General features: G+C 43.7%; 2 protein-coding genes across 2 annotated transcripts; both read right to left on the bottom strand.

Moving 5' to 3' along the window:
• Window positions 1-58,657: 58,657 nt before the first annotated feature.
• On the bottom strand, window positions 58,658-95,229 carry PDGFRA (platelet derived growth factor receptor alpha). The gene is made up of 23 exons (XM_061370397.1): window positions 95,101-95,229; window positions 86,701-86,761; window positions 85,019-85,333; window positions 81,682-81,945; window positions 80,643-80,773; window positions 79,062-79,233; window positions 78,770-78,959; window positions 78,151-78,266; window positions 77,549-77,675; window positions 76,299-76,492; window positions 75,751-75,845; window positions 75,508-75,640; window positions 71,279-71,383; window positions 70,450-70,560; window positions 70,025-70,178; window positions 68,779-68,945; window positions 67,522-67,637; window positions 66,819-66,941; window positions 66,101-66,212; window positions 64,191-64,290; window positions 63,968-64,073; window positions 63,043-63,278; window positions 58,658-62,020 (listed from the first exon to the last, which is right to left on the bottom strand). The coding sequence occupies exons 2-23, from the start codon at window positions 86,747-86,749 to the stop codon at window positions 61,873-61,875; spliced, it is 3,264 nt and encodes a 1,087-aa protein (XP_061226381.1). The 5' UTR covers window positions 86,750-86,761; window positions 95,101-95,229; the 3' UTR covers window positions 58,658-61,872.
• Window positions 95,230-128,438: 33,209 nt separating this feature from the next.
• GSX2 (GS homeobox 2) lies at window positions 128,439-129,978 on the bottom strand. Its single transcript, XM_061369998.1, has 2 exons — window positions 129,246-129,978; window positions 128,439-129,081 (listed from the first exon to the last, which is right to left on the bottom strand). Exons 1-2 carry the CDS (start codon window positions 129,703-129,705, stop codon window positions 128,741-128,743), a joined length of 801 nt encoding a protein of 266 aa, XP_061225982.1. The 5' UTR covers window positions 129,706-129,978; the 3' UTR covers window positions 128,439-128,740.
• Between the last annotated feature and the right edge of the window lie 14,201 nt (window positions 129,979-144,179).

Raw genomic sequence — 144,179 nt, 5'->3', positions numbered from 1 at the left:
TTTATTAGAACCCCTATTTGAAGTTTGTTCATCAATGAGATCCCATGTGGAAAAGTGCCAACAGTGAGGAAAATTGCCAATATGTTTTTATCCCCATTTTCATGGAGTCTGAGCCCTGTTCAAATCAAGATCCCACAAACGTGCAGCCTTTGATGCCTCCTATTCCAATTACCTTAGATACAAGGCTTGGAGGAAAGCTCTGAAGATGGATTTTTCCGTGGCTCTAGAATTTATCAGAATGTACTGATTACACAGATGCCCTTTGATGAAAATCTGTGGGCTTGCATTAGCTGTGTCTGCACCCAGAGCTGTCAGGACAGAACCAAGCTGAGCTACAGAGGTCATTCAGCCATCTGCTAGACTCTCAAATGGACTAATTTCTCTGGTGCAGTCCTGTCTATGCCTCTGGGGCTCGGCTACCTCTATGGCTACAGGTGAGCAGCTCATGGGCTGCATAAGCGACAGGAGCCTTGCTAGAGAAGCTTGCTTCAGTGGGACATGGCAAGGGAAAGCTATAAGATGCTTCTTCCCACATCATCTTTGGTGGTGCTCATTTTTAGGTCTCTCTGTGAACGCTTTCAGTCACCCTCCACTGATTCCAGCTGATAGTCTTCAGTTCCGTAATATACAGCTTCTCTGATACAATGTGTAGTTGAATGACTTGCAAAAGTGGACAAGGAATGCATTGCTGTTTTGTTGCAGGTGGCAAATATTACTTGACGTGGGAAGTTTCCATAGCCAGCATTGGGCAAAGAACTTATTCACAGGAAACGCTCAATAATAGTCCCTCTCACCAGAATTCAGTTCTCAGGTCCACAAATTTACACACTGCTGATCAGCAACACTTAAAGCTGAAAAACTTTCCATCCAACACTTTAACTGCCACTTTCAAACACTGAATGAGCGCTTGGCTGTGCTGGCTCTGCCTGAATGTATCTCACTACCTAAGACATGCTTGAGGAAACTACCTGAAAGACATTCACTCCTCCTATCCCAGCCAACACTACAACCGTTGTGGCCATCTACCTCTAACCCAGAATTTCTACCCTGTCCCTGAATAATCTTCTTGCCCCACGTGTTTCCATGAAAAATTTCCATGTTTATGAACCCACATTTCTCATGAGAAACTGTTTCATCAAAACATTCCCTGTCAGCTGCAGTTTTGTTTCACTTCAAAGACAAAAGCTCTAGCAAGACCTGCATGATGGGAAATTTTTAAGTCACATGTCTTGCCTCAGACGTTAAAAGGAGCCATTCTGGGGGGTTTTGTACATAACACATAATGCCCAGCATTAAGTATTTGAGGTAAACCGCATTAAACCAAAAGAGCATCTATGGTATGTAACATTTAGTGCTGCCTGAACTGTGACCCAGAACTGTCATACTTTTTCTCATCCTAAACTGTTGTGTCACTAGTGTTGAATGTTTAGAGTATATGGCTTAAACCTGTATACTTGCTAAACTCCCCATATTCGCTTGCAAATAAAACTGTGTGTGTGTTGGGAATAGGGGGTGTTAGCTGTTGCCATGCTAGACTTTATGTGTGTTTGTCTGAGCAGGGACAGTACAAAAGACGTTTAGCTGTTTAGAAATCTGGATATGGCTATTATTCTGGACACATGCTGACTCCCACACCATGTGGGACAGGGACCTGGCCACTCTGACTGGAGAGGCAAAGACAGCTATGTGCCAGGTTACTCATGTCCTCACCATGTCTTGGAGGAAAATACACCTGCCTAGGCAAGTGGAAGCATACCACTGTCAAAAAGGGTATATGACAGTGAGGTACCCCCTTCATATCAATACATTTGAAATTGTTCAGCTATGTCTGCTCAAAGTCACAGTTTTGCTGGTAAGTGGCTGGAGACTGTGACAGGGGAGACACACCTTTGTGTTGGGTACACTGGGGACATAGCTTTTAAGGGCTCATCCTCATGGAAAGTACTACCAGGATGGTTATATTAACACTCTAACAGAAGTCAAGTGGACTCTTTTCTTCAAGGGCAAGTTTATTATCCATGCTGAGATAAGAATTAGTGTACCTCACCATCTTTCTTACTCACAGTTACATCACAGTTCACATCTTACTGAGACGGACCAAGCTACCTCTGGCATATCCAAGCAGCTGTCCAAAGCTCCCTTCAGCTTCAGGCACACATCTATTTTGTGTTCAGAGGATTTTCTTTCAGCTCTCACAGAAAAAAAGGATTATTTATTTACAAAAGTGAAAAACAAGCTAGATTTTGAGATGTGTACATATATGCTGTAGATCAGTGTACCAGCCCAGTCTAAGCTCTCAGAAATAGTGCTAATCCTTTTATCTCTAAACCAGGCTACCTCTGATAAAACCTTTTGGTCCAGTGTGTGTGCAATTTGTGCTACTTTAAATGTGATGATATCACAGCTCCCTCTGTGGACTGTCATTCCAAGCATGGAGCTAGAAGGTGTTAAACAGCAGCTACAAAGATTAAGCATTTAAAATCAACAGGTCTAGATAACCCGCACCTGTTTTAAGGCAGCCAAGTGAAGTGAACTGAGGAGCAGAAATGGTGATATTCAGCACACTGAAAAACTTCTAGCAGATCCCAGAACACTAGAAGGAAGTCAATGGCATGTCAGTATTTTAAAAACCCGTGGCAGGAAGCTTGGATATTACATGCGTATCAGAACTATTTGGAAGCAAAACAAAATGTTCAATTGTGAGTGTAGGACTTGATTTTAAGGATAGAAACAAAAATGTTCCAAATCAAAATTGGTCTGTGGAAAACAAATCTAAAATACTAAAATAGTACGATTTTGTAACGAGACTAACCATTGCTGGAGACAAATTATTAAAGGGAGAAGATATTAAAGTAAAGGGAGAAGATGTGGTACTATTATTTTTGCAGAAACTGTTAAGCATCAGAAAATTCATGTTTAGACTCTGACGGAGAAAGATAGAGAAATATTTAAGTTGCTATAACTCTTGGGTTCCAAAACAACTACATGCTTCTGACAAAAGCTTCTCTCCATTGCTATCAATTTTGAAACACAGGAAAAGGCAAGACCCATATTGCTCACCCATGTAAATGTTTTTTTTGCATAAATGAGGCAAAAACTAATGATAGCAGGATAGTGATGGCTTTGATTGCTGCTGAGCAGCTTAGTTATGCAAACATACAAATACTGTTTCAACAAATGAGTAAAGGGCAGTGTCAGGTAAGTTCACCAATAAGCCTTTGTTTGGGATGTTCTTTCACATATTCTCTCTTAAATAGTGAGACTGTGGCATTATGCTCTAAAATAAATACATGTTAGTCATCTGCTGCACATCAGCAGTATGCACCAGATGTTTGAAAGATGTGAATACATTTAAAATGCCATTTTCCAGTGTCTCATTATTAAATAGGATGAAAATTTGGAGCTCCATGCAGGAAGCTGCAATGACTGTCTTATCTATGTAGGATTCATTTAATTTGTGGCAGAATGGCTGCATTTCCCCACTGCCAGAGTAAGTGAAGGCAATTAGTATGGTCACATTCTTACTGAAGAGGATGGGAACAAGCCTGTGTGCATACATTTGTAGACATGTTTGGTTTACATTGACCTGAACTCACCGGACCTGTAAACTGGGAAAAGTGAATGTATCCTTGCTAAAATCCTATGTAGACATTGCCATGTGGAATGAAATTTGTCTTATTGCATTATTCACTAGTGGGTGAAACAATCGCCCTTCAGTCTCAGCTGAGAGTTTTCACCAGCTGATACCTGTGTTTCCCTTTGTGGGTAATCCCATGAAATACAGTCGAAGTCCAATGAACACAAAGGATCAAGTAATCACAATGTAAAATGTTGCTGCTCCTTGGTTGAGAGTTGTCACCATGAAGGTGGGAGATGTGGAGTTTATTTTGCTTTTCACAGGTCTGGAAAGCCCAGATTTACAGCTATCACATCTCCAGTTGTCTGTCCACTGTATGCCACCACCTAAAACCAGCCATAGGGTGCATGTCTGAGATCTGCAAAGGTACTTGGGCACCCAGCTGATACCAGCTTCCCATGGGTGTTGCTGGAGATGTAACCAAGCATTGTTCACTGAGGAATGCTCCTTCCCTGCATAAGAAAGGGGTCACTAACATAGCTATACAACCAGGACAGTAAGAAAGTTACAGCTTATTTTGGAAGAAAGAGAACTTTTTCCACAATAGCTTAAATTAATAAAATGGCCTATATTTGCCACCAGATTCTACTGGTGGTTCCATTACTCCTGTGTTGCAAAATACCCCAAGAAAGCTCAGGGTGTAGCTGTGCTTGTGTTCTCATGCAAATCAGGAGAGTGCTATTGAACTGTAGGTCCCAGTTTAGCATGGTTTGTGAAGCAGCACTGGAAAGCACAAGCTGGGTTCTTCTGGGATCAAGCTAAATCAGATGGTGTAGATCAGGAGAACATCCAGGGGTTCCACCCACAAGAGGGGGAATGGACCAGACTAGAGGTAGTCAAGTAAAACCCGCATACACTTGTATATTGGGAACATCGGATCCTCTGCACCAGAATTTGTTTGCTCTGCAGTTCGCTGTTAGTATGCTGTGCTGCTGCTGAAGATACTGTCCAGGGCCTGGTGTGCTCATCGTGTCTAAACATCTCTCTGTAAAACAAAATGGCATTTTCTGTCTTCTAGCGGTAACTGAAAGTCCTGCATACACACATGAGCTAGTCTTCTGTTGGGGAAAAAACCCCACAAAACCCCTTCAAATATATCTTGTTATAAAATGAGGGTGATCTACAGGTACAAAAGAAAGCAACAGCACACTGCAAAGCATTTCTCCGAGAGAAGTCTTGAGTCCCAGTCCATGGAGCATTTTCTGCAATGTGCTTGCTTATTCTTCTCCAAACCCCTCAGTCTCTCTGATTAAATACTGTAATTTTCTAATGTGCCTGAGGTACTGGGTAAGCAGGTGACAAGCATAACATCCAGATCTATTCCATCAGGAAAACGGCATTTTGCATAGACATTTTTTACAAAAGTGGCTGGCTTCCAACGTTTTTGGAATGCTGTAAGTTGGATAAAACTCATGAGATTTTCATTTTCCAGAAGTTTTCAGGCTATGAGCAGTTTAGTGCTTAAAATCTAGGTGAAATTTTAACAAAAAAACCTAGCGTGATTTTCAGTTTTGCTTATGCATGAATCTTTCTGGGAACAGGATCCATGTTAAAAGAAAACACAGAAGGTCTTCTCTAAAGTGCTACAGTTTACTACAACTGCCACAAAGTAAATTTATGGAGATTTTTTAAGAGCAAAAGAGAAATGTGTGAACTTAGATCCAGAGGTGAAACAGAAATGGAGGAGGATGCTGGCAATTTTTATTCCTCTTGGTAAAGTATTAAAAGGGGTGATTTTTAATTCACATTTTTAACACATCTAGCTTTTAAAAAACATATCCATTGAAAATGTGAGACAAAATATTATGTGCTTCCAGTGTGACAGAGGTAACTAAAACCTAGATGCATAAAGGCAGAATCAGATGTAGAAATACCGTACGATTTAGAAAAAAATAATGAGTAGAAATCTATGAAGATAACCAAGTGATGTTTGCATTCACCTACATGTTATCAGTTAATAGATAAGTAATGAAAATTCAGATAAGAAGACAGCAATAAAAATCCACAGCTGTCATTTCTGACACTGCTGTCTACCTTTTTAGCAGCCAGGATTTTGCACATGGACTGTTCCCTTGGCAGACAGAGAAATCCTTTTTGTTATATTTTCTGTCTCGCCTTCTTGCTGCTTCCTGTCTGCATGTGATGACGAGATGTCATTTCAGCACACGGTGTTGAGACGTCTGACAACAGCCACTACACCATCCCATCCTGAGCTACTTTCAGTGCCAGAACCTGGACACCTTTAATATGGAAACATCCAAACCATGGTTTAATACAGAAAAATATTAGTGCACTGCTGCAGGTGTGGGAAAGCACTGCATTCCGTCAGGAGAGAAGCAGGCACCTGGCTACTGGCTGATGTTGTCCACAAAGCTGGACTGATGCCATCAAACATGTAGGAGCTGAGGTCTCCCCAGCTGTGGAAAACCACCTGAGAGGTCATTTACACCACCCCACTGTCCTACATCACTTTTAGCTTTCTCTAAACAATTTGTTGGAGAAGTTTATCCAGGCACATTTCTAGGGATCCCTTGTGTCCTTTAGCAGTGTCTTCCAACATTTTGTCACTGAGAACACTTTGCTATTAACTAACGTAAATCACTCGCTGCTGTTTAAGCCCCTAAACCTCTTGACCTGTCCACTGAAGATGAGAGGAAGAGTTTGCTCTGTCCTCCTTCCAGCTACTTCTTGCATATCTGAAGACTGTTCATATATCTCCTTTCCATCTTCCCTTATTGAGGCAACCATGACAATAGCAATGTTCTTTAAGGTTTGCAATCAATAGACACAGAAAGAAAAATCAATCAGATTGACTTCTTGAGGGAAGCAAATTCTTTGGCCTACTTTGTAGCAATGAGATTTCCTAACTGGCCAGAGTACTGCTCTGTGTGCAGGGAACAGGGAAGTGGGAATGGCTCTGGGCTGCGCAGATTGGGAGGGCAAGTGAACACTGGTGTGAAAATATCTATTTACCTGGAAGAGATTTTTTATGGTACTTTTCTATGGCAACTGAAGAAACAATTTTCAGAGATCCTTAGCCATGAAGCCTAAAAAGAAAGACAAACCCAACCTCAGAAAGGACTTAAAAGTGCTCCCCCATATTCAGAAGTCTCTCCCCACATGCTTTTATCAGGTACTCTAGCCTGGAGCCAGGAGTCCTTCTCATGCAAGACAATGTGTGAAGCAAAGATATGGCAATGGCCTGTTTTGAAATATCAAATTCCCCTGAATGAAGCCAGCAAAGCAGACTCAGTGTCACCCAGGCCAAGCTACTGGTGGAGTGGAGGACCTCTGCATTTCATACAATGCATCCTGCCAGCACAGGCTCTGACACAGAGACTCTCAGAGGCAATTTTCAACATGACCAAAGGAAACAAGCATTAAGCAATTATTATGTAGTTTTAGTTCACATTCATGATCCGATTCTTAAAATAAAAGCTTAAATGGAAGAGGGTCAGACTGAATCAAAAGCCAGAGTGGTAAGTGCCATGAAGGGCTTCAGTAAAATTAGTGGTAGGTTGTACTTGATTCAATAGTTTTATTGTAAGATCATTGATCAATAAAATGTTCAGACATTTTAGATTAATTAAAGCTTCAAAGTCTCTCTTCAGTACTGGTTTTATTTTTTAAGTCAACCTTTGATAAAATGGCATATGCTGACATATTAATCAATTTATTATTCCATGCAAATATCAGCAAAAAAATAAATATGATTGAATTATGTTAAACTAACACAGATACATGCACTTCCATTAACTTGAAACATGATATAATCAAGTAATTAAAAACAGCCTCTGGATATTGGGAGATTTTTAACGAACACAAAGACAGTAAAATTCTGGGGACTAGGTGATGACTGTGCAAGCTCACAAGTACAACAGATCCATTATCAAAACAACCAGCTTTTCAACTTACTGTTGGCTACAGCCAGTGTATTTCTCAGCTGTAATGCAAGATAAGAACAGGACAGTTATTAATTTCAATGACTCATTAAATAATAGAGACCAAGTACATATAGCTTTATCTCATCTCTATAACCATCATAATCAATGTTCCAACAACTTGAAGGAACACTCTGTTGTCATCGACTGTCAAAATAAGCTACAGCTGACAACTGGCTAGGTTTAATCTGAGAAACTGAAGCAAATTAACTCCATAGTGAAAATGATGCAGTCACTTCAATGGGTAAAAGTGGCTTATTATGTCCAGTTCTCTGGCCAGTGCTTAGTTAATATTCTGCAGAACAATGAAAGGAGAAGGAAGGGTCGCAGCCTGTCACCTTCCTGATGCTTTAAGGAATTGCAGGGCATGTGGTTTTGTTTGCTTTTGCACACATACACACACTCACACAAATAAGTTTGAAATAATCTATTTTAAAATTAATTTTACTGGGTGCTATAATATTGTTTTCATTGGTTTCACTGAAAAATACAAATATGTCATAACACAACAAATTCTATTTGTGCAGCTTATGGCCTGCTGAAGCACTGTGTTAGTGTGATTTATCACAACAATAGCCTAATTTGCCTGGTTTAGGAAGGAAAATATAATCCTCTGGCAACATGCAAAATATTTTATTTCCACTATGACATTAAGGCTGTATAATGAAGAAGAAAAGTATCCCTATAACTAGGGCTCTAAACAGCCACAGCAGATTTGTGCTGTTTCACCTTTGACAAGTTTTTTCTTAATCTTGCTGTATCTGTAAAACTGTCTCGTGTTTGGACTGTAGCTCTTCAAGGCAAGAGCTGTCTCTTTTTATGTGCAGTACTGCCAGCGTAAGATGTTTTCACATGTCTCATGATATTTCATGTTTCCCCCAGCTCTTGTCATTATGTGAGAATCTCAGCATTCATTTAAAAAAAAAAAAAGTTCCAGTCCTAATAGCTGTAGATAAAAGCTCAGATATGAGCCATGCATATACTGTGAGCCTCAAAGAGCAGAAAAAAAGAGGATAACAAATAACAGGGACACTGTGATTTTACAGCTATGGGTAGATCAGTGTTTGGTTTTCCTTTTTTAGCTAATTATTTGCGAACCCTCAATTTTGGGGTTGCTTCCTCAGTACCTATATCACAGAAAACATGACCATTCTCACCTTCTGGGGCTGATGGAGCAGATGGAGAAAACCACATGGTGAGACTTCAACCCTGCCTTTGGACATGTGAGTATGGGGGCTTAGGCTGCTGGAGTCAGTTTGGTTCCTCATGTCTCCACAGCACTTGTGAAAAGGCAACGTTTGTTCTGTATAACCTAGAGCACCGTTAGCAAAAAACAAATGTCACTGCTTTGCTGGTGCAGGGAACTCAGAGATAACATCCTCTCAACACCTCTTCTTTATCCTTTTAGTAATTATTTTTCTCTCTTTGTATGGACACTGGTTTTGTGGTAAGATTTGGCACCATACAAACTGTCTGTAAGCACTTACTTCTGCTGCTGCTGCAGCCCTGACAACTAGGTTGTGTTCAGCTGATAGGAGAGCTGTTTGTTCACCGCTTCTCCTCTGAAGCAAAGCTGTTACGTCAAGATTCCCAGTTTTGCTCTTGCCCAGCATCTCTGTGCTAAGGTGACTTTGCTTTCAGGTGGTGCCATCCTAGAAAAAAAAACCAACCCACTTCCCTTTCTACACTCTGCGATTCAAGAGACAGCTCTCCAGTAGCACTGTGTTTTGAAGAAAAATACCCTGAAACGTGGTGGAAATCCAGGGGGAAAGGGAAACAAGGGAGGAAGGAAAGGAAACAACATTCTTGCTCAAAGACAAATATTTTTCATTACCTGCAGCATCTGTAAGAAATGAAAGAGAGGAAAAAATGCCATTTAGTTTTCTCTTAAGCTTTGCTTTATTCACACTAGTAGCCTTCCTTTCCCTGTGACAAAAGCATGTATGTGTATGTAGCATTTGGACCCTTATTCAGCTACAGATATACTTTTCAGTATGGAATTCTCTTGTGATGAATTACCTTTCCCATTATGCCTCAGTAGTGGTGTTTCTTGACAGGAGATGGATATTTTTTTCCCTTTGCTACATTCTGTACTGAAGGGTACTGCAAATCCCAAGCAGTTGCAATACCTGTGATACCTGCATTTTTGGACTGCAGTAAAACAGTTGACTGTTAGACTGTTCAGGTCTGCTGAAGAACATCACTATTTCTCTGATTTCTGCTGCAGAAAAGTAATTTGGTCTTTTGCTGCAAGTCTTCCGGTATATTTGCACTGCCACCACAACTGAGGAATATACTTCTGTGTCTGCAGTGCAACAGTTCTCCACACAGTACTCAATCTGACATACTACAGAAACCAATTCCATTTCCCTATCTGGAATTACACTTAATTTGCTGGTTTAAAAAAGCATGAGATCCTTTGAAAGAATGCACATGACGTCTTAAAAGCAAAATCTGTTGGTGTGGTTTTATTCTCAGCATAAACACCTTTTTGATTTTCCCATGTTGTCTGTTTCTTTGCTCCAATGTAAATTTACATCACTACCTGGATGAAGGATAGGAAAGTTTGTTGGGTACAATGTACTAATAAATTAGGCCATGATACCTAATGACTTGGAGCACATCCGTCCCTTTGCAGCAGCAGCAGAAACAAAGAAAAAATCCCACAAAAGTCCTACAGTCTTATTGTTCATAAGGTAGACAGTGCAGGATATGATCTATTGAACAGCAATAACTCCTCTAGGTTTCCTGAACTGTCAATGAGCTGCAGGCACCAGGGTAAGCTCATCTCATGTATCTTTATAACAGCAATACAGATGTGTTCCTCCTGGCTACTACTTTAGAAATCCCTAAGAGTCAGTGGGGAAAACCAGGCATTTTTAGGGTATAGCTAATGAGAAGAATTGTATACATCTGCTTGAGCATTAAATGAATCATATCAAAAAACCCCAGGTGCTTCTTTGCTTCCAATGAATATGCTTAACAACCAGCTCAGATGCAGATGTCTTCACTGTAGCCATTTACAACTGATTACACAAAGTTCACACCAGTGGACTATTTCTGATCTGGAAAATCAGATCTTTAGTCCCTACAGATAGGCCTTTCCACCCATAAGCTCCTTTCAAAATAGGTATTATATTAAACTCATTGTCTTCCCTAAAACTCATGCTTGGTGTTGCTTCAGTGGAAGGCATTATCATTTCCATTTTATAATTACTGTCTTTATAATGGCTGGCAAATAAGATATTATAAAAACCAGAAGCAGCTATTCCTTTGAAATTTGCACTTTTGGCTGCAGCCATGACCTGCAAAGGTTATCATTTACTGTGATTTATGATGAAGAAACTGAAGCTTATCTTCTTCATCGATATTTTGCAACCTTCACCAGGTTTGCTGTTAACAAGCTACCGAGTGGTGCAATCAGCTAGATCTGACTTCCCCTTGACTTTCACTAGGATTGCACTAGACTCCTGAAGCTCACTCTAAATAACATTCCTACAAGTATTGATGGACATTGTCCAAAGGGTAGTAACGGTTTCCTTATTTTTTAAGATCCCAAACCTCTGGTGTTTTAAGAACATGGTAGCAAAACAGCAGGAGCAAGGAAGGATGATAACAGAAAATCTTCTCAAACATATTTGCACTCCCAAGTATCTGTCACTTGCAGTTCCAGGGAAACTGCCTTGGGATTTTAACAGAAATAGCAGCCTCTGCATGTACAGGGTTTTTAAACAATGTGAACACTGTCAAAGTAAATGAGGCCAATGTTTGTGAGCATAATATCAGGCAGCAGGATTTAGAGATAGCTGTACAAGCAACCTCCTTATTGCTAGGGTCTTACAGTCAAGAACCTCCTCCTATTTCTGAGTTTAGTGGCAGCTTCAGCCCTGAAGTCCCAGACTTCCACAATGGCAGATGAAGTGCCAGTACAACTTCTAAAATGATCAGTAGATCATTGCTAACACAATGTATTATGTTCTTCATGGTTTTACGTTGGTTCCTGTTTCAGGTACATGTGGCTTGGTAGCAGCATTTTTAATAAAGGGACTGTGTCTCTTTCTCCATGTTTGCAGTTCTGCTCTTGTCAGAGTTAAGTGATGCCTGGCTGATGTTTATGGTTTTCCATAACAGAACTTTTTCAGTCTTAATAACACATCTCCTCTTTAAGTTTCATTAAGACTCAAATCCACAAGCACAGGACAAGAGTACTCAGAGGTAGATGGACAGGGGGTTTTAACTGGGGGAGGATTCACACAAATGCAGGAAGTGGATGTTATTCTGGTGGATCATGTCTAGCATACCAGGAGCAAAAATAATCAAAGAAGACTTGCAAAGAAGCTCCATGGATAGCACCTGCTGTGCAGCTCCAGGAGAAGAATTGTGAGAGACCTCTGCGCTGGCTGTAAGGAGAAACTTTCTTCTGGTGCATGGTTCTTCAATGTGCAGCTCCAGGAAATGGTAACTGTATGTGATCTTCATGAGAGGTACAGCCACAACAAGGAAATGACGTATTCCATGGTGATCTTCTCCTTAGGCTGGATTCACCTCTAAAGACTCAGGTTACTGACAGGTGACATGTATGAAAGAAACTAACTCAGGCATTGCACACTGTATGCTTACACCTCATGTCATCCCTGGTGAAATGGCTGGGCACAGAAAAACAAAAACTTTCAGGGTAAAGAGGCCAAGGAAATTAAAGTCCTGGATATTTAGGAGATCAATAGGTGTGATACAGCCAATATTTCTTGTAGTTGGTGCTTATGCTGTTGTACAAATGACTGTTAGGATCTGATCTACACCACTCTGTACAAGCCCATATCGAAAAAAGTAAATTCCAGGGGGGGAAAGGGCAAAGAAGGGTAATTAAAAGGAAGAGAGAGGTGTATCCACAAGAATACAATAAAAGAGTGTGGGTGGCTTAGATTATAATATGGAGTTATGATTGCTCTGTATATATCTGTTGAATGGCTAATCGCAATGTAGTCATTAAAGAATTATTTAAGTAAGATGGTGACACTGGCACAGGCATAAGTGAGAGGAAAGTGGCAATAAATAATTTGGAATGGGAATTAAAAATCAAGTTCTCATCCTCAGATGCCCTAGAACAAACTTCCATTTGCGGTAAGGAAGCAGGATGTGTAAGGTTTTTAAGAGGGGAGTGTTGTGACTGACAGTAGACAGCTTCCCCATGTACCCTGCATTTGCCTTTTAAAAGTATACAGGCAAAAAGGAAAGCTCATCATTTTGCAAACAAGGTCTTTGTCAGTGATGGAAAAGCTAACCCAAAAGAACAGCCAGATATATTTAGGACCTCAAGACAGGGACACCCTTCTTCGTGTAGACCCCAAATGCTTTATTTTTTTCTCTCAAAGACCACTGAAGAACAGTTTGAAGCCAACAGCTCCTTTCTAGCTTCTCATAAATCCTCTTTGCCATTTCTAAAATTTGCAGGAAACAATCTAAAGCATAGTTGAGGGCAGGAACACCCAGAGTGCATGAAGGGTTGTGCTGTGTTCAGTAATCTTACTGTCTGGATAAAATCCTGGCTTCAGTAAAGTCAAGGTGAGTACTGTCCTTGAATTCAGGCTTTTTTTTCAGTGTTCTGACACTCAAGCATTCAGGCTTGCTGTTAGTCACCATGTCTCAGAGAAAGGAGAACCTTTTAGGATGGTCGAGGGATATTTATACCCTAAGAACCATAAAACATGCCAGAACAAAAATGATAATATTAGAATGGACCTCAAGGATTCTTTTTTTTTTTGCCTTAAAAACTCATTGTCTATCTATCCATGACACTGTAAATGCAATTTCTGTGTGTCATACTAAAACGTTCAGTGAGCAATGCTTGTTCTCAGATGTGATATTTTTTACTTTGTAGTTCTTCAATCTTCATTTATGCCAAATATTCTGCTTGTGTTTTATTTATGGCTCTTTTTTACCTTCCTCCCCTCATCAGAAAGATGCCCCTGGACAGCTGAAATGTAAAGAAAATCACCTGGCAGTTCAGATGAGTTTGAATAGTTTAGTGTCCCTTCTAGTTTTAAATTCTTCAGTGTTTAGCCTCCTTCTTCAAAGACATTTCTGATTCACTTACCTGAGATTATGCAAATCGCTGCTGAACTCAAAGAAGCAAGAGTTATTTCCCTGAATAAAATTAGCAAACACTTAATAATAAGACACATTTACATTTGTACAGCACATTTTATCTCACTGGATCCCAAAGCACTGCTGAAATATAGTAGGATGTTGAAACTGGAAAGCATTCTTGAGGCGTTAATTCTTCTCCATTTCTTAGTAATTTAGGCCACTGACATGTGTGCAGTTATTCCTTCCTACCTCATACTCATGAAAATTAGAGGCAAACCAACCTTTAACTTTTTCCAGTCATTCACCAGAATTAATTAATTCATCTTGGACCAAATATTACCTGATCATGAAAGCTTTTGCATGTTTTCTCCAGTTGTCTTCTTCCATATATTTACAAAACGTATCCAAAATGGGCTTTTCTCAAAGCCATGGTCATTTTGCCTAGAGCTGGCAGGACATAACTGCCTATCCTGGACATCATTTGCAGCCCTCCTAAAATGAGTCCTTCAACAGTCTATTTTTCCTACTGTCTCTTAAGATTTTGAATGTGTCTGCCTATATGTGCATTCCTACAAAATAGTTTTTATTTATGCTTTAACAATAGCTGGGACCCTTATAATCTCACCTCTGGTGGATAGGCTTTTAGTGGTCTTTGTGTGTTTAAAATCATTAATGAGAACTACTTTTCTGCTCTTTGGGCTCATCCTGTTTTGACTCTCTCCATTTATTCACCACTTGCATGAGCCCAGGTTTATCTGAACCTGTCCTCATCCTATTCTGACAGCTGACATTCCGGGGTTTTTTTTCACACTTCAAATTGAACTATAGAGAGGCTTATGACAAACACACACGTGTGTATCTACTAGTTATATATTTAATCCCATCTTACATGTATTTTATGTACGTGACTATGATACAGTGAACTTAGAATTCAAAACCATACTGAAAAAAAGACAACAGAAATGTCAGAAGCTGTTGGGCACTTCCCAGTGGAGATGAATACTTCCAACAGACTGAGAAGAAAACGCTGCATCTTGAGTAAGTATCACCATTTCTTGGTAAGATTCTTGCTTTTGTTTTCTAGCACCTCATTTCAGACCAAGTGGCAACACAGAAATTTTTCAAGTATTTGCCTTTTCTTAAATGCAACATTACCCCATAGCCTGGAAATAAATAATAACACTATCATAATGTCTAGAAAATTAACCTGGTTTTCAGAGATTTCAGGGGAAAGGTTAAAATCTGTTGTGTCAAATATTCAGGTAAAAAGATGGATTATGGATATACCTCCCTGGTTTCATTAGCATGCTTCTCATGGTTGTCCCTGCATTTGCCTGAATCTGTGCATTAGGCTCAAAAAGCTGTCAGGCAACAAAGCTTTCTGATAAAGATGTAGGTCTTGAGCCCCAGCCAGATGTCAGAGGGGTCCTTTTTATGGACTCCAGTAAGAACTGGATCGTGCCTTACTGGCATGAAAACCTAATGTATTACCCAGCAAATGTGGAGCTTGACCATTACAAGCCCTGAACGGAAAGGCTTTGTTCTGTGAATAGAATAATAATAATCTGGATGTGTGGCCTTTGTTGTTAGTATGTTCATGAGAGACAACTAATTAGATTAGGAAGGCTTTAAATAAGGCAGTGGTTATCGTTGGGGAGAGCCCTGTGCAGACTGGCTGGCGGTGAGGAAAGGCAACATCCCTTACAGTTACCAAGACTACAAGGAGCTTTAGCTGGAATGGCTGGAACAGAAGAAGCGAAAAACAAAGTGCAGAGTTTAGTACCAAGGTTGCAGTTGGTGCCTTGAAGTAATCGACTTGGGTCAAGAAGTCTGTGTTCCTGCATTTGGGGATGCTCTCCTTCTGTACACGCAGTGAGGCTGTCCTGGTGGCACTAGGGATATGTGGGACAGATGGTGGGCATGGAGCAGAAGAAGCCCGCAACACTGGTGCCACTGGACAGGGAGGAAGAAGAGAGGAGAGCATGTCAGAGTCATTTAAAGCACTATTTGTCATAAACACCCTTCATATTCAGTCATTAAATGAGGCAACAGATATGAGACAAGGAAGTAGAAATGCTAATGCCATTTGTAAAGCATACGAAAAACAAATATGCTGCTATTTGACTGCAGCTAAACATCAGCTCACACACGTCTAATTCATTAACATGGCAGTTAATTAACAGGACAGTTTTGATCTGCCGTAGCAAAGCTTTGAAATACAGTGGCTCACTAAGTCATTTATTTCAGTCAAAAATAAAAGCAAGTATGTTCTTACTGGCCCAATTGCAGAGCTCCGTATTACCCTAATGGCATCAGCGAGGCACCCAAGTCGTTTGAATGTAGTCAAAATTAATCTGAGATTACAAAAGGTAAATAAAGGTTGTCAAGGTCAGGGAGCACGAAAGCGGTGATGAGACATCCCCAATAAGCTGGGTCCCTGGTAAAGTGCAGCTGGCCTCTCACAGCCTCTCGATTGATGGGTTTGGTTATTTCCCTCTCAAATCAGAGCAAAACCAAACAAATAAACAATGCCAAGAAGACCTTCAATTAGCTTTTGTTTTTCTCCCTCTGCAATGCATCGTCTAACTTGGGATACTGCATTTTAAAGAAAACTCCACTAGTGTAACTGAAATCCTTTGTTAGCCCAAGTTCCCAAGATCCTGCATAATAATGCTGGGGTGGCTAGGAAGGTATGGGAAGGACTTTGCTGACTGCAGCCCCAGGACAAATCTACAGCAGCCATTAAAATCTCCTTTCAGCAGTGAAGCTGTCTTCCTTTCTAGGCGTGGTCTTCTACAGACCTGGGGACTGGCACCCGAAGGAGAGGAGGAGATGCATGTCACCGTGAGATCTGCAAGTGCAGGTCACAAAAAAAGTGGTTTAAAAATACCTCTGCCCTTTCCAGGGTTTTGTGCTGCACCCGCCAGAAGCAAAGAACGGAAGCTCACCTTACATGTTAATCAGCCTTTCCCTCACCTAATTTTAATCTGACCCTGAGTAATGCCCCCTAAGAAGATTCATTTAGAAGCAGATTACAGCATCTAATTTGCTAATGATGAGACATCATCCTCAGAATCACAATCTTCAGGACTTAGTAGATGCATCAGGAAATAAGATAAAAATGTCCTGCCCCCATCAGCATTGTCTTACAGCTGGAGTGCTCATCCTGGTGCTCCAGCCGTACCTCAGGTGGGAAGGTCCATGCCTTGCCATACTGGACTGCAGGAAATAAGCAGGAAAAGCCTGGATAAGGGTATATTTGGGTCAGAGACCTGTGGGGAGCAGCAGGGTGGCGCTTGTAGCACAGTGATCCAAGACCAGTGGATTCAGGTCAGCATCCAAGTATGGGTTGCAGCTGACCTGTGCAAGTGGAAAATATGTTACAGAGAGACACGATCTCCTATGTACAGATGAGGGATGAAGTGCTCCCAGTTTACAGCCAGAGGGAGGGACAGCAGGTTTTTCATCAGGTTTCATGGTTAGGTGTATTTGCAGGATTTTCTGGGAAAAGCAAAGAGGAATCACAGGACACCCCTGAAACATGGGGAAGCTTGGACCACTCACAGCAGGGCAAGGAGGGAAGGCTCCAGGGAGATCCTCATGTTTTGCTCATGAAATATGCGTAGATAATAGAGGTATCAGCAAATGCAGAGTATCCTCTATATTCTGTGGTTACAAAATGGTTTGTGATTACAACTTGATTCAGCTTAAATTCAGTGAAAGACTCAAAAGTTTTTCCATTTCTAAAGGGTACTTTTGTGTAATGAAATTAATTCTAACAGCTGAAGAAACAGAATATATGAATAGAAAGAAATGCATTAAAGCTAAAAGCGACACAATATCTTCAACTTTTATCCCAAGCAAAAGGAAATCTTTCAAGAAGGGCTCCAGAATAAGCAAACTGAGTCAGCATCTCAGAAGTCACATTAACAGTAGCAGAGAGCTCAGAAGTATTGCAAAAGCGTTTGATCAGCAAAGAAATCTCTGTTCAATAAAAAGATTATTGCCAAAAGTCAAGCTGAGTCAGACCCGCAAAGGGTATTGAAAGGCACAGAAGAGGCTCTCCAGCTGCAGGAGAGGAGGTGGAACAGGTAAGGAAAAGAACTCTAACTGTAAACAAGGATCAAGAACTAGCTTCCCAAAACTGTGTGGATCACACCCTGCATGCCCATCCCACATGCAGACCGAAGATGGTCAGGGAGTGAGAGTGACTTTCCCACCTCATGATGGCTCCAGCCCATGGGCCCCATCAGCTGCTCAGGCTACCAGCCAGCCCCCAGCCATGACACGAGCAAGAAGAGCACATAGCTTTAAGCAAAGGCTGAAAATCTGAATTGGGGAACTTCTACAGACAAATATAAATGCTCAAACAGAAAAACTCCATTTTCTGGCTACTACTGTAGTCCATAGCTCCTAAAGTCACTGAAGGGATTTGAAAGGGCAATGTAGGCTATAAATGGAGAAACAGGAGAAGAACTTCCCCTTGCACCTCCTTTCCAAGCCTTTGCTGGTCAGTCACCAAGCAGCAGGAGCTGCTGCCAGCTCTGCAGAGCAAGCTTCTGCAGCCTCTCTCCTCCCTCTTTCTCTGAAACACCTCCCACTCCAGCAGTGCTCCCTCCAGCATTTGCTCATACCTGCCTCATGCCTGCTCCAGTGTGGGGACTGGACACAGAAGGGTAGAAGGGTTTTTGCAGCCTCCTCTTCATTGTAGAGACACAAACCCATCAGTCCTGCAAGCAGCCCCTGGCAGCAGCTGACCCCATTGCAGCCCCAGGTGGTCAAGGACAGAGTTTTCTGTGGGATTACTGGGATAAACCCATTTCTTATAAGGAGTGGAGGAAAACCCAACTCTGAAGAGGGCAGTGCTCCAGGAACTAACTGTTATGTTCCTGCTATGCCATGAGTGACAAAACTGTCTTCTGCAATCTCTTGCATGGCAGGGAAGAGTGGGATGTGGAGAGAAGGGATGTTCAGAGGTGTCCAGGAAAGGAGGGGAAGTTGAGGTCTGGATCTACACAGGGAGGCCAGAAAGATGCCTCCATGGCAACACTGATCCCTTTCTTTTGGAGCTTGCATTGATGAAGAAATCAAAACTCTGTTGTTTCCAGTGCTGCAAGGTGGTGGATGGAGCCTCTGAGCACAGCAGGGGCATATTACTAGTGCTTGCTGTGCGTCTCATACATATGTTGCATCCATCTAGCCTGAAGGCTGGGAATTACAATACACAAACACCTCACTGTACACAACAGGTTGCCTCTCCAGCACACCCTATTACTGGGCAACCAATGGGAATTTGTTCGTTTAAAATGTGCCTATGTGCCATTTTACCCCGCATAGCAATATGGCATGATGAAGACTAAGTATTCTCTTAAGTGCAATGTCTAGCTGGCAAATGTGATAGAGAGCCCTATTGCAATAAAGAGTTGGTGTCTGGCAGTCAGCAGCAAGTAAAATGTGTGTGGCTCTTGGTCCTTCTGCTGTAGCACATGCTATCAGCTGTCACAGGAACTCTCAAGGACTTGCCTCCTAGAGGAACTCATTCTGCTGTAGTTCATACGTGTACCTTCGATCAACGATGCATAAGTCTTAGAATACATTAAGTTCGCCCTCATGCATCATTACGTTCTCATGCTTTTGGTTTCCTTTAGTGCATGTGTGGGAATGGTAGGGGAGATGGGGAAGAGGGGAAGATACAAGGATCATATTGCCTGAACATGGAATTGAATGTTTCCTGCCTTAGAGGTGTGCAGATGGCAGATCCTTCACCTTCATGTAAAAACAAAAAATGGATAGAGGGTTTGCTATGGATATAAAAAGGTCCCAACCTCACTGGTATGAGTCATGACTGAATCACATCATAGAATTAAATTTTTTTTTCTCTGTGGTTTATCTGGATGCTTTTGAGCAAAAACGGGAAATGGACTTTTTCTTTCAAATACCACTTTACAAAAAACTTCAGTGAAAAAATTAGGAAATGGGAAAATTAAGAGTTCCTGTACAGCCTTCATTTGACTCCCTTTACACACATGCTTTCTACCTTGATCCCTACAACACTTCCTTCTCACCCCAGAGGACTAGTTTAATTAATTGAAGGTACTGGAAAGACATACTGTGAAGGACACAGTGGCTTACAGACAAAAAGGACACATTTACAGTTGAGGCAGTTGAATGCTGCCCTAGAGGACTGGGGACTGAGTCCACAGAAGATTTAAGCTTTGTTTTTCCCTCCACATTCCTCCTGAACCTGATGTTTCTGGCATCTTGGGGTTCACCCAGGGCCTTGCAGAACATCTCAGTGCCCCATGCCAGGGCACTGGGGCAACACAGAGGCATCCATCCCAGGCATAATCTCCTGTTTGCCAGGAGCAGGCACTTCAGCTACCTCTTCTCTGCTGATTCATTGCTGCTGCTGAGACACTGCACCCCACCATCTCCAGTTTCCCTAAGGCTCACCCAGCCTTTTAAGTATAAGACACACTTTGGACCTAAGGCTAGGCTTTTAGGACTAATCATTTTAATATTAGAAACAGAGACTCCAGTATCAAATCACAGCTAAATCACAGTACTGTTCTGCACTTAAAAACATTCTCTGTACCATTTCAGTGAGTGTCACTACAAAGTCCTCCAACGTGTCCAGGCTGCAGAGATGGGAAATGGGTCTTCCCATAGCCATCCATCTCCTGTCCTTCCCTCTCCCTGCCCACCTCCTCTAGCCTGAAACATTTATCTCCATCCTAGCTCTTATACTGCACAATTTTGTCTTCCAGCTCCTAATTTGCTTACAGTGCAAATGTAAACTTAATGACTTTAACGTTATCATCCCCTTTTATTAGTACCCCTCTCTAAGATAAGGTGACATAACACACCTTTTGGAACCTTTATTGAGTTGCGACAGCATATAGCATGCAACTGTGAAGCATATTAAATGGACAAACCTTCTGTTAGTCCATGAACTCCACGGTGCTCTCAGCAAGATCTATATGGACACAACACAGGCGTAGCACAGGGGTATTTTAGCCGCATTATCTGTCCTGTTTTCACTTTAAAGCTTTTGACATCACAGCTACCAGAGTGAACTGGGAACTGAGGTAATTTTTTTAGGGAGAGGCACTGTAAATTTGTATTAATTAGTATTCATTATTAATTTTCCATGAGGAAATTAATAATTTCAAATTTGCTGTGGAGTCTGAAAGGTACACAGTAATTGAAAGATGGAAAGGTTTGCATAAGTACCTACCTTTCTAAGACTGAATGCAGTGTGGGTTTTGTAGGAAGGCAAGGACTGTGTCAATACACATACTTGCAAGAAGACACGTTTAAGACTGCCTGAGGTGCCTTCTTTCAGTAATTTTCTGTTCTGTATTTGATCACACAACGGTACCGTTCCTGTAACTTAGAAGTAGGATTGAATGGATTCTGAAACACTTATTTCCAATAAGGGAGCATTTAGAGAGATTCAGGTGCCTAAATATAGGAAGAGCTCTCTAATGTCATTTTAGATGCTCTGAGAAGCCCGTCTGGCTTGCAGCTGCTGCTCCAGCAGGGCACAAATCCTGCCATAAATCCTGTGTCAAAGCTGCCAACACATTTAGATGACTCCAGCAACTGCCATCATCTCCAAAGGCATTATGTTTAGGTACCTATATTTCCCCATTTAAGTTACATTTGAACATTGAAAACAGAGAGTCATCAGATAAACTCAGATATAACTTCAGCCAGGATTTCCTAGCCACAGTGCACGGTTACTCTTATTTCTGTGTTTCAGTCATTCCTTCTTAGTTTTGAGTTTATTGCCTTTCGGGTTCTCCAGTCAATTTTGCTGAAATGGCTGACAAATCAGAAGCATTTGCAGGAGCATAGTCCAAAGAAATGCTTGTCTGCATCAGAAACTGGCAGACGTGGCATTTCCACTCACCCCACTAGTCCTCAAGTAGCTGGGGTTAAAGCATGCAGGTGTTGACTTTTCTCACCTTGTTTGCTGGTTTATGCTGGTTTGGGAACTGTATTCTGCCAGAAACTCATTCCTGAAGGAAGCATGACTTGCAGTGACAGAGAAGGGAAAATGCTTCTGCGGCCTTAGAGCAGGAATGGGAACAGGCAGAAGAGATGACAGGACTATGATGAGGTTGACACTGGTACCCATGACATTGTTCCCATCAGGCAAATCCAATCTGTGATGCTATCTTTAACAGGATGCAAGAAACCTGGGTGGGTACTGCAACAATATTGCACACTCAAAAAACATACGTTTTCAGAAGATGTAAGGTCTAATGAATTTGATTAAGTTTTACATGTTCTGCATACTCTAACTGTTTTCTGGTTAGAGAAATAACCTTTGGCGATCCTTCTTTAGCTTCATTGCAGATATAAACTATGCTAAACAATTTTTCCACCTAATTTCAGCTTAAGTACCTAGCCATCTCGCATATGGCCTCCAAACTCTGTTTAGATTAGAAAATGTTTAATATTGTTTCATAAAAGCAGTATATTTTCCTTGCTGTGGGTCAGCTTATGTTCAGAAAAGAGGTTTTGTGTCAGTCTAGGTTGTATTATTTTACCAGTCAGAATAAACTGTACTAGCAAAAGGATTGTTTTAATGTGGGTTAATACCTGCAGTGGGGTTTTCAGCACTGGTCATAATTTAGGATGCAAGATTTTTTTTCACATTACTGACATCCACACAGGCAACAGCTTGTAAGTGCAGCTTAGACCAAACAAGGTGAACTTTGCTCAGTTTACTTAAAGCATTAATACCATCAGTAGCAACAGGCATGAGAGAAATATATTCATTGCTGGTAGACATCAGAAAGATAGTGAGACAGGAACATCTGCTCCAGGTACTTACCTGGAGGTACATTCAAGCTACTCTGACCACTGCTACGTGTGAAAATCAGTTTTACTTAAGGTGTCTCTGTGTGGATACTCCAATGGAAAGACACCCCACATGTCCAACCACTTTGTGAAATATGGGTCAAATGTATCTTAGAGCAAGAAATACCATGAAGTGACATTTCATTGATTTTTAAAAAGTTTTCTTTATAAATACCCACATATGCTCTGAGTGACAATGATGCTTCTTCCTTGTATGTCCTGGTTGGCTTGTACATTTAGGCCATGAGATTATTGCGGTAGGGTTGATATTCTTTGTTATATTTCTTTGAGCGGAGTGACCTTTAAGTTTAGCTGTTGCTATTACACCCCAACGTAAAGCAAACTGCAGACAAGAATGTCTGTGTAAACATGACACACAATCCTGTGTAAGACCTGTGATCTTCCCTTCACAGTCTCAAAAGCACAACTCATACCCAAGTTCATGTAGGCACCAAAAAGGAAAAAGGAAAAAAAAAACCCACTCAGTTCCAAACTAGTTCTATTAAGAATTTTTATTTGTGGTTGCTGTGGTAAAGATACAATTAACAAGGTAAGCTATAGTCTGAAAAGTTACCCTGTGGATGAGAAAAGCAGCACCCCAGGGTCATACAATATGGTGCCCAAAATGATGGGTGTAAAGATTAAATTCCTTTTCATTCCTTTGTTCTGTGGTATGTTCTGAAATTAGCTGTATACACTCTCCATGAAGAATAACAAACAATGTTATGCCTCTTTCCTTTGTCTGTCGTTATTAGGGGAAGGGCTGTGAAGCCCCACCAGCCTCGTTCCTACTTCCAGATGACAAGAGGACAGCAGAAGTAGCTCTGCTCCTCTTGCCCTCACAGGACCTCCTGTGACTTCTAAGAAACCTTGCTTTGCTTCATGAAGCTTAAGTTATTCTGAGAAATGATATAAAAGATAGCTTTTATATCTGCATATCAGAAAGTGTTATTTGTATATCTGTTATCTGGCACGTTTTCCCCTGCTGCTCTGTGTAGGCCTTTCACACAACAAAAGAGGGAGCTGAACAGAGACTTCTTTAAAGAAAGGAAAATACAGAGCCTCATAATTTAACAGAGGGTTTCAAAGGAGGTGAGAAGCCAACAAGCTTAAAATCTGTTTGTTTTAATCTCCCTATTGCTTTCATCACATGGGTCTTTAAATAACTGTAGGCTCAGTGACATTTTTGTTCCAAGATAAGAGCTGGGATTTGGTGACTCTTGCAAACAGGCCAGAAACCATTGCACCTAGTTTGACTGGAACCATCTTTCTCCTTGTGTGATCATGAACCTTTTGTACCCTAACCTCAATATTTAGAGTATTTCACCATATTTTTTCTTATTGCACCTATACCTGCTTTCTTTCAGGGCTCTTATTTTCACAGTTGTTTTCATAAGAAAAGCTTGAAACCTGTAGCCTCCAGGACATGCCTCACCACGTGACAAAATACAGCCCCATGAACAGGAAGTGACCTCTCTTCTGGCCCTTCAGAAAAGAGCTAGCAAAAAGTGGCAGGCATATTTCAGGAGCCAAATCTGTTCGTATTCTGTCATTTTTTACTTCAGTCATCCCTCACTGAAGGGGAGCTTGAATTTTGCTTTTGATAACTGCTCTCCAAGAGCATTTCTTGTATCATAATTCTGCTTTACCTACACCGTAAGCTCTTGGGAGCAAGGATCATGTTAGATAATATGCTCATGCTGCATCCAGCTTGAGGGCTAGTGCACTATTGCTGCAGAAAAAATGAGTTAGGAAGTTAGGGAAAAGCTTTCTGAAACAGATATGGAAGGGGAGGAGAGAAGAAGAGCCTGTTTTTATATGAAGAACAGAAGAGCCTGTTTTCATATGAAGGATGTAGTGAAACAAAGCTTATGGTATCTGTATTTGACATTTAAGAATAAAAAGAAAGAAAATAAGAAGTCTGAGCTTGTTTGCATGAAGAACCAACACTGATGCAGAGCAAACGATCTGTTAGAAAACAAGATCTGACCTCGGTCTGACACACCATGGAGAAATTTGCAACACTAGCAGTCATTTGACTCTTACAACACACCATGCTGTGTTCACACAACCAGCCCTGATAAGAGGCAAGTCTCCCTCATCCTATTTCTTCCCTTTAATTAATTCCTTTCATCTTATTTTTTGCAAACATCTCTATCAGTCTCGCATATTCCACACTAAATACTCTTCCTAATTTAATGAAAGGGGAAAGGGAGCTGGAAGAAACTGGGACTGACCTGAAGATGCTGTTTCTGTTGCACTCATTTAGTCTTTCTAGGACTGAATGGAATATTCCTATGTCAGTGTTGCTTTTAATCTGCATTAATTTCTTCAGTTACACAGTAATGGCTGATGCATTGTAGTAATCACTGACAAATAGACTTGGTTTGAGTAGGCAAATTGGATCTGTAGCAGAAGGAGAAAAGAAATCTCTAATCCAAAGAAAACAAAAGCCTAATTCCTGTCTATGTATTGACAGGATGAAACTCAGCTCAGATCAAAAGCATTTCTCTGAATAAGCCACTTTTGCAAGAACACGGAGCTTGAGACAACAAAGAGGGAACCAGCTAAGAAATGCTTCCAGGATGAAAAAGTCCATAATGCCCATTATTCCATAATTCTATTATTGAATGGAAAATAAAAATTCTCTGCTTAACTGGTCCTACATCACCTGCCCAAGTATAGAACTGTGCTGCTTGAACTGCTGCTCTCTGACCAGCTCAGGTCCCTTCCTTCCAATAGTTTACCATACTAAAGAGGAGGAAAATTGAGAGCCAACTGAGATAGACTATATGAAAATGTAAAACAAACATTTCTGTTGTATTTGTCATTGCAAATGTTTCTCTTCATTTGGCTATAACAACTGCTTTTGAAAAAGTACCTGTATAAGTGACATTATTTTTCATACGAATGAAGCCTAGAATTTCCTTAAAGCCACAGGAGTCAGGCCTCCCAGATCCCATCAGACTGACCTAAAGACATGAAGCATGCTTAAAATAACACATCTTGAAGTCTTTATATTTGCCTTTTAGATTTGATGTGATCTTCTAGGTGAAATTGCTTCATGTTTTACATTTTAGAAAAGCTGGAAATGTTACAGAGTCTTTATTCCAAGAATGCAAGTTTTACGAAATGCATCAAAAATCCTGAGACTTGAAATTAAAACATGAGACTTGGCAGCAGTGGCAAGCAGTAATTCACTCTTCCAAGCACTTCCTCACCATTTCAAATAGAAATTGCTAATCGTGAGAAAAAAAATCATAAACGCAAATTTGTAAAGCAGAGATCAAGCCAGCAACATATAATTACTTCTTCTCTCTCTCAATTTTTTTCCCTCCACATTTAAACCAAATGTAACATTGATTTCATTCTTTTATCTCCAGTTTTGTAGCATTGGTCTGAAAATACATGTAGAGAACAAGCCCAGCTTAGTATCACAATGCCCTTGTCTTGACCAAATCTGTGTAAGTTCTGTGGCAACAGATCACCTAGCTGTTTGCATACAAATGGATCTAAGTCTATTGACTTCCTTTTCTGTAGTTCTTTTCCATGTATTATGCAAAATTCAGCAGGCAGATATTATAATCAGCACATTACTCACTGAGCAGACACCTTGAATTTCCTCGTAGCCTTCTAAAGTCACATTCTGCTGCTGCCATTCTGAAGCTCAGGTATTTCATGGAGTCGGCATCTCTGTGTGGGTACAATGAACCAGGACAAAACGAACATGCTATGGTGCCACAATGGACAATTTCTGCTGATCTTCAGGCTCATGAGCATTTATTTTGACCCTTTGCCACCTGCATTAGATGGGAAATTGCAGGAGTGCAGCAAAGGTTGGAATGTTTGTTAACAGACAAACATCCTTTCATGGCCTGTGCAGTTCAGCCTTTCTAATGTAATTCAGCCTTGTGTTATAAAGTCTGGCTGCATCAAGTAGTGTCTCTTTCTTGCCCATACAGTCCTAGACTGGCTGGCAATGTGAAAACTCAGTCTACCTAGTTTTCACTGAAGAGTTTCATTCATTTCATTACCACACTTCTGAGTGGCAGCAGCTGAAGCTCCAGTGCTTTTGCTACTGCACGATGCCAGCACAGCACTCACCAGTGACTTCTCAACCACATGCTGCTTCAATAATTTCCTGGAGTAGCCGGGAGAACAGCAGGCTGAGAGAATTAGGGTACAATGCTGCAAAGTCAGGGGCTGAGCACTCTGAAAAGCCAGTAAAGTCTCTTCCTGCATTCTGGCATCAGCCACTGATCCTTCTCACTGGCATGGCAGAAAACTTCACTCCATCAGCTGGTTCCAGTACACACCCAGGGAAATCAGCCATTAGACCTATAGCAAGAGAATAGGATGCCCCTATTTCTTCCATGAATTTAACTGCTCTTTCCTTTACGAAGGGACTCTCCAGATGTTACGGAATACTACTTCCCTTACCTTGGATATGATTTTCCACAACTCTATGAGCTTTCCTGCCAAGGAAAGAAGAAGAGCAGAACACTCTCCTCCTTTCTGCTTAAAGAAACATCCTGAGAAAAGGTACCATATGCCAGAATTTAAAGGATTTGTCTCGAAGACACTAAGAGTGTGACTGGGCCCCTCAGGATGTCTAGAAAAACCTTGATTTTCTTTTAAAGGTTGCAAAAGCTGCTGTACTTTGAGATCTGTGCTCAGGGCACATAGGTGGCCTGGGGTTGGGGTGTATCCCCTGCTGCCACAGCGGTGCTGTGCCTCTGAATTGGGAGCCAGCAGCCAGCAGGCAGTCTGAGTGATTACGCTGGCACACACCATAATATCTCACTTTTGTCATTAACATGAGAATATCGTGTTCTGTTTAAGAAATTCATTTGTTGCATTACCTCAACACCGTTACGCAAAAGCAGGGATCTTAAGGAATGTTACTAAAATAGCAATAAACGTACCCTTCATGCTGGTTAATACAACAGAGGTTTTTTCCACCGGTCATTCCCCAATCTAGAGCCCAATCCAAAATACTCCATTAAGTTTTAATGCTACAGGTTAGAGTCCTTATCTTTTAAGACAAGCTGACATACTTATCTTAAGGTTAGCCACACTGATCTGAAACTTCGAGCTTGAGAAATCTGTCTGGAAATCTCTTACAGTCAGACTTTATTTTCTATCTAGATTTCTGATACTTCCTGATCTGTTCTGAGCAAAATACCAGCAAACCCACTTCTCTCAGTAGGCCTTTGTCATCGCTAGTCAAAACCGGGAAGTGTAGAAATGAGAAAATTGTGGTGTGGGACAGTGAAATACTTGTGGGTATGTTCTCGTCAAAGTTTCAGTTTTATTCCTTCATTTGGTTTTTTCACTGTCATTTGCAAAATTGCATAAACTTACCCTCAAGAAACCTTGTCCTCAAGAACAATGATACTCCATGTTAGAATATCAGGATTAACTTGCTTACATTCCAATACATTCCAACCTGAGGATGTGTGAGCCATTTCCAATCTGGTTTTCACTGAACTGTAATTACTACAAAACATTTTAGATGCTGATGAAGATTTACATATTTTCTTTTGACTTCTGCTATATTTTGATAGCCCAGATGGCAAAATGTTTTACTGTAGATAAATGTGACTGCGGGTTTGTGACTTTACTAATGATCATGAGTCAATAGGTCTCATGATACCTACAGCAGCTTGTTAGATAAAGCAGGATACTGATGCTTATCTCTGCAGAATGATATGATAGTTAGAAAAGCTTAGTAAGGCTGACTGTTACCCAGTTGTGCATTGCTTAAGCTCATGGCAGGTCAGTTCAAAGCTAAATGCAAGTCTACCTGCCAATATCTGCAATTCGTTGCATATTCTCTGCCAAAAAAAAATCCTTTCTGAAATGTCCCATGCTACTGTCTCAGCAGACTAAATATTGTCTGCTACCTTAATCCTAGGGAGAAGCAGGGGTGTGCAAAATTAGGTTTTTAAAGTGTTCTCCCTTTAGATTTTCATTTTTTAGAGGCAAAATGTTAACACTGGAAATCTGCAAAAAAAGGACTGCTAAAGAGATACAAATGTGCTTTGTTTCATGGATTACCGTGAAGAGAATTTTCTTTTAGCTGAGAGAGTTTGAAGGGAGCTGGGAGGAGAAGGTATGGGTCATTAAGTAAACCTGAGCAGCTTATACTACCTTACATTTATTTAGGCATGGAGGGGATTAACTGCATGCTGATTAAAGGAGACTATAGAGGAGGCAATGGAGGATGGTGTGGAGTAAAGGAGGAGGTGCTGCAGGAGATCTGAGCAACACATTGCAGTGGCAAAAGGCCTGTGCATTAATAATCCTGCAATACTGGGTGGAAATCCTGGAGGTGGGGTTTAGGCACTTGACACTTCTTGGGGTTGGGGAATCGGAGCTTAGAGTCTCCTCCATGCAGCAAGGAAACCTCCAGGCTCACCTAGAGTATGAGCTAGTTTGTGTAGTGAGTGACCTGTTCTTTCTTGGGCTTTCCTGAACAACATGGGGGCTAGGGCCAGGAAAAGAGCCTGGGAATGCAGCAGAAAGCTGGAGAGTTGGTGGTCTGAGCTGTGCCACCTTAAAACAGCTCACAGGCAGCGTACCCCTAAAAAAATAAATGTGCAGCAGTTACTCAAATCTCTCCTTTGCAATTGGTTCCCAAGGCTGCCAGCTTCCCACAGCATGGGGATTTGCATAAAGACCATTTTTTTCCCCAATAACTGTGTGTCTATTATGCCAATCGGATGTCCTGAAGCAAACAGTACACAACTGCTGTTGTGGAGTTACAACTATTGTTATGACTCATGAAAGGAGTCATCTCTCCATCTGATGAAGTAACCCTATTGCAGTATGAAGGCAAGGTTTGATGGAAGCATCCCCAGCTGATGCAGAAGCAACAGCTTGATGCTTAGAGATCTGCAGAGCCAGAGCAGGGATAGTCCCACTCCTCCTGGGCCAAACCGCGAGTCTTCCAGGAAATTTGGCAGTTTTTATTGCCAACCAAACTATATAAGAGTATTAAGGAGATAAAAAAGCAAGAAACTTTATTTCTGAGCTGACCAGAGACAAAGCTTGCTGGCTTTAAACTGAGAATTTTCGTGCGATTTTGCAAGCATTTACTGGAAACTCTGTACGGTTTGTTCTTTCTTGAAAACAGTGCGGTGTTGTTTATCTAAACTGCTCTATCCAGCACTATTCGAAATGCTCAGACTGGAGAGCTGACAGGGATGCACCACGGTTTTCTTCTTCCTCAGTTGTCTCTTCTTAAAGAAACACAGTTGAAACATGTCAAATGAGATGAATGTGACTGGCAGCTGAGCTGCTGCACATTACCTGGGAGCTCTGTTAGTGGCTGTCAAAGAGAAATCACCTGCGAGCAAGAGAAAGTGGGCAGAGGAGGGCTATCAGCCATCTCAGAAGGGGGATCTTCGGTCTTAGGAGGGCTCAAAGACAGCCTTTTCTCTTGTGATTTCTTTGGGTTCTGCTTTCTGCAGGCTGGGATTGGTTTGATTAGTTAAAGAGAGATAAGACTGCATACATAGGACTGGATTGTCTTTTGTCTAGAAATCCAGAGACGTTTTCCTCTTGGAGACCACATTTCTGAGGAGCCATCTCCTCCTGATCACATCTTTGGGTGTGGAACAGTGGTTTTCTGTTGTGGATCCTGGTAAATTCCCCATTAGAAATGCAGATCTTTTAACAGGCTGAGCATGCGCAGATCATTACGTTTCTCATATGATCCAGCTTTGCACACCTTGGAAATATTTTGTAAATATCCATGGGTTCACAGACCAGAGCAAAACCCCACTGCCACAGAGTAGGTTCCTCAGCACAGAAACACAGTTGGTATGGACAGACTGATTTTGGCCATGCTCATCCATATGTGGGCATCTGAGCCCATCCCAGCACCACCATTTGCCACCCACTCCTCAAAACTCTTTCTTCTTGTAAAAAGAGAAATCTGGTGATGTTTAACAAGCAGGGTGGGTTTTGAGAAGTGATTTGTTTCCCAAACACTAGATGGAGCTGGGTAATTGAGGCTCATTTCCAGCCTCCTTGTAGGCTGTGGGTTGTGGAGGAGCTTAGGGAGGCAGCGGGGTTGGCAGTCATTCACCCTGCCACCTCCTTAGAAGCTGATTCCAGGGCTCCGTAATAGGGTTTGCTTTTTTTATTAGCAACAATAGCCTTATACAGCAAGGCTAGCCTCATCCTGACATTACATGAAATAGGTCAGTATTTGGATAGACAGATTTATTGTGCAGTTTGCATTTAGGCTTAACAGTTAAAATAAATAGTTCTTTTCTTCCCTTTGGATCTGATGAGCCAGACTCACTTCCAAGCAACTGAAGACCTCTGTACTTTTTGACAAACACAGTTCTCCAATTAAGAACAGTAAATAGGATTATACAGTCTGAAAAGGCTCTTTATTGCTAGAAAGTTTGCATGTGGGAAGTGGAGGTTTCTCTTTAGCATTCATTGTAATTCTTTTAAAATACAAACTAATGATTTTGTCACATCCAGAGTTCAGGATTTTCAAAGGGAAAAGCTGCTTAGAGGCAGTCAGCCTTCTGAGGGAAGAGATCTACATCCATATGATTAATTCTGTGTAATATATGCAGAATTAATATATATTTTTAATCAAAGTATTTAAGATGTAATCTTTATTTTAAACCATGCAAAGAAATAAGTCATATTTATTTTTCTTTCAGGAGAGATTATTATTATGATGAGGTTGATGCATACATATATATGTATTTGTCTTTACATTAAAGTGGAATAAATGATACAGGTCAGGAAAGTCCAAATAGCTTACCACATCAGGAGCTTGGTGTGACAGCTGTCTGCCAGCTGCCTTAAAGATACCACTAACTCAGTGCAGAGGAGACAAATAGAAAATAGCCTGTTAGTTATAAAGAGAAGTTTGATCCAAAATGCCAGCAGTGAGTACCTGGGTGATATCATACAACATGAGGGTTTCCATCCTATATCACATGGCTGCAGATGTTCATATTATATATACAATCATCTAATCGCTCTTGACTCTAGAACATCTGTGACATAGATTAATTATGCATTGTGTAAAGACAAAGTGTGGTGATTTAATTAGTTTTCTGATTACTGATTTTCAGCTCCATTGGCTCTGTCTCTTGTCCACGTAATATGAAACAGGATTTATCAGTTTATTCTCCATATTTTTTAGTTGCTCTACAACCCAGCTTTCCTACCAGGGCGGTTTTCCGTGTACTCTCCTCATTTTTGTCACTCTGCTATGTTTCTTTGAGATTAAGTGGCTAGAAATGTAAAAATTAATCTAGGTGGAGGGAATACCATCTGTTTCCAGTTTGGTATCCTTGGCTTTTTTTGTATTCCAGATGCAGAATGATGACATGAATTGCAATATTCAGAGAATACAGTGATGATGATATTGTAAAACAGACAAATGATGCGCTGAACTTGATACTTTATAATTTACACTGATACAGGTTGTGTTTATGTCCTTTCTATTGGTATCAGATATATCCCTTTTTTTTGTTTTCCTAAGAATTCCTTAAAAGCCCAGGCAGTATCTGCAGATTTGTTGTTTAGCTACAATTTGACAAGATTTCTTTTATCCCCAAATTCTCTTTTTCTCCAGGGACAGGTACACCTCTTGGAACTTGTTACTAGCTGATTTTGCAGCCTCCCACACTTCTAATTTACAGCCAAATTTGAACTGCTTTCTTCTGCTGGTGAGGTGCCTCAGGTCTGCTGGGCATTGAGATAGCATGGTAATTCCTATCTTTTCCTTACAGCTTGATGCTGAGCTGGCTCGTCTGCTCTCCTGCTCCCAATTTCTACTCTCAAATTGTTTTGGGGACCATCAGTCTACTAAAATTATGAGAAATAAAAAATGAAGATAAGGTTTAAAAAGAATTTGATTTCCAGTCACTGTTTAATTTTGGTATTCATGTACTGCTCTGCCTTCTCTACATTTCTGCATGAACAGGGAGGGATCTGACAAAAGATGCTCAGGTCTAAGCGCTTTCATGTCTCATCTCACTTGTGGCAATACATAGATTTTTCAGCACTGAGAGAAGAATCTGCATATGCTTTAAAGGGGTTTGCATTATGCATTTTTACTGTAATTCCTCAACTTGCTTGTACTTGAAACATGCCCTCTCTTTTAAATAAAAGGAGAACTGAGCCAGACATGGTAGCAAAGTGAAGCTCACTGTGGAGCAAGATACATTGCAGCTGCAGTTGTTGGAAATAGTCTTTTAACATCCTGGCTTGATGCCCCTGCTTTCTTGGTGCCCAAGGCAGTTTCACACATTTCCTAGCAATCCATCTGTGAAAGACAGAAATGCAGCAGCAATGCTCAATGCACAAGCATCAGCAAAGACAGAGGAGGAGCCTTTACTCTCAATGGCTGAGCCCAGTAAGACTGAGGAATTCATTCAGTTCAGATGACACATGCTGCAAAGCAAAAGGATGTTTAGGAAAAAAATCTTTACAACACACTATAGAACACACATCTGCAAGTGACTGTAATCCCTAAGGTACCTCTGCACCAACAAAAATGTGTAGAAATGAAGGTTTTGAAAGGAAGTTTGAAGAAAGAGTGGTGTCCAACTGTAGGACAGGTTTTTATTTGTAGATATCAGTTGGGATCAGAAAATTACAGAACTGTGTTTTCGCACCATGAGAAGCCATTGTTACTCCCTTGGAAGGTGAATTTTCAATAAATATGTCCTCAGTGACTTTCAATTAGAGTATTTCAGTTTTACCTAAAGTCTGTATGGTAAAATATTTATTATAATCCCCCAGGAACATAGGATCTTGCTATTTTAAATAAATTAAAATGCAGTCTGTTTGCTTAGCATCCAATACTTACTTTTATAGATAAGATACATCCTTTTCATCTATAATTAATCCCTCCAGTGCCTTTCAGTTTTGAGAAGCATTATCACCCATAGAAGAACTGGATGTTTAGTTCAGCTGGGGAATTTTCATGGAAGCAGGGATTAGACTGACCAGTACAAGAACAATTTGAAACGACACATGTAGGCTGTCTATATTGGAAAGCCAGCCTTTTGCTTCTTTCCTGTGCATCCTAGAAGAGCTTGGTCTTTTCAAGCTCTACCTCAAAAGTCACTCGAGGTACACCTATCTTTTCAATGTTATTGACTATTCATTAAATATTTCATGTATTCTAGTAGATGCCTACTGAGGCTAAGATCTTGTGTGACGGAGCGAGGTGTTACATTGAGCTTTTTGCCATGTTGTGCCATGACAGCATCTGAAATCCATAGGCTTCTGCTCCTAAAGGGAAAGCTTTGCAGGAAAGGGTTTCTGCATGAATTGTAAGGTCTGTTACTGTAAACAGTTGTATGGTATATCCTGCCCTACAATATAGGAACTTCTGCAAAGAGGTTCCTTCTGGTGCAGCTCAGAAAGGAGATGATGCACAGCTACTGAATCATTTCTCATGGTGGTTCCCCACTCCTGCTAACCAGTGCAAAACCCTGGACTCCCACCCACACTGCCCTTCTTTGCAGGGTCTGGATCTGCAAGGACACAGTGTTTTTCCTACCCAGGGACACAGGAGGGTGGTTGCAAACTAGCAGAGGGACATTCTGCTGCAGAGCTGCGGGCACCACCACCCCTCCTTTGCTCACACTGCTACCTACGTCAAGTTAAGCAGGACTCTCAATGGAAAGAGCTCACACAATCAGACAAAAGGCAGAGAAGCAGCCCAGACAACCCAAAAGCAAGAGCATTTGCCATAAATCGTGTGGCTGTTTCTGGAACTGAAAAGCAAACAAGCAAACAAAAACTTTTTTGGCTGAAATAAGCCTGTTGCAATGCACTTCCATCTTCTGAGCCAAGTGGAAAATAACGCAAAGTGCCTCTCCCCCAAAGGATTCAGATCAAAGATCAGGGCTCAAGATCAAAGTTAGGGTGGTGTCTGAGATTATATGCTATTTGAGGAGAGTTATGTGTACTTCCAGGTGGGGTTCAAGAAGTATCTGTATTTCATGCAAAAAAAATGCAGTTACATACATGAAGCAGATTTCTGGATAGGCTTTTCAAGACTTTCATATTCCATAAGCCCAAGATAGACTCGTTTGTAGACAAAGAGCCATATTCTCATTTGGGCTGCAGGTAGCCAAGATGGACTTTTGTTATTTTAGTGCAATTTGGTGAAGAGTCTTACTGGGAACAGGGCTAAGCTATACAATTCAATTCAATATCATTTGGAAAAATCTACCCTTGTTGATGCAAGGATTGTGCTCCATAAACGTCATGTTTCCAGATCCCAGAAAAGTTTAAGTCTGGAAGCACACTGAGATGGAGATGTACTCAAGGGTGTATTCTCACCCTTTCTACTTTTTCAAATATGAGCAATATTGATGCAGAGGCAAATCAGAAGACTGACATTGTCAGGAAAAAACACTCAAAATTCACAAATACTTAATCTGTTTTAATTAAACCAAAAGCTGATCTTCCAATACAGCTATAAGCTTTATGCTGAAAGAGTATAGCAGTTTAGCCAGGGTGGACAAAGGCTCTTACGCACTGTCCAGCATGAAAACACGATTGAGACTTTGGAGCCATAAGGGAAAGGTAGTATAATGTGTGTAGTATTGGTGCGTATAATGCATTTTAATCTTGCTTCACATCAAAGGGCCTTGGTTAGATATTTGCTATTTGACCATGAAGATCCAGGAATGAGCAGAACATTCAAGATTATTAACTCCAGTGAACCCTGAAATGAGAAGATATTACCTAGTGTACAATCTCTTTCTGAGATGACAGCATGGCTTTCCCTTATAACTCTTTCCTCTCCTTTTGAACTTCCTTTTCTCATTTTTTTTTTGCCACTTCAGGTTTTCCTCATTTAAACAATTCCATTGTTTAAATTGCAGTAATTAAAATTGTGTGAGTAATTAAAACTGTTCTTGACAAAGGTATTTATTAATGTGGTATTATTGATTGTAAATCAGTCTGCATTCATATTTTTATACTTGCTATGATGGGATGCTTTTGAGTAGAAGCTATAAAATTATTAACCTTACCACGTGGAGCTCCTGAAATATCTGTTTGCCTCCCAGTTCCAAAATTCTTTGCCCTCTGGGAAAGGGAGAGAAGGAGGGAACTTCTTTTTTTCTCATTTGTATTTTTAATGGGCTAGAAAACCCAATGGAGTTATCATAATTGCAATGCATTTAGTGTTTCACAGAATTGTGGCTAATGCTACAAAGGACAAAGCTTAAATTAGAGCTGTATGACTGAGTTTTGTATGCATTTCAAACCAGGAGTGCATTTAGGTACAGAGACCCCATCAGAACTGCTAATATTAAAACACTTTAAATTCACAGTTAATTCGATGTAAGGAGGAATATCGGACTACGGTGCATAGCATGGATTCCCCGAGCCTGTCTATGTGTTCTGAGTACGTGTGTTGTTGGCTATCATTACAGACAGATCTGCCAGTGAAGTAAAAGCAGGATGCCAAACTAACAGCTAACACTGTCATTAACTTGAGCATTTGCTGTGATTTCTTCGTTGACAAACATGTTTGTTAGAACACATACCAGGCGGTGACATCCTAGGAGGGAAGCAAGAATAGGGAAATTAAGACAGTTTGCTTGACATGCAAATTATCATCTCAGCTCTAACCAGCTTCTGAAGAAGATATACTTCATAAAAATGACACACACAAGAGAATACACAGCAGCAGCATTTTATTTTCAGGCAACTGCTGTTCCATTTTTTCACAGTATTTAGGGTAAAGCCCTCCTTTCCTAAGTATAATATTCTGGATTCGCTTTAAACATAGAAGCTTTTCTCTCCATAGCTGCAGCTGCAAGTTTCTGTCTTATTCACCTCTCTTGTCTTGGGCTGTAATTGAATCTGTAAGGCATACTTCTTACGGTACCGTAATCCGGTGTCATGGAAACTTTGGATTCAGCCAAAAGAAAAGCGATTCAGAGACTGGCAGTCATTAAACAACGGAAAGGATATTTCCTGAAAACAAAAGTTCTGAAGTTTGGGACTTCCATGAAGATACAGAAACGCATCTCTTTTAAGCAATGCCCAGCACATACACAAGCCCATATGCTGACATCTTGCCTCAGAGTTTTGCAGTGATGGAGACCTGGACCAAATGCTGCCAGCACTGGTAAAAGTGCTCCCATGAGCTAAATATTTCATACTATTAACACTTAACATGAAAAGATATTTGTTTTGGGCTAAATTCTTCATTACTCAAAAAAAAACCCCAACACTACAGTGTGAAAGCTGAATTTCTGATGTAAATCTATACCTTGTCTGAAATAGAGCTGTGATAAAAATTCCATACACGTGTATAAAAGCTATTGTTTCACAAAGAAAGAAATTTGCATTAATACAATGGGTGAGACTATGGCAGAAGAAAAAAGTCACAAATCAATGGCTATGCTTTTCCACAAATTGACTCTTCCATAGCAGCGCTTTTCATACACACACATTATGTGTAGATACTTCCATGTCAAGAAGCAAAACTGAACACAGAGAAGGAAAAATCCAATTCCTTTGCACTATAATCTTAGTACTGAATTGTTGTAATTGAATTGCACAAATAAAGCAAACAAATATGTCCCTTTACTAGGAGAAATAAAAAACACCAATTGCAAGTATGAAATTCATATGAAAGTAATATATTTTCCATGGAAAAAAAGTCACTGGAAGTTATTCTGTCAAAACTGCAAGACTGATTTACACTGAATAACATTTCAACTAAAGGCCTTTTATAGCTAAACAAAAAAAACATTCTCAGTTTTCTGCATTCTGGAGACACCTGGACCCAACAGCACAACTCAGAGACATTATCTTAATTCAGGGTTTCAAATACTGAACCTGAGGCAACTTAGCAAAAAGCCTTTTACCAGTCTGACACCAAGGTTGTCCAGCAGATAAGCAGAAGCTTACCTGATGATCATTGAGTAAGATCAGAGCCAGCCCTGTCAAGACAAGGGTAGCATACCAGGCTGGGAATGAGGAGCACTTTGGGGATCTGGAAATCATCCCTAGATGTAAGAGCTCACTTAGAACTTCAAATTTCTATCATTATCCCTGGCCATGATTTTTGGATCCCATCCTTCCCTTAGTGACCTTGGTATGAGTTTTAACTGTATCTCAGTAGAAGCAGCAGGCTTTACATGATGCTTTTGGCATTAGATAACACTTTAAAACTCCATCTCACATTTGAGTGCTTGCATTTATGGTGTCCCCTTCTTGGTGACGATTTGACCCAAGTTCACTATGAGCAAGAAACAGGCAATGATGGGGTTTTTTTCACTTGTAACTGTTGCAAAGAACTGTAGTATGCTATTGGGGACACCCTGTTTTGCTTCTGGCATTTTAAGCAGAGAGGTGTAATTTTCACAGCCAGTGGTTATAACCCCGCGTGATTGATATAAGGTAACCATCAATCATCTGGTGGTACCCACATATCAAGCACTCAAGAGGCTAAATGGAATTAACTCTTCAATGCTTGACTGTGAACATAGCATTTATGCCTGCAATTTGTTTAACTGCAAATTCTGAGCAGGATGTGGATCTTGGGACTTAAACATCCAGCATCTGGGCTTTGTCCTAGTTTTTTCTCAACTCAGCTTGCATTTTTTGCCTTTTTCTGTTCAGGCCCAAGAGTGTTTCCATAAGGGCAAAACCGGCTTTGCAATCTTTACTCATTAGTCATTTCTGTGCAGCGTCCCATTTATTTGAGTATCACTTGCAGGTGCAAGGCTTTGCTGGTTTGGGCTCCTTTTCAACAGTAAAGAAGGTACCAGCCAGCAGTAATCTTTTCCCAGTGCATTACAAGAACCAAGCACTGCCAGGAAGAATGTGTTTACTTTGGAATACAAAACACAACAAAATGAAATGAATAGGCATGAGGCATCCATGAGACAACAGCAGGCAAATGTATTTTTTCCCCTTTTTTCAAAACATAAAGTTGGTGTTCAGGGGAAACAAAACCATGATGCCAAATGCTCTCTCAGGAAGCCATACTTGTCTGATGCTGTGGTCAGCACCAAGGTGAACTGTTACAGTAATGACTTATGTTTTGTCCCACCAATGTTTTGTTATAAGCAGTCATGTAGAAGAATAAAAAAAGAAGGGTTTACTTACCTACACTGTTAACTTTATTTTCTTTTTCTAAGAAGGACACAGTCTTTCCTAGAAAAGCACAGTGTGCTTTATATTTTTTGACATGGTTTGAATGTAAACATTTTAACCAAATTAGTGCAGATGCATCACAGAGATATGCTCAGTAAGGTTACCTTGCTTGTCAATGGATTCACAGCTTCTTTTTAATTCCTTTCCTGCTGTAGCACCACACACATCCTCTCTCATTTCCCTGCCAAGCTAATAAAGGCCTTAGGGTTCTTAGGGATGGTCCCAGTCCTATGGAACCTGGCTGACTTTTCTGTTCCTGTGTGCTGGCTTAAAGTCATTCTGATAATGTTACTGTAGAGAGATCCTGCCAGAACAATGTCAACCTATTACTGCATTTGAAAGTAATTGTATTTGCCAAGGGAAGGCTCTGCAACCTGCAGTCTGAAGCATACTTCATTTAATATTCTTTCTCTTATTAGTCTGCATGGTCAAAATCCAGTTATAGATGCTGAAAAATCTTGGTTCTTTCCTGCAGTCCATACACAAACAAAACTAACCATTCACTGGTGAGGATGGAATTATTCAGTGCAAATAATTTTGCTGTGAGCAACTAATTCCAGCTTAAATGAATGAATAGCTTGCAAAAGGATTCCCTGCTTTTCCTGAAGACGCCCTGGCATGTGAGGATTTGCCTGCACAGCTGCCAGGCTGGCAGGCAGCTCAGCCACAGACCCCTTCCACCACCCACCAGATCTGCCAAGTCACCAGCACTGCTTCTTCTGGGGCCTGGTGGGATGGAGGAGGCAAGTCAAAGTGAGGTCTGCAGTCAGCAAACCACTCTCATCATCAGGAACCTGCAGCATTTGCAAATGCAAAGCTTTCAGGGGTGAGAACCAAGCCCAAACTGAAGGCACTGCCCTCTGTACATTGTATTGCAGCAGTTTTCATCTTTGTCCATGGAAAATAATCACAAATTGGCTCATCTTCTATTTTATTAGATTGATAGATTTGAAGAACTGCTCCTCTTATGCTTGCATGGGGAAGCAGAGAGGAAAAGGATGGCAGGCAGATCACTGGGGAGGTGAAATTAATGAGAACAGTTTAGTCCCTGCTAAGCTTTGCTCTGCCATGGGTAGACTATGGTCAGATACTGCAGGCTTACCTCTGCCTTCCAGGTAATTAGAAACACACTGTGTGGCCTTCTCTGTGAAGTTCTCAGTCCTTGATATAATACTAAAAGAAGCAGCTTCCTACCATTTTAAGGAGAAAGATTTCTCAGCAGTGAATAAAGAATGTCCAATACATTCAGATTTGCTTTTTGACCACCTGTAACCTGTCCCAAGGGATAAGTAGCTGCCTACTTTCCTTGAACTTCATGTTGTCTAAGGCAATCTGTATCATGTAGGATAATTGATTCATTGGGGGTAGGGGGGTTACTGGGGACACTGGTGCATAATGAATTTGTATTTTGTGTGTGCCTGGAGCAATGGCTCAGAAATAAGTGATGAGTAACAAACCACCTACTCAAGTCAGCCTCTCTGAATGTATCCACCTAACTTTAAACAATGCAGTGTGGAACAAAAAAAATAGTTATTCACCAAATACTGTTTCCAAGTGAGAGTCTCTGGTGTCTCTGTTTTTTTGCATACAGTAAATCATTTGGGGTTTGTTAGGCAGTATTATTTTTACTAAAATGATATTTTGCATTCCACAGCTTCCCGTTTCCTGTAAAGGAAAACAGTCTTAAAATATATAGCTAAGCCACAGGCAGACAGGAACAAGCTAATACATAGACTGGCTCCACCTGTATAAGCCAGAACTGGAAAAAAAAAAGAAACAGCAATAACTGCAAACGCATAAATGTTCACAAAGGTAAAGTCAAAGCAGACAGCTCCCTTCTTAAACTTTGACATTATATTCACTTACAAGTGTCCCAAAGCACAAGATCATACTCTGTGTAGGCTTTCTTGCTCACTCCTTGCTAGCCTTTTATTCCTTCCACAGGCTTCCTGGCTGTGAAATAATTTCTCCTGGGAAAGTGGTGTCTGGCACAAGTGCATAAGGCCAAGGGAAGCCATAAATCTCAGTATACCAGACGGCTGCTCCAGGGAAGCAGCACACAGGGGCATAGGACCGACCTGGTATAGCCAGTTTTGAATAAATACTACTAGTTCCCTTGATTTGCCTCAGCTTTCACAGCAAGGTGGCTTTGTCTCTTCCACTGCTGCCACATGTTTGTTACCCCCTCCCTGCATCACCAGCTTAGCGTGAGCACAGGCAGATAAGAAAGACAGAGAAAGACTTTTCACCAGGGTCTGTAGTGACAGGACAAGGGGACAACAGTTTTAAACTAAAAGAGGGTGATTTTAGATTGGACATAAGGAAGAACATTTTTATAATGAGGGTGGTGAGGCACTGGAACAGGTTGCCCAGAGAAGCTCTGGATGCCCCATTTTTGGAAGTGTTCACGGTCTGGTTGGATGCAGCTTTGAGATAGCTGGTCTAATGGAAGGTGTCTCCAGTTTAGATGATCTTGGAAGGTTCCTTCCAACTCAATCCATCTATTTTCTAAGATTCTATGTAGGATGAAGGGCAAAAGACCACTCTGACAGTGAAACCAGTGGAGACAGCTCTCACCATTCTAGCTGTGCTGGGAGGCTCCCGTCTCTCAGCTGGGGAGATACTCAGTGCAAAAAAAAAATGTGAGCAATCCTGCCTGAAATAAAAATTGAAGAAAATACTGCCACTGCAGGGCAACCACTAATCCCATGGAAACGCTATGGACAAAGACCCATCAACTCATGGCTGGTAAAGTGGCAAGGCCCTGGAAGCTGCCTCCTTGCTGGGAGCCAGGCTGCAACTCCCGACACACTCCACAGAAGCTGGATGGTGTGAATTAGGTGTTTGGTGGCACCTCCAAGCCTTTCCCTGCCATGCTGGGGCAGTGGCACGGCCAGTGAGTCACACTTGTCACCAGCGCCTGCAGATATCCAGTTACTGCTGGCACATGAACTGCATCTGGAAAATCACTTCTGACTTCTGCTGGTGCTGGGATTTGTTAGTCTTGAACTGAAGGTGCTTAAAAGGCTGGGACTGGAGTACCTCAGACATCTCCTCCCTGTTTGTGATAACTGAGGTCACCAGCACTGTGAGAGGTGCCACTGGTAACTAGAAGGGTAGTATTTTCCATGCTGGAGTGTAGGCAAGGAGAAGCCCTATTAGAGAACCCCAGAGGCTCACAGAAAAAATAAAACCCTGAGAACAAACATACCCTGGAACACAGGAGTCTGGTTTTGCCTCATGCCTTCAACTTTGCTGTATCTTCTGCCTTCGCTGATTAAGGAGACAGCCTCTTGATTTTTCTGACACTTAGATGTTGTTTCCTTTGTTTGCAGCTTCTTACACATGGTTTCCGGTTCTGAATTTGTTAAGCCAAGCATCTTGGAAATCTTTTTTACTGTCAGTTACAGTTTACTTCACTAGCAATTCTGTTCTCAGTTTCCTTACTCACTGTTTTTGACCATGCCCCAGAATGACAAGGATTCGCAGTGTCCCTATGTTCTATCTCTGATACTCATTTATGAAGGAATTTTTTTATCAGAAGCAACATTTTTCTTGTAAGAACAAGATAAAAACGTAGCAGAATGTTTTCAGAAAGCAGGAAATGCAGTAAAAAAGCTTTCACATGAATGGAACGTGCAGGCTGGTAGACCACACAAGGTGTCCAATCCTTTCAGTGTGATGGCGGTTACCTCTGTAACTGCTGCATTGGAACTGCAGGTTGTTGGAGGGGTGAAGAGAAGGACTGAATTCCCTAGAACCACATGAAACCTAGAAAGCGAGTGGTCCTACAACTCTGTTTATCCAGTGTCCTCCAAAGTCAGTGGGGGCTCTGCAGAATCAGCCGTCTTTGGATCAGGTCCCTGTTATCTTTACACTGGTATGTAAGAAACAAGAAGGATGAACTTGGCTACATGAAACCTATTTTTCATGGCAGGGTCTACATTCAAGAAGGAGAGTTGTACACAGGTATGTCTGCGTGTGTGAAAGAACTGCTCTGCTATGGGAAGTCAGCTTCAACTGGCTTTTTTTTAACAAAATTAAAACCAGAAGGTTTTTCCAACTTCAAATATTTATATGAACAGGAGTACTGTACTATATCAATCAAACACTCGGGGACTGAAGACACGTTGAAATCTCTCGAAGAGAGCTCTGTGAGCTGCTTGGAGATGGTTTATGTTAGAAAAAAAACCCTAGCCCAAATGACAGTACCAGAGCTTGTTAGCTCTCTGTTTACACTGTGTGAACTTAAGTTACCAGCACAACAGGAGAGGATGTATATTTTAGATAACACAATCTGGTTTCTATCTTTTATATTTTTAGGTTTTAATCCTATCAGTCCTTCAGCCAAGCAATTGAGTATCAAGTTTAACTATGGTTGTATAGAAAGAAAAAATCCCAGCTTATCTTGAAAGAAAACCTAAGTTTTAGCATAAGAAAAGTTAAACCTAGTAATTCCACTTGGAAACCGAGTCAAAGTGCTCAAACTTCTCTTTCAATTCATAAACCTTTGAGTGATAAAATGAAAGGAAATGGATTTGCAGAAATTTTGGTTCTGTTGTGTGCCTTTTTGTCCCTTGTGAACAGAAATAGACTCTGAGAACTGCCTTCTAGAGGCATTATTTCTCAGCGATTTCCATAACATTTCAAGTAAAACATCCACTTTTCCTCTGCCTGCCCTGTAAACACCAATCTGAGAGTCAAGCCAGATCCTCTGTTCTTTCAGCGCAGCCTCATAGCCCAGCCCCATGCCCAGAGCAGCTCCAATGGCTGCAGGACCTTCTGGAAGCATCTGTGCTGCACAAACGGGCCACCTTCATTTTCTGCCTCACTTCACCCTCCTGCTCTCTGAAATAACATTTAAAGCTAATAAGTCTACTTCTGGTCCAGTGAGAAAATTTTGCGACTTTGGAAAATTTATTAGCTGGGCAATGGTACTGTAGTTGCAAACTCCACTGGGGGAATAGGGTGGGATGCAAAAATCTGACTGCTCTTGACAAGCAGCAGAGATCATGGAGCTAGTTACCTGTGGAAACTCACTGGTACCATATTATGTTCTGAACCCCCCCGGCACCAAACAGGATAATAAGGAATCGGTAAAGCATTGTGTTCAGCTGGAACAATCTTACAGATTCCCGAGGAAAGGTTTATCACTACATGAAACTATGGCCACCTCTGTACCCTTAAAAGCCATCCTGCTGTCCCAGGAGAATGGGCAAAACTCAAAATGCCCTTGCCCAGTTGTGCTCAGTGTTCAGAAGCTGGCTGTGGCCAAGTGGTTTTCCTGAGCCTTCCCTCACTGCGATTTCCATATCTGTTGTGTTATTTGTTGGGGCTTCCTGCACTGGGCGAGAGAGGATAACTTGGTTAAAGAAGGTTAGTGTCATACTATATGTGCAGGTCAGGATATTATGCAGGCTGATTTCCACCAAAGCAAGCAAAACCAGGACAGAGCAGGAGTCAAGTGCCTGGTTAAAATAAATGGGAATTTTGCCTGAGTAAGGTTTGTAGCTCAGAGCTTTAATACAAACCAAGTCAAGAAAAATATGTTTGACTCAGCACTAGGCTAGCTATTTTAAAAGCTTTGAACAACACCTCTGATGTGACTGACCTTGAAGAAATTTGTTATTTATGGTGCCATCAGCCAAAAGTGTTTGAATTCCTACCAAAGCTTTGCAGGGTGGTTTCCTAGGAAATTTATAGCAGTGGTAGCAAAAGCAGCAAAAGCAGTTCAGATAAGCAAATAAGTAGATCCAGACCTGCCTTTTTCAGTGACTGTAAAACAGAGACAGAAAAAGCAGAAAAAGAGTCTGGTTTACATACAAGAAAGTGTTTATTAATATCATTAACACATGCTTAATTTCTGAGTGACAATAGATGGCTCAAGGCTAGAGTGCATAACAACCATAGCAGCTTTTACCAATGGGCTTCAACTTGCCAGGAGGACTGAGTGCTGTGCCATCTCTCCCTCTGCCAGTACATTCCCCAGGTAGACTTCCTCTGCTTCCTACAGTGATGCATGCTGCTGATCTCCCTCCTGGCCACCACAACCACCCATGCTCCTCCCCAGCCACACCACCCGTCCCACTGCAGAGTTTGGGCTTCTCTGCTTCTGCTTTTCATCCCTCATTTCACGGCTTTGTTAATAAAGACCCTGATATAGCACCTTTCACCCACTTAACAACCCTTCCAAAATGGTGTGTTAAACATACCTCTGGGTAAAGATCAAAGAAATATTTGGGACTGCTTCCACCTCCAAAGCAATTTTGGAATAAATATCTGCAAACACTGGCAGGGACTCGTCATTACCACCCATTCTTATTGCCACCAAGGTATTTATTCCTGTTACTCCTGCACAAGCCTGTCAAGTTTTAGTAATGCCTTAGAAACCACAGGAAGATTTCTGAAGTTTTGTTTGGCCCCTGACTTCCTTCTCTTCCTCCTGTGGCCACCTCCAGTGCCCCACAAGCCCTAGAACCCATGGCACAACCACCAGCGCTGCCTGATGGACTGATAGGCAGTGCAGGAAGCCCTGAGGGAGGCTGAACTCATACTGATTCTGAGGCTTCTGGGTACTTCAGATAACCTCACCACAAGCCCAAGCTGATTTGCTTTGGCAGTGTCAGTGCTCTGCCATCCCCATCACCCATCTGTTTTCAGCTCTGTTACTTAACCTTCAGGGTGATTTACGATCTTTAGTCTGCTCAGCACAACTGATAAAAGGACAAGGGGAAGGGTCTTTTAAAGAGACAAATTACTACAGCCCCGTGACAAGTCTGAAGACTTTTGAAAACTTCTCTTGAGAGCAAACAAGGCATCATATCATCCTAGGAGCACACTGACCTACTCATTTCAAGATACACTGTCAAAGAAAATAAGTACCAGTGCTCATACAAGACTGTAAATGCTCATATTCATGGTTCCATAGTTTTGTATTTTCCTGTAACTGCATATACTTATTCCTCCTTAGCAATAATAAATGCAATACTTGTTGCATCCACAGCTACAGGACCTCAAAGCATTATCCAAGACTGATGTTTTGGTTCAACTTCAGAATCCTTTAGATAGAGGGTCTGCCTGTGACATCCTTTGGTTTAATATGTCAAATGCGAGGCAAGAGGCAGAGGTACTGACTGGAAGCTGGAAGCAGAAGTATCTATGTGTTCCATTCCCCTTTTGGTGCTTAAACACCCCCTGTTTTCTGTTGAAGTTTAGGCACTGCTATGTCAATTCACTGCAAAACCTGAACACAGCAGCATGCCTGCAATGGGACAGCGTAACGATAAGGCCATCTGCTTGGGAAGCTCAGTTTGTGCCCTATAACAGGGGAGCAAAGTAGTTCCTCTATGGTAACGTTAGTATTTTTTATCAAAGCTTTTGTGTGCAGTGCTCCCAATGGGTACCATGGCCTCTCCCCAACTGCAGTAGGGCCTCAGGGTCAGCACATGCTTGACACTGTGCTCAGGGAGCTGCCCAAAGCCAGCCTACACATATTTGAGCACAGGTATACTCAAGGCATGGGATGGAGAAAGCCAGGAAAAATAGCTGAGACACAAGCAGGTTGAAAACCAAAAGCAGAGAAGGGTTAGAAGAGGAGGAGAGCAAGACAGATTAATCATTAAATGAACAGCAGCACACTGTCTTTTCATACCCCACTTACAAAAGGATGTGATTTTCTGATGAGAGATCATGGGACAGATCAGAAGCTAGCCAACAAGAGACTTGCATAATAAGCTTACACTGAAGGATGTGATGCCAAAACACCCTGTAACAAGGATACTAGAGAACAGTTTCAATAACATATTCCAAACTTCCTGAGGTTGTTTATACCTTACTTCAGACTGATGTAAAGCTTTTTCTTTCATGTGGACTAGCGTGAAATACCTTTTAGCTAGAGCTAAAAGATTCAGGGGTAGAACATAGCACACACTTTCTCAGCTAATGACAGAAGAGCTGCTTATGTACCTCAAGAAAAAAAAAAAAGTCACATAATTACAATATTTGGGGTTTATTCCAAAGCATTTCATTCTATAAATTAACATCTCAAACAGGAGATTAGCTGTTATTTTTAGAGTAGTTTTATGGTGTAGGTGTTACTCTGCAACTTTTTCTTTCTCAGACATTTGAAGTGCTCTGGGACTCAATGAGGAGCTGTGAAATATCACATGAAAATCATTAGTATGACCAGAAAGAGGACCAGATTCACTTCTGCACCCCAGATACACCCTCATGCAAACCCCATTGACAGTGGCACAAAGCTCAAGAGTTAAAACCATGAATCAGACCCAAAGTCATTACAGATTGAAACTAGTTACTAATGAATGGCTTGTTTGGTGAGCCATATGAAAAAAGATGCTGTTTTCAGTACAGATCCTAGAAGACAGATGTCCACATTTCAGAAATTACTTCCAAACTGGCACTACTTGGCACTCTTAGAAGAGAGAAAAAATGATTTAAAAGAACACTCTTCATCTAAAAACGTATTTGTGTCTGAACTATATTTACCCACTATAGCCTGTGAGGTTTTGAAGGAAAGACTCAGTTCTGCACCTGTGTTGTTGATTGTGGCAGTCTCAAGACCTTGGAAACATTTTAATGCACCTCACCTGAATTGATGAAAGCTATTTCTAGTTCATATTCTTCTACCAGGTATTGCATCCCTTTACCCAAGCATCTACTCCACTTGTTTCCAGCTCTTCTGATTCAGTGAAATCACCCAAAGTTGCCAGGTGAGGACCCTAGTACAAAGGATTTAAAGTCTCCCCTGCAGGCTCAGGCTTCTTGAACAGTTTTCATGCTTGTTTGCATAGCTCAGAGACTGAAGAAGCCTCCACACCAGAAGTGGAACCCCACAGAGCTGCAGGCTCAGCACATATTCAGGGTGAAGGAAACCCCAGTTCTGCCCTGCTTCCCTCTGTACAAGGAGATTTATATCTTCATTCCTTCCCCAGGGGACTGTTTTAGCCGTGCAAACTGCTGTGCAGCACTGAAAGTCTTCTGCAGTCTCTCCCCTTGATGTGGTCTCACTTTGCACATTACATTTGAACATGAATTGCTCCAGGGGGAGCATTACAGTGCAGTGAGTAGGGCACCCAGGTGGGAGCTGGGACACATGGGACCATCAGCACTAGTAAATATTTAATCTTTGTATGCAAAGCGTAACAGCTTCAGCATGAGACTCTGCACCTGCCAGCCCTGCTCAACCCAGAGCCTGCTCAACCAGGACTGCAGGAAAACGAGGCTTTGAGCAGATGGCGGAGTTGAACTTGGATCTCCCAAACCATAAGCATGTGTTTTAGTTAATCTGCACATTCAGCCCAATTAGTGAATAGTGCCAGATTCACCAAAGTCACATTTTTCTCATGCTAAGTGACTGATCGAAACAACCCCAGGCCCACCAGTTAGTCTTGCTGATGATCATGGCCCCACAAGCAAGTCCCAGTGTTTCATGCCACTTTCTTCAGCTGTCAGCGTGCAGCCCTTAGACACCAGCAGGAAAAAAAAACATAAAACTGGAGACAGGAAATTGTTTAATGACAGAAATTGGCAAAGACAGGTGTAATCCTCAAGCAACTTTTGATTCATTTTAGGAAATAAGCAGGTATCATTTTGACAGCATGCCTTTAGCAAAGAAAGGTAGAGATTCCGGGGGTAAGACGTGGTCTTCCTCTAAGATCCAGTCCTCATTCTCTTGGTAAACAGAGAGTGCCAGCTTTATCACAGCTGGGATGAGAGTTTTTGTGAAATCAGTTTAGAAAAGTACAGTTTTAATTCAGCTTTTGGTGCCGTTTAAAGTTATTGTTAAATGATGGCCACAGTGTGATATAAATCGAAGGAAGTTTATTAGTGTCTGCCCTTGATTTCACAGGTGCTGTATAAACACTGGCTTGCCCTCTGATATTGCCTTCTCCTTATCCACATCCCTCTTTTGCTGCAAACTTTGAGCCAGGTTAAACTCTGGTTCATTTGATCTCTAGCACCTTGCCTACCCATGGACTTGTCTCTGATCTTTATCTGCCTCTTCTCATTAGCCTGAAACACACAGATTTACTTCTCAGTTCTCCATTCCCCCCCCCTTTTTTTTCTTTTTTTAAAGTAAAAGCAATTATATATCTAAAACCCCAGGAAGTACCAAATTTAAATCAGGGAGATGGTTTGTGTCCTAAGAAAAGTTTGAGATCACACTCCTCTACTGCTCTTCATTGCGATCAAGAGCCCTGTGGCCTCCTTAACAGCTTCCATGTGCACAGACAGGGTAGCAGTAGGAAAAAAAGGACAAACACCACCCTTTGCCAGCTGTGCCTTCACATACACAGACAAATCCTGCTAGGAAATGACAGGGAGCAGCTAAAGGAAATGGACTTCAGAGATATGAAACACTCATTGCTGCCTCCCTAGGAATGGATGAGATGGAAGAGGAAGTGTTGAAACTAAACCAGACACTGCACTCACACCTGTGATCGTGTACACACAGCCATCTGAATCTGCAGAAGACGAAAAGCAGATGAACAACTCTGCTTGATAAGGGAATATGGGTAGTTATGTTATTACATGCTAACGACTGCATACAAGCCAGAGTACAAACCTGACCTTTGCAAAAATGGGGGAGATAAATAAAATAACGGCTCTCTTTCAGTTCTGCTTTATGGATGTGAATACTTGAGCCTGAAGGCTGTGACTGGATCTCCTATTAGTATAGTATAGCTCTTTAATTTTCTTTCAGTTTTATTTAAATTACTGCTAATTATTGAAGCTCCCCAAGGCAAACTCTTGTACTGTTTAGCAGCAGCTTCTGAGATTCTCTTTTTTTTTTTTTAGTGACTAACAATAGAAAAAGACAAGAGGAAAGATTTGTTTTTCCTGTCAAAATGGGTAACTATGCACATGATACTACTTAATCAGCCAACTGCTGGTGGTTTTCATAGAGGATGAAGTTCTGGAGAAGGAGTTCTAAAATCTCCTGCGAACTCCCAGGGACTTCTGTGCTGGCAGAAGGAGAGTTGGACTAGCTATATGCTTTATCAGGTTGCTTTGCCATGTCTTTCTGATGGATGTGAAATCCCAGCTGCTAGGATTCCAGCTTCACTTTCATTGTACGTAGTGCATTTCTAGCTCTCATTGCTGCAGATAAACATCATCAGGTGAAGCAAGTAGAATGTGAAAATCTACCAACTGGAAATTAAAGAATGCAGAGTTTTGCCTTGGTTTTAAATTATGCTTTGGAGGATTAGCCTATGATTTTTTGTTAATGAGTACATCAATGCTTCAGACTTTTTCCTGAGCACCGTTATAATTTTGCCCTCTAGACATGTACCAGGGCTAATATGGTTAGCTAGTGAGGATTGTATTGCACACTATGAAATCAAGGCAGACTTTGAGTCTAAATCCTTCTACCTCAGTAGGAATCTTTCTAAACTTGTTCCAGAAGATAAATATGGCTAAAACAGCATGTGAGAACGTTTTGGTTAACTCTTTGATAATATATTGGAAGTAAAGACAGGAATGTATCTTCATTTACAAAGGATTGGAGAGTCATGAATTCAGGATCTGAAGATGGTATTGGAGGGCTGGGGCATATTGTCCATTTACTGTTTTGACGATACTGTTTCTCTGCTTTTTCTTTCTCTTCTCCAATGGGCAGCTTTTTCATCAAAATACCCTTTTTTTTTAAGAGGCAGTCTAGCTGTGTTCCTGGACAGTCACTCACACGTATGTTCATTCGAAATCTGCAGGTTTCAAATCCAAGCCTGAGCTGTGATTTAGTTTTTTTTGTGGAGCAAAGTACCATAGTTGGCACTGAGCAAAGCATCTGTGTCCTCCAGAGCAATGTTCAGGTGAATGAGTCACAGCACCTGCAGGGACGGAAGAAGGAGTCAAACTGATTTTCCAAAGTACTGACCACTGACATATCATGGGGGCGATGTGACCTTAAGGGAAAGGAAGGACAAGAAAGAAGTTGCTGGTATGTTTGGAGAATTAACAAGAGACACAAGAAAGGCAAGTGTTTATCAGCTGCCACTTTCTGTTTGCTGCATGCTAAAGGATCTTTCTGCCAATTTCTTTGCAAAAAGAGCTGAAGTTTAACCTGGAGTATTAGACTGGGGCAGAACACATTGCTGAGAGAGCACAGACAAGCCCAGCCACTGCACAGATAGTCCCTGCTCCTCCTGCTCCCCAGGACCCTCTTATTACCTCTCATCTTTTGCTTTTATTAATCCATCCAAAACAGCTATGTAATGTTTATGCAGTTTTCTCTGCAGAGTGAAACTATGGCCCTTTTGAGCAGATGCATAGCTGTATGTCTACTTATTTAGCAGAATTATTCTACAGAATTACTGAGGTTGCAAGCAAAGGTTGATAAGCTGAAACTACATGTCTGTATTTGAAACAAAGGTTGAACAAACCCTTTTGATGTAGCGACGGTGACATAGTGAAAAGTTTAAAAGTTGTATAACTTCTGCAATAAACTAATATTCTTTTTTACTTTGAAGTGTTAGTGCTTATGTCCAGCCTTCAAGCATTTCCAATCACAGAGCTACTAAAGCCAGAAGAATTCAGTTAGCAAAACCAGTATGTGTTCAAGATGTGCCTGCTCTACTGAAAAGATCTGAGCACAGTTTAGGCTGTGGGTCACGTAAGATAGATAATAGTTGATTTTCCATTGTTATTTATAAAATGTTTTATATAAATGAGGTATTTTTGATTTAATTAGACCATCTCTTCTCTTGGTTTTTCCAGATTACAAAAAAAAAAAAAAAAAAGGCAGAAGATAAACTTCCAGACACTTCCAAATATTCTGGTAGGTGTTTAATGGAATAAAAAAATAAGGAAAATGATCATTTTCATTTCATGAAAGATTCAGAGAATGTACTTCAGTGCGCTAGATAACCAATATTTGGAGTGCTTGACCATCCAAAGAGAGAAGAAAGTATGGTTATATATATATAAACAATCCAATCTGATGACATCACATCAGGTTCAACAATGTAAGAATATTGTAAAATCATAATTTGTCAGTATTCTAGCTGCTGCATGGCTACTTGACATAAAAGCTAGCTAAAAGAAGAATGAGTGATTGGGGAGTTGACGGGGGGATCAGTCGTAAACTGTTCTAATCCAGGCCAGGTTTCCAACAGCAGTAATGGAACTACCCCTGCTATTACCTTCTGACAGCTCTTTGACTAAAGTAAAATGAGTCAACGACTACTCTGATATTTTTAGTTTAACCCATTCCCTGTGGTTTCTAGACAGTGCCGTAAAAGCTCTCAAACCGCTCCCTAGAAAAGAGGTGTCAGTGAGGATGCCTTAAGTGATGGTAAGCACACCTAGAAGTAAGAAGATTGAAGCCAGAACCACAAAACCCTCTGAGCCCTAAAAAAGCCTCCTTCAGGGCAGGACTGGGACAAAATGGCTGCTTTTATATTTTTCCGAAGTTCTGGTGATTTCCTCAAGACTAAATCCTTAACTTTCCCTCTAGGTGCTCCAGGAGTGCCACACGCCTGGACTTAGTGATCTTGGCCAGATCCTTGCTTAGTGCTCTTGTGTGAATGAGAACAGAGGTGCTTTGTCCTGGACAATGGTGACAGGATCGGATCCTTGCTAGGATGGTAGGTTGTGTTATATGATTGCATATAAATGTTTATCACATTTACCCTGTCCTAATGCTCTCCCACCACATACAACCACATAGGGGTCTTCTACCTCCCTGCCTCACCAGCAGCCAATCCAGTGCCACCTCCTGTTGCTGGAGGCATCTCCTGCGCCAGAGCTACTGTTCCCGCCATATCATGAGTCAGACAGGTCACAGCAGTATGCATGCAGCTGGGGGACGTCAGCAGGAGCCTGAGGACTTCGTGGTGGACATGCTGCTGGGGCAAGACCCATAGCATTGGAGCGATAAGTAGACAGGAAGAAGGGTTTGCCATGAGCTATGTCACCACCATTCAGTAGATATGTAGAAAGCCTTTCTTTTCTGGGGCCTTAGCCTTTCACAACCCCCCCACTTCACACTAGTGAAGGAGAAGATGACAACCTAAGTAGCATTGTGACAAAATTCACTGCTGGTGCAGCAGAGCTCCCCTAGCTGGGACGGTCTCAAGATTAACATGTGGAAGGTCAACAGACACAACAGACATAGGTGATGTCTTCTACAAGCCCTGACCACATGGCTGGCAAAACCCAGGCAACACCAGTGGCTGTCATGAAGTTGCGATGCCATGGTGTGGCTCAGACCCTTCCTTCTCATTGCTCCTGGGACGTAAAGGTGGGCAAGCAACAGGCAGGCAGGCAGGCAGGCATATGCCAGCGCACAAGCACCGCTGTGTTCTCACTCATGCATGTGAGCCTTTGCGTCAGTGATGCTCCCAGGAAAGAAGGCTCTCACCCGCTCCCAGGAAAGAAGGCTCTCACCCACTCCCAGACCCGACTGCCACGGGGCAGAGCAGGGGAACAACGTGCATCTTTCATCCCCAGGAAGTCACTGATAGTGCTCTCCCCGCAGCCTGAGCAGCTCTCATGCACTAACCCTCTGCCGGCATGCTTCTTTGGAAGCTGCCACGATAAGAAATCCTGACAAATACTTCCCTGGAGTTGTAAGGCCACCTCTAACAGCTGTTCCTTTGAAAGGTCCTTGTAGTGGCACAGTTGCGGTCTCAGCACAAGCTGGCATAACACACAATATGGGAAGGGGGAACCTTTCCAGGAGGGAGGAAGCAAAACTGAAATGCAATGGGGGGAAAAAACCCCAAAAGCTTGATTTCTATGTTCCCCATAGCAAACATGGCATTTTCATGAGAAAATTTGAATACCAATATATTCAAGCAAAAAATAAAGTTTTTAATTTTTGGCAGCTCAGGACAGGTTTGTGCTGCTCAGTTTTTGACAGTAAAGCAACATATATTCACACCATTTTTTTCCTTTTTCTTTTACAGAATGCTGACATTTTCAAATGCATTTTCTCTCAAAATGCAGTTTCTCTTCAACATTTTCAACGTTTTTTCTGAGGGTTTCTCTTTGCCAGAGGAACAGCTGAGGATCTAGGGAGGAGTTGTAGGAACGCCTTCACTATGGCAGACTCTTGGGAGTGGCTTGGAGTGGCGCTGGACCCATTTGACCCTGGCAGCAACTGATATTGTCCGAGTCTGAAGTGGGGCAGGGATGCAGCAGAGCTTCTCCAGGGAGGTGAAGCTGGAAAGGGTGGGTGAAAGCAAAAAGAGCTCAGACAAATGCACCTTTGAACAAATCACAGTCTTAGCAAGACAGCAGAAAAAAGAAGAATAAGCCATGCCTCAGCATTGTCTCACTACTCATGCCAAGCCTTACAGCCAGGGAGAGCTTCTCCTGACCAGCCCAGAACATGGACAGTCTCGTGTGCTTGCAACCAAAGGCAGTGGCCCAAACCTCCTTGTTGCTATGTTATGTCATAGCTGGTGTTGGTATAGAGAGTCCTCTATCCATTCCTGCTTTTGCATACACAAAAGTGAAGTATAGGCAGCTCTGACCAAAGCCCTACGGGTTCACAGTGGCACCCCTCCTGCTCTGCTCCAAGCAAACTTCCTGGACCACTTGGGAAAGCAAGGAAAACATGTTTAACTAAATTCACCCACATTTTCTGATGGGTAGAAATGTTGTATCATTTCTGGGGGGCTACAAGCATCTTCCTTCCTTTAGGCCAGTCCACGTGCACTAACTCCCAGCCAGAGGAACTCTCATTTCATACACAGAGCATCAGAGCATTGTACACTCATAACCAAAACTGCCAAAGGCAGCTACCAGAAACTATACTGCAAGCTATTGAAATATGTTGATGAAATCCCCCTCCCCTGCTCATCCACCCGATCAGACTAGAAATGATGGCTAATGGGTTCCTGAGCTCCTCTGAGCAAACAGTGTAGAAATATAAGTCTTGGTTTGGTGCATGCCCAGAGTGTTGAACTAATAACACTTGTCTCACATGTAAGCAGCTGCAAAACCTGATATTTACACAAGGATTCACAGAGATGAGAAAAGACTGCTTTTTTTCTAGATGACAGGCTCCAGTTCAAATGGGAATTAATCTGGGAAAACCCTCTGGTCTGTGTCATACAGCATGCCAGCTTAAATGACAGTAGACTTGATTTTTTTTATAATTGAAGATTGGCTTTCAAGCACTGACATCATTCCCACATCCATATAGCAGCATTTTTACCTACCAAAGCACCTATCATTTTGCATGTCAAATAGATTGTGAGCAAAACAAAACTCTACCTCTGAAACCAGTCAATGAATGAGCTCACAAATGCGCTTGGTATAAACACAGATACACCCAAATACACTTGTAGGTGGGACCCACTGCTCTGTACTACACACATGCTTGGTTTATCCTTGCCAAGGTGGCTCCAATTACAAAGCTTAGACCTGCCTTTACATCCACATTTCTAAGACTCAGGCATCAACTGGCACATCCTACTGTTGGCAACACAATGGCTGTTGTCTCAGCCACCCAAAAGCGATATGCAGAGATGTCTTCTACGAGACAAATTAGTAGGACTGGAAAACACAGCCCAGTTTTTAGATACCCAAACCCTACCTCAAGCACTGATGTGAGCTACTTCTCTTTTTCTTTTCTTTCAGCTGTATCAGCTGGTCTAATAAATCACGTGCCCCTTCATATATGAAGCTTGCATCACTTTTATGTAGAAATGGTAAAGCAGATGATGCTCCTGGTGGTGGAGCACAGCAGTGCTAAGGGCAGCTTGGATACAGCAATGCCTGATACGTCAGATTTCTGAAGGATTTGGAATACCTTACAATTCAAACTAACCCTCAAACCTGCATGCCTTCTAGGGGATAGAGTTTGGGTGTCTGACTAAATGTATTAGACTGATCCTAACCTTTTATTTTTTTTAATACCATGAAAACACATTAGTCTGGCCCTCAGCTCAGGGGTGCTTCTGAGTCCTCATCTAACATCAGCACAACATTAAAGTAACGAATGAATGCAGAGGAAATGAATGCAGTCTCAGCTGAGTCTGGGACATCCAAAATCTCACTGCTTGCCATACTGAAAATCATATTTTATTCTAGATCACTCCCTTTCTTCACTAGAGGTAAGTTTTTTGAGGCAAAAGGCAAAGTGTCCTTCAGAGCCATCAGGGATAGCATGGTATTTGCCAATGAAGTTTCCAGCTTTGCAGAATTTGGGCTGTATGCTGTAATATAAAAGGGATAACTACAGCCTCGAAAAATCCCAGACAAGTTCACTGACTTCCATGATGTTTCAGTTTTTCCTTTGGTAAGAGTAGACCTTAGTACATATTCTTAAAAAGGAGTGTCTATCACAGGCCTCATCCCATGGAAAAATATGGCTATCATAACAGGTTCAAAGTTCTTTAACAAAACATTTAGAGCTGATGGACATCGTATGCATTCCTTACTTTCTATTGCTGTAAAGGATCCAGATGCTCTGCTTCTGAAGTGGCATAATTTCTGTGCTGCTGTGGAAAACAAAAGCAGAAAAAGTATGAGGAACAGAACTATTTAACAGATTTTTGTCTGATGCTTCCATCTTGTGGCCAACTCTGAAAAGTTTGGTTCTATTTCAGTAGAGGTATTTACAAATGTAAGGAAACACTGGACTTTTAAGAAGTGTCCCAAATCCTTACCTCCAGTTATATGGATGGGGAAGAACTGGGGTTGAAAGTTAGATGAGTTTTCGCTTTGAAAGGCACTGAACGTCAACGCCAACAGAGGAAGCGGATGGTGCCTCCTCTGCTGCCGGCTGTGTTTCAGTCTCGTATAAACTGGTTGTGCCAAGGGGTTCAGGACAGAGATGAGGTCAGGTGAACAAGTGCTGATCCCAGCCCTTCACCTTGTTGCAGGCATTGGTGATGGGAGCCCCACAGCATACAGACTCTGCTTCAGCTCCCAGCTTCATGGGCCAGCTCAGGTCCATGATGTGACTTTCCCTCCTTGGTTTTGAGCATACAGAAAGCTTTCCTTAGCTTTCCTCTGATCTTTCCCAGGGATTATGCTTGCACAGAGTGGCATACCACACAACCTCTCATGATGGGGATAAGGTGATGGGACACAGCCGTGTTGCTGAAACAGGTGCAAGGGCACTGTGCCTAAAATTCCCAGAGCCACCAGGAGCTTCTCAGGGTGGCTGATAAACCTGCTGCTGCCCTTTTGCGCCACTCATAGCAATCCAGACACTTAGCCAAAGGTCTGGTTACCTGCATAAACCAAAGCCTCCTGCATAAGGCCCATGTGGAAAGACGTTCCCTACTTTTCCCTTCCCTTTCCTGGCTAGGAGCCCTCCCCTCTCTGCTGCTCCAGGCACAGTGCCACTCTCCCCATAGCTCCTCTATCTTGGCCAGACTGCCTCTGCCATGTGCCAGTGCACTCCCTGGATACGTTTCCAGCCAAATACTTGCAAAGGCCTTGAGACAGGGAGCAAGACAATGAGCGTGACTCCCACTGCACATCCACGCTGCGGTTATCAGTAGAAAGAAGGGTTATGCTTTTGCCGAACATGGATCTTCTTCAGCAGGATGGTGAGATACTCACCATCCTTGCTCCCCAGCATGAACTCACATGCTCACAGGCACACATGCATACCCTATACTCATAAGATTACATTCCTGCTCTGCAAAGGAGAAGAAGAGAATGCAGAACTGATTCTGAGCTCTGTACCCAGCTGAAGGCTCTTGTACAGAGGGGGATTGTGGTGCCACCACCCATTACCATGCACATCAGGAACCAGGGGTCCATCAGTCCTCATGTCTCACACAGCTGCTGAGCTTCCAGAATAGCAGGCGCACAACCGAGTAAGACAGACGTAAGGACCCAAGTGCTGCCACGGCTCTTTCCTGAACCCCTGGGGTGGCAGGAAGTGTTGTGTGTTCGTGCAGTGTTGTAGGATAAAGATTCCTCTTTATCGAGGACACAAAGCAGAGGGAACCTGCTCCAACTCTTATCTAAGGCAAAGGCCCAGACTGCTGCATGCTGTTTGGAGCGAGGAGCAGGTTTACTTTGAAAGGAAGTGGTGACAGAGAGGGAGATGTTAGATGGAGAGTTCATCTCCAAGTGTGTTTTAACAAGTGACCTCTGCATGGACAGGAGATTGCTAACATGCCTGTTCACAAAATTTTCCCACTGCCAGCCTTTCCTGGCTCCCAAGGGCAAACCAGAACAGGCTCTGCTGCAGCAAGTGCAGCTCATAGTTTAACTCTGTTTTCAGGCTGAAATCTTGCAATTCTTCACAGTTTCACATTCAGTTACATCCACTGTGTAAAATTAATTAATGTGAAGCACAGAACCATGGGACAAAAATCTGGTTTGATTCATAAAGAAGATGAGCTCAGTGTAGGCTTAAAAAGCCCCTCAACCAGAGGCAGAGAAACCATGGCCATTTCAAACCTCTAATCATGAAAAGCTTTGGGCTAAAGACTGACACAAGTCACTTACAGTACCTTGTCAAAAGCAATCCTTGCATAAAGCCATTTGCTGCACAGTGATGATAGAAACAGCAGAGAATGTACATTGCAGACATGCAGCACAACACATCCATTTGCATCCCGTGTCACCCCTTTCCATGGTGTGTAAAGATCAAGAGGCATCTGGTCTCCCCAGCACACATAGTGCCAATGACAGGAAGGGTTTCATCTCATGCAGAGGCACATGCTCTGCTTCGGGCAGCAGGAGCATGACTGGAGCACTGCCTCTGCCATAGTCTGGGGGACAGTATAGCTCCCCACAGATGTCACTTGCTGTGCAGATGATTTGCTGCAGGCACTTCCCTGCTACGACCACCAGGACTCAGGGACCTGCTTGTCATTGCATCCTGATGGCTTTGCAGAGCGCTCAATTAACCAAAATATTTTGGGGGGAAGAAAAGCCCAAAGCAAGACTGATTCTCTATAACCATCTCTCAATAAGTGAGTGTAGACCCCTCACATATCCTTAAATTATATATCATTTATTGAAATATAGAGATCTTAATTTACAGGACTTTTTTCAAAGACAAAATATCAACAGGGGCATTTTTGAAATACATTTTGTGCCTACCATCACTCAGGCCAGTTCACCCTTTTTCAAACATTTCACAACAGCCACCATTTTGGAAACACTTCCTTTTTTATTATTCTAAAATATAACTTTTGGACATTCAAAGTGCAACAGTTAACGTGCCTGTGGAATATATCACAGTAAAAAAAACTATAAACAAAGGCAGTGATATAGCTGTCATAAATGTTTTGGCAGTATTCTAAAAGTCTATATAAAAATACTTATATACATATTGATGTATAACATCACCATATCTCACGTCCTTCATCATGTATTAGGACCATTTTGTACAAGTTGGAGACCACACTTTAAGGTATTGGTTGGCCATTCCAAATCAAAAGCTGTGTTTCATAGGCTAACACTGATTGTCATTATACAATTACTGTAATGAAAGGTTTGGGAATATCTCTTCCAGTGGCTTCTCAAAAATTAAGCCATAAAACAAAAAGTCTGTAATACTGATAATAGTGTAAAACTAAGCAAATCATCCTTTCACAACTCTCCCTCTCTAGTAAATCCCCTCTTCCTCTGCTTCTTATTCCAGTTTCCAGGCCATCTTATCTGATTACAAGCCTGCACTGAGCTGGGTTTAGCTAGACACTGACACAGATCCAGTTCATCTATACAGTACTCATGACAGGATGGAGAATCAACATTACCATGCATCAGAAAGTGAGCCAGCTCGTTCACTTCCACTGCTTGGGTCTAGCCCCACTGGAGATGCACTGGGAGATACAGAATGAAACCAGTGAGGGGAAGGGGAGACTACATGAAAATGTCCTTAGATTCCAGTAACTAGTATAATAAAATATGCTGCAGCTGATTTTCAAACCCTGAAGAACCCTTGGCCATGTGCAAAAAATGCAGGTGAAATTGCTTGCCTAATTTGAACATGTAATTGTAATGACTACATATGCAAATTAAGGCACGTGTGGTCTTAAGTGGCCATTCAGATATCTGGGATATCAAATAGATAATTTGTGTTTTCTCAATTCATAGTTTATAGATGGAGGGAGACTTTCCATTATCTCATCTGGTTGTATCAAGAGTCTTTATGTTTCACAGTTGTCTCCGTACAGAGTTCAGTGGTGTGTCTGGCTAAAGCATAGCTCCCAGGTATTTCAGGTCTTGTATTTCAGGTCTTGATTTGTTGACTGCAAGAAATAGCATATGCACCATCACTCATGCTTCCTTCTGATTGTTGTCTTCTATGAGGGTTGAAAATGCGGGTGCCTTGCTTCAGGTCCTGTTTTGATATCAGTTGTATGCTTGTACGTGGCCTTAGCCAGGTGACATTTTGAAACCCAGACCCAGAATTATTTGCCTGTAACACTGACAATATTACTTTTGCTTTCATCTGATCCACAACTGTCCACAAGTGAAACCAAGGGGAGTTGTGTAGCTTTTCTAAGGGCCATTTCAAGTTAAACTGTAGTTTAACGTGGCAGCATGTTCTGTCAGTAGCTGCTGGTCCATCTTGCACACTTCCTAGGAAAAATACTGCAACACAGGAATGAGTTTGCACTGCATTGGTTGTGTCAGGCCAGAGGCTGAGCACGTCCTGGGAGACGCTCATCACAATGAATTAAGGTTAAGCTTGAAAGCTGAGCACCAGAAAGGATGGGGCCCTTCGCAGTGATGTACCATTTTTCACATGTAAGTCTTCCAAAGCATCATATCTCGTTAACACATTGTACAGTGATAGCAGTAACCGTAATACTTTGTTCATATAAGTGGTGTCAAAAAAACAAGTATTGCAGGCTAAGAGCACATTCATTTTGATGCTTTTTCTTCCCAAAAAACACTCTTGGAAGCAATTACAATTTGTAGTTACAGTCGGCAAAGATAATAAAGTTTTCTATTTCTGTTTAAACCTGAAAACTAAGACAAGAATATTTGCTGCAGAATTATTTCTGCTTATTTAAGCTTGAGTTCCAGACTGGGAGAGATGTCTTTGTTCTTTGAACAGTTCAAAGATCAAACCAATTCTTCACAGCTAACCCCAGGATAAGATTTCTTTTGAGTACCCATGAAATAAAATGATAATAATGGGATGTTGCTGCTGGTTTATCATAATCTTCCATTCTGCAGCATCTTGGAAGTCTGGCGTAACTTTTTCTTTTTTTTTTAACGTTTAAATATTTAGAACCTCATTTAATCAGAGAACAACTGCTTGTAGTATAGCTGATTAGACAAGTTACTTAGCTCATGATAGAAAACAAAATAGCAGATTTTTCTCCATGTTAAACTAGATTCAGCTAACCAGAATGGTTACCATCTTTTTCAGGTCATAAATTTCTTCCTTGTACTTAAAAAAGTTTCTTGAGACTGTGTTTTTACTGAAGGACAATGAATTGTAAAATATACATTTAGTGTTACTGAAAACAGTAGTGGTATTATCTTGAAAACAGCTATTTTCTATAGTTAATAAAGATTTACTAGGTTTCTAATACCTATTATAGACTGGTTTTTAATTATTATTATTATTATTATTCCCATTTACTTGCATTAATGGTAAAAAGTAACATGTTTTGTAGTACCGGTGAGTCCCTTGTGGTTTTAGACCTTTCTGGTCCAAAAGTGGTTTTAGTATGTTCTTCAGTTCACATGATAGTTCAACAGCAGCTGACATTAAGATTGAGGGAAGAAGTACACAAAATTCATGAACGATCTCTTCTAAAATCCATGGTATATGTTCAATGTGCACCTCAGAAGATCCTTGAGTAGACAGTTATTTACATAATTACAATGGTGAAGTATTGCTGCAGTGGAAATTTGATACATCAAAGTCACATGAATGCCCTTGAAACACAAAACTTGTCTGTTTGTGGCCTTTTCCTTCATTCTCCTACCAGTTCAAATGGCAAACAACACTGAGATGCTACTGAAGTACTGCAAGAAGCAAAACTAAAAATCCGTCTTCGACATGTCTTTCTTTCACTCATACTCAGGATGATTTCTCTGCCCATCACCAGGAGTTTCTCTGTACAAATCCACCTCTTCACATCTGTGGCATTGCAATAAAGTGGTTTTCTCTGTGGAGCAGAATTCTACAGATGACAAGGCAATCTTCCTTGTGTGCAGAGCTGGAAGGTGTCTGTGGGGTTACAGGAAGCTGTCCTCCACCAGGTCTGAGGAATCGATCCCAATGTCATCCATCATGTCAATGTCCTCAATGGTCTCATCCTCTCTCTTGATGAAGGTAGAGCTACTGGAACCAGTCTCAATGGCACTTTCTTCAGATGTCTGGGAACTGGAACAGACAAACACCCCAGAAATAAAATACACGGCAAATGTGGTTAAGTACTCTAGTCTCTAGCAGGACTGAACACTACCTCTCTGCATGCTTTCTAACACACAACACAATCTTAGATGACTGATAGCCCATTCTTAGGACATGACACGCATTGTATTTCAAAAGTAACGGACTACCTCGGAATTCAAAGGGGCAGGTTGCATATAGGTTTCTCCAAGCACTTTCTGTCAGAAAAATAGCTTGATGATGCTGCTGTGACAATAGGTCACTTTGGTACATCTAGGGAAGTCAGGTGAAAATAAAATACCAGACAATCAGAGAGAGGCAATAAATCTTAATGTGAATAGTGCTTCTTAGGGACTTATCCAACCCCTTCTCAAAAATTGTGCAAAAATACCAAAAAAAGAAGTTTCTAGGTTGTTAATTTGTATACTATGAACTCAGTGCTGAATTAAACAAATCAAATAAAAAAGTAATAGTAAGGTTACACAGTGCAGTGCTCTAGTTGAATTAGTCATGCAAATTGACAAGGGAGCAGTAAAAAGTCCTGGATACCCTGCTGTCAAATAAAAGAATACCATGGGAGACTGGTATTAAAAACAACTTATTCCAAATTTTGTAGTGGTCTCAGATAGAACAAATCAATCACTTGAGTTACCATATGCAACTCCAAGGCATTGAGCTGTAGGGGCAAGATGTGTTGCAAAATGTGCCCACAGAGCCACCAGAAAGCCACTGCAACTTGACCAAGCTAAAAATAGAATCCCCAGGACACACAGGAGTGCCCTACCAACAGTCCACTCCCACTGGCAGTCACAAAAGAGGTGGAATTACATTTTCCCATTGAAAACACTGCTGCCAGTCATACTACCATATTTACATGGCACCTTCCCAACAAGGAGTTTCAACAGAGATGAGGAAAATATTCATCGAGTAAGAGCTAAAAATTGTTAATTCACATTGTTAAACATGAGCTCAAACTATGACTATGATCTGCATGATCTATAAACTGCACCTACCTGTGCCTGTTCCTTTTGCCAAGCTCATCTTCAGAAACTGGGTCAATGTCAGGCAGAGGGATGATGTACCCACTGTCAGCACTCAGCCTCTGCTCATCAAATCCGCTCTCCCTGTCCTTTAGCTTGTCTTCATTCTTGTAGGTGACACCAATGTAAGCATTGTCACATTCACCTCTCATGCGTGTGACAGCTGGGTGATCACTTTTCAGGAAGTCCAGGTGAATCTTCTCATAGCTCTGAAAATATTAATTTCAAACCCCTCATTACACGCTGTTCACTGAGGCTGTCTTTCTTCAGATGGGTAGCTGTGATTCATTAGCTCAAAAAATGTTCTGCCCTATGAGCCAGTAGTACTGGACAGAGAAACCCAGCATCTTCAAACAATTTGAAGGGAGAAGTGACACGTAAGTTTTAGATGACGCAGGAGTGAGTGTGGCAGCACAAAGCAGACTAGTGAGTGTGAAAGAGGGTGGGGGAGGTGGAAGGGAGTGAAGGTAGGCAGGAAAATGAAACACTGAATGATGGGGCAGACAAAGCACAGGTATTAGAAGTATGAGGGGAAAACCTGCCGGTGTCAGGGTCCAAAGGGGGAGATAGGGAGATTATATACATGGGCTGATAAGTCACTGCCTAGAAAATCCAGTAAGAATTTATAGAACCCATCCTCTAGTAGAAAAAATGGTTCATAGGATTTAAGTAGAAATGGAGAGGTCTGCTTCCTAGTTAATACTGCATAACTTTAATACTGCAGAATTGCTTCTCTCAGTAAGCTTGCATGCAAAAACATGCAATGTCCCTGTCCAAACCGTATAATTCACATAGGTTATTATGCACCAGTTCAGTACTCATGGCTTGCATGGTTGGAACACTTGCAAGTCCCTCTAAAACAGTGTATAGAAAACAGGGAAAATTCCAAAGAACAAACCTTTTTGTACTCTCCAGGCAACAAGCTCTCCACAATTTCACTCAAATGGTAAAAAGAAGGTCTTTTTTCCGGCTCACTGTTCCAGCACTTCACCATGATCTCATACCTGCAGATAAGATGGAAACCAATTTAACCAACTGATAAAAGAAAGTGAGTAACCAAACAGAAACTAAAGCAAAAATTGTCTGGAGACCAGATGTGGAAAAGCCTAATGCACACATACACTTCATTAGTAGCATGATCAGGTTTGGCCATTCGGTATCCACTCTTGATCTTATTGTAGAAAGTAGAATCGACCATCATGCCAGGATATGGTGTGCCACCTGCAGATTAAAGAGAAGAAAAAATACTCCTCTATATTTGACTGTCTATGGCAGAGTTTCTAAATACTCTCTTGGTGTTCATGTTAAAATACATTAACACCATAATTTGACATGCCATCAAAATTAATCTTTTATAGCCAGTGCTTCACATCAGAGGTATTGTCTGCAGGACATTAGTGCCTGATGCAAAACGTTGGCTAGGAAAGACTCAAGTAGGTACTAATTAGAAAAAAATACCTTTACAGTGTTTATAGAATATATTTACTGTGCACAGGGGTTTATATTTACTGTGCACAGGGGTTGGATGATATCTGGATCAGGTCATCAGCCCACATTTGGCAGATATGGGACCGTGGCTCTGCTCTGCCACTGATTTTCTGTGCAACATTAGGCAAATCACTTGCTTTACCTGGTTTTACTGCCTTTGGCACCTGCACAACAGCTGAGAGTGCCATGGCCCAAGTTACTCGTCTCATCCCAGTTGTAAGGGCAAAGCCTTAGTATGAGCCAGTCCCTCCATACCCAAATCTTCTCGCCTGGCAACTAGCTTTAGACAATAGCTAACCTGTCAGGTACATGGGTAGTTGGAAAGTTTGGATGTGGCACCTGAGCTGATACAGCTACATGATCATTTGGGGCCATAGCATACTGACCATTGCACTCAAGCCCACTTGTCCCTGGTGTGTAAAAGGATCATTCAAGCTGAAGTCAGTGTTGCAGCAAGATGTCAAAGTTGGACTTCCTAGGAAATACTGCTGAGCATATGTTTTCCTTTCTAAGAATGATCATCTTTATTGGGTGGTGCAGGCACACTATAATATTACTCCAGAAACCTCAGCCCTCTCAAAAGCAGGGTTTTCACCTAAAACTGGGCTTTGGAACCTTCCTTAACGGTAAGGCAGTCAAGCACAGGCTTCACTGTGCCTTAGTTCCAGAACTAACCAATGGCAATCGCATGCCACTCAGGGATGCCAGGGAATGGTTATTACAGCATGCTATGATGCCCAGAGATTACAGTAATCAAGACCATAAATGGTGGAACTGCTGTTTTCTGAGAAGCAGCTATATGACAGCTTAATCTAGAAAATAACATTAAGCTTGGGGTTGCCGTAGGGCAGTAGTAGATGCCATACAAGCGTGATTAACTCTGCTGAGAATAGATCTGGGCAATGCACACTTACTGAAACAGGCCAGCCACCTGCCTGGGAGGCTAATTAATGAGACCGAGGAAAGAGCCAGGCTGTTCCCTGGCTCTTTCCAGCTGGGAACTGTACATTGTCTGCAACTGCTATACATTGTCATAACCACTTTACACTGCCATAAACCAACTGTGTGAACGGTGCTGACCTGGAAATGAGAAATCAGTATCCCAGAAGATTGACATTTGTTTTCATTCCATAATGGGACTAAGAAACATATATGAAGAGACTGTTTCAAACCAGCCACTGGGCTGGGCTGCAGCTCCAGGCACCCCCCTGCAAGGGGAAAACATGTTCCTTCTCATATTGGCCAGAAAATCCATCCTAGCCAGCACACCCATTTTTTTTCCACAAAATCTTTTCATGCATTGTTTTAAGTTTTCTAGCAAGAAAAAGAAAAAATATCTTGCAGAAAAAAATCTAAAGAGAACTTTGGGAGAGTATGGAAATTTCATTTCACACCCAATGCTGAGATCTGAAACCTCGTATAGAAGAATAGCTAACAGTTGATTCACACATACATTTTTACTGTAGAATTCTAAATACTTTATATAGAACAGCTTGAACTGCAAAAGCGTAACTACACATAAGAAAGTGTTCACAGTACATACCAAGAGAAAATATTTCCCACAGCAGAATGCCATAAGACCAGACATCGCTTAATGTTGTGTACAGATTGTCAAAAATGCTTTCAGGTGCCATCCATTTTACCGGGAGAAAAGTCTGGAGCAAAAAGAAAGGAACCCCAAACAGCACAGATTAGTCATTAAAGAAGGGCTTCCCATTACAACTGTTGTTTGGTAGCCAGGATTAACTTCTCTCTAATAAGGAAAGCTATGTTAACCTGGTTAGTGTTTGGTTTTAATTCAATATAACACAGATGTACCAGGATTATAAGCAATGCTACTATTTGCTCCCCACAGAAAGTAATTAAGCAATAACTTTATTCATTTTATCACTACCAAATGACCAAGATGATTGAAGGTATGATACTGAAGTTGGCGCTGCTGGTCTAGTCTAGATCATTGATTGATGTGTCACTACTCTCCATATCATATTGACAATTCCTTTACTTACCCAGTCACAAAACTTGACAGTTAAAATATCAGCCTGTGAAGTACAAAGTGTGGCCAAGTACTTTTTGGCCTCAAAGTGGAATTATGAAGATTACAGGAATTAACAAACTGAAGAAAAATTGTTCTCAGGAGCATTCATCCTAACAGTCAATTACTGTAACCAGCACTGAACGGCAAGAACATCAAAAAGCATTTAAAACTGACACTTCTTATTTCAATTAAAACAGAGCTCAGGAGATTAAGAAGTACATACGCTGCCCTTGGAGACATAGTTGGAATCATGCATGATGTCTCTAGCTAGCCCAAAGTCACAGATCTTCACGATTTTTCCTTGAGCCAGGAGGACATTACGAGCTGCCAAGTCACGGTGCACACACTGCATGAAGAGAAATGAAGTTGTTCAAGGACGTGCTAGTTCCACGAGGGGCATTTCCTTTGCAAAGATCCCTGAAAAAAGACCTGTTGACTTTCTAGGCACAGTCTTAAGAAGGTCTTCTACTGAATAGGCACCTGTATTGCCCTGCTAACAGAGGCAGGGAGGCATCAGGCCTCAGAACCAGTGAGAGCTCATGTGAATGTATTGTAATGGGGAGGAGACAAAATGATGCCAGCCTTTCCCTTTCTACCCATAATGTACTAATGATATGTCTACACTTCTGACCATGCTGGTCTGTGGTTGTATGGACCCTCTACCCAGACCCTGCCTAGATCCACCACCATCTCTGGCACTCTGACTCCATGAATGTCATGGCTGCAACAGGAGAAGAGGATTGGCTGCTGCTTTGATTTTTCTAACCATGGTGATGCCAGTTGCCGAGCAAGTAAGAAAGCTGTCTACAACACCAAAAAGAATATTATATTATGTGGTGTTTTCAGAAGCTAAATTAAAAACCACAGTTGGAGGCAAAGACTTTTTTGCGCTTTCTTCAATTTTGCTCAATTTTTTATTTACTTACATTTTTAGAAGCCAGGAATTCCATTCCCCGTGCAACCTGGTAGGTGAAGCTCAACAAATCCAGTAGGCTGAGGCCCTCTGAACTGTCATCTGAAAGAAGGTTTTTGACTTCTGATTCTACTGAAGAAGAGAGAAAAATGTGTTTGTGCTTCAGAGTGTGAACGCAGCAGCCATTTCCCCCTACCTATCATGATTCTAAGCCGATGATTTTAACAGAGTACTATAACCAAACCAGTCCTTTCATAGTAACTAACCACTTTTAATGTCTGCATCGGTCACTGACATATACTACATTTTTAAAAACAACCAGTATTAAATATAGGTTTCGTGTTTTCTCTGGTCTGCATTTTTTTTTCCTCAGAGAACTGCAGGAAAAAGTGAAGTTAAAGGCTCACGGAAGTGTTATAGAGGTTGTTTACAACACTCAGCATGTGGTACAAAAACATTTATTTAGAGGTGGTGCCTTCATTAGGTTTTTGTGCATGCATGTACGTTCTTATTCATTTACTTTTGCTGAATACTGTTATGTTTCCCAGCAAGTATTCACGGGGACTAATCCAATACCAGCAGGAAGGGTCAGGAATTCTATGGCAACAGTTCTTGTTTTTTTATGAAAGATGTCAGAAAAAAACCCAGTCATAATTCAGTGATTCATTTACCCCAACTGTCCTAGGGCACAATATGAGTACATTAGTCTGAGATGTAGATCTGGGGCTGGATATGGTTCAGCTTCTGAGGCCTAGAGGCAGAAAGGACAGTGCCTATTTTTAAAGCAAAGCATATTTGGTTTCTGAGAACAGGACCAGGGAATAGGATGAATTCATTATCTTCATTACATAATCCAGGAAAGTATTTGGGAGTGTTCTGCATTTGGTAAGTGTCAGTTAATGTGAAATGTAAGTGGAAACAAAGCAATGTGAATTACTATTATTGTCGTTCATTGCTATTGCTCAAAATCTTGCAAACTACAAGACTGATAGAATCACTACCTCCAAAGAATGCCCACAGCCCTGTTTGCAGAGCACTTCAGCGTAGAAGCAAATACCTGGCAGGATCCCTTTTGCTCCAGGAGCATGCATTTCTATTCCCAGAGCATAAAGAGCACAAGCATAAGCTTTTATTTTATAGCTTATATAGTTTGCACACTTGCAGAACACAGATGAAGAGCTTAAGTCCACAGAGAGCAAAAACAAGCTATGCATGTATGTAAGAACTATTTGTATTAATGATGTATGCAAAAGAGAAAATTCTGTATTACCTGACGTAGATTTCTTCTTATATGAAGCAGGCCTATCATACACAGATCTCTGAATATCAGAGTATTTAGACCCCTCCTTCCTTTCCAGCATTGGCACGTACTGTGTGGTATCAGCCTGTTTCATGTCCATGTATTCTCCAGTGTTTTCAAATGATAATATCACATAACTGAAATAGGAAAATAAAGAAAGGTGTATCAGTGAGGGGTGTCAAGGTGACTTCCCTGCCACAGCGTCCTGTAGATCTAACAGCTCTCTTACAGTGTACAATTGTATTGCTGTGAAATATAAGAGCTGGTTTCCTGGTAGGGAAAACATGAAGATCATGTACTGTAACATAACTGTGTGTTATCACATATTAGTACATGTCACCAGGTATCACTGTAGTCAAGTGTTTTGAACCTGCCCTTTTTGGAGAGTCAGGTATGCAAGCATATATTGTCTAACATCTGAAAATCCCACTGAATTCAAGTATCACTATTACTTGGGCTTTTAGTTAAAGGTATTCCAAATGATAGATGTAATTTATTCACCCAGACAGTTTGCATCTAACCCAGTCCTTCTGAACAAACCCATGGTCAGGTGAATTGTCCTGACTGTACTGAGCTACTGAGTCAGTTGAGCTATTTGCCTGAGTGATTTTTTTGAAGGAATCTCCATTCACCTTCTAAATCCTGGCTAATTTTATGACATTGCTTTATTGCTGAATGTATAATGACAAGCTTCCTTCATCGTCTGGAAAAAGCTGTGGGATGAACATTAACCAGGAGGAAACTATTGAGACTGGCGAAGCCATTGATAGATAAAGGAGAGTGCTTGAGCTTGGAGAGCAAGCTCTGTCAGGTTGCTTGAAGGGAAGGAGTTTTAGATTATAGAAATTCCCCAAGCAGGGAAACGAGGAAAACAGATAGTTGCACTTTACTTTTTAAAATTGGGTAAGGGCAAAAGGTTCCTCTTTTCTGTAAAAACTTTGGGCCATGCTGTATTAATAGGAATTGGTTTTGCGACCTCAGGATGTCAATGGAGAACCAATGGCGATCCTGTGATTGCAGGCATTCTACACAGGGGAAACATGGATCCAAGACACATGTCAGAAAAAACTGTTGAAACCTTTCTAGATCTATGAAACCTGGTAAATAAAAGCCTAATGAGAAAAGTTAGGGAGGGCTTTGAAGCAATGAATGAAACGAATGGAGTGTTAGTAATGACATTTCCTTGTGTTGTAGTTCATACTTTTTTTTTCCCCACCTTCTTGTGCTTTCATCAGCTGGGTTCATCCCAAAGATATCCAAATCTTTCTTTGGCTTCTCTGGGTGTCGGTTCAGGAAATTGTCCCTGTTCTTATGCAGATAGTTCACCAAATCACCATAAAAGCAGTATTCAGTAATGATGTAAATAGGACCTGATGAAATAAAGCAAAATAATGCATTAAAATAATAATAAAAAACCTCTAAACCCAGTAGAAAATAGAATACAAAACATAAAAAGTATTGTGAGCTAGCACATTTTTATTTACTAAGTTATGACTGCACCTACTGCCAAACATCAATCAGGTTTGTGAAACCTTTTATGTGTTTATATTTATTGTTAAATCCTTTATTTGAAATGTGTGTGCTTGTTCAACAGTGAATGACGGCTCCACAGCACACCTCCATTCTGTCAGCCAAACCCACCTGATTTTGTACAAGCTCCAAGAAGATTCACAATATTCAGGTGGGGGCCAAGATGTGTCATTATCTTCAGTTCAGACATGAGTGCCTGTTTCTCACTGGATCTAGCTGTAGCTGTAGGAAAAAACACACCAGCCACTCAGTGAGAGCAACCACCTTTTTCGCAGTAACAAACGATTTCTTCTTGCTTGCCTCGTTAGAACATTGCTACCACGGTTTCTTGAAGAAGACTGTCTTTTACTCGACAAAAGGCTTTCTTAGGCTTGGAGAGGAGTCACACATCACTAATCACTTGATCAGCTCAGTAGCTGACCTAGTCTGTTTGTCCCTTTGCAGGGGTACAGTGGGCTGCCCAGGTGGCACAGAGGCACTTTACAAGGTGCTCATTTCAAAACAAGCAAGCTCCTCAAGGTTTCTCAAGAATCACTGCATCAGATTCTCTGCTGTCATGAACTGGGAAATCTTCAGTCAGCTGAAGATTCTCACACAAGACCTGCCTATTTCTCCTTTATTGTGTAGCTTTCATTTGTTCACAAATATGCATGGTTATTTTATCATTTTCTGAACTTGCTGAGTTCTTATGGCTGCTATGGTCCATACAGCTAAAACCAAACTTCGGATGTTTTCAGGAGCCAACACTTCTGAAAATACTTCAACACTTTCAATGTTGAAATACCATGAAGCAGTCTAAAGTATAATTTTAAACTTTAGTCATTCCATAGTTCATTTTCAACTTCAGATATGGGAAGCCTATTTATACACAAGCAATGCTTCAATAACCCTGTGGAGACATGCCCTACCTACCTTGGGAAATGGAACTGTGACAACTTACGTTTCAGCATTTTCACAGCTACTTTCATCACTGGTTGAGAGCGACTCAATCCATATGCAGTCCCCTCGACTACTTTTCCAAATGCACCAGAACCAAGGATTCGACCTGAACACAAGGGAAACCATTATTTATTTCAGAAAGTAACAGCAATTCACCTTGTTTCCTGCTGCTATTCCTCTACTGGTTGTAGAGAAATACAAATGTACTCTGGAAAGAGCACACACACTTAGCCAGACTGGTATTATTGTTATTGCCATTGTTAAGCAGAAAAAGCAAATATGAAATGCTGTCATTAAGTACAAGTCTTAAATAAAAGCAAGCAAGCACACATCAGGAGTACATCTGCCTGTACATGAGAGCACAACTCATTTAAATTAATCTCGTACTGTCCTGCCACACTCACTTTATCCTTTCTAATCATCTAGGTTTAAGTTGACCTCTCTGCCTCAGTCAGCACCAGACTGCAATACAGTTGTGTCAGTTACTGAGAAATCTGAATTGGACTCCTTAGCTGTAGTTTTGGGTTGTTATGTCAAGCCTGGATAAATCTAGCAGTAAGATAGAGTAAATCACATCAACAGCACATGTAGGAATAGACAAGCAGGACCATCAGTAATCTGCAAGAAGCTGAAATACATGTTGATAACATATGAGGGGAAACTTCTCTGAAGTTTAATGTGCAAGTGTGCTTCATATGCTGGAATAAATTCTATTGTGAATTTCCAAGGGCTGTAATGAAACGGCTAATGTTTATACACATCTTACTCTTCCCACAGATCAATTTAGACAAAAATTTGGGATTATCATTTCCTGTCTCCTGATATGGATACAGTGTGCAGGAGAACTGCATGAAGATTGAGTGAGCCTTTAGAGATATATGAGCTGCACACCCATAGTCAAAAATATTATATTTCATCGTTTCCGTATTGAAAAGCAAGTTCATGGAGGCAACACTTACTCAGTGAACAAACCCATACATGAGCTCCAGATGCCAGGATATCTCCGTATTCCTCATAAGCTCTCTATTTTATGTTATGTTACTTTTTAACTTCCAAAACAGAAAAAATAAGTAATGACTTTTACTATGGAGATAGATGGCATTTTGTCTTTGATGTTCATTTGCAGTTTGAACTGGCCATATTTTATGCTTCTGAAGGTGTTATTTGACATGCAAAGTTGTATGTTTGTGTTGTCCTCTAGCTACAGCCCCCACTTTTATTGTATATATGCTTTTTAAAATATTTTCAGCCAAACAATATCTACATCATTAACAAGCACAAGAAATGGCTAAAAATGCTTAGCTGGGTTACCCACTGAAGAACCGCTCCAAGGCTATGACAGTGTAGTTTGTCATGCACACAAAAACTATGCTATTTCTTTTCAAGATTCCTGTGCTCCAAACATTATTCTTCCCAATCAGGATGTGAGAAAGCTGCCCTCTAAATTTCAGACTAATTCAAACAACCTGAGACTGAAATTTGGCCCCAGAAACTTTTCAGACCAAAGGTCTGGGAACCATATGGCAGGATGCAGCCCTTCAGAATGCAATGGCATTTGCTGATGCTCCTTGATCTTCTTGTCTTCACAAGCCAATTCCTCCCCAAACCATATTGTCAGCTGTGTACAAGGCACACATCTCCCTCTCCATCACCTCTGCTAAGCCGGGCTGCACACGGAGGCAGTGAGAGCGCTTCCAGCGTGGCAGGGAACAGTCACTGCTATTTCCCCTTTTCACCCCTCTCCACAGACATAGCTTAAGCCTCATATGTTTTACACTTGAAATTTGGAGTCAGGTGGGAGCTGACTGTTCAAGAGATGGAGGCATCTGTAATGCCACCACATTCTTGATGTCCTCAGTAGAGCCCAAAATGATAGCATGTGTTTACTTTTCTTAGTCCAATGGCACCACTGTGATCTGCTCACCAGAGGAGCAGAGCTGCTTCTCTGCCACAGAGGGACTGTGCAAACACAGCAGCTCAAGGCTCCTCCAACTAGTGGGAAAACAGCACCTGGGGGTGAGAACTATTGCAGCCTCTGTACCCATCTGCTGAGCCTGTCAGAGAGGAGCTATTCTGCTCTGGGGGACACAAATACAAAGGTGAAGCCTGTCAATTTGTTCCAAACACAGCCTCTTCAACTGGATGGTTCTTTGACTAAAGTTGAACTGGAATGATTAGCTTAGCCCAAATTAAACTATAACTTTCTTGGTCTATTTTGAAAGCCAAAAAAGTGACAAGCCTCAAAATCTCCATCCAGTGTTTAGACTCATGAGAAACTAGGTATCACGTCCCTAAATGCTGTGAATCTTGAATCTTAACTTGCCTTTTGCAAACACGGATGGATCTGATTCTGTGTCAGACCAGCGTTCCATTTTCTTACATCTATCAGAACAAATGGGCACCTTGCTGGGAGAAATGGGAGCATTTCTGCCCTTTCTCTACAGCCACCCCAAGATCCTGAAAAACACCAGCACTTGGACTCTGCCCCTCAAAAGGCTGTGCCCTCTGACATCTCAGCCAAAGGAGGAGGTCCAGGTTCTGCTGGGACCAAACCATTTCTCAGCAGAGCCAGGAGAAGGCAGTGGAGTTCAAACAGCATGCTGTGTTATCACATTTTTCACTCTGTTACTCATCCCCTAGTCTTGCACTGGCTGCCGAGTGCTTTCAACTGCAGTACACTACATGCATTGTGGAGGGGCGATAGCAAAGGGAAATTTGCAGTGTAACTCAAATTTACCAATCGAAATTCCATCCAGCCAATGTTCAAAGTTGGCAGTTAACACAGCACTGCACTCCAGGCACTACTAGCTAGAAAAACAAATAAATGCCAGCTGGCTTACACAGCAAGGATGGGAAATGCTTGTCTGGCTGAGCCAAATGGGTTTGTATCCTGCTTCAGAGCATCCCTGAGCTTGAAGGTGTAATTCCTTTGGTGTAGTCTCCCACTTTGACAAGAGAAAACCCACACAAACCAGAATTATCAGTCCCACAAGCGAAGAAACACAGCAAAGATTTCACATGGCAAAACTGCCAGTGGGTAAATGTTAACTGTGTCATGAAGAATGCTTGTACAATCCAGATTGTCAAAAGGACATGTAGCATTAGTTTTTAAAGCACTGACTATCCTGAATGTACTTGTAAACAGGAAGGCATAGAGGCAGTCTGGTGCTCATGAGTCAGAGGGAGACAAAGTCACAGTGGTGGTCTGTTAACAACTCAAGATATGACAAATCCTATTTAGGCATATAATTGAAGTCTGGGTCATAAAATAATTCCATTAAATATTCACCCTTCTCTGGTTCTCGGTTAGCAATATGAATTTAATTAAAGGACGTCATTCTTGAACCAGAATTTTTTGTGCTGCTTTTTTCAAGATTTAACATAAATTCTTTCTCTGTAATGGGGAAGAGGAACTACACCAGGAGATTATTTTCCTTAAAATATATCAAACAGCAAATATATTTTGTCTTCTTCTTCTGTATTCAATGATATAATTTGGTGCACAGGTACCTCCAAGAGAGGGAAAGCTTGTATGTTTAAAGCAGTGACTGGATAGAACATTAAAATTGTTTATAATCATTACACTTCCGATTTTTACAAGTGACAGATTGGGCTGGCCCTGAAGAAGCAATTATAACCAAATTGTTCGTGGAGTTTTCTCCGAATCAGTATGAACTCCAAAGGAGGAATAACAAAGCAAGAAAACACAAGGGGCAGGAAGAAGGACAGTACCCACAAAAGTAAGTTATGCAGTTACTCAGCACTCATATGGGCACAGTGCTGAGTAATAATTTAAAACTTACTTTTAATAAAACTACATAACTACTTGCAGATTTCCCTTGGCCTCTGCACACAAGTATATAAATGTCTTGCAAATTAAAAATGCTGATGCACTTCCTGTGAGTGCCTTAGCAGAACTGAATGTTGAAGAGTGCACTTAATGCTGGGAGAGGACCCTCAGAGCCATGTGGGGGTGGGCACTGCACACAAGGTATGTGGAGGAGAGCTGGAACTGAAGAATGGGAGACACTAGCACAAGAAGATCAAGGCTGACACCACTGTAGCAGAAGAGGATGCAGATGAAGAGCTGAGAACAGACAGGTACAGAGAGGCTTTGGACTTCATGGCCATATCTAACATCGCAAATCCTAGTAGCGGAGACCTCAGAGTGGTCCTGAATTGTCTTTCTCCCTGGAGCAGGATGAGATTAGGCTTGTAGAGGAAACTTACCAAGCACTAACCCATCTCGAGGAAACTCCCATCTGGAATCATAAGGCAGTTGCATTGGATCCACATAAATGTATTCATGGCCATCAGGGCTGATAGACTCAATGACTCTCCATCTTATCTCATACCTTGGCTTCTGCAAAGCACATCAAATGCAAAACCAACCATTAGTCCTGTGCCTGACCTCAGAGCAGATCAAAACCCAGCAGGACTCAAATGCTGAACTGAAATATTTTTCTACATTACCTGTTTCCATATGATGACCAAGACAATCAGTGAAATAATCACAATCACTAACAGCACTAAGACTGCAGCAGCCACCGTCAGTTCTGATCGCAAGGCTGTGGAGAAAAAGACCGCATTTTTTCTCCTGAGCCACAGGGAACATGGCACACACGTAAGACACCGACCTCCCCTACCATTGCAGTTCCCATGTTCTGCAAATGTGACAGGAGCAGCTCCTGAGGCTGGTGACTGTGAAGTCTTCCCAAGCCCAGAGCTGCTTTGCCTTCCTGTTTCAAAACCAAATGAAGAGATCGTCCAGAAGAATGCCCCGTAGCCAGTGGCCATAAAATGATAAAATGAATCATGGAACCACAGAACAAGTGAAAAACAGATGCACTTCAGAGACCTGTAGAATGCCTCATAATCAGATGCCCCAGGGTGGAAAAAAATCCATTTCCAGTTATTTTTATCTGCAACAATTTATATTTTTATCTGCTAAGACTGAACTAGGGTGTGTTACAGAGGGGTAAAACTGGCTGCTGTAACTTCACAGAACAAAGTGAACTCACTGGGAGCCACAAGCTTCAGTTCCCGAGTAACAGCACCAAGGTCGTTCCTTGCCACACATCGTACAGCCAGGGTCTCCTCTACCTTCTGGAAGGTCACCTGGCTTTCCACCATGTTTTTCTCATCCAGGTGGGCTTCCATGTGTATATCAGAGATATTGTTAGTCAAAAGAGCCCATGAGGTGTCATTGCTGCATCTGTAGAGAAGAATAACAAAGGAAATGAGTGCTGGGCATAGGTATAGATAGAGTCAAGAACAAGAATCACCTTTCCCTATAACTTCCTTCTGACAGCAATCTTTTTAAAGACCAGAAATGCTTAAGACAACTTTTGTGTAAAGCCTGCACCATTCTTCCCTCAGGATAATTTGCCTTCTGATTCTCATTACTGCTGCCACTTTGAGGGCTTGACTGCAAACCAGAAGACCCGGTTTAGGCACATGTTGGTGCCATTATGTATCCCATAGAGTTATAGTACTGGATCCTTAATGCTGTATGAGACTCCCTGGGGCAGGGCTAGGAGCACAACTGTCCCACCAGGCAATAAAAGATTTTATCACAATGAGTGCAGGACACAGCTGGGAGGTGTCCGGAGTTCCTAGCCTTTTTCCATGCATGGTCTCCCTCTCCCTGGTGGGTAACGTCCCAGGTAAAAAGCAGCCTCCCAGTAGCCACTGAAAGAAACAAGCCTAGAACTAGCAAGAATTGGAGCAATTACTCCACATGTTTTAAATACTTTGAAGGTGAAGATTATAATTAAGAAAGAGATAATTACAAGTGAAAAAAAAATAGAAGCACGCAAGAGTGTTGATGAGGCAGACTGAGCTATCTGTGAAATGATAAGAACTTCCTGAAGGGAGTGATAGCTGATACCAGAAAATAAAGGGTTAACACCTCAACGCTGAATAAAGCATACCTACTTTACAACTCTAACGAGTTGTGGAGTCAATCTGCGTATCATAGCTATATCTAAAAATCCTGACTCAGACTGGGACTGTGAAATCTGCTGAGTTCCCTTCTTGAACACAAAGCTTATATGAGAGAAAACTCCTGAATTAATGCATTGTGTCTTCTCCTACAGGGAGCAATAGAAGGGCACTGACAACTTCTCTTGAAATGTAAACAGCATAGGAAAAAAATAGCTAGAGCTTACCGGTGCTTGATGAGGAAAGCACAGTACTGTAACTGTAATGTTACGCTAATCGAGGACACCACAAGTCATATTTTAGATAAGAAAGCACCTGCTCCCCTTACTTTTTAATGTCCTTGCAAACCAGCCATTCCACATCAGGAAGCGGGGTCCCCTCTGCCAAGCACCTCACCGTCTGCCCACCCGCAGAGCCATGGTGATCATCCACGAGGTCTAAGATCAGGGCTGGAACTGGGAAGGAGTCAGGAATTTGTTAGAATATTTGTCATGGTCTAAAAAAAAAAAAAAACAGCCTGAAATTTCAAATAAAGCAGAACAGCTTAGGAGCAGCTAGAGTCCCAGACTCATCCAGGAGGTCCATATCTCCTGTAGGACAGAGTGCGTCCTAGCCTAGAGCCATGGAAAGGAAGTGCTGCGGTTATGCCACGTCTTCATGTCATACTAAATGAGCTATCATCCCCACTGTCAGCTGGAATAACTTAGGCATGAGGATAAAGTTTCTTTTTGGCTCAAGGCCAGTGCAGAAGTGAAAGCCAGGATCGGGGTAGGAGAGCTCCAGTGCCTCAGCACCATATGCACACTTCCAAACACCCCTTCTTAGTTCACACTTTCTTATCTCCATACTCTAGGCAATCCAGTGTGTAAGTAGATCAAGTCTTCGCTCTGTGCTATAAATTCTGATGGGCAAGGGTCTGGGGGTCCTTACCTTGTATCAGCAAGGAGAAGGTATATCTTTTAATCTCATCTTCATTTTCAGCAACCAAAGTATAGTATCCACTGTCTTCTTCCTTGGCCCGGATCAATTTTAATATACTCTGAAATCTGCAGAAACAAAAGTTTTTGTTTGTATTTTTAAATCAGGCACAAGAAAAAAATCACTTTAATGCAATATGTAATCTGGGTATGTAAAGATTATAATGTAGTGACATTTAGCATTTCCACCATGCCTTTAACTAAAGTCCCTACTCAAGCAGTAAATAACTACCAACATGCAATTGAGAAATAAGTGGGCAGTTATTTATGCAGGGATCTGACCAAACCTCTGATATTACTGGAAATAGCTAGTAATTATTGGTGTGGAGACATGTTGGAGGAACTGAAAAGGCTTAGTACTCAAAAACGAAGATATCTATGGTTTGGAGAGGTTGATGTTATGAAAGCAGAGGCAGATTAGGCATCACCTGTTTGAGTAGAAAACAAAGACATTATCCGAGGAAGAAGAAACAAACTGAGATGGAAAAAAAAAAAGAAGGGGCAGTGCCCAGGTTTCTGGGGAAGAAACTCCAGTCAACATAGAAAAGTAAGAGTTAGAAGATTATTTTTACCTTGTTTCCTGGACTCTGTTGGAGCTAGTAACAATCTCAGTGAGATTTTCAATCAGAGTCACATTATCCTTCAACCAGTACATTTTTGGTGGTGGGTATGCCTGCACATCAACAACAAAATTTTTGACTTCATGTAGATTGACAGCTTCCAGAGGGCTAAACTGGGGGTCCAGATGAACAAAGCCTTTGTCTGCAAATGAAAAAGCCTTGTGTAAAACAACACTACAGCATTTATCAAAAATGGTGTTTTCTGATATGTTAATAATTTTTGGACATTAAAATCAGACTGTACCATGAACTGTAATGACTACTTTCTTATTTTCCTTAACCTCCTTGGTTGCATGCCGAGCAGTGCATTCATAATCCCCTGTGTCTTTCACTGATGCCTCAGGAATGGTCAAGGTGTAAACCAGCTTCTGCGATGGGACTTTGATATCATCAAGTTTTATCAGACCTTTTTCTTTCTGTAGTTCGGAGAAGGGAAAAAAATTACCTAAGTAAATGAGCTTAAAGGACACCATTGAGGATCTATGATGATATGAGTGAGAGCAATGATCTACATACACCCTGTATGGCAGAAGCTTGTTTACTCTGTCAGAGATGTATTTTTCAACCACAGGCACAAAAGGTGCACTATAAAAATACATCTTTTTGTGGGCAGGCACAGAAGGGTGAGGAGGTTGAGAGCTCGTGTTTTGTTCACTCAAAACTAATTCTATTTGAATTTGCATGAGCAGCTTGAAGGAGCATTTTACTGTTTATGCACTACCTTCTCCTCAAACATAAAATCCACTTGGCTTTTCACTGGTCAGTTCCCATGAAGTCAGGTGAATTTTTATTCCCCCCAAACAAACAAAAAGTAATCAGTGCTTGATCCTATGTTCTGCCTGCTCTGAAAACAAGAATAATTTATTGGCAGGGAGAAGACTCCTGCAAGTAAAAGGATGGTGAAAATTGTTGAACATGTCATCATGAGAGGCTGGAACAAAAAATACACCAGGGCTAGTTTTGAAAGGTGGCACATAGCAGAGATTATGATGTGTAACATAGAAAACAGAACAAAACCTTCTCAAATAATTTTTCCTCTTTGTCTCTTAACCTACTTAAATGGCAGCTGGGGTTTGGGGTCACAACTAGGTACACTTCAACTGTCACATTCCTTCAGTAACAAGACTTTTTACATGGATACTCTGAAATTCTCCATTGACGAGAACTAACCAAGTTTCACTGAATAAGAATTCTCAGAGCCGAAGCACATTAAACCAGTTGGAAAATTTCCAAAAGTTTTAAGGTTTTCTTGCTAGACAGTTCTCATTAGTGAGTAATTACACTGACTGTAAGAGTAATTCTAATTTACACCTGCGTAATGAGGAACAATTAAGACTATGGACTTTATTCCTCATCGTTTCTTATTAAGCCCAAGAACCAGGTTTTAAGAGAGCCATTTTAGAGGGCCAGACCTTCAGCAGCAGAACTCTACGCAGATGTCCCACATTCCTAGACCTTTCTATTTCCACATTTATTTTTTGAATCAGCACAAGACCTGAGAGACAGCATTCCTTCTTCAGAGGATGGACTCCTGGTTATACCTCACCATCCTCTCATGGTTTGCATACTTGCTAACAACAAATTCTAACTTTTGGGACTGAATTTCTTTTGTGGTAACCTAAAAGCAGAGTAAATTCTATTGTTTTCTCTCCTCAGCTGTTCTCATTCAAAGAAAATAAGAACATTTTACAACCCCACCTTCTTCCCCAATAAGTAACTATAAACATTCAAAGAAAAAGAAGTAGATTAGGTAGATAGATGGATAGATAGATAGATGATAGACAGATAGATAGATAGATAGATAGATAGATAGAGATATATTTACCACTTTCCCAGGATAATTCCACTGTAAATTAACCACCTCATTGTCAAAGACCACACAAGTTACCACGATGGTCTCTCCTGTTTTGTAGACAGTTTTAAGCGCTTCAATTTCAACCGGCAGCTGTGAAGTAGCTAGAAGAAGAGGAGAGCAGATTTAGTTTTATAAAGTATGTGGTTTTCACATGGTGCAATTTCAGGGGTGAGAGCTCCATTTCACTTCCCCTACTGGCGAATTACCTGGAAAACTCAGTGAAAGTGCTGCTTATTTATACTCATTTAAACAATTTGTGCTTAAAGCATGAAATGTACAGGCATTGAGTTCAATCCCACAAAGAAAGGATCCATGCATAAAATTTCAATTAGAAGTTCCTAACTCAAATTCCCCTGTGAAAAGTCATTCAGTATAAAAACAATTTCCCATTTTGCAAATGAGTGACTGCCTTGCTGGCCAATAAAAACCTTGTTTTCAAAATACTTGAATCACACTGGTTTTCAGACTGCCCGAAGTCACCGTTTCACAGTATGTGAGAGATTGGAAGGGACCTCAAAAGATCATCTAGTCCAATCCCCCTGCCGGAGCAGGAACACCTAGATAAGGTTACACAGGAACGTGTCCAGGCGGGTTTTGAATGTCTCCAGAGAAGGACACTCCACAACCTCCCTGGGCAGCCTGTTCCAGTGTTCTGTCACCCTCACTGAGAAGAAGTTTCTTCTCAAGTCCTATGATTTGAAGCCCCTGGACTTTCAAATTTCAGCAAAAAAGATGAAAATACATACATTACAGGAGACTTTTCTTATAACCATTTAGGAGAGGAGATAAAGTTAAGGACAGTTTATTCTCATCAAAATTGTACGTAACCTCTAAGCAAATTAGCAGCCAACTGGGAATGCTGCTGGAGGAGCAAGGAGCTCATCACTGGGGAAATATTCAATATAACTCTATGATGCTGATGTTAATATGGCTCTTACAGTGTGAGGAAAGAACTGGGCTGAACATTATTACTTCTTTTTTTTTTTTTTTAAAGAACAAAAATAAATACCTCTTAAAATATAGATGAGGAACTCATCAGACTTGAACTCCACACCTTTAACTGTTGTTTTGCATGTATATGAGCCTGCAGGGAAATTCCCTATGAAGCCTTGTTTGCTGTCATAGAAAGCATAGACAGCCTTGTCTAAACTGTTAATTAAAGTCACTTCAGCATTTGGGGCACTTGTCCGACAAGGGATAACGGTGGGATCACCTTCTTCTACTAGGATGAACTGGTCTTCTGGTATAGAAGGGACAAAAGGCATGTCTGGGTCTGTAAAAAAACAAGAGGTAATTTTACACTGTTTTGTTTGTAGTGTCCATGTACAAGAATTGAGTATCAATGACCACTTACAGATCAGAATTGAAAATAATACAATTCATTAGCCCACTTTTTCAGAGATAAGTGTAGGGCACGGTGATTGCATGCAGTATCTCATTTTTGTTCTTTGATATGACATGTAGAGAGACATTTGACCTAAGCACAAAACAGGAAAGGGCTTGGGCTCCGTTGTGACAATTCAGGATGCAGAATGAAAAATAGAAAAGAACTCTCCCCCACAAAATGCTAAATATTATTAATCCCCTCAGACCTGGTTCTGATGTGTTCTGACGTATCCTCACAATAAAGGCAAAAGGATTTCAAGTGGCAGAAAAAAGCAAGAAAACCACTTTTAAGTATGAAAACATTCATGCAATTGCTGGGGACTAATGTAAAAATGAATTCACTTTATCATAGATAACTCTACCAAGATATACATGCAGCAAAGATTTCAGGGAAAAATTCAGACATGAACATGTTATTTTTACAACATAGTATTTTGCACTTAGGTGCAACATCTACTGCACACACAAAAAAGTCATTAAAGATCCTGCAACTTATTGGCACAAATCACTCATCTTCTTCAGTTAAGGGTTTGGGGTTTTTTTCCCTTTAGTAATAGTAGGTGTCTCCTAACCAATATGCAATTGGGGGAAAAAAATAAAATTAAGGAAAAAATCCAAACACTTTCCACGTCAAAAAGTAGAAATCAACTTCATGTTGTTTATGCTGAACACCATTAAAGCTACATCTCATCAAGAATAGATTAAAGTACTTATCTTCACTCATTTTTAACATGTCCAACACCACAGTTATGAAACATAGTTAATTATGGTTACAGCATGTGGTTTTCAAAACATGGTTTTCAAAACATGGTATTCAACCAAAAAAAAAAAGCAAACAAACACCTGGTAGTTTTACTTCTTTTAAAGTCAACAAAAATACATGCCAACTTTCCTACCCAGCCAATCTAACATCCGAGTTAAAAACATAATTGGGCAACATAGCCAACTTCGAAAGCATACCCCTCAAATCGTCTCCATTTGGCCATTCAGAATAAACAAATAATCCCTGCTAGCCTGGAGCTTCTGTGCAAAGCTTTATAATAAAATTTAATAAATAGCAATTCAAATCCCTCCAACAATAGACTTTCTGCTGCACTGGCAGGCTCTTTGTAGCAATATTCCAAACACAGTGTTCTGTCCCAAAGATGCTGCCAACTCCATGTATTCGTTTTCCCACTGTAATTTAAAACAGAAACAGGATTCACCTAGTTTGATCTTCTGTGTGCTGTTAGTGAAAATAGGATATTGTGTGAAGTCTCAATGTAATTCTCCTTGGCTAAAGTGGGTTGCTGCCACCCATTGCCCTCCTAATTCATTGCAGGAAAAACAATTGCAAAGATGAAGTTTATAGTGGAAACAGAAACATTCTCTATAATTTGAAGAAAAGGATATGTTTCTGCCTTTATGACAGCTTGATAGTTAACGAGTGGAAAAAATTACAGGGTGTCTCTGCCCTGCAAATCTGGTAGGCTGATGTCTAGAGGCTTTTGAAAACCAAACCAAAATGCCCTCTAGAATAAATCTTCCATCTCTTGCCTTTATATTCCTTCACTGAGAGAATTACAAGACTGATTAACACCAATAACATCTTCTGGTGATTTGGTTAGCACTGTTTGGAAATTCAGATACATGTGCCAAGGCCTGCAGCCTCTACTGAAACTTCTTGCTTCAAGAATGAATTCAAATGCTTTTACATTTCTTGTGGGAAATGGAGAAGTAGTCTTGGAAGAATCACTGTCCTTGAATCACATATTGTAAACTGCAAAAACTTTATGCCACTGCAAAATAGCCTTTAAAACAAGTTCTGTTATTGCTTCCTGACTTTTTCCTCTCCCACAGTTTTCGTTGTAGTTGCAGACATCATCTCCTTCACAACATACTGCTATTTTGTAGGATGAATTTGAATGTCTTCTTCTCTCTTTTATTTCCTGTTCAAAATATTTACTGCAAATCTACTGGCTCGATCTTCATGGCCTTGCAGTTGTGCCACTCACCCCCTGAACCCCAGCTGTGTTGAGAAAGGGTTTTACAAAGGCAGTTGGTTGTGACTCAGCCTATGGTGCTCATCTCAGCTACGACAATTCATTCCAGGGATAGCAGGGAATGCCTTCAAACAGATTTCCAGTTAGAACAAGGAGGTTGGAAAGCACAGCTTGGGATAAGAGCTTCCAAAAAGACGGGATGGCATTTCTTCCAGGTCCAAAAGATTTTCCACCACTAAAGAGAAAGGCAGCACAGGGCCTGGGAAGGCTGTGTTTGCTTTGAAAATTAGAGGGCACTGCATGGTAGCACCATGTTTTTAATGTTGCATCAGACTGATCAGCAATAACAACACTTCTTGTTTCTCCCTCCCTTGTGTTTCTCCCTCCCTTGTGATAGCCACCCCCAAGACATCTCATTTGCTTTACACTTCCCAGGCCCTGTGTACACATGAGCTTTTCAGTCTCAGTTCACACAACTGGTTCTAAGCATTCAGGTTTAGAGCAAGATGTGGTTTTCCTTATCTGGCAACTGCTTTAGTGTCAGATATGGCACTGGTTTGGTCAGTACACGTCTCAAAACATCCACCCAAGTCACCTCTGAAAGGACTGACATTGACATTAATCTCCATGTAGAGGCCAGACAAACCTGAAGGCTGGACATGCTCCCACAGCTGAGCTGACCTGGATACCAGTGTCTACTACCCAGCCCCTGGCTGGCAAAAGACCTCAGCTCTTAAGTGTGAATTCATCCCTCTTCTTCAGAACTAAAACTGTTACCAAACAAGTGAAAACCAACAAAAAAAAAAAAGGAACAAGTCCATAGATTCATGGAGACTGGTTTTGATTTACATGTTAGGGTCCTAGCGTCATTTATTTCCTTTGACAGCTAATTGCCACCAGCACTAGGTCTCTTTTAGGCATCCATGTTCACCTCTCTCATCCAAACCTTGGGGTACAGCTGTGACATACTCCACTTACCAGGTACATAGATGTAGATGTCCTTCCCTTCCACTTCCCCGTCCTCCACTTGAGTGTGGTTATAATAGCAAACATACAAGCCTGTATGAGCAGCCGAGGCATTTCCTACTTCAAGCACCGTCACAAAGAGGCCACTGTTGTTTTCTTCATGTCTAATGTCTATCTTGTGGCTTCCCTCAGTCACTGGGTACTGCCAGCTCACTTCACTGTCTCCAGAGCATTTGAGTGTGAAATTGGAATTCAATTGTACCACCATTTCATTCCTATTGGGAACAATAGTCGGCAGAGGAAGCTGGCAAAATGTTAGGAACGGTCCTGCAAAAAGACATGAATAAATAACATATGAACACACAGAATAGTCCCAGCACAGGGATGTGAAACAAAGCAGAGCAGAACCAGGACAGCTGTTTTTCTGACCGTTTCAGACATGCTGAAGGAAATTTGCCCTTGTTAAAAGCTTGAGCTTTGCTCAATGGATGGCAAAAGGCTTCCCTTTTGAAATGCTAAGTGTTTGCTTGCTGACTTCTGTTTGTCAAATCAAGAGGTGTAAGACAGAGGTGAAGTTAGAGATGGCTTGTAATCCACACCTCATCTTCCCAGCCCCAGATGTGGGCAGGGCTCTGCTGCAGACCAGTGATCCCACACCCTGGCTGCTGGGCCACCAGCGTCTTACGGCTCCTTACAGCAGTGGTCAGAGTAAGCTCACAACTGAAAGTTAAAAAGCCTAGACCAACACCAGCATTTTACATCTGGCTTCTATTTCTGCAAAGGGCCAGAGCAGGGGCTTATGCCAAAAATTTGTGCATCGGGTCTACCTCTAGCCAAAATGTGCAGTTTATAGCCAAATAAAACTGTAATTCACTGAACTAGATGTTGTAGGCAGCACTAGCTTTCAGAGGTGATCTCCAGTTACAGGCTCAGATTTGCAAGCCTGTGTAATTTGTATGTGGGCTGGTGTGGGTCCAACTCCCAGAAGGAAAATCAGAGGATCCACACCCTAAAAAAAAATAGGGAGTTCACCCAAGAATGAGATTTGTTGCTTCAGTCTGTCAAATGGTCTGAACAAAACGGAGAGGGTAGTCCACAATAAACAACCACTTAGACCCACTGTGTGAAAGTGGGCTCTGTGCAATAAACCAGCAGCAGGAATCCAGACTGTCTTTGAAACCAGTTTCTTGCTCCTGCACGTTATCTCAGTCTCCAGGCCCTTTCTATATTTGGCTCCCTGTGGCAAACCCTGCACTTCCCTCCCAGCACCATTCACTCGGCAGATGTTGGGAAGCTCGGCAGATGTTGGGAGCCTCCTCAGGCAGCCCCAGTGAGTGTGGTTAGGTGGTGCAGCGTAGGAGGATGTGGGGAGCCCACACAGGCAGCCTTGCCTGCACCACGCTGCTGGAGAAACCCCAGTGGGGCAGGGTTGGTGCAGCTGGAGGAAGACAGGCCCACTTTCCCTACAGGAGGGAGGTTAGAGTAGCTGTCAGGGTGCCATAGTGCCTGGCATGGGCTAGCAGAAGTACTGCTTTCTCAGTAGGTCTTGTCTTAGCCTACTGAAGGGGAAGACAAAAAATCGACTCTGTAGCCACCTGGACACTATTTGGTGCTTGTTATTGTGGGCACAATGAAAGCAAGCTTAAATCTGAGTTTATGAAGGAATAGGGGTTTAGAGGACTGAGGAGCATTACCTGTGAGAAAACATCCCAGGATCAGGAGCATCCGTGGGTAAGTACCCATAGCTACCAACAACTGAAACAGAAAGGAGAAGGCAAGAGAGAGGCAGTTAACAAATTGACTATGGTACAAGAGTTTGCAGGACCCCTCTTCCACAGTGCCCAGCATTCTGCATGGTGCAGCAGATAGAAACAGCCCAAGGACCCTTTCTCACACCCACAGCCTGTTGAGACTCATGTCACCACCTCCCATGAGGTATGTGCAGCCACAGAGGCATCACCAGCATGAGGAATGCACCTAAAGCACCATAACCCCTTCTGTCCACTGGCAGTGTCAGAAGCCAAGCCCTGGTGCACCCCTCTTCCAAACAGCCTGTAGGCAGCTCTGATGTCCACTGCAGTGTCCAGGACTGAGCCCACAGAAAGACCCCTGTACAGAGGCAGTACCCTACAGGAACCAGTGAGGATGCAATGGCTTTACATACAGTGGGTTCTGACCTTTTAGCTGCAAGCAGCTTTTATGGGAGAAAAAGCATATTTTAAAGCTACTTTCATTACAAATAGTACAATCCTGAGTGATATTTTTGTTTTACCATTGTACATATGTATATATATAGCTTACTGAGCACAATGCACTACAATAGTGTTTATTGCTTATTTAGCAAGAATTCATTTGATTGAGAGACATGCTATTTAAAACATATGACAATTTTTTTCTAATGGAATAAATCCATGACAGACTATAGGCCAGCACTGCCATTCACAGAGCATCTCTTCTCCCTAACAGTGCTGAGACTCATAGATCACACTAGATAATTTCAGCTTCCAAACACCTAATCCTAAATCATCAGTCTTGAAGAGGCAACAATGGCAATAAGCATCTATATAGTTTTTGTGCCACCTAACAACATTTCTACTGAAAACCCTAGTGCAGCCTGCTAGATAATTTTCAAAGGAGAAGCTCCCACAGCACCTGCTCCCACTGAAATCAATGGATGTTTTGTTGGTGACTTTAATAGTAACTGAATCTGGCCCAAAGCCAATATAGATTGGAAAAAGACTGCACGGAAGAGACCCTAATCTGAAACACAAGACTGAGGAGTAAAATAAAGGATGATGTGCCAAGACAGGGACCTCTTTTCAAAGGTTCTGGAGAGTTTCTATTCACCCTCTGGGATTCAGCTCCTGACTCTAGGATAGGAAAGCACGTAGGTGCATCTAGATATTACGACTATGCCAGTGACATATGAGAAACAAATGCTTACAACATGCCGAGGAGTGTTTCTGAACTAGTCCTGCTTTCCTCCTGCAACGTGTGGAGCAGACAGTGGACCTTTGCAAAGCAAAACGTATTTGATACTCAAATCAAACACAAAGGTCATAGAAACAGGATTAGAAGATTTACAAACTACCAGCCTCAAAAACACATACAAACAACTTCAGAAATTCATCTGACAACATTCTAGCAGAGACAAGGCATTTTGCCTGATTCTTTAATTTGCAATAATTACTATGTTTTTATGTATCTGTCTCTCATTGATAACAGACTCTCAAATATCAAAGCAGTCCCTCAGCCTCCTTGCTCATTTTTATCACATTTATTTCCTGCATTTCTTTCTGATAAAGTAACCCACTGTAAATCTTTAACAACTTGCTATGGTTTGCTTTATTGATCTGACTCCTATCCTCCTAAGGTCTGCAGGACAATCCTACCCCACTGTCTGCCAAGTATCCTTCTGCCCTTTGTCTCTGAAAGCCAGATCTCTCCCCTTTTTTTGTGTTGTTTTTCCAGACTATTCAGAACAAGTGATGCAGCACAGACAGACTAAAAACAAAGCCAGTTCCTATCTTGTAGACCAGTATGCAGAAAGTCTGCTGAAGTGGACCTGCACTGTTGCAGAGCTCTGTGTAAGTGAGGACTGAAGCTCGCTTCAGTCTGATACCAGTGTAAGTATAGATGATGGCATTTCCAAAGTGCTACTTTGAATTTGCTGTCTTGGGTGGGCTGCCATAGAAATCAATAAGAGCTGGGTGCCTCAGTCATAGAATGGTTTGTGTTGGAAAGAACCCTAAGATCCTCCAGTTCCAAACCCCCTGCCATGGGCAGAGACACCTCACACTAAACCATATCACCCAAGGCTCTGTCCAGCCTGGCCTTGAACACCGCCACAGATGGAGCATTCACCGTGTCTTTGGGCAAGCAGTTCCACCATCCTCACAGTAAAGAGCGTCTTCCTTATATCTAACCTAAACTTCCCCTGTTTAAGTTTAAACCCATTACCCCTTGTCCTGTCACTACAGTCCCTAATGAAGAGTCCCTCTCCAGCATCCTTGTAGGCCCCCTTCAGATACTGGAAGGCTGCTATGAGGTCTCCACGCAGCCTTCTCTTCTCCAGGCTGAACAGTCCCAACTTTCTCAGCCTATCTTCATATGGGAGGTGCTCCAGTCCCCTGATCATCCTTATGGCCCTCCTCTGGACTTGTTCCAACAGTTCCATGTCCTTTTTATGCTGAAGACACCAGAACTGTACACAACACTCCAGGTGAGGTCTCATGAGAGCAGAGTAGAGGGGCAGGATCACCTCCTTCAACCTGCTGGTCCCGCTCCTTTTGATGCAGCCCAGGATACGGTTGGCTTTCTGGGCTGCAAGCGCACACTGAAGCCGCCTCATGTTCATTTTCTCATCGACCAGCACCCCCAAATCCTTCTCCGCAGGGCTGCTCCGAATCTCTTCTCTGCCCAACCTGCAGCTGTGTCTGGGATTGCACCAACCCAGGTGTAGGACCTTGCACTTGGCATGGTTAAACTTCATGAGGTTGGCATCAGCCCACCTCACAAGCGTGTCAAGGTCCCTCTGGTCCCTCCTTCCCTCCAGCGTATCAACCGAACCACACAGCTTGGTGTCATCAGCAAACTTGCTGAGGGCGCACTCAATCCCACTGTCCATGTCAGCAACAAAGATGTTAAACAAAACCGGTCCCAACACCAATGCCTGAGGGACACCACTCGTTACTTGTCTCCTGTTAGACATTGACCACAACTCTCTGCATGCGGCCATCCGGCCAACTCTTTATCCACCAGATGGTCCATCCACCAAATTGATGTCTCTCTAGTTTAGAGACAAGGACATTGTTTGGACTGTGTCAAACACTTTGCACTAGTCCAGGTAGGGGTGTTTTTGCCCCTACCCAAGAGTTCTGTAGCCCCATTATTGAAGACCATTAAACTGGTTAGGCAATTTGAAACTTGCAGTTTCAAAACACAAGAACTTAACTAAATTTGCTTTTTCCATCTGGCTATTTGTTCTGGTTTCACTGTTCTTTCACAACCCTGAGCTTTGATCTTTCCTTAATGACCTGTTAATCTCATCAAGCCCCAGAGCAACACTTCCTCACTGTGAAAGACAGAATAATATACTAAGGATTCACCATCATCCGTATTCAAAAAACTGTTTGAAATGGATTTAGTTACACCTGAATTAAACCTGCTGGAGTTCCATCACTAACATATCCTCACATGTCAGTGCTGGAATCAAGATTTAACACAGGTACGAGTCCGTACTTCTGGGCAAGACAGACTTTACTCTTTCCCACACCATCAAGCAGGCACACTTATCATGGCTTTATTTATGTATGATCACCTAATTTTTTGTATGCACTTACATGTCTTCTTTACCTTCATTATGGCAGAGCAGCCCTCTTTGTTCTACACAACCCAAATCTCAGCCCTGAATAAATACATCAAGTTGAGTTCCTAACAACACTCTATCAACCCATAAATTGGTGTAGCCTCACTGAAGCCAGCAGATCTATGCAAGCTGAAGAACATTATTAACAGCACATATACAGTGTATGATTGAGCCAAGCTGGATTCCTTGCATACCTTAAACACTGCTAGTTAAATAGAAACAGTCCTGTATAGAGAAAGCTAGATGATGCTATGAGGGTTTTGCCAAACTCTCTACAAGGAATGCTGATTGTCCAGGATAAAACAGTCATTGCATCAGCTGCTGGGTTTTGAAAGGATCTGTCTGAAATCCTGGTATCTTTCTTGGGCAGTTAAGTGATAAAAAAAACAGGCAAATAACATCTGAAGAACTGTTATCAGTGAGGAGTCAATCTCAAGCACTCACTGCCAAGCGCTGGCCTCCTACCATTGACCACACCACAGAAGACAAAATCAATACCCAGAAAGCCAATGGACATATAGGTTTAGGAACAAAAAATATATATTCCTGGGTGATTGTCCTACGTGATCTAGAGAGAAAGCACGGCGATGCACCAAGAAGAGTAAGCTGTATATATTCTTTTCATACTGCTGTAAATCAAACAAAGATCGCTTTCAAGACAGAAAACTATCCCACCTACCACCAGAATGGAGACTACCAAACTCATTCCCTGCCAGCTACCCAGCAGTTCATCCTCTTGGCCACAGGATGGCAATGTTGATCCACAGCAATGAACCAATGTTGCGCAGAAGGCAGCGCTACTCTCCAACGTATCAGATGGAATCCAAACTGGGTCTCCTGGATCAACTTAAATTCAAAATTTCTCATATTTTAAATTCATGCCAGTTCATCATTTTTTAAATAATAATAAAACCGAACTGGTCCCTATTATTCTATATTTACATAAGTGATAGGGCTGTGGTTAGATTGCAAATCTTGGCACGTAGTGATGTGATTATCCTTGTTATGAGAGGGCTGGATAATTTCAGTGGCGATTTTGTCAGAGTGGCAGCCTGTCCTTCTGGGAAGACTGATCTTTTCCAGGAAGAGCTAAGGCTAGCCCAAGAAAAGAGGTGAACATTCCCTCTTTGTGGTGTATGTCACCAGCTGAATGTAAGTGTTCAGACAGGACCTCATGAACACTTTTTGGTTCTCAGTTCCAAACCTACAAACTCAGTTCTCTGCAAAAGCAAGGCTGCCCTGCAGCACTAACAAATCAGTCAGAAGGTTTCCTCTCCCTCCTGGAGAAGGGCTCAAACAACAAAAGGAAATGTCTTGACGCTTAAGTACCCTCCTAAAGCGGGGTTTGTTCCACACCACTTTGCAATTATTTGCATCCAGCACAGGCTATAAGCAGTAAAATTACACACCAAGACCAAGGTTAGCCCAGTGCTGGGCTCTTGCATAGTGCTTCATGCTCTGCAGGGCACACATTGATGGCTGGTACCCAATGAGACTTTTAGTCAGCCCCATTCTTCAGCCTAACCGTCAAGGACAGACTCCACCACTCTAGGAGCTAATGTGGGAGGAAATTTGCAAAGCCTAAATTTTCTCACTTAGTCCAAAAAGGGTTTTCCAGGCTGTCTGAGAAAACAAACAGACTGGCACTTGCAAGGAATACATCTCGCTTAGGTTCTCAGGATCAAATCAAAGAGCACTTCAGATCCCAACTCAATGCTCAGAAGCATTGCATGAAAAAAAACAATCTACCTCTGTTGATTGCAAGAGCTTGGAAGCATAGCTGCTGCAAGCCTTTCCCTTGGGTGCCTGTGCAAAGCTTTATTGGCTTGAGAGAGATGAGTCAAGCAGGAGGGCAAGGCAAGAGGGAGAGAAAGGAGAGGAAGGATTGTTTCTCCACCAGAAGAAACAGCCTCTCAGAATTCATTCCTTGGTCTCTAAAATAAGCAAAGCAAACATCTTTTATCAACATTTTCAGAGTTCAGATGCAGAAATAGTGACATTATTGCCATAATAAGCTAAGGATGCAACTGAGGAGAGGATTGTCTAGGGTTATATATTTCACCCTCTTTTTTAGACCAACTGGTACTGCTCAAAGTAACCAGCAAGATCTGGAGTGTGCAAGGCTTTTTCTGCCTGTGTACATTGTCCTTGAAAACTAGCTTGATACTGTAGTACTGCTGAGAGGTATTTTATTAAAATATTTATTACTTCCTGCTTTCTTGAAACCTAATACCTATATATTGCCCTCACAGCTGCATGAAGATTTCCCATGCATCAACAAGCAAATAACAGTGAGGATGGCCTCAGTGCCCAGCGGCAGCCAGACTGGCACACCTCCTGCCCCTTGGTGCCTGGATAAGGGTACCACAACAAGGGGTGTCATTTTGAAGCAGCATGAGAGCGCCTGCAGGCTGGGAGAGCTGGTTTGCTTGTGGAATCCCAGTCCCACTGCTTTGTGCAGTCTCATTTTTCTGCAAACTTCCCCCCCCCTCCCCAGCTTTGAGGTTGGCTAAACTGCTGCTTAGCTGAGGGCCTTTCTAAAATGGTCTTTGTTAACTAGAAGCTAAACCCGAAGTCCCTTGCTGGGAGATATTTCCCTAGCGTTTCCAGATCCAGAGTTAAAAGTCGGACCGCCACAGTTCGGATTTTGATCAGCCGATGACAGAAGAACCTTTGATGCCTGTCTCCTTGCTTTGATCCTTTCTCTTGCCCCATCTAGAGATACAGAGTTAAGGCAGCCGAGCCGGGACCCCAACTGGGCTCTGCATCAGTCCCGGGAGGTGCCGAGAGCATAACAAGCCGCCTCCCTTTCCCGGTGCACCCCGTCGGGGAGACAGCGGGCAGCCTATAACCAGAGCGACCAGGGTGGGATGGGGATGGGGGGGTTACGTTTACACTCTCTAGCCCCCATCAGGCTGCAGGCGCTTGCCAAACCCGGTCTGTCTGCGGGGAGCCCTAGAGGCAGCCCCCGGGGAGCGGTTCCCCCTTGGTCCACGGCCCCGAGGCAGAGCCCGGGTGGCTGTAGCTGCTGCGAGCGAAAGGCTGCCCGGGACACCGAGCAAACCTGGCAGAGATGGCAACTCCTGGCCACCTCGCTGCTTGTCTGGGAAACAATAGGAAAGCCCTTGCCAAGGAGCGATACTTTTTTTCTTTTTTTCCCCCCCTTTTTTTTTTTTTAATGCGAAGTAGCCAGAAAACTGAAAAGCTGGGTAGGGGAGATGAAGAGGGGCAGAGCGAAGCCGTGTTTCCCTCCGGGGCTGGCTAACTCTGTTGGAGCTGCCACCCGAGGCTCCTTCTCCGGCTTTTTCCGTCGGGCGAGGCACGGACCCCTAAGGCGCGGGGTCTGGAGAGGGGCGGGAGTCTCGGCAGGGAACAAACGTTGTGCCCCTGCTGGGAGCTGCTGGACCAAGGAAGAGCGACGTGTCCGCAGCACTAAGGACGGGTCCGCCGGGCCCCATGAGGGATGGGGCGATGCCCTGTCCGCCCCGGGCGTGCAGACCTGGGCCCCGGAGGAGCGTCCGGGAGCTGGAACACTTGCAAGATATGGTCCGAAAATGCCGTCGAGGGGCGCTGGAAAGGTGTCCCTGGTGCGGGGGTACCAGGGCATCGCCCCGCCGGTGCCCCGCAGCCGCCTCCCACCGGGATGTGGACAAGCCACATCTCCGGCTGCTGCACCCCGGAGCTGCTGCTGCTGCTGCCTCGCTTGATCTGTCGCTGCTGGCTCCAGAAAAAGCTGTCCAAGTCCTGTTCTCTGGAACGGCTCCTGGGCTGCGGGATCCGCGTCCAAAAATGTTGAGCAATGCCGCGGACGGCCAAAAAGCCATTTCCTACTTGCTCCTAGGACTTTTCCAGGGGACCCCAGCCTGGCAGGGGCTGGCAAGTTTGCCGCGCTTGACAAAATCCAAACGGCGGCCGCAAAGCGTTTGCCCTCCCTGGAACAGGAGACAGTGGGGTCGGGCAGTTCGGCGGGGCTGTGGCAGGGCTGCCGTTTCGGTGGCGAGGAGAGGCTGTAAACTGGAAAGGCTCCAGGTATCCGTCCTGCCTAAACTCAGCATCTTCCCTTCCGCCGAGAAGTGTAAAAAAGACGGGGCGCGCAGGGATAGAGATCGGCTTGCCTTGAGGGGTTGAGTCCAGATCCCCACCTGGGATCTAGGGGCATTTTCGGCTCCCACCGGGTCAGAGGGAATGAAGTGGGAAGGGGGATGTGGGGAAGGCAAGGTGGTGAAAAACAAAGGGTGGGGGAAGGGACGGGGGCGAGCAATGGGGTGAAGGAAGCAAGGGATGCGGGAAGAAGGGGAGCCACTCACTCTGTCGGTGCGCATCCCGCCGGGTCCCCCTCGGGCAGGCACTACCGTTGCCCGCGGAGTCCCGGCGGGTCGCTCCCGCCCCCGCGGCGGGAATGCGGAGCGGTGGCCCCGCCGCTCCAATGTGTTTGTCATTAGTGCTGCCCGCGCTGCTTGCCGCCGCGCCCCGACGGCCCGCGCAGCACCCGCTCCCGACTCCCAGCTCCCCTCCGTCCCGCGGGAAGGAGCCCCCCGCCCTGCTCAGAACACAGAGAAAAAGGGGGGAAATGAAAGAAAAAGAATAAACACAAACCAAAAGAAACAGCAACAAGTAAATAAAGAGGGAAGGAATAAATGAGGAGGGGAAAAAAGCGGGAGAAAACGTGAAAGAAAGAAAGAAAGAAAGAAAGGAAAAGGTGGGGAAACTGCCCCTCACCTCTTACCTTCTCCTTTATAATCCTCAGCCCCAATCCCGCAGATTGTAAAATATCCAAAATATGTCCACGTCTTTTGTGACTTTCCCCGCTCAGGCGCGCTCTTTCCCTCCCGCTCGCCCTCCCTCCCGATCCGACTGTAATGGTCTCACAAACCACGTCCCGTAATTGATTCAATGTTATAGTCCATCCTTCCAAAACTAATCATTTGCTTTAAGTAAATAGCTGTCAGGAAATGAAGCCCCCCTCCGGCCCCTTCAGAATAAGAGCCGCCCTGGCTCTCCCGGCGCCCCCAGCCCGGCGGCCGGAGGCGGGCGCGCCGACGGGAGGCTCTTACGTAGGCAGGGGGGCCAGTCTCTGCCTCCAGATTTCACCAGCCTCGCAGGGGAGGGGGAGGCTGGCCATATGGCAGGGGCGAGGGGGAGGCAGGGGGGAGCGGGGGGGCTTGCTCTGCAGGGGAGAAAATACAAAATAATAATAAAAAATAGAACCAACCCCAAAAACTTCCATGAAAACTCCAAGTGCTCCCAATTTCATGAATGAGCCTTCCCTCCTCAGACGCTTCAGGGCTCGGTGTCCACGGGCACAGCGTGAGGTTATGGATGGGGAGTTTGATCTGGAAACGAATTTGCAGCTTCCTCGTGTCCTTTGTACAACACTGAGCTTGGGCTTGGGCTAGAGAACTGGATGGACGGCCGTGAGCCCGCCAGGAGCAGGAGGCACTGAGAGAGAGGGTGAGAGACGAATCACTAACACTTATGAATGAAAGACACAACGAAAGGTAATCTTCGCCAGGAGCCAACCCGCCCAAACCCCGCTGCTCCGACGGGACCGAGAAAGCTCTTCCCTTTCGTTCTACTTTTGCTTTGACCAGAGCAAAGAAACTTCTTGGATGTCCCATCCGGGACAGGGCGAGTACCGGCGATGCCTGAGGAAGCGAGGGCAGCGCACGTCCGAGTCCCTCCGATTTGAAAGCGCTCCAGACGGAGCTTTGATCCCCGCAGGGGAGCCAGCACCGGGTATCTCTGCTTTGCTGGCCCTCGCTATCAGCTGGCGATAAGGGGTGGCCGGAGCAGCTGTCCTGGCAGCCCTGCTGCTGCAGGCTCTGTGCGGAGAGGCGAGCGGGTCCGGCGGGGCGATGCGGCGGCTGTGGGAGAGGGGGCAGTGCAGCCCCAGGAAAGGAGCAGCAAGGGAGACCCTGCTCGCCTGCCTCCTGGGGAGGGCACCGGCCCGGGAGCTGCTCCCCGGCTGCTCCCGCTTCCTCCCCTCCCCAGTCTGGCACCCACCCCCCGCACCTCTTTTTTAAATTTTAGTATTAAACAAAAGTTTGTTCTGGAAGTCAAGCGCCAGGATCTGACGGGTTTTCTCTTTTCCTAAGAGGAAGAGAATTAAGCCTCTGAAGAGAAGATGCCCCGAAGGAAATGCGGGCATAAAGAACCTACTCCCCTGAACAGCGGGCCAGGCTGGGCTGGCCGGGTCCCGGCGGCGGCCCCGGTCCTTTGCGCACCCTCCGCTAGTGCATCCTCGGCTCGGGTGAGCGCTCAGCCCCGCTATTGCTTCCACATGTTCGTCCAGGAAATCATTGGAGTCAGATCTGTGAGCAGCCCCTGGTCGGAATGCTAACAGGATACCGTAATGCTTGTGAATAAACAACAGGCTCCCAGTGAATCAAAAGCATGGCAAAAAAAAAAGGGGGGGAGGGAAAAAACACAACCCAACCACCACCGCACACTGGAGCTCTCTACCTGGGGGGCGAGCTAGCCTACCCAGCCTGAACCCCCGAGTTTGTGGAGGGGGAAGCCCTGTCGCGACTTGGGTCGGAGCTGTGGGCTCCGGCAGATTGAAACCCCACCAAGACGTGCGGTTCAGACCAGCGGCAGCAACTGCCTGCGAGCTCCGAGAGGATCCTGCAGGGCTCGGGCCGTTATTTACCGGCGTGAACGTGTCTGGTTTAACGTGAGGGGCGGTGGAGGTGATTTCTGGCGAAGCACCGTCGGGTTGGGATGCAGTGCGGAGTTATTCTTGCCAAAAGAAAGGAGCAAAAGGGAAGGGGAGGAGGCGCCTTCTGGTTACAATTACCTGCCTCATTTGAATAATGCCTTTGTCGTGATCATTATCGAGAGGTCGTTAACGGCTTCCACGTGGGATCTCACAGGAGCCAGCGAAAACACAAAAATTACACACTGGGACACTGGCAAAGCTTCCTGCCCGGCTCTGCCCGGCCCGGCCAGGCCAGGCTGGCGTTGCGGGCACCGGGACGGCGGTGTTCCGAGGGCCAGGGAGTGGTGACACCTTTCCCGACGTGACTTCCCCGCGCTAAGGGCCGGGCGCCGGGGAGCCGCCGGCCAGATCTCCCTCCGCAGAGCCGGCGGTGCCTGTGGATTGGTCCCGCTCAGAGGAGGTGGTAGTTAAAATAAACCCTCCAGGACGGCTGCTGAGCCCTACCCCCCGCCCCGTGTGGCGCTGGGGGTCCTGTCCAGGGAGGCGCGGGGGGCTTGGGGTTAGCTAGAGGACAGGCTGGGGGTGGGGGGAGGTCTACCACTGCGGCCCCCTCTCCTCTCCTCCCGCCTTCCCCTCCCCCGAAGGGCTGGAGCACAAGGCATCCCACTAGCGCGTGTTTGCGCGGCAACAGATGGAAGCTGCACAGCTTAAGAAACACTGCAGCGCCCGGGATGGAGCTGCTCTCGCCTGTTAATGCTCCCGACCTGCTCCCCTAACCCCGCAACAGGGGTCCCTCCCCGGTCCCTCAGCGCCTGCGGGGTCCGGGCAGCAGGATCTGACGGGGAGGGTTTTTGCAGGGCTACTCACCCCGCTCCCGGACCCTTCCATCCCCCGGAGGAGCCCCAGTTTGCTGCTAGTAACGAGCCCTTTCCTGCAGCTCTCTCCCAGGGGTGACCCGGGCAGCTTTCTGCTGGCTCAGCCTATTCGGCAGCCTAATAGGTGGTTCATAAGGACCCCCGAGAGGCCTGCTGAGAGGTGGGGGCCTGTGAGAGGGGGTGCCCGGCTCTGGTCCTCGAGAAGCCCCGCTGTGGGGCCGCAGCCTTTTGTCTCAGTGAGAAAGCAGGTCTGCGTTTGATTAGATTGCCCACGTTGCAGCAGCGATGCACTGTGCGGGGGTCGGCTGCCGCCTGCTCACGCTTTCTACCTGCAAACCTGGAACTCCTCCTGCATGGTAAAGAGCAGCTGCAACCTGGAACAGATACCCCTCAAACCCCAGCTACAGAGAGAAAGCAGGGAGGCCTCTCGTCATGTGGTGCTATAATTCTGTGCTCCCATCTATTCCGGAGCGAGAGGAGCACGGTGGTGAGGCTTCCTGAGGCAATAGGGGAGTAAGTCAAGGGATCGCGAAGCCCCTCAGCCCATCAGAGATGTGCGCTGCCCGCAGGAGGGCCCTGTGTGCATCTGCAGTCCTACCAGATTTTTTTTCCTCTCCCTCTTTCCACAACACCAGATTCTCTCATTTTGTTTGTTCAACAGAATTTGGCTCTGAATAGCAGGGATCCCGTGTCAGCGGGAGAACAGGGAGCCAGACAAAAGAAATTAACGTTGCCCAGCCTGCCCTCACTAAGCTCTATTTTGATTCCCACATGTTTGGTTAAGGTAGTTTCCTATGCCCGTCGTTTTTCCTGCTGAGGCCGCTGCTGCCACGACGTCGAGCTGTTTTGCTTTCATTGTTGCGTTTGGCTCTTGACATTAAAAGATGCCAGAACAGCCGCGGAAGCCTTAGTTTTTGAAAAACAGGCTTTGTTTTCCCTTGTGCTCCAGCCTGGGCTTTTTGACTGGAGCAGAATAAACAGGCTGCTCTGGTCCAGAAGTAGTTAGGGGTGAGGTAAGGCAAGGGGATAACGGGTGGCTCCTTCCGGTAGCCCTTCACCGGCTCCTTAGGCGCTATGCCCCCGCCCCCAGCCCCCGGAGCGGAGATCCCGGGTGCGCCACGGCACCGACGGGGCGGGAAAGCCTCGGGGTGCCCCTTGCTGTGGACCGGGGTGCCAGGGCAGCGCGGCCGCCGCCCGCGACGCTAGAGGGCACCGGAGCCCGCGGGAGCGGCGAGTCTCGCCAGCCTTGGGTGTCAACGTGGTTAATTAATGCATCGACAGGGCCCGGGGAGAGTGGTGAAGCGGGGACCTCCTGCCGTCGCCGAGAATCCGAGGGCTCCAGGCTCCATCCCCGCAGGTCCAGCCCTCCCGGGCTGCCGTGGGCCGGGCTCAGCAGCTAGGGGGATGTGGCGTGCTGTAAGTAAAGCAAAGAGCGCGATTCCTCCCGTGCCACAAATGAGTTTTCCCTCTGAAATCAAAGGCCCTCCTCTGCTGATTCAGCCCAGGTTTGATTTCGGCTCATAACTCCCGAGACTATTATCTCTGCCTTTGTTCTTTCAAGCTGCAGCAATTAATGGATTACAGCAGGACAAAAACAGAGCCAGACCAGGCTGCTTCGATTCTGCATCTATTTACTTTTAGTACCAGCTTTGTCCCCTCAGGCTGCTGTGCTTGGGGATCCAGCTCTCAGTTCTGCACGGGGCAGCTGGCTGATGTGGAGCCCACCCTGGACATGAGGGGCATGGGCCATCCGTGATCTGTGTCAGTCTTACACATGTGCCTGGGCTGAGCGTGTTCAGCATACATCCCTCCCATGGGGGCAGAAGGGCCAAGGTAGGCTGATCATCGCAAAGTGCCAAGCTCAGGAGAGACCCAACATGTCTGCTCACTGACTACCCTGAATTCCTGAGCTCCACCACAACAGGTTTTCTGATGCTTGGTGATCAACAGCACATCCCTTCAGGATGATTTTCTACAGAATAACTGGAGCTGTGGCCAAGGGTTCTGAATCGTAATTGACTTTCTAGAAGGAAGATGGAAGATCTTCCTCCCTGGATGTTTCATGCTCCAAACTGCCATCACAAAAAAAAATAAAAATAAATAAATAAACCCACTATCCCTCTATTTCTGTGGCATAAAGAGATTATAAGTAGCCCAAGGTTAAAGAAGAGGGAAAGCCTTCAATGCCTCCTAAAAGCTTGCAGGATTGGGGTTTGTGTGGAGACATTGTAGGTTACATGTTTCACCCAATATTTCCAAAACAGGTCCAGCCCTAATCCACCACTAGGGATTCCAAGAACCAGCATCCATGTTGGCACAGTCAACAACAAGCTCCAGATCTGGAAAAAGGTTTAGTTGTTCCTCTTAATTACTGCAGTCAATCATTCATTTTACTTTTATTTACCAAGGTTGTCCTGGAGGTGCTTTGGCAGGAGGCGTAAATCACACTGTCATTCTCCTTGTGGCGCTGTGTGCTTCCTGTACGCAAACATGAGACTGAAGTTATTTCTGCAACCCTAATCTGTGATGAAAGGAATTGAGCAGGCACCAGTCACACCTAGAGCCATACCAAGAGTGCCAGTGCGTGAAGCCCACGTGTTCAGTTTTCTTTCTTTCGCTGGGAGACAGGAGGGACTGACACACTGAGAAGCCAAGGAAATCTGTTCCTCTCTTTTCTGTCGCTTCTACAAAAGACTGTTTGTGCTTTTCCTTTTGTCTGAGGTCACCAGGTTCCAGTCTGCACATCATCTAATTCTGCAGGGAGCCCTTTCTGTTTCAGTTATGTGTTTATTTGCCTTCTGCTGTTGACAGTCCTTTAGAGGACTCCGTTATACGCACTTCACTTGAGCAAGGAAGTTGAGAAATTGAGATAAGAGGAAAATGCAGATATAGGTCCCTTCCCTGCAGCCATGGATGTGAACCTACAGCTGAGACTTAGCTCAGACAGAGCAGCTCTGGCACAGCTCCAGAACAGGGCATACGGCAGCATGTAGATAGGTTTTGAACCTTGGAGTGCTGGCTGGTTTAGTCAGGTACCTTGTTTTTCGAGCTAAATTATATTTTGAGAAAGAGACTAATGTGGAAACTGAGCCAGATTCTGATTTGTGTAAATCTGGTGTAACTAACTTCAAGGGAAATATTCCAGATTCAATCTGGTATAATTAAGATTAAAAATTGGCTCTGGGAGTCTTTTCTTTGGCAGTAAAGTTAGAGAAGTACTGTGAAGAAAAATAATTAAAACCAGGACATTGTTTCAGTGCTCTTTTAAATAACATATGCTATAGGGGCTTTGAAGGCATTTGTTCTCCATGGCAGCAGTATTTTAAAACTTTCACTTTGGTTCCACTCAGCAAGTTAACCCTTGATAACCAACTGTGTTTAACATACGTTATGCACATAAACTTACCATTTTTCAGGACACTGTCCAAAGAACAAACAAAATATCCATTAAAATGGTACTACTTCTGCTGTGACAGTCACAAGCTTCCTCCTGCTGGGGAATTTCACTGTCCTAGCCACAACACAGTCATTGCCATGAACCTGGATTTATATCTTTCTAGTCAAGAATTTTTCATGGTGTAAATCTTGTTATCTGACTGCTAAACTCAACACGCTAAGAGGGAGCAATTTTCAAAAGGCAGTTGCTTAGTATACCTGGGAAGCAAGCTCTGAAAGGAGTCCCTAAAGAAATGCTGAAAAACTGAAGATCCATAAATTACTGCACATTTTTCTAGCTCCCATCAATCAGAGGGCAAGATGCCCTTTGATAGCTTCTGTGTCTGATTTCACTTTATTTGTTAGGCCCATGTCTCTGATAGAAACTATTTCACCATAATTCGATTGTAATTGGTAAGAAGATGTTGGCCAACTTTCCCAGGTTTGGCATTCAACCCCAACAAAATCACAAGGATGTTTGTCATTGTCTTGAGTGGTCCCAGACTTTCATCACAGGTTAAACAGATCTTTCTTTAGGATAGGGCAAAAAGGAGGGGAGAAACAGCTGTCTTTGATTCCTTGTGATGTATGGAGAATATACACTTGGAAAATGTGTTTTGCTCCTTTTAAGTGATGTAGGAGGAGTCAAAACTTGTTTCTTATTTCAAAAGTACAGGAAAATTAAACCTTGTCCGCCTTCTTTTTGCTGGAGGACTCATTGCTGAATTAGTGAAGAAAGACATCATGGTACAGCTGACTCTTTCACAGAGCAATCTTTTAAGCTGTTTGTCAGCAGGTTTGTAGAGTTAGGGGGCAGTGAGACACACACCATGCCCCAACCTCCTGCCTTGCTGAGCTTATCCACCATCCTTCCTCTGCCCTGTGCAGGTGCATCAAAGAGATTCAGGAAGCAAACAGGAGAGCCCACGCTTACAACACTTGAAGGACCTGTATTGCAAGAGCTTGGAAGGTGGGGCCCATTCTGATTTTACCCATTTGGGGTTCCTCTCAGAGAAAGGGAATCGTGGGATAATCGCTCACCTTCCTCGCCCTTATTCCCATCCATGTTTTGCTTCCTTTGTCCCACATTAACAGGCTAAGTGCTGAAGGAATACTGGCAAGGATACAAAACCCAGCCAAACCAGAACAGTGCTCTTTGCGGGCTCTCTTTGTCCATCAGTCAAGGACACCACAAGGAAGGAATAGAGTAGGAACAAGTCAGTTCATCCCTATTTTCTATTTTCATAATCAAATGGAATACAAATGTGCTCTCCTCATTGTCAAGAGAATACAGAATTACTTTTCCCTCTTTCTTTGTGATAGGAGAAAACATTTGTAGAGCCAAAGTAAATCCAAATCAATTCTTGCAATTCCTATCCATCACCAAACTTATGTTTTCTCTTCTCAGTTATTTTTCTCCCAATGTGTTTTACACTACACTAAGGAAAAGGTATTATTTAAATCCGTACCTCTATGAAATTTTATTGGGAAGCTTTCATTCAGAAAGCTGAAAACAGACTCTCTGGTGGTCTGGATGAACCTACGAAGCCTGCTCTGATTATTTTTTTACCAAAACAGAAGTAGGGTTTAGTCAACTCGACAAGAAGAAGGGTTTGAGGAAAAGCTTTACTACAGAAACCTCAGCAGCTGTACAGATGAGGGCTGATCAAAACAGTTCTTGGGTGTATAACCGTAGACTCTGCTGTTAACAGGGAAGTTGGAGACACACAGTTCTGCTTACAGGAGGTGAAAATTTATAGGTAGTTAGACAGTTTGAGTGTACAGAAACCATTGTAAATATCTGATGAGTCCAGCGCCTTTCTTTTCTCTGGGAGACAAATGGTCCCCAGCCCACTTAGCACCTGCCAATGCCTCTCCCACTGCCCTTTGCCCTGTGGGGCTGCTTGTTCTGATGGCTTCTGAAGCTCTCCCGCCTTCAAATTCCTTCTCCGTATGTTGGGTTTTTTCACTGCTGCCTATCCCAATATTGACTTAGGAGAGAAGGGGAGTTGAAAATAGCTAGCTCCTGTACTGTCTGCAGACCTTCTGCCTAGCTTTGCTTTAGGCTTGTGAATTGCAAACATTGGTTTAAACCATCATTAGCATCTGAATGGAGATAAGGGGGACAAGAGGACCTAGGGTAGGCAGTCACCTTGTGTAAACATCACCCCTCAATTATTCTGAAGAGTAGGAGAGAAGCAGGACCACAGCAGAGGATGTTTCACCCGATTTCCGCAGCGGGGATTATTTGGAATTAAGGATGCAACAAATTTGCTTTAAAAACAACAACAGCAAAAAAAAGTTGGATTTCTCAAAGGTCTAGTGGAGTTTGAGTGAAGAAAACTCATTAATTGGTAGCTTCATTTCCTTCCTTCTCCTCGCTGCCATCCTTGCATCTAGACTGCTCTGCCTGCCCAAACCCAGGAGAAGCAAGTATGAAGTCCTAGATCACTGGGCTACACAGAGCAAGAGGGATGTGTGTGGCATGGAGGGGGCCTTACTGCAGTGGGTGGCACAGTTTTATGAAGGTCAGTAAACCTGGGCTCCATCAGACCACCAGAGAGAGTGGGTTTCCCAGCTGGAATCATTCAAACATGTGGCCCTGCACTGAAAAGCACCCTTGCTTCAGTCTTCAGGAATGCATCTCTGCCATGGTTAGTAAAAGTGTCCCAGAATATCTCAGCATTACAGTGTTACACAAGAAGAGAGCCAGACTCTAAAACACATTCAAATTGGGATTAAAAACAACTATTGGCTTCCCACCCAGAAGCAAAAATAAAGTGAGCAGCAGCTATAAGCACAGACACCATGGGCTCCTTCTGCCCAGCTCCACAGCTTCACTGGCTCTGCGACTCCTGCAGCATCTCCAGGAGCCACAGCAGAAAGCAGAAACCACAGAAGTCAAACGAAAAGTAGGCTGTGGTGAAGTATTCTTCAGGGAGAAAAGCTTTCAGATGTCTACAGATGTTAAAACGTTCCAGAAGTGACTGTTTTGTCCCTGTTTGTTAGCAATTCACATTAAGCAGCTACAGGGCTACAAAGGTGTAAGTTTAGACTGCATACCATTTCCATTCGTATTAGCCTGGAAACCTTTTGAGACTACGTATATCACACATGAAATACCTGTTAAAGTTATAGTCCAGGAGACTGGGTTTGACCAAGTAAATTAAATGGATGAGCTCGTGTTTAGGGCCAGTTGTATAGGTGAAAAGGATGAGTCACTTTGCAGATGGAGTGACTTTGCTGGTGTAAATGAGGGATAACTGTTGAAATCCACAAAGTTACACTGAGCGAAGAACAGGACCAAGAGAAGGAGCCTGTTTTCTTTGAAGTCACAGTGATCACCAATGATGTTCTTCATTTTTGGAAAACTTAAATGGTAAAACAGGAAACCTCTGAGGACAATGTTATATGTAACAAGCCGTATATACACAGTTCTGTTAGATGTCTCTCAGGAAAATCAGTGTCCTACAGGTAAGGTTCTAAGAAAAAATTCAAGTGGTTTTGTTTCACCCATTCAATCTATGTCAAGAATGCCACCGAAGGCCTTTGTTTTGGAAAAACATAAAAAACAGAGCCAACTTTCCACTTCCAGAATCTCCCATTCAGAAGGAATGTGCAGAAGACCTTGATATGATATGAATTAAAAGGCTTCCCGTCTTTGCCAGCCCTAAATTCCAGGAAGTGAAACACTGCATCCTCATCTGCTCTTGCAGGGAACATTTGTTTTTACTCTAGTTTAAATACCAGACTGTTTCCTAAATCTCAAGAAGTTGACCATGCCCTTAGATTCCTCAACCTCTCACAACAGAGCAGCAGAATCTACACAGGCATTTCAAGCACTCTTGCATGCCGTCCAAAATCAGCTCCTGTCCCTGGGGAGTTAGAGGCGCCTCTGGAAGAAACACAATGGGATTGCACTGTGTGCAAAGCTGGTGGTTCAGAGCTCGTAGGACACACAGGCTGCCCCTCAGTGGCAATGCACAGAGTGGTGGGGCCTGGAGTTCCTTTGCTGTCTGAAGCCAACCTAATGTGCCAGCTCACGACCCTGAAGGGGTGTGGATTTCAGAAAGCAGATTCAGAGATTCATGGAATCATTCCACAGCCCTGCAAGGGCTGCCTTCAGTTACTGCTTCTTTCCTTCCTTTACATAGTGTCTTCCATTACTCTACTTTCTGTTCACAGGCAGTGGATATCTGCCTAACACACATAGAATCATAGAACAGTCAGGGTTGGAAAGGACCTTAAGATCATCTAGTTCCAACCCCCCTGCCATGGGCAGAGACAAACATACTCCAAAAAAAGTGCAGAAAATCCCTGGCCCCTGCTTCTGAACTGGTGGACTGAGCCAATCCCTTGCTCCCTGCAGAGCAACTGGGCTGATGCTCTCTGAGTGCGAAGTGTATCACACTAGAAACATCTGGTGCTCTTCAAAGAGGTTGTACACTGCATCTGGTGGAGACACTGCATTTGCTGCTATCGTGTGGAGGAAGGATACAGATAAAGAATCTTCTGCAATCACCAGACAGCTATCAGAATTTAGAGGTCCTGAGGACAACTGGGTCAATAAATATCTTAAATTCATCAGGATGCCTATGCCTGCTGTAGGCAGGTGATCCACCACCATGCCTTCTTCTCCCTCCTGTCACCAAATTCTGCTGATGGTAACATCCCAGAAGCACAGGGATGGTGCAGCAGAGTAGTCAAGCATGCTGAAGTGTGTGGGGTTTCTCTTGGTTTACAGTGGTAAGATAACTAAAGTAAGTAGTGAGTAACATTACTCACTAGTGACATTACTACAGTAGCTTTTAATATTGAAAAATAATTAGACACAATAGCATGTTTTGGCAAGCATTGCTTTTTCCCAGACATAAAAAAAAATAAAAATCATTGTACTAACTACATGAGAATTAATCAGAGACTCCGTAAGCATTTGGTCAAAATCCATACCTCTGGATATCATATGTAAAAAATCTTTCTGCTTGGCCATACTACCTGGGCCTTGGTGAAGATCACTGTTCCCAAAACTCATTTTAAGGTGGTTAAAAAACTTCAATGTGCTATAACCGTATGTACATTACCTCATATCAGAGGTTCACTTTCAGCATCACTATAGAAGAAACTCAGGATGGTGGATGTAGCTCAGTAAGGCGTCTTTCATCCAAAATCCCTCTCTGGTTAGCAGTGCAAAACATGTTCTCTAAATGGGCTTCTGGCAGCTGCTAGCATAAATGAAAAAGGTTCAGCCAGTCAAAACAAGTCACCACTTTTTATAGGAAAATTTTAAGAGGAGCTTGTGGGAGTTGTTTCAATTTTCTCCAAGAAAACCATTATTTTTTGAAAAAATTAAGAAGACCCAAATTGTAAACTAGAAAAATCTGTTTAAAACACTGACAGGTTCTCATCTCCCATGTCTCTTTATGAGTTTCCTTTTCCCATTTTTTTCTCAAAGCAAAAAGAGAGAAGGATGACAAATGTCCCTGCTGTGTGTTGACTCTCCCCAGCTCGAGAGCTGACACCAAACACCAGGGTTATCTCAACTCCTACTCCAGTTGGGCTTGTTTACTACTTTGTGCAATGATGCAGTTGCTCTGACTCGCTTTCAAGCGATTGCAACAGACAGCCACATCCTGAGACTTCCTCCGTTTGTCTGTTTTCAGACAGAAACACATTCCCATTTACTGGACCAGGGACAAACAAAAATTGAGTCAAGAGAAAGAAGAGGGCAATGCTTACCCCTTTGTGACAAAACTAGTGCTGAGGCTTGAGCTGTGTTGGTGGCATAAGCAGAGCAGGTGGTTGCTACAGTTCTGGACTAAGTCAGAAGATATATATATATATATGCTATGTATATGCTTGAAGGAGAATGAGATTGTGATGGGTTTGGTCAATTTAAGGATCCAATATTTCTCTAAATGATTTTGAGAACAAACAGTAGTGAAAAACAGGAACAGGACCAACGAAATGCAAACAGCTCCTTTCCGGCTCCTCCCTTTCTTCCATGAGTATCATCTGGTTAGAGATGAGTATGAGTTCAACAGGCACAGTGACTGTAGTCCTAAGTGTCCCTATGGTACATCAAAAGACAGGAGAGTTTGAAAAAACACCTAATTTTATGAAAATATTGATAAGTGCATGGGATGCTGCCTCAAGAAAATGAGTGATGTGGGTTTTGCAGTAACACAACATTCATACAAGAAAAACTTAGAAAAATGGGACTACACAGAGTATTTAGGCTGATTTTTACTTCACTTGACAACCGCTTTGAACAGAAAACAGCCTTTTTGAAAGATTTTTCATCTCCTATACTCATATCAAAAGGATTTTGAGGTGCAGAGGTCACCCATTTTTCTAAAGGGTGAGGTGATGTAGATCAAAAAGTTGTATCACAGCATAAGGTTTGCTTCATTACAAACTTTGATCCCTATCAGGTTGTTATGATTTCTAGTTGAGAAAAACTCTAAAAGAAGTCAAGTCCCAATAGCACAGTTTTGAAATGCTATCTCTAGCATTCCTTTTGAACTGCCTTTGAACTGGTTTTGTCACACTATTTGTTCTTACTAGCTTCTCTTGCTAATCTTTCAGTTTTATATTGTCACAAAGGTCTTTTTAGCAAAAAAAAATATAAATCTGAATAGCTCCCTCATAAGAAGAAAAAATATGCCAGCTTTGTTTAGCATATTGTGTATTACTTGCCACTTTGATAATTACCCGATTTGCAGGCACAGGCACAATTTCAAGTTGGCAGTGTCAACTTAAGCTTCGGTTTCAAGAATAGTGCTACATTAACATGACCTGACAGATTCCTATAAACCAGCAAAGTTGAGCAATGCTCCTCCAGTGTTTTCATCCTAAAGCATAGCTCTTTTTTCTCACAAGAGAAGGGCATTGCAGCGTTTCTGGAGCACCATACATAACTTTAAAAGGCACCTCTTCTAGAGAAAGATTACCATAATCTGTTATTTCCTTCTCTAACTAATCCAGGAATGGTCAAAACCAACTTGATTTACTGTCTAAAATAACTTAATAGAAAAATAAACCATAGGGAACCGCATCAGTAAGGTATGTACAGAAGCAATTTATTAATGTACTTTTCTTATGCGCTTATATATGTCAGCGTACTTTTTTCTGGCAACTTTCTTAATTTCTCTACATTTTCCCTTCACACTTGGTTTTATTTCCAAGACTTGTTTGTTTGATCTTAATATTTTATCATTTATTTTTTAGTGCAATGAGTACCAGTCAAGATCAGGGCTCTGCTATGATGGATGCTTTTTATACACACACATCCATATATGTAAATATATGTACAGCCTGTCCCAGAGCCTGCAGTCACACTAGTGTGACAGACAACATCAGTGGCTGTGTCCTTGTTCCTAGCTCCTCTCTCAGACCTCAGTCTCAGAGGCAGTCAGCAGAGCTCAGCTCTGGCTCAGCTGCCATGTGGAGGTGAAGTTGCTCTGGCTCAGTTTCAGCTTAGATGGAGGAGCTACCAAGCAGCAAGTGCCGCTGGACCATGAGCACGGAGCTGGGCTTTGTGCGCAAAGTGATGCTGGTTCTGCACCAGGGAATGCTGCAAGCAGACACACTGGGTTTGACAAGGAGATATTTCAGTTACATTAGAAGTTTCTCAAAACATTACAGTAAAAAGAAATCAGAAAAGGAAAAATCCAGGATTTGTATCCAAGATAAGGCTGTCAGAACAGCTGTACTGAGTCAGACCACAAGCCTATCTTGTCTCTGACCATGGCCAGTAGTGAGTAACACAGAAGTAGAGGCAAATGCATAATGTTACTTTCTCAGATCACCAATCTAGCCTGCAATGATTTGCATCTCAGAGGGAGCACCTTCATGTTTAATAGCTCCCAATGTCTCTGAATTTTTCCAGTTGCACTTTGTACCTCAGCAGATTTTTAGCACATGTTAACAGGATGAGGTTAGAAATAGTCCTCCAAAATGGTGGGCTGGTCACGAGGAGCCCTGCAGCAGCAGTGAGGACAGAGCTTCACCTGGGAGGTGGAAGACCTTTCATTGCTCTAGTCTCAGAGGACCAGGCTCCATATAGTCCTGAAAAGCATGTATTTTGCCAGAAGGAAGGGACAGCAAAGGCAAGTAGGCATCAAAAGTGCTATATCCCAGCTATGAGGCATGAGGAGGAGGCATCTTCTACACCAGTATCCTCCACTACATACACACCAATTCTTCCCTTGCTGGTGGCTGCAGCAACTGCAGTCTGATTTTCCAGTTTTTAGATGTGGAGAAGAGGCAGAGATTTGCCCATGCTGAGAATTAGTGCTGAACTATGATGCCCCACAAACCACTGCAGTGCAGAAAGGAATAAATCTCTTTATTATGATGTTTCAAGGTCCTAACTAAAAAGAAAGGATTTATTGCACTTATAGTTCATTAACTGGATTGTTTGAAGCTCAGTGATTGCTCAGGATTTGTAAGGTTACTGGGCAGGTCATCAGAAAGATTACACTTTTCTGGAACTTGCAGCTATCAGCTGGTAAATATGACCAGAACTGAGTTAAAATGCTGAGAGAGGAGATAGAAAAAAGACCGGGAACGGAACCAAGACTGCAACCTGTTAACTTCACTGAGACCTGGCACGCTCCTCTGAGAGCAGCTCAGCACATTGTTAGTGCATCAGTTTGTGAAGTCTCCCTTCTCACCACGGAACCCTTCAGAAGCTGGCTGGAGATGACAGCGTATCGCAAATACCTTGGCGATGTGCTGAATTGTCTTATTACACTACCGCAAATGAAGGAATGGCATAGTTGGAAGCTGTATTTGCAGAGTGATCTGGACCTCGTGTTATTTATATCTGTAAAATGATTAACCCTTGCACTCTTCTTTCAACACATAAAATCTATTTCCTTTTTGAAATTATGAAGGGAACAAAGTTTGTGGGTATTTCTCAAGTAACCCTGCACACAGCTGCCATCATTGCTTGCCCTCAGGGGGTTCTCTCTCTTCAGCACTCACAAGTTTCTTCAAATAGTTGTATGTAGAGGCTGGTGCTGTGCCAACCTCCTCTCACTTGCGTACACTTGTTGCCTTTTGGTTGCTGAGAGACAGAGAATGAAGATTTCCCCAAGGTGGAGGGAAATATTTCCTCATTTGCTCAGGCTCACAGGGCAAATGCCACCCTTGCTTTGTGAGTTTGCCATGTCATCTCTCCTTCTCCGCTACTTCTCTGCTGCTTCCATAAACAAAAACATTTTGCCTTGGAACAAACTTTCTGTTTTCCACTTGTTACTTTTAGTGAATGGCGTCAGGGAAGCACCTGCTTTTCTTCAGCAATCAGACAGATTTTTTTCCACAAAGCTCTGGGACTGTGTACCTGGACATGGGGGCTGGTCCACCTCTGTGCATGTCTGAGTCACCCTCCACCTCTGGGGACACTGTCGGTGACTCCAGTGGCAAAGACCTGTATTTTGAAGATGAAGCTTTGATACTTCTGTTTCTGTGCTCGCAGCTCATTGAGTTTCAGAAATAATTTACGTCAACTGCACCCTGGGTCTGTGCCACATGGCTCTGCTCACATACCCACAGGATCTATTAGAAAAATACACTGGGTGACTGCTTTGATTTAAAATGTTGCATGTTTCCTGCAGAGTGACAAATTCCAGCGTTAACCAATGGAAAATGAGGTCTCTGTATCAGCACACATGGAGGCAGGAGGGGATTAGAGTCCTTTCAATAATCAAAAATGTGTAAAGTTAAGGCTTGATTCAAAGCCTGAATCAGAGCCCATTGAATTTGCTGGAGTAAGTCCAGAGGCTGCAAGTAGGCTTTGGATCAGTTCCAGCTTGCAAAAAATAAATAGGTGAAATTTAATATCCTGAGATATATGGAAGCCCACATTAGATGAGCTAATAATTTCATTTTGGACTCCAGCTCCATGCATCTTGTCAAGTCTGAGGCTTTCTTGGCCTCTTAAAAACAATTGTAGCATGAATGATCTGAAGAAAACATAAAGTAGACGTCTACACTACACAGCAGGGCATGCTACAGAGATCCCAGAGCCACTGCTGACTGCACATTGTCCCCTCAGCTGCATGGCATTGTGCCCAGGCTAATAAGACCTGCTGAGTGGCAGAGTTAGTTAGCATCATAGCAGCTTGGCTTTTAGAGCTTCCCATCTCCTCTGCTCCTTCCACACATCTCCATGTGGAAACCAGTTTCTGTTCTATCCACTCAGCTGCTTGTAGCATTGCTCCATGATTTGTTTCTCAGAGAATGGGTCAGGTTAACAAAAATCCGTTCTCTAAACCAATTAAGTCAACCAGGTCCATCTCTGTTGACTATAAAAAGGGAAGGGCTTTACACGAGTCACTCCATGGGCAGATGCAAGCAGTAGGGAGCTGGTGGGAGGGTGAGACTGTGCAGGATGTCTTCTACCACCCAGCTGCCACCAAAGAATTTATCCCAAAGAGTTTTTCCCAGAAATATTACAACGGTGTCTCATCTAAAAATGCCATTTTCTCTCTTAAAAACAACGCATCAAGTCCTGAACCTCTTATTCTAGGCAATGTTTGCAGCCTTCTGTAACCCAGACTCTTGGGCAGTGACACACTGTTTTGTCCTTGAGCAAAGCTGCAGCTCAGCTCACAGTCAGAAATTTGGGATTCAGCATGATACTGATAAACAGGCATCGAGCACACATAAAACAAATACAAAGAGAAGCAGAAAAACCCTTTACTGATCTCTTTTGTCACACTTTAAGAGCACCCTTTTATCACGCTTCAGGAGCAAATGTAGAAGGAGAATAGTAGTGCTCCACTTCCTATTGGTTTCAAAACAGGGAATCTTTCCCATCATCAGAAAGGCACAAACACCAGTATGGTAGGATAGCATTTTTCCCAGACTTTGGTTTCGTTTTTTTTCCTCTTGAGACACTTAATCAAGTTTCTATGAAAGAACAAAGACTGTGATTGCAGGATTCTCACTAGTTTTGTGCTTTTTAAGTATTACAAGGCAACAATTACAATTTCACTGAAAGGAGATGTGGTATGTAACATTTTCCCATCGTGCTTTAAGCTACTTCTGAAATGGAGGAAATCAGCACTGTTTTCCAAAGTATGCCAGGAAGAGGCTATAACTCTTAAGAACTCTGGAGAAATGGAAATAACAGTTGGCCATTTTTCTGCAAAAAAAGCAGTATTACTCTAATAATGAATCATTTGAAACCTTCATGCAGCCCATTCTAACAATATTTTAAATCAAACTGTAAGGGAGTTAATCCCATAAATCAGAGACTGGGCTAAGCCCCCTGGAAACCACAGGACTTTTTTGATAGACCAGATTCTGAACCACTGAAATTGAGATAGATTTTTACTTTCCTGGGAAAAGATATGAGGAATTTATGTTGTCAAATTTCAGCCCACTCTTCAAAATGACAGGAACATCAACTGAACATATTGAGTGCTATATTATAGGCATTTTCCTGAGCAATTCAATAAAATGTTCAACAGCTCAGCATAAGAGCCACATAGGTCCAAATCAGGAGGAGTCCCATTGGGTAATATTACATCGCTGAACGCTTGATATATGAAAGCTGAATAATGTAGGAGAATGAATCAGGTGTATGCTACCTGCCATTTAATATAAATTACTTAGGAAATTTCTATTCACCTGAGAGACTTCTGAAACTGAACACCTGCTCAATTTTATTCAGCTGTATTATATGTAGTTGAAAATAATCTATATACATGTATGTATTGGGCATTTTAAAATACACCTTACTTTCCATTTAAAAAGGCATCAGTCTTTTTCAACAATCACAAGAAAGACTCTTTAGTCATCCCAGGCAAAATTTCTGGTGTACAGTAAGGGTTTCCCGACCTTATGGTACTGCAGAATGTTCCGTGAATTAGTAGTGTTCAGGAAGAGGAAACAAAGAATGCCAAGAAATCCTTCCAGTTTGGACGATATACCAGCAGAGTAAATCAGGGGCCCAATATGGAAACTTATAAAGGTTACCTGAAACTGAAGTCAACATTAATATAAAAAAGTAATATCATTAATAAAAGTGCATTTAATATTTTATGTTGTGTGTTCTATTTCCATCTGGAACTACTCTATATTATGTGCAAAGGTGCTTCTAGATAAAACCTCACATAAGCTCATACGTGATTACCAATATTATATCACTCTAGTACTACCCTCTCATTTCTTCTTATAAAGTTGTCAGAATAATGTGGTAGATATAAATCAGACCTGTTTGGTTTTGGCCCAGTCTTTGCCTCTTTGCCAAGGCTGTATGAGCAGCATTCACTCAACAGCTTTCAACTCCATGATGGGGGGAGCAGAAAATCCCATCCACTCTTCATTCATCACATACCTGCTGTACAGCAACAAAATGTGAGCTGCTCTATGAGCTTGCTCTGAAGCACACCCTCACTATGACAGCCATGGTACAGCTTGGATGGGGATGGAGGAACTGGGAGGAGCAAGGGGCTTGACTGCACTTATTCCATGTTGCTCATCAGGGGGGTTTGTTTCTTACCTACCAAAGGACTAACATCGAGTTATTAGCCCAGGCTGCCTATGCATCTGCCCATAACTGCTATTCCTAAGTCAAAGGTCATCCAGATTGCCTCTGTTAGATCCCGCAATTCAAAATAAAGCCCCTTTGAAAGGCTATTATTCACCCCAAGGAATATCCTTTCCCAGGAAGAACCATGAAAAGTTCACAAGCAAACGTGAAGAAGAAACGGAGTGATGAGAGCGCAGGGATGGAAATTAGACCTCCAACCCACATAAATAAAAAACACCTGAAAATCCTCCCAGCTCTTACTACACCACTATCCTGTGCCCAAGTAAAGCAGGAAAAATCTAGGAAAGTCTAGGAAAACGTAAGAAAATGTAGGAAAATGCAGGAAAATCTCATCTATGCCTTTGTATGTCCCTCTGAAAGACAGGAAAGTTTCTGAACTGGCAGGGAATACATTCACAATTGCTTTTCTCCCAAACCTTAAGAGTCAACATTCAGCTGGGGACAAACTTGTAAGCAGAAGGCACCTGCTGCAAAAGCCTGCTGCAGCCTTCAGAGCTGTAACATAAAGGGCAGCAGAACCTGCTCAAGAGAATCTAATGACAGTTTGAACATGGATCTTACCTGCAATTTGGACCTGGAGCGGATGACACTGGCTAATGGAGCTTGTCATATGGAAATCGGAAAATGTCCAACCTTATTTTATAACTATACCCACTGGGGAGGAACTTAGAGCAGACAGCTCTAGCCTTCTACACGCAGGTATCCAAGCTGAGTTGATTGCCTCTGTATTCATGGAAAGAGAGAAGTGTCTCCAGTAAGTGATTCAGGAAAACACTTAATCACATACTTAACCTTTGAAGTGTGCTTAAACAATATTGAATTCCCTAATTAAAAGCCTGGGTGAGTTTCCAATGTAAAGCCACAGTGATGAGAGATGGATCCAGGGCACGAAATACTAAGAGCTTCAATTTACTGTTCCATTCTGTTAAAAACTATTTGTAAGATTTCTTTTTAGAGTGTATGGCTACAATTATTTTAGCTAATCTGGCATACCGAACAAGTGAAAGCAGGATCAGGTCTGTAAGGGGAAGTCTTATTCAAAGCCTTGTTGGACTTGGATCCCAAGGGGAAATCCCTGTACACTGATGAGTGAGATTAACAATAGCACTGTCAAATCTTCCTGTAAATCCACAACAGTATCTACCTCTAAAGTGGTTCACTTGAAACACTATAAATGACAGCTCTTTGTGCTCCAAGCAGAAGAGTTGTTTATAGTGAAGTGTGTGTCTCTCTAATACTCTTTTGAGTTTTTCAAGCACTTGAAGATAAATCTTCAGAGAGAATCCATTTCATTAAGACAACAAATTCCTACCTCCTGCCATTTTATAACCTGTGTCTATGGAAAAATCATTTTGCTTTTAATGCTGCTAAGATGCATGAATGCATTATGATCCTTTCAAATAAACAGTTGCATTTATTTCAGTGCATAGCACTTCCAGTCCATTCCTGTTGTTCAAAATCTATTCCTTCTACTCAGAATATTGATAATAAATTTAAGCTGAGATCACTGACTATATATACATGGTGGGTGCTTTCCAAATACCACAACAGCAGAAGGACAATAGGGTCCTAAAAAAAACCCAGCATTTTTAGATTAATAAGGACCTGGAAGTATTGAAAAACGCAAATGAGAAAACCAGCTAATTCCTCAGGCATGGATAACTGTAATTATACAAATATTTTCTGTTTCAGATGGAAAAAATTATTAAGCCCTAAATGTGAAGCCATCGCCCATCCCATCTTCTTATCTGTACTATGAATCTTTTTATTAAAAACAATGTAACGCATGTTATAAACTTAGATTGGGCATATTTTCCCCCATAAGTACCTCTTAAAGTTGTCATTTATTTGCTAAATGACACATAGTACATGGATTTCCCAAATGTTCTGATAATATGCCAAGTGTACATAAATACAGGAGTCATATATCTTTTAGTCAGGTTTTAACACATTCGGTGAACAAATTATAATGTTCTACAAAAAAATATATATATACCATGAAAATACATATATATATCAATTTAGAGAGACTTGGCTTTCATCCTGGACCACACTTACTCTCAGTCCTGCTCCAGCCCTACTCCGACTTTGGCTTTAAGACTTAGCAGCTAACAGTTCCCAGAAGGTTTTTTCCATAAGGACCTGTTTGACCCTTGCTGCCCTTCACTCCTGAATTCTTGCCCCACTTCTCTTCTACCTGGATACAGACCCAGCAAGCTGCACCTACAAACCAGCAAAGCCTTCCCAATGCTTTCCCCAGAGAGTGAGAAAGGGCTAACAGCAGGAAGCAGCCCAGGCACTTCCCTTTCTAAAACAAAGCAACATTTTCATGCTGCTTTCAGCTCCAGCTAGTTAGTGTGTGTGAGCAAACTCCCATTTACAGATGCATCCTGCTTTGCATGTGCAAACCTATGCCTGCACAGACACTTCAAGGTTTCTTTGCGGGTCCAGTTGTGCTTGCACGTACCAGGCACACGGCTTGAAACGTTTGCCCCTCCCCTTTTCTGCTGACAACAAGTACAGCTCACCTTAGACAGTAAATAAATAAATAAATAAATAAATAAACAATTAAATTGACTTTTTGGAGTGGTCTAAGTAGCTGGAATTGACTGGTACTGCAAGTATTGCCTTAGTCACTGTAACATCACTTCCATGATGCTACAGGGCAGTTCAAAGACATTTCTTGATTAGCATTAATGTCATTAAAATGGAAACTTCTGTTCTTCAAAGATGGAAGATTATTTGCTAATGCAGTGTTCCGTAGCTATAAGCATGCAGTTGTTCTAGCAAAGAAACTGTCAAATTACACAAAATAAAATGTGTTAGGATCATACAAGTGTTACCTTGTTAGGACTGGAATGGGTTACTCTTGTGCCATTCCCACTCTCATTTACAATTATTGCCCGTGGAGTGGATTCGTGTTGTGCCATTTTCTCCTCTGGCTAGAATACGAATAAAGTTTTCAAATCCCCTTCCCTCTTTGACTGGATGGTCATTCCCGTTCCCCCTTTTCTACAGTCTGGCAGCTTGAACAGTAAAATCGCCAGTGAATCAAAATACTCCTTTTAGTGAAGAAAACCTTTGTTGGCCACTTTCTGTTCAATTTCCACCTTTTGCCTTCTCCATACCTTCCAAAGAGGTCCCGGGGAGGGGAATCACCCCCCAGTCCCCTTGAACTGACCCCAATCTTCGATCCTATTTTCTGCTGCAGTGGTCCCCACTCCCCATTAGGTGGCATTAGCTCAAATTCCCTCTCGGAGCAAAATGCTGCTAGGACTGTGCTCCCTACGAAAGTCCCTCCTGGAGTCGGCTGGACCACGTCTTCTTTCACTCCTGGTCCGAGGCCTGGATGTTGCCCATTCGCAGAGCTGTTACTTCTGTAGGTTTGCCAGCATTCTCCAGCAATAACATGTCTGTGTATATCTATACCATTTTTATGCATAAACGCTCTTTCGAAACACATAATTTCCTGAGTTTCTATAGCTCTTTCCAGTGCATAGAAAGAACTGTTTGTGTGCTTATATGTTTAATAGAAAGCATATGCATAAAACCAACAAATGAACTATAAACTGGTACCCAATATTATTCTGCTTGCTTCCAAAGTGTAAAGATGTTAGAAGGTGAAAGGGAAATAAGTGCTTCCTTAACTCATTCCTAAATGACCCCCCCCCCCCCCCCCAAACAGAGAAAAGGAATAACACAAATTCAGTAAAGTTCTATCTGTGTCGTTAGTTCTGTAAAAGACAGTGTTATACAGTATAATGACTGGGGTATAATACCCCCTGCTTTCCTTCGGGGAAAAAACAGTGTTTCTGAAAAATATGACCTAGGAGCTTCTCAAGATCCCTCAAAATAAGCTGGTGCCTGAATAAGATGAAATGGGAATGCCAAGGTGAAGAAACAGAGGAGGACACACTGGCGGAGGACAGCAGCCTGCTGCAGAGCCTGGGGAAGCTGAAGCCTAAATCAAGTTAAACAGAAACAGCTTTCAAATGTTTGTATCCCCTGTTTACTTTTTACACAGAAATTATTCTTTAGTTTCAAATGTCAGAATTCTTCAAATGCCCTTGAGCTTGCCTCGGGGCTGGGGGCAGGGAAACACTAACATAAGGGGAAAAAAAACACAGTAGATCTCTTCCACTTCCCTTTAGAGTTATGGGAAGAACTAAACACAAGTCTAACAAGGGAAGAAGCAGTTATGACAATAACAGATCTGTGCTGTCCTTTGCTCTAAACATGTACTATGTTTACCGTCTCCTCTTCCTGCAGTTTCATCCAAGTCTTTTCTTTGCAGGTCAGAACCTTCTATTTCTTTAGGGGCAGAGGACACCCAAAGCATGTCAGCTTTATAGCTTCAGGCACAGCATGTTCCTGCTGATATTTCTGTACCTCAAGCATGGTAGAAGTCCTCCTCCAGAAAAAAACTCTTTCAAATGCTACATTTACACTGAAGATATTTTAAACCATCTCAACTTTGACCTAGCAGCTATGGGACTGCAGTTTCTGATACTGTAAAATTCATTTTTCAAAGAGATTCTATTTAGGAAAGCAATCTGCCTGTACCTCCCTTGGTCTCTTAAGCTTGTCTCCACAGCTCAGCTCCCCTGCAATTTTAGGATCTATCAGCCAGTTTCAGTTAGAAAGGAGTAGAAGTCTTAAAGATGCTCCCTCCTCACATGTAGGAGCAGGGCTTTAAACAGGATGAACTGATCACATCATCTGGGTTTGTGCACTTCCCAAGAAATGGGATGAAGACAAGCCAGAAGTTTCCATAGGGAAGAAGCAAATGCAAAGGATGGGACAGTCCAGATAACAAGAGGGAGGGAACGACAGGAGTCAAAGGCCATCTTTTCCAGCAGCAACACTGTCCTGTTTCATGAGACTCCAGCATAAACAAGGCTGATACACATCATCCTGGCAGGCTGTGCTTTGCAGTATTCACTTTCATTTATTTTCACAGGGTTTCCCTCAATGCAAAAAAGCAACATTATCCCCCTTGCTTTTCTGATGGGCATGATGGCTCATGCCCTCAGGATGGTGAGCACTGCTGCTGTGATCTCAGCAGTATCAGTGCAGCTGCTGAGGTCAGGCCTGTGGCAGAGGACTCATGCCCTCCTACCCCATGGAGACATGCATCTGCTGCCTTCCTTACCTATACTGACACTACCTGCAATAAAGAAGCTCTCCAAGTACGAGGGTGATGATCTCAGTCCAGTTCCCAAATATTTCCAAAAGTGTCAAGTCCTGAATCAAGGTGCTTGAAAGACTCAGTGACTGTTTTGTAAGAGGTCTTTTACTGAATGTCGTATTCTTTCTTATCATGCTCACCTATAATGGCAGCTGGCCTGCAAATTTCAAGCTGTTTACCTATAGCAGTTTCTAGCTTAAACTTATTCTGCAAGTTAGTTCTGAAGATAAAAAGGTCTACTCATTTTATCACAAAACTGGAGATGGCCTCAAAAGGCAACACATTGCTGAGGCAGCCTAGTGCAGGTGGACTAGCATTTGGAACCACAACGAACTTTTACCTTTGCCTAAAAAAAAACCCTAAAGCTTGAGAGCTACTTTCTGTGCATGCAATCACTTACATTTAATAGCAATTGGGAAGGAGAAAAAAAAGCTGACAACTTTACTGCAATTTGACAAGTTTTGCTGAAAACCTCGTGAGCTGAACTGTCGCAATCTATTAAACTGTACATTGCCTAAGCCAGCTCTGTCTTGCATTAATTACAAAAGACAATTCAGATCTTGAAAAATCTTAATGGCAGCATTATTTTAACATAATGATTTTAAAGCTGAAATCCTTTGCCTGTGAAAAATTGGCAGACACCTGATTAAAAAATAAAGTTAAAAAAGGATCTCTGGTGGCGATTCATTAACTCATTAAAATCCATCTTACTTTTGGCTGAATAACAAACAAAAAAAATGCAGCCTCAAAACAAAACTATGGGAGCAGATGAAAATGGCAACACCAACATGAAAATTGATGCTGTTAGCATCAAGTAGCAATTCTTTGTGCTGGTATCCCATCTCCCCCTCAGAGTTGTTCCAGTTTTTACACAAGTTTTCACACTAAACTGTCCTGTATTCAGATGAATCACTCACTTGTCTAAAGACTGTGCTGTCTTTGCACTTACTAGTCTAATGCAAGGCAGCAGAGGAGCTATCCAATCCAGAATATAGAATATGCATTAAAAGACAGGACTGTATTTTTCAGGGGAGCTGAAACAAAAAGCAATGTATCCTTCCTTTATGGTACCCAAACTGAGGGAGGAGTGGAGAGGGAGGTGATGTCTACTTACTTGATTTTCTGCAGCAGCACTGAGACTCTGAGGCCATGACTACTCTGGCAACCATTCTAGAAGAACAGGATGATGGTGGCAGGTTAGTTATAACCTAAACATACTGCATAAAAAAATAGAATATTAAGATTTTGTTCAAATGCACTACACGTCTTATGCCAAATATGCTCCTTGGCTCGATGTTATCTTCATCTTCTGCATGTATGGCTGACCACACTCTGGCCTAAACTCCATGCCATTTTGAAAAGACTGGTAGCACTTGTGGTATAAAAACAGCTTGAATTTTCTCTGCCATTGTCTACTTCTACAAAAGAAAAGGGGACATCCATGTGGTCAAGTCCATGCATCTGTGGCCAGGGTTTGAGGACTTGGAGTATTGTGTACAGTTCTGGTGTCCTCAACATAAAAAGGACATGGATCTATTAGAACAAGTCCAGAGGAGGGCCACGAGGATGATCAGGGGACTGGAGCACCTCCCATATGAAGATCAGCTGAGAAAGTTGGGACTGTTCAGCCTGGAAAAGGCTGCGTGGAGACCTCATAGCAGCCTTCCAGTATCTGAAGGGGGCATATAGGGATGCTGGGGATAGACTCTTCATTAGGGACTGTAGTGGTAGGACAAGGGGTAATGGGTTAAAACTTAAACAGGGGAAGTTTAGATTGGATATAAGGAGGAAATTCTTTCCTGTTAGAGTGGTGAGGCAGTGGAATGGGTTGCCCAAGGAGGTTGTGAATGCTCCATCCCTGGCAGTGTTCAAGGCCAGGTTGGACAAGGCCTTGGGTGATATGGTTTAGAGCGAGGTGTCCCTGCCCATGGCAGGGGCGTTGGATCTTGATGATCTTGAGGTCCTTTCCAACCCTAATTATTCTATGATTCTATGTGATCACAAACATAGTTCTTCTGTATGTAGTGCTACATAGTTCTGAACTAAAACTCACCTGCTATCATGAAAGTTGGCTTATTTAGAGAAAGATGACTATGTCATGCAAGATATTTTGCTGACGCTCCGGCTTTTGGAGTCTGAAATTGTGTTTTATGTACCAACTATAACCACATGTGTATTATGGGAATAAAACGGAAAAGCAAATGGATCGTCTGGGTCAATCTTAACTCTAGGTGTCCAGTATTTTCTCTTCTTTGGCTAACCTTCAGCCTGCCCAGGTGTTTCATGCCCCTCAGGACCGGGGGCTCTGCTGCGAGTAGTGCAGAGACGGACCCGAGGCTGAGGCTTGTGCCCCTGGGCAGCGCCCCACCTCCTCCCACCGCCCTGCCACCAAATACATACATAAATAACAGGTCTGACACAGGAAAAACCAAACAAACATACCCAACACCCAACCCAGAACCGCCGTTGTTGGTATTTTTCACCGCCCCTTCGCATAATTAATATATTCGCGTTTCCTCCCACTCTCCCAATGGGTTGCCAGCTGCAGAGGTCCTGAATAGCGAGCTTAATTGGGCTTTGTCATGCAGAGTATCCCCGCTTTCTATAGCAGGTTACAAAGGGCCCTTGGCAGACGTGGCGGGCTCCCCCTGCGGCGGGTTCTGCCCGCCTGCGCCCATCACCTCTCCGCACGCCGCCCAGGTACAGCTGACGCCACCCGTGCCCGGTGCCCGGTCACCCCCAGCCCGTCGCTCCCCGGAGCTGCCCGGTACGGGATCGCGGCTCCTGTCCCGCTGCATCCCGCGCTGCTCCCCCGGGACGCTTCGGTCTGCCCCGGCCCTTTCACCGCTGCGAACACGGCAAAAGTCTCAGCCAGAGTTTATTTCCGACACGAGCTATTGGTTTATTAAAACTCAGACCTTATGAGCAAATGTTCCCTTGTCACAGCAAATCGGGGTGATTAGGATTAACTGGCAAATCCCGGGCTCACAAGAGTTTCCCCATTATAGGCTAATCATACATTCTCTATATGATATAAATAGCGTAGAGTGAGAGGTGTGGATATTCACTGCGAATTACAACTAATTATCATTTGGATACGGAGCTGCTCCTTCTGCCTGTTGATCTGCACTGTTGCCTTCAGACTATCTTTTCCCCCCACCCCTCCTTGTTTCTTGTTTTGACAGTTTAAATCCAGGTCTAGGTGACATAGAAAGCTAATAAAATTCTCATTTCTTTGTTAATCTGATTTCACCGCAGTATACGTTTTTACCCTCACACCTGCGTGGCAGGGTGTAATTCCATTAACAATAACAATAATAAAAAAAATCAACATATTCATTGCATGTCTTTTCCCTGATGATATATTGTGAGCAGTGTGAGTTGAAAAAGAGCCATTTATTCTCACCGTGAATGAGTCTGCCTGGAACTGAAGACTTCACCTGCCTCCTCAGTCAATTAGGAATGTATCGAAAATTCTACCAGAAAACGAGTTAAATTAACCGTTAGCTAATTTCCTTGTGTCCCTCCTACATAATCCTCCCTTTTCAGCTTGCCCCAGAAATTACCACATGTTGCAAGGTTCAAATAGTGCCTAATGAAACAGTGACTAAATGGTCTGCTCAAACCCACAGTGAAGCCCTTTCGCTGTGCCTGCAAAGCCGCGGGTGAGGGGGGGCTGTAGCGGTCGGGGGTCCCCATCTTAAAAAAAATAATAATAATTTTTAAGAGAAAAATGTATAAATGCTCGGGGTTTGATAGCAAAGTCTCACCGGCGGGGCTGCGCCTTCCCTGACTCCCCTGTACCAGCGCCGGGCTGCGGCACCCGGCTGCCCCGGAGCAGACGAAAGGTGTCCCGGAGGGAAGGGAAGTACCGGGAATGGGGGGGACGCCACACAGAACCCGGGAGAGGCTGCGCCTGAATGCGGGGTGAGGACACGCGTGGGCTTCCTGGGGGATTAAACAGGTTTACTTTCAACACCCTGTGTCGGTGGTTCCTCCGAGGGTGTAGAAAGCGATTTTGGAAGGACCGCCGCTGTATTGCCGGGCGCTGCCGAGAGGCAGCGTCTCCCCCCGGCATTTCCACATCTCCCCGCCGCTTTCTTCACATTCCCTCGGAGGCGGAGCGTTTTCTCTCTTTTGTCAGTGCTTCCGCGTAAATTGTAAACCTTGATTCTCCCGAGGTCCCTTACTTTGAGGGCGGAAAGGAAAAACAGCCCCGTCGGTAATCTTTGCAAAACCCGCCCGTACAGGAGCTCGGCCCTGCAGTTAGGAGTTCTTGATCCTGTCCAAAGCGGCTTCACTGAAGTGTCATCCACTGAAACTCGGTGAATTCCGCAAAGAGAGTAGAGTCACTTATTTGAAACGGTGAGGCTAATACAAAGTCATCAAAGCACTATGGTTCTTGTCTTTAAGTGACAACCCTCTTTATTGAACCGTTTGAAATACGCCTCCTGCTTTTCAATGTCTCTCTATCCATCTTTGTCTGCTCTTCAGAAAAGTGGACAATATACAGCAAAGCCTGGCGAGCTCCCCACGCTCTGGCCTGGGCAGTGCCAACGTTAGCCTTGAAATTGTCACCCCTTCATTAATCTGAAACTCGTTATTTTTCCAGAGCACACACAGCACACGCTTCTCATCGCTTTGGGTTCGCTCCCAAAGGCTCAGAGCCCGCCGGAGGCGCGGGATGGGGCCGGGCAGGGGGAGGCGCGGAGGGGCCGGCTGGAAGGCGCGGAGAGGGACGCGGAGCCATGTCGAGCTCCCCAGCAGCTGCCCTGAGCACGGCTTTCTGCCCGTGTCCGGGGGCTGCAAACCCCCCCGGGGCTTCTCCCACCAAAACCCGCCACCTTTCTCCCACCAAAACCCGCCACCTTTCTCCCAGCGAAACCCCAGAGGTGCGCAAAGGCTCGGCCTTAAAAGTAGCCGAGCAGCCGCGGATAATAATAATAATTAATAATAATAGTAGTAGCAACAATAATTTGGGGCCGGGCTTGTTTCACCTGCAGGCCCCTGTCCAGGAACGGAGCGCTGCGCCCCCCGGGCTGGTGGCAGGATGCACCCGGGGAGGCTGCAACTGGGCTCTCTCCATTCTGGCTGCCTTATCCCAATGGGTACGAGTGGGCCGTGGCTGAACTGTGTAAGGGGGAGGAAAGAGCCTCGGACAGCAGTCGAGCCGAAGGGTAACGGCTGGGCAAGGTCCGGGACGGGTCGGGGGGAGGGAGGGGGCAGGAAATTAAGACAAACTAGAGATGAATGAGGGGGAATTACATTGTCCCCTCGCTTTCCCAGCTCCAAACCCGGAGCTACTGGGGAACGAGGGTTTCCCTCAGTCCCCTGGCCTCTATCTCCAGGTCCTCGCGCCGGGAGCCCACCTGCCGTGAGCTCTCGGGCCCTGCCTGACTGTTTCGGCCGGGACCGCTAAGCCCCTCGGTCTGGCGGTCCCCGAGGCACGGGCGCGGGACGTGTCCCTGCACGGTGCCCCCGGCCAGAGAGCTGTCACCAAGGGCTGCGCTCCCCGAAGTCCGGGACGGAGGTGCGAGACGCCGCTGATGGGCGTTGCGTCAAGAGCTCCGATAGCGGGGAAAGGTTTCAACAACGCCCGGGGGGGTGCTCCAGGCAGGTCTGGAGAGAGCAGCCGGGCGATCAGGTCTGATCCAAGCACGGTAGCAGGGGTTTCGCGATCGGAGACCTCGGTGGTGTGGATCTCATCTCTGCTGTGCAGATCGGGGTCAGGGAGACTCTTCAGGACGGATGTTTTCTTCCTCCGAGTTTTGTAATTAGGAGTTACGTCGAATTAAAGGAAGCAAATAAATACCCAAAGGGGGCAGGGGGGAACTTCGTTGAAAGAATGCTAGCGTTGTTCATTTAAGCCCCGAAAGGTTACAGAAGGTCGGTAGAGGGGTCACTCACACAGCCATAACTCGTATCCCTCGTGTAAACGCACTTTAGTCGCTCGACTTCCCTTCCCCCTGCTGCTTCCCGGCCGGGGAGCAGCCGGGCCTCGCCTTTGGGACCTTCCCAGATCTGAAAGCCACCCGGGACACGCACAGGAACCACCACTTGGGGAGCAGGCAGCTCCTCCGCCTCCGAGTTACGCCAAGCAGAGCGGTGGCAGCAAACCGGAACGGGCTCCTTCCTCTTCCTCTAACTGCCCGGAGAGCAGCATGTCCAAAATAAGTGCGGTAACCGCATCTGGAGTACACCCGTGCTAAGAACAGGAATAAGGTTGGTAAGTTGCATGGAGCCTCATGCTGTAAGTGCAACACCACAGCGGCGAGCTGGACCTCTCCAAAGCTTCACTCTCGACCTCTGAAGAGAAGCGAATTTATTGCTCCCACGGGAGCCATAAAGACAAACGTAGTCATGTTTCCCAGCTCTCAGACATCATCGTGACAAGTACCAAAGAAAAATAAAAGGGCAACTTCTTATTAGCTGCACTTGCAACTAAGGAGACTTGAGATCACAGCGGGGGAAAAACTGGGTGCAGATGCTGGGTGCTGTCCCATGTCCCCAGGCCCTTCAGCCTCCTCTATAGCTTCTGTTCCCAGCCCTGTCGCTGACCATACCCTCTGCCTCAAGGCCTGCCTCCATGACATCACCTCGTTCCCCTGACATCACCTGTTCCCCAGCAGGCTGTTGGGCAAAAGACATCCCCCTGCCCCCCCAAATATGGGTTACTTGATTTCTGCCAGACGGGATGGTGGGAGCTAAGGTCTCTCCCGGGTGTCTCCCCCTCAGCTCGCTGTTGAGATCTGCAGAACTGTTAGGAAAACACCATCTTGGAGACTCTCACATAGCTATCATGTCAGCCTGCTGGTTGGTATCAACCTGTTTGAGCTAGGAGGGAATGAAGGCAAGCGGCAGACAGGTAAGCAGAGCGACAGCATAATCTTTATTTTCTTAGAAAACTAAAGATAAGATGAATATTAAATAGGGAGCTGCACACTGCCTATCTTGGGCACCGAATGAGCTGGTGGAAAACCTGTACTTCACACTTTGTGGGAGAAAATAAAGATCAGAAAGAAGAAGCAAAACAAACCTGATGCATTATAATGTCAATTTAACTAGATTTCTAAGTGTTGACTGCTGGACTTTGAAACCCTACAATACTTTTACTGCAAGTTAGGGTACATACAACTTCCAGCAGTGCTCCCATCACAATGGCTTGAGTACCCCAGTGCTAGGTTCAGGCCAAGCTGGTTGTACTGGTCTTCTGAGATGTATTAGGGCAAACTGTTGCACTCCCTTTTCCAAAATTTTTAACATGAAACATTTACTTCGAGATAAAAAAAAAAATCTGTTGATGACAGCAGCTGTTTCGACGGTATAGCTTATATGTGATGACATTTCTCCCCCAGCAAAGCAATGCCTTCCCAGACTGATGCTGGTCTGTTGATTCCCACATGTTACAGGATGGGGATGATCTGCCAAGAGGGTGACAGGGTCTTTTCCTCCTAGATCTTCTAGGTTGTAAAAGACCAGGTGGGATTGTAGACGCAAGCTAGACACAGTGAACTGAAGCTGAGGAACGGCAGTTTCTGGAGCTCACCTCAGCAGATTTTAGGGTAAGAAGAGGCAGCCCCCTCAGGCAGGTCCTCCATAAGGCCCCTTGGGAGGTGGCTATGAGGACCACAAGCCTTTGGCCCTTGGGTCTCCCTAGCCTGCAAGTAAGGGGACTGCTACTTGGGTTAAGCAGCTGCACTGTGGGCATGCTGGACTCCCTCTGCCACAGGCCCTGCAGCTGGTCCGGGCTGTAGGGCAGTGCTCACACCAGGCCTTTTTCATCCCACCCCAGACCTGCCTATGCATGAAACCACTCCTCCAAGACGAGCAAGCAGCGAGGGTGCCACTGTGCTAGGGCTTCATCTCTCTCCCCCTCTGCAGCAATCAGGCTGCTTGGGTTATTCACACTGCAGCAGAAATCCCAAGTGGGTCTATTACTTGTTTTCTGATTAGAAGCAGATCAGGAAAGTGAAATTGGAGAGAGGAGCTCCGAGGTTATTTATCAAAGATGAGAAATTTAGGGATTGTTCAGGGAATTATATACTGAAAAGTCCTGCAACAGTTTCAGGGGCTGAAGTCAAAAGTGTACATTGGGTGAGTGGGAGATCCACCCAAGGAAAAGGTGCGAGTGGGAAATAACTGTGTGCAAAAGGCACTTGCGATCTGCTCATGTGCTCTTCTGCCAGGACTGCAGAAACTAGCGAAAAAGTTACAAAGAGGCTCATTTGGTACTCACCAGCTCCAGTTTCACCGCACTCTGCACCAGCCCCCTGCAAGGAGCTCAGCATGGACAGCCCAAGGCAGAGGCAGAATGGATGGGGCCTGTGACTGGACACTGTCCAGCACAGGCTGCAGAAGCTGCAGAGCCCTTCAGCCTGGCTTGGCCTGACCCCACGAGCAGGCTTGATCTGCTCACTGGGCCTGGCCAAGGCACCTAAATTAAATCAACACCGAGAAGACTGGATAAGGTCCCGCCGTCTGAGGGGATTAATAAATAAATAAACACAGATTTCTGATTAACATCACCCCATACAACATAACCGGAGTTTCAGCCTGGCAAAGGGCTAATGTGTGCAGCAGCCCCTGGATGGGAAAGACTCGGGTGGTACTAGCCGGGGCAACCGCGCCGGGCAGCAGAGCGGGGGGGTTCCCGGGGCGCAGCCCCTCGTCCCTCGCCCGCTGCTGCCAGCGGCAGTCCTGGGCCAGGGGCAGCCGGTGTCGCCGGGCTAGCAGCCGGGGGAAAGCTGTCGGCAGGGCGAGGGCGGGCACTGGCTCCGGCTGGCAGCGAGCACAAAGCTGCAGGGCTCCGAAAAGCGGCTTCATTTGCATTCCGGAGCCGGGTCCCCGTCCCCCTCCCTCCGCCCCCGGCCAGCCCGAGTCACAGGGGAGCAGCAAATGTACTCAGGTTAGTAGCCGATGGCGTTTATTTCTAATCTTTTCGGAGGTCTGACACATACACACTTGTGTTTTCACCGTACAAAGGACTGCGAAGAAACGCACCCTGCCCAGCCAGCCCACCTTCGCTGCTCGGACCAGGCTGGCACTTGGGGGGAGAGGGGCAGGAGAAGAAAAAACACCCAATTCTCGTCTGATCTCATTTATTTAAATAAATATAAATATAAATTTTATATAAAACTATTCACGAACAAACCGCCGTCCCAAACACAAACGACTGATCTTTACTTCTGTTTTCATTTTCGGTCAGAAGTCCGTCCAGGAGGTTCTCAGCCCTACAGGTTTTTGTTTGCTTTTCAGTTTTTTAACGTCTCGTCTTTCTGTTCCAAATACTTTGTTTTTAAGTGTTCTCCTTTAACTTGCCTGGGGCAGGGGGGAGGGCGGCACCCCGGGGCCGTGCGAGTCCAGTCCCGAGGTACCTGTTAGGAAGAGCAGGTGCCCGCTCCTGGGGTTACTTAAATTACGTTTTAGTTGAACTCTCACGACTAACCATTTACATTCAAAAAATATATTTATATATATATATCTCTATGACTGCAAAGGGATGTAAAGGAGCCTCCCGGCTGGGAGGGTCAGACCGCTCCCGGGCGGCGGGCTGCTGTCACCGGTGCGCGGGCTCCAGGTGAGCCGCGGTGTCTCCGCCTGCTCCGGGCTGGGACCCGGCAACGGGAGCAGAGCTCCGGGCCGGGCTCATAACGGGGAGATCTCTTTATCCTCGGTTGCCGATGAGGGGGACAGAGATTCTTCGTCTTCAGACCTGGGGTAATGCCCCTGGCTGGTGCTGCACTTGCAGCCCCCATGCGAGTTTCGCTGAGTACCTTTGCCTTCTTTCTTGTGCTTCACCCTCCGGTTTTGGAACCAGATTTTCACTTGCTTCTCTGACAGGTTCAGGTAGGTGGCTATCTCGATCCTCCGCAGCCGGGACAGGTACATGTTAGAGGAGAATTCCCTCTCCAGCTCCAAGAGCTGGGTGCTGGTGAAAGCTGTCCTCATCCTTTTTCCATTTTGAATTTGGCTGGAATCGGACGCTCCTGCATGGGAGAAAAGCACGAACTTCAGTGGGATGGAGGAAAGGAGGCGAAAAAGAAGACAGAAAAGACATGGTCCCGCAGCTTTCCGCCCCGGGGCAGCCGCTCTCCCCGGGAAATCCCTTCTCCCGCTGCCCTCCCCTCCCCGGCGGCCGCAGGGCTCCTACCCATGCCGAGGCAGTGAAACCTCCGGGGGTCGCTGACGCTGTAGGCGGTGGCGGCGCAAGCAGGTGGGTGATGCGCCGGGTGCCCCAGGGCGGCGGCGGCGGCGGGCCCGGAGGCGGCGGGCGGCGGGTGCTGCGGCGGGTGGTGAGCGTGGCCGGCCCGCGGGCAACACTGGGCCTCGCTGGAGGCGGCGGCGGGGAACTGGCTCTTGATGAGTGGGACGGCCCCGGCGGCGGCGGCAGGGCGGGAGGAGTGCAGGTGCGAGGTGACACAGAGAGGGCAGACACAGAAAGCGCCGCTCTTGCGGGACGGGCAGCCCGGGCCCGACACCGACATGACGAGGGGAGAAGGCATGCTGAGAGGGATGAAGAAGTCCTGGCTGTGGTGGTGTTCAGGCAGGGACGGAGCCGGCCTCGAGGAGTCTTTGATGATTAAGGAGTCGACATAGAAAGAGCGGGACATTTCGCAGGGCTGCCGCCGCAGCCGGGGAGGCTCTCTCCCGAAGCCGGGCTTTTCCTGCTTGGCCAAGTTGCCACTGAAGTCCTGGCGAGGCGAGAAGGTGCTTATGTTTGAGAGCTGAACAAAAGGGTCCCTGGAGAGGGCTGGTCTTAAAGTCCCCCCGCCTGGATCCCCTGTGCCGGGGTTTTATATCAACTATTTAAACACGTGATGGCTGAAAGCCTCGCAGATCTAAATCTCCCCGGCTTCCCAGGCCGGCAAGAGAGGCTGCCGGGGGGCGGGGGGGAAGGGGGACAAGGCTCGGGGGGGGGGGCAAAGTGTGCGTGCTCCCTCGCTGCCCGATGACTTCAGTCCCTCGCCTCCGCCTCGGATAAGTTATAGGAGCAGGGAAACCGGGGAGGGGGGGGCTACCCGGGTTGCGCCGCGGCCCCGACACACATCCTGCTTACTGGCACATCCCCCTGTCAACACACCCAGAGGGGGTGTGTAAAATCAGTCGGGGAGGTTCTGCTCTGGGCTTCCCCCGCAGGGAGGGAAGGAGAAAGGGGAGCAGGTGATGCGCTGTAACAAGCGCCTTAACGTCGCCCGCCCTCCCGTCTCCCCTCGTAAACTGTCATCCAAAGAGCCATGACTCCCGCGGACCAACACCTTTCCCCAGCCCGATCTCCACCTTGTGCGCAGGACTCCTTCAGGAAGGCAGAAATACAGACATAGATATAAAGTTAAAGATCGCGCGGGTGTGTGTGTCTGTGCACACATATGTGCACCGCGTGCGGTTTGGTGGTTGGCTTTTTTTCCTCCTCGCCCTTTTCACCCCCAGTGAATCTTGCCAAATTGGCAATTACTCCAACGGACAAAGCCTTCAAATATCTGGACATTTCTCAGCCAAACGGTATCAAAACGGAAAACTTCCAAGTGAGCTCCCCGGATTGCTTCAGGACCGTAACGCGCAGCGCTAATGAAAGAGAACGTGTCGGGGAGGTGGGGGTGGTGTGTTCTTTGATCTCCACCAAGTCTGCTGAAGCAAACAGTCAAAGTAAAATTGGATAAACAGTTAAATACGGTCGGTGGCTCCGAAGCATTTCAGATTGCATTAAAAAGCCAAGGTGTTCACAGCATATTACACGATTTTCCAATGACCTGTTTTATGGAAGTTTAAGAAGAGACCATTAATGGAAGGGCGATCGCCTTCTCGTTTGGCAGATGCGAAGCGGCGTTTAAAACGGACTGCGGATCTCATCCCGCTTGAATCGGGAAAGGGAAGTGACAATTGTGCTCTAAAGCAGAAAACACAGACTACGCCTGATTAGCAGGGGCTGAGCAGAGGCCGGGGAGTGAATGAATGGCCGTAACGTGCCTAGAGGCGGTTATTGGGCCCCAGAGCCGGGCCGGGCGCCGGACATCCCACCAGCCCTCCCGCACACCCACTCGCCCTCTGTGAAACCCCAGCAAAGTAAAACTGCTGTTGGAGAAGGCGCTTCCTCGCCCCCGGGACCAACGAGGCTCAGCAGTATAAGTCGAGCCTTGCTAAGAAGGGCCGGCTTTCGCCTGCTGTCCCGTTCTCCAGCCCTGCTTGCCTCCCCTCACCACCTCCGTGACCGAATACGATGCAACAGGGTTTTAGGGACACTCCGCACTCGGCGATCTGAGGATTTATGAGTGGCAATTAAAGTTTTATGAATTGCAGCTGAGGCTGGTTATGGAGCTATTTGAATGTGATTAGAATTCAATTAGAAAGTGTTTACCGGCCGGCGGGGCTCCGGAGTGTAAACAGGCAGCTATTCCAGCAATGCGATAATCCTGTGTCTTGTGACAACAATTAGGGACTCGCGGGGTTTAGGCGGGTCGGCTCCGACCTCACTACTTTTCCCCAAACTGCTGCTGACGGCTCAGCCCAGGCCCCGCAGCTGCCAGGCCCAGGAGCCCCGGGCAGCGGCGGGGCCAGCACCGCTATCCGACCCCCGCCGGGGCCCTGAAGAGAGCGGTCCCGGGAGTACCCTGGGGTCTGTCTTCAGAGCTCCGAGGGCCTGCGAAGTTTTCATCATGGGCGCAGTGCACAGGCACTGGATTCTGCCTGCCTCTTTCCGTTTAAAACACAGTTCATCTGGAGATTTGAATTAATCTCGCAGTTTTCTTCTTTTTTCTTTCCTTTCCTTTAAGAGAGGCTAATCTGGAAAAGAATAATAAAAAAACAACTCCACCGACCTCAGTAGAGAAAACTATCTGCAGTGAAAGAGTGGATCTGGGGAGGCGGCTGTCGTAAGGGAAAGCAGACAGAGCAAGAGTCGAATCAAAACTGCAATCTGTAATTGTTATAATAAACCAAATGCAGTGATAAAAGAGAGTAGAGAAAAAAAAAGGGAAGAAAAAAAACCAACCACCCAACCCCACAAAGAAAAACCCACCCCTGAAAGCCAGAGCAAGAAAAGAAGTCATTGGAAAGCAAAGATATCCCAAACCAGGCGGAATGATGCAAGGCGTGCGCCCACATCACATCGGCCTCGTTACAATTTTATTTTTCAATAATTCTGTCCGATAAAATTTCATTGTCCATTAAGTAATCCCCGAAATGAGAGCTCTTATGAGCCTATAATGAGCTCTAATTGCTACGACTGGGAGAGCCACGTGGAAGGATTTAGAAGGTATTAAGCAGTTGGGTACAGAGCACAGGCTGTTACCTAGCCATTACTTTCATAATTCAAGGAGAAAATTAGTCCTTTTAAGGGAAAATCCTTTGATTCCCTTCATTTTGCTCGGGGTGACAGAGTATAGCTTTGTCTGCCTTTAGTTCAAGACAGTGTAACAAATGAGAATGTAACGAAATTGCCCCCTTTTGAAAGTGGAGCAGCTCAAAAAGAACATCAGAGCCGCTCCCCTGGTCCGCCGACCGCAGGACTGGGTGCTGGTCCCTCTTTTCTTCCAGATGTCTCCAACACCTTTATGTAGAAGAGATTCACGGCTTAAATGACAAAAGCAACTCTTTCCCTTCCCTCCCCCAACCCCAGCAGCTCACGGCAGAAAAAAAAGCCATGCCCGCCCGGAGAGAGCCCGGCTCCCAGGCGCACATCTCCGCGGAGCTCACGGGAGAAGCTGCCTCTCTGCAAGGCGCCGCAGCCCAAGGACATGTTTCGACCCGCACAATCACCCCAAAACAACCCGCAAAGCCACCTGTGCGGGGCAGCCGTGGCCGCAAGCACTCCAGTGGGGTGACAGGCGGCGGAACTGGGCGGGATGGGCCCTGGCTGGGTCAGGTCCCGGGCGGGAAAGCTGCGCTCGAAATAGAGCCCTACGCGGGTAAGCAAGGGGCCGCGGGCCTCTGCGCTGTAACCACATTTATTCCCTAAGCTAACATCGATTTGCTATTAGTTTCCAAAGCGATCGGCCATCTCGAAGTTGTGAAGGCAAGCAAAAGACAGGAGTTGCCCCCAGCTCCCATTAAGGAGGTCATTATAAAAGCGTGAACAAGTCTATTAATGTTTTATTGAAAGCGCATCGTTAACTTGTATCCATCCTTTTCTGAAAGTGGCATTGTGATATTGCTGTCTGTGGCACATCTTACCCAATATAGCCCGAGATTTCTCCTTTATCTGTAACCAAGCAACACTTTCTGAATACCAAAAATTGAAAAGAACCGCTTAGTCTTCAAGAAAGTCCTCAATAATAGTGGAAAAGAACAAAGATCCAGGAGACAACAAAATGCCACAGGGGTGACTTTTCATGAGCAATTATCTCTCATTAATCAGAAGAACAGCTGCAATATTAATTTTCTCTCTTTCTTCCTCTCTTTTCACAGTCCCCAACATTTGAATAATCATAAATTTTGATTTCATGGAGCAGCAACATTGCCAGCGACTTCAAGACACAAGCTACATACACAGGGCGCACGCTTTGCACAGAGCTCCCATTTTAAGGCTGCCAAAGAATAAAATGAAGAGAAGAAAAGGAAGGAAAAGTTTGGGCTGGGCTGTCTTTTCCCCCCTCCGCCCCGAGCCCGGACTGGAGCGGCAGCCCTGTCCTTGCAGCCCTGCAGCCGCGCCGCCTCCGTCTCTACGGCAAGAAGCGGGGGAGCGCACCGAGTGCCTGCGCGGGCTTAAAGCGTGGGAGTTTCAACAACCTCGCTGTCCATTTAACTTCCAAACATGAAGCCAAGCGTTGTAGATCTGTCCAAAGAGACAATCTTTGGGCGTAACAAGCATTGTGAGACATCAAAAGGCCTTGGCGTTATAAGCACTAAGAAGCGCATTCAGCAAGAAGGGTGCAACGCCGTTCTTTTCAGGGGCTCAGCCGCTGATTATTTAACAAGCAGAGAGAGCCCCCCCCGCTCCTCCAAAGATAAGGATGTAACATTAAAATTCACTTTTTCGGATTTCAAAGAATCTCATTAACGGCAGGGGCGGGCGGCCGCCGCGCTGGGGACGGGAACTGTGCCCGCGAAGGGGAGCGTGCACTGCCGCCTACCCGGCCCCGGGGGAGCACAGGCGAGGCCGAGACCCCACCACCCTCAAACCATGCCGGGCACTCGCGTTTCCCTCCCTGGCCCCTGCAGGCAGAGGCGCGGGACCTCTCTTTCCCCGGAGACGGGGAGCGGCCTGCGGGCTCACCCAAAGGCTAGAAGGCTGACTGCAGGCTCAGGAGGGGGCATTGCCCTGCAGATGCAGGTCTCGGGTGCCCTTCCCTTCCGTGAGAGATTTCCTTTGCCCGCAGGCCTGGTCATAAATCACCCCACTCGACTGGGCACGGCACACGCCCACCGTACCCCCCAGAAAATCGGGCCGTTTCCGAGGAAAGGGGCTGATGGGGGATGGTGGTGGCTGGCTGGGAGACCCGTGGAACCTCACCACACAGAGGTAGGGCAGGTCCTGGCTCCTCTTCCCCGGGGGCTGCCGAAGTCCTCTTGCCCCAGACACCCCCTACTCCCTCCCAAGTGCCTGCAGGCCTTATTCTGCTATTTTATCGGGAGTGGGAACTTCCATTATTCGCTTTGCACTTTTCACAATTAACTTTGCAATTCATACTCTTCCTAAGTGAATCAGGTCTGTACTTAAAACACGTCTGTGTAAACCTTAATTCTCTCCCTGTTGACACTTAGAAAGACTGCTAGCTCCTTGATGGTTCCATTCAGTGCCTGGGTGCAAAAGAAGCTTCTTGTTTGTGCCTTCTCAGCATACTGAAGTCTACAAGTGTTTTTGCTCACAGGAAAAATACCTACAAGAGATCATGTGGAGGAGCCAGAAGAGGAAATCCACAGTGAGATTACTGTTATCCACAGTCTTGCCTGGTATTTCCTTGAGCCTGACTTTGCTGTGGCCCTAGTACTCTTCAGATACTGGCAACATCAGCCCAGACACACCAAGCAGGCCTTGGTTTCATTAACAACCTTTGTTTTTTAGAGCTCTAGCTGCTAAATTTGTCAGCTGCTGCAGATGATATGAGAGGGAAAGCTGTGATGGTGTATCTTTAAAGGGGATAAAGCTAAACCTCTGCAACAGCCTCAGTGGAGTATGGTGGGAGATGGAGCTGAAACCCTGAGCTCAGGTGAATCAGAACAAGGATTCAGAATACTGCCATGGCCTCTGGAACATGCCAACCATGACCAGTTTTGGTTTTACATGGATGTATCATGAATCAATGTAAGAGTGACACTTTGTAGTAATACAGGCCCCAATCCAGCAAAGAACATGGACCCTCATGAAAAGGCTTAAAGGAGACATGATTGTTGCTTATACCAGTGAGGTAAATATCCACAAGAGAGATGAGCTATTCCATCTAAAGAAGAGTATCACCACAAGAGGTGTATATACTCTGGCCAGGCAGAAATGCAGCCTATGGGAAAAAATGGAAAACAACCTCTGAGAGAAATGAAGTTCTGAAACTCATTGGAGGACTTACCAATGGAAATATGAAATGGAAGTAGTTTTAAGAGAAAACTCAACAAATTTCTGCCTGTGTCTGAAGTTACAGGATTCTTTTCTGGACTGAAGACACACACAAAGACTGTTTAATATCCATTTTGACAGAGTACTGACTTAAAATTAAGTTGTGGATTATTTGAGAGAATGTATTTTCTAAGAAAGATACTGGATTGAAATTCCTAGAAGCTGAAGTCTACAGAGCAGCTATAGCATGGCTGGAAGCAGCAGCCCACTGTCTTCCCTGTCCTCTATCCTGTACCTTCTATCTTCATTGCCTGGTTAGTGTTCTGGATACAAACTAGTTTTTGGGGTGCTTTTTTCCCTTTTTACATTTGCGGTTAAGATAATGGAAGGTCTAATTTTGGTACAATCTGGAAACCTCTATAAGAAACAAATCTACCATCTCATTTCTTCAGCTCCCTTTTCACAACATAGTCTTAGCTTTGTCCAAGCAACCATGAAAATGTGAAAACGGATCTCTAATACCTGTGACTGGAAGCATCCCTTTTACAATTTAATCCTTTTATATATATTTGTATCCTTAATTTAAAATAAAGCCAAAAGTTTCTGGAAGCAGAGTCTCAGCGAAGTACAGGCCAGAGGTACCCTAACTTTCACTTTGCTGGAAGAAAATCTTTAAGAAGCACACAATATGAGCATGTCAAAATGCAACCAAAGTGAAGATTTTTATTACAGCAACAAAGTTTTGCATAGCCTGCTTCTTATTATTTATAATTAATACATTGTTCAAGCTTGTATTCAAAGCTTTCTCTTTGAAAAAAAATCACAGAAATGAAATAATTTCATGTTTTACAACCTTCTGTAAGTATGTTAGTTCAAAGATGATTTAGTATGCTATAGCATTGAGGCTATGCCAAAAACTAATGGAAAAAGAAGGACAGGAGTTCTGAAAATTAGTTTATAAGGTTCAGAGCACTATTCTAGTGAAAAGTAAAAAAACCCCACTACAGTATGAAGCTTCTGAAGAAGGAAGTATTGGAACCTAAATAGCTAGAAGATGTAGCCAGGAAGGTGTAAGTCACAATTTTAAAGTGCAGACAAAACATAATTACTATCATACACTGACCAGATGGAAAACCATCAGCCAAGAAGGAGTACAGTGCCTGAAGAGCAGTTCAGCCTCAAGTATCTCCACTTTAGCAGCCTGGGTTCTCTGTTACACTGCAGCTGAACAAAGACCAAGACTCCTATTAAATCACCTGTACCTAAAGAATACAATTAACACTACAGTGCATAAGAGGCATGACTGTCTGTACCCTCAGACATACTGTGACACAGTTGTTAGAAGTCAGAAGATGGAAAGGTTTGGGTAAAATTCTACTCTCATCCAGAGCTATAAGAGAGAGTTACCCCACAGCTATTCTGAACGGTGCAGTGGGAATAGAATTTGGCCTGGTGTTTTCAAAGGTTAGTTAAACAAAATATGACCCTTTTCAGGCTAGGGGAACAAAAGAGGTCAGCTCATTCTCCTGTGCCACAAAAGGTCTTTCAAGGGTATCAAAGAAATAAAAATAAAAGCCAAGATCACACTTCCTAGATGCACACATAGAAACAACACTTGTATGTTAAGGTATCACCTAATGGGAAAAACCCTGGGAGCATCTCAGTGAGAGTCTGGCCAGAAATTGACCCACTATGGGAAAGGTGTATAGGTCCAAACAATCAATTTTGTCCAAGGTTCTAGAGGAAGATAGTTGTGGAAATGGAATTTGACCCAGTCTTCTGTCTTTCAGCATCAGTAAAAAACAGTGCTTCATAAGGGACCTTGAAGAATTGCAAAGAACCTGCTGAATCTGAATCTACTTTAGTAACTCCTTGGGCAAAGGAAGCCTAATGCAGCTTCCCTGTTCCTTTGTGGGTAAGAGTTTATACAGGTTATTCTCCTGCTTGCAAGGACACTGTGGTACAAGCAGTCCATTGTGTACAAACAGATCAGTTACTGAAACATCACTGATTTCATTTATTGTTACTCTAGTCCCTTGGAGGAGAGAAAACTATATACCGATGTCTTAACCAAGCTGCAATAAGATTTACAAATGTGATTACAAACTGCCTTTGAATCATGTGTGCAATACTTTCCTGCTTCCTCACACATGCATCAACTGTAGCATTCATATGGTGATAGGATAAAGCACAGATTTTCACTCTGTTACATCACAGGACAAGGTAGGACAAGACTACCACAAATGAACTCAAGGAACTGGATCCTGAAGAGAGGCCATTCCTCCCCAGCATCTTGCTTTGAAAGGGAATCAAGTTTCTTTTCAGGTTGCAGATTATTACCATCTCTCATGCTTTACCACAGAGGTTGGAATTGTTACTTGTTCTTTACTTTCCTTGAGTACCTCATGCTCTAGGAATGTAGTATATTCCACTATAAGTGCTTTTGTCTAATTTAAACAACTTCTAGAACAAGAGCATCTATATTTTTTTCATGCTTTGTGGACCATGTCTCATGCTATCAGAGAGAAAAAGTATCTCCTTAGAAGCAGAGAAGATGCTATTTTAAAGATGTTCAAAAGCAAATAAAATCGTCATATCTGAAAGAGACAGGTGCTAGAAGTCTCTCTCTGCTTACATACAATAGGAACGAACTTGTTAGCATGTCCAAATATTAATGACTGTTCAAGTGTTCAGAGGAAATCTCAGTTGTTCATGTTTTGATGATTTTTAAATGAAAGACATCCTTCCCTGTTCTCTTTAGGTCAACATTTGTCACATTAATTAGTGAGGAAGTAATTATAATGTAATTTGTCAGAATAATCTGACAGGCAAAGAATTATGTTCTCAAACCTAAAGGAATACATAGTTCTAGTTTTCCAACAGATTGGGTACATGTGGGTGGCATAGCAGAGGGTATTTGCCTTTAAGCAGGATAAAAACTTTGGCACTTGCTATTCTCAAGCAGAAATGGACAGAGACATTGTCTAATTCTCTCGAATATGTTACATGAAGGCATTTTATCTCAAGAACAGAGAAGTAAATCTGATCTTAGCACTTTCTTCATGAAAAGCTACATCTTTAATAGTGACTTAGACATTTGCAGTTCAGTTACAGTAGTCAAGTAGCCACTGTTTTTTAAAGACAGTGAGTAAACAACTTGGTCATTCGGTCATATTTATCAAGAGAAAAATAACTCTACTCAAAATAAACTATGAGATGAGGCATTAAAAGATGGAGAAACAAAGAAACAAGAAAAAACAAAGACATTAAAATCCCTGCTGAGATTCAGGGTGGTATGACTGTTCTCTCCAACAGCGACTACAAGAGCGCCACATTTATCATTGGCTTTTTTGTTTGGTTTGGGTTCTTTTGTTTGTTTGTTTTATTGGTTTTTTTTTTTTTTTAGGGAAGAAATTGACCACAGCTTTACCCAACAAACAGCATCTGTATGTCTAACAGATACAGCACAGGCTTTAGCCTACAGTATTCCTTGATACTCCTTTTCAGCACTTCCAACAGATACTGTGATCTTCTGAAGAAAGGCTCAGTATCGGCCATTTGCCATTTGCAGAATGCCTTAAACCCCTAGAATTTGTTGTTCCATTTGTCTGTTTATATGACTTTGTTTATGTTTCATTTTAGTGGACTTTATGCTTTTGTACTTGTGGCATTGAAAACCCTCACTGATTTCATTGCTACATCTGTTTCAAATGAAACAAAAACCAGAGACGTTTTGTGTGTTTCTGTTTAATTGACGTGATTATGAAACAAATAAACAACAAACCAGCAAGGATTCTGCTGCATTAGATTCTCATCTTGATGAGAAAGGAAAAAACTAGTGACTGTACGTACTTCCTATGTCAATGAGTCCTACGAGAAAAAAATCTCAGGGTCATGCCTAAAAACAGCCAAGAGTTTATTTTGCCTGTAGGTTATGTGGGACACAAGTACATCTATATGTTGAGTATATCACAAGTTCTTTTTGGATTAGGAGATTTGGCCTTCCGTAACTTGTTGTCATGTGGTCTTTGAAAGAGCAAGAGTATCCAACTGCACCCATCAACAGTTTCAGCAGACTTGAAACTGGAAGGACTCTATTCTTCTCTATATTCTTCTTTTGCAGGCGCAAAAAAGAAAGACAGGGTACTGGAATAAAGAGCTACAGAAAAAGAAATGTGACAATGATTTAATGTCCCCTTTAGTGTACCGTCCTTACAAAGCAACTCAGAGGACAGTGAATAAGTCAGTCAAACATAAGCACGGCACCAGTTCTCCACCGAACCACTTGCTACAAGCAAATTTACTGGGAAGGGCACTCCCACCCACAGCACAGTGCTCCTCAAGCCTATCCTCTTTTATTTAGATATGAAGAGAGTAAGTGTTTTAAAAATACAGTCAGCATGAGTCTGGCATTACTCTTACTGTTCTCAGAGAAAGGACAACACACTATAAAGAGGAGAGGTGTGCCACCATTTCGGGTCAACTCACACCAAAACAGTCACAAGCTGCAATGTGAAGGCATGGATTCAGGAGTGCGTGGCTGATGGGGAGTCTGGCACACAACTGAGGTGACAGCAGTGGAGAAGGAGCAACTAGTCATGTGGTACTCCTTGAAACACAGGAGAGGCCCATGCCAAGACCTTCTTCAGTGTGAGGTAGGATGCCAGCTGCATGAAACAGGCAGTTTACTTGGTGCCTTTGAGGGTGACCTTCGGTACCACAGGCACCAGCACTGAAGATGTGTCCTGGGTTCAGCAGTAGCAGTCATTTTTCTCTTTCTTGGTAGCTGGTGCAGTGCTGTGTTTTGACTTCCAGCTGGGAACAGAGCTGAAAACAATGACGTTTTGGTTTGGTCAAGGACTTTGTGGGCCTCATGCTCTGCCAGGGAGGAGGGGAAGCTGGGAGGAAGCAGAGACAGGACACCTGATCCAAACTGACCAAAGAGGTATTCCATACCACAGCACGTCATGCCCAGGATGTAACTGAGGGTTACCTGGAAGGGAGAGTGGACTGCAGGGTTGGAGGAGGTATCGGTTGGTGCTTGGTCAGGCTTGGGGGGGCGAGTTATCGGTCACCTGGTGATGAATCATAGAATCATAGAATAGTTAGGGTTGGAAAGGACCTTAAGATCATCAAGTTCCAACCCCCCTGCCATGGGCAGGGACACCTCGCTCTAAACCATATCACCCAAGGCCTCGTCCAACCTGGCCTTGAACACTGCCAGGGATGAAGCATTCACAACCTCCCTGGGGAACCTATTCCAGTGCCTCACCACCCTAACAAGAAAGAATTTCTTCCTTATATCCAATCTAAACTTCCCCTGTTTAAATTTTAACCCATTTCCCCTTGTTCTATCACTACAGTCCCTAATGAAGAGTCCATCCCCAGCATCCCTATAGGCCCCCTTCAGATACTGGAAGGCTGCTATGAGGTCTCCACACAGCCTTCTCTTCTCCAGGCTGAACAGTCCCAACTTTCTCAGCCTATCTTCATATGGGAGATGCTCCAGTCCCCTGATCATTCTCGTGGCCCTCCTCTGGACTTGTTCCAACAGATCCATGTCCTTTTTATGTTGAGGACACCAGAACTGCACACAATACTCCAGGTGAGGTCTCACGAGAGCAGAATAAAGGGGCAGGATCACCTCCATCGACCTGCTGGTCACACTCCTTTTGATGCAGCCCAGGATACGGTTGGCTTTCTGGGCTGCAAGCACACACTGAAGCCGGCTCATGTTCATTTTCTCATCAACCAGCACCCCCAAGTCCTTCTCTGCAGGGCTGCTCTGAATCTCTTCTCTGCCCAGCCTGTAGCTGTGCCTGGGGTTGGTCTGACCCAGGTGTAGGACCTTGCACTTGGCATGGTTAAACTTCATGAGGTTGGCATCAGCCCACTTCACAAGCGTGTCAAGGTCCCTCTGGGTGGCATTCCTTCCCTCCAGCGTATCAACCGAACCACAGAGCTTGGTGTCATCCGCAAACTTGCTGAGGGCGCACTCAATCCCACTGTCCATGTCAGCGACGAAGATGTTAAACAAGACCAGTCCCAACACCTATCCCTGAGGGACACCACTCAGTACTGGTCTCTAGCCAGACGTTGAGCCATTGACCACAACTCTTTGTGTGCGGCCCTCCAGCCAGTTCTTTCTCCACCGAGTGGTCCATTCATCAAATTGATGTCTCTCCAAATGAGGTATTGTATTCTCTTCCCTTGTTATTTCCTGTATCATTACTATTATTGTTGGTAGCAGTAGTGATTTGTGTTATACCTTAGTTACTAAACTCTTCTTATCTCAACCTGTGGGAGCTGCATTTTCTGATTCTCCTCTCTGTCCCTCCAGGAGTAGGGGGAGGGCAAGAAGAGGGGGGAGTGGGTGAACAAGCTGTCTGGCTGGGGTTAAACCACGACAAGCTGTTAGTGCCAATGACACAGAGAGACACAGCATACTCAGGATTAAGGCGGTTAATTTCTCACTGCAAAACAAGATTCTAACAGTGCCATGTGAGATGATGGAAATGTTACTTAAATTGAATTTTTCATGTGTGGTTGCTGGCTGCATGTACTTCAGTTTTGGTGCCTGTCCCAAAAGCCCAATACGCTGAAGTACCTTGCACTCCCCACTGCACGGGTACTACAGAACATGTACTGAAACATCATGGGCATCTCAGCCTAGAGACTGAGCACTTTGCTTCCTGTCTGCCACAGCTCTTTTTTCAAAGACTACCACACACTGAACAGCAGACCACAGAGCAGGCATTTGTTAGGCAAATGACATATACATAATGCAATGAACTAGTCGAGGGACTCTCTTTCTCCTTGTCTTATCTCAAAGCCATAAAGTGAGCTATCCAAGCTTGTCATTCTGTGCAGTGCAGGGACCTCAGATCTCAAATGGGATAGCTGGCCCTGCAGCACTGCTACAAGGGCTGAGTGTGGTGTAGGTAAGCTCACCCCTTCAATGCTACTGTGAAACAGCCAGCTGAAAACAAACAGGTTACCAAATTCACCCTATAAGGTGAGCTAGCATAAGGAGGCATAGCTTCACTGAAATGGGTGTGCCTCCTTTTGCTTTTTTCCAGTATTAAATGTGATCCATTTTCTCAATTTCAGGATGGTAGAAACAATGAGTCATCAGTCCTGGTAAAACAAATTTCTACATGTGAGACAGATGCAAAAACAGTAACTAGGTAAAAAAACCCCATGCGTAAGTATACTAGTATGAAAGCAAACTAGTACTCAAAGGAATTCTGTGTTATTCTGTGTTATTTGAGTAAATGAAACCTGTTGCAAGTAGCTCATGACGGAAATACTGTCACACTTTTCCAGCGTGACAGCAGAAGATACTGATTTTTTCCTTTATGGCAAAGACAGTGCCATGGACAGTCTCACAACCACACTGCTTCTACCCTGGTTTTGAATAGAGCAGTAAGCACCATCACATCTTTGTGTACATTTTATTCCTGAGAAATACACCATGAGCATCTTTATGAATAACAAAGATTAAGCAGAAACAGTCTTTCAGAAAATAAGCTGATCAGTATATATAGTGTAATAAGACAAGAAAAAAAAAGAACTGCAGGTTTCAGAGGAAAAATGATGTTATATGAGAAAGGGGCTGTTGTAATTAAGATACACATATTAAAGTACTGGGAAAGAAAAAGAGATGAAGATTCAGCACCAAAGTTTCTTGACTGTTTGGGGCTGAACCTCACAACTGACATTATGTATGTATTAAACACTGCTGCAACTACATGATTCACTAGTGCACCATGTCAAACAAAAAAGATCTCTTCTCCATTTTTAAAATGTCAGCCTGCTGTTGCTAAATCCTACGCTGGCGCTGCCTTCCACTGTTGTCACAACAGGAGACAGCCTACCTGTAGCTAAGGCCATTACGCTCATTGTTATTTTCCAGCCTCTGCTTTAGGTTTTGGTTATGACAAATACCAAAACTGCAGAGAGAGAACAAGACTCGTGAGAGACTCACTTGGAGTATTGTGTACAGTTCTGGTGTTCTCCACATAAAAAGGACATGGATCTGTTGGAACAAGTCCAGAGGAGGGTCACGAGGATGATCAGGACCCTGGCGCACCTCCTGTATGAAGATCGGCTGAGAAAGTTGGGGCTGTTCAGCCTGGAGAAGAGAAGGCTGCATGGAGACCTCATAGCAGCCTTCCAGTATCTGAAGGGGGCCTATAGGGATGCTGGGGATGGACTCTTCATTAGGGACTGTAGTGGTAGGACAAGGGATAATGGGTTAAAACTTAAACAGGGGAAGTTTAGATTCGATATAAGGAGAAAATTCTTTCTTGTTAGGGTGGTGAGGCACTGGAATAGGTTGCCCAAGGAGGTTGTGAATGCTTCATCCCTGGCAGTGTTCAAGGCCAGGTTGGACGAGGCCTTGGGTAATATGGTTTAGAGCAAGGCGTCCCTGCCCATGGCAGGGGGGTTGGAACTTGATGATCTTAAGGTCCTTTCCAACCCTAACTATTCTATGATTCTATGACTCCCGTTCATTTTCAGTGTTTTCTAGTTAGGTTCCATATATATATAACCCTAAATGGGGCCGTTCCTCTGCAATCTGTCTGCTCTGCACTCCAT

This window comes from Neopsephotus bourkii, unplaced genomic scaffold (genome assembly GCF_033783945.1).
Source record: "Neopsephotus bourkii isolate Nb327-2 ecotype Australia unplaced genomic scaffold, CSIRO-AGI_Nbou_v1 NB_168, whole genome shotgun sequence".
Taxonomy (NCBI): domain Eukaryota; kingdom Metazoa; phylum Chordata; class Aves; order Psittaciformes; family Psittacidae; genus Neopsephotus; species Neopsephotus bourkii.
The sequence above is the reverse complement of the archived record's forward strand: the minus strand, read 5'-3'. Positions and strand labels throughout refer to the sequence as shown.

Bases quoted from the DNA above. Each gene is read 5' to 3' on its own strand.
- GSX2 (XM_061369998.1), bottom strand. From the start codon at position 129,705: ATGTCCCGCTCTTTCTATGTCGACTCCTTAATCATCAAAGACTCCTCG. The intron at 129,082-129,245 runs GTAGGAGCCCTG...TCTCCCATGCAG, and splicing joins GTTTCACTGCCTCGGCATGG to GAGCGTCCGATTCCAGCCAA.
- PDGFRA (XM_061370397.1), bottom strand. From the start codon at position 86,749: ATGGGTACTTACCCACGGATGCTCCTGATCCTGGGATGTTTTCTCACA. The intron at 75,641-75,750 runs GTAATGTAGAAA...TGTGCTTTGCAG, and splicing joins TGGTCATCATATGGAAACAG to AAGCCAAGGTATGAGATAAG. The intron at 64,291-66,100 runs GTATGTACTGTG...TTTAATCTGCAG, and splicing joins GTGGGAAATATTTTCTCTTG to GTGGCACACCATATCCTGGC.